The sequence below is a fragment of the Ylistrum balloti genome, unplaced genomic scaffold, assembly GCF_031769215.1.
Source record: "Ylistrum balloti isolate Yb309-2 unplaced genomic scaffold, AGI_CSIRO_Ybal_v1 Utg370006, whole genome shotgun sequence".
In the NCBI taxonomy this organism is placed as follows: Eukaryota; Metazoa; Mollusca; class Bivalvia; order Pectinida; family Pectinidae; genus Ylistrum; species Ylistrum balloti.
In genome coordinates this window covers 1,903,727-2,047,905 of record NW_026782081.1, presented here as the reverse complement: position 1 = coordinate 2,047,905, position 144,179 = coordinate 1,903,727, and the positions used below count along the sequence as shown (strand labels likewise).

General features: G+C 34.4%; 4 protein-coding genes across 5 annotated transcripts; 2 read left to right on the top strand and 2 right to left on the bottom strand.

Annotated features, from left to right (window-relative positions):
• The first annotated feature begins 8,508 nt into the window (after positions 1-8,508).
• Positions 8,509-20,266, top strand: LOC132548264 (all trans-polyprenyl-diphosphate synthase PDSS1-like). The gene is made up of 9 exons (XM_060212112.1): positions 8,509-8,664; positions 10,119-10,292; positions 10,688-10,821; positions 12,017-12,155; positions 13,723-13,834; positions 14,390-14,499; positions 15,043-15,123; positions 15,272-15,466; positions 16,014-20,266. Exons 1-9 carry the CDS (start codon positions 8,509-8,511, stop codon positions 16,152-16,154), a joined length of 1,242 nt encoding a protein of 413 aa, XP_060068095.1. The 3' UTR covers positions 16,155-20,266.
• A 3,269-nt stretch (positions 20,267-23,535) lies between these two features.
• LOC132548265 (serine hydrolase RBBP9-like) lies at positions 23,536-28,054 on the bottom strand. Of its 2 annotated transcripts, none has more exons than XM_060212114.1 (2): positions 27,953-28,054; positions 23,536-24,249 (listed from the first exon to the last, which is right to left on the bottom strand). In XM_060212114.1, the coding sequence occupies exon 2, from the start codon at positions 24,239-24,241 to the stop codon at positions 23,702-23,704; it is 540 nt and encodes a 179-aa protein (XP_060068097.1). In that variant the 5' UTR covers positions 24,242-24,249; positions 27,953-28,054; the 3' UTR covers positions 23,536-23,701. The 2 variants fall into 2 exon arrangements, with proteins under 2 accessions (XP_060068097.1, XP_060068096.1); XM_060212113.1 differs by having other exon boundaries at positions 27,958-28,054.
• On the top strand, positions 27,682-44,859 carry LOC132548263 (enhancer of polycomb homolog 1-like). Its single transcript, XM_060212111.1, has 15 exons — positions 27,682-28,029; positions 29,715-29,871; positions 30,960-31,105; positions 31,240-31,335; positions 31,541-31,648; positions 33,334-33,401; positions 33,862-33,942; positions 34,735-34,852; positions 35,381-35,542; positions 35,856-35,942; positions 36,963-37,111; positions 37,779-37,904; positions 38,390-38,925; positions 40,036-40,288; positions 40,557-44,859. The coding sequence occupies exons 1-15, from the start codon at positions 27,877-27,879 to the stop codon at positions 40,639-40,641; spliced, it is 2,325 nt and encodes a 774-aa protein (XP_060068094.1). The 5' UTR covers positions 27,682-27,876; the 3' UTR covers positions 40,642-44,859.
• A 5,508-nt stretch (positions 44,860-50,367) lies between these two features.
• Positions 50,368-112,921, bottom strand: LOC132548266 (nuclear receptor coactivator 6-like). Its single transcript, XM_060212115.1, has 7 exons — positions 112,840-112,921; positions 92,328-92,511; positions 66,277-69,040; positions 65,334-65,452; positions 56,598-56,723; positions 56,303-56,488; positions 50,368-51,611 (listed from the first exon to the last, which is right to left on the bottom strand). Exons 2-7 carry the CDS (start codon positions 92,499-92,501, stop codon positions 51,438-51,440), a joined length of 3,543 nt encoding a protein of 1,180 aa, XP_060068098.1. The 5' UTR covers positions 92,502-92,511; positions 112,840-112,921; the 3' UTR covers positions 50,368-51,437.
• Positions 112,922-144,179: the final 31,258 nt, after the last annotated feature.

The following is a 144,179-nucleotide window of genomic DNA, read 5'->3' as shown; positions in this document are numbered from 1 at the left end:
TTCAGCCATATATATATTGGTCCGTATTTTCTGAGAAACAACTGAATGATTGATGAGACTATCCGTGTACAACACATTGCTTACTGGTTTTATAAAAGTACCTGCATGTATACATACTGCTGTATATGTAATTTTTAAGATTTGGTGTTACATATGCCTGAAAATGATTTTGTTGTATGTGTTCATCGCCCTGTAAACTGTAAGGGTCAGTTTGATACCAAGTCTCCTTGTATTAACTGATGGTTACATTCCCTTATCAGCGTGAGAAATACCCGCCGCATGATGTCCAGATTAGATAGAATAAATTGTCCTTACCAAGGTTACAACAGCACAGGACAGTCTGTGATTCCAGCTTCCTGAGAATTACTATTCGACCTGATTAGGGATCTAACTACAATACCTGATAGCGTGACAGTAATGAGTGTATGATCAGTTAAAGAAACTGATACAATCAATGGTTAAAACAAATCGGAACCAAATACCCAGGACATCGGTGAAACACTAGAATCAGTTTACTTTTCCTTACTACACTATAACGAAACACACTTCGTGTTCTTTGTGTGATTACTTATTACATTTGTAATCGGAATTGGTGGACAAAAAATTAACATTTGCAAAAAAAACTGAACTTTCGCATAATTTTTGCAGGCATACGGATATTGGAGAGGACCTGTTCGGCTCGCATGACTTTGAATATTATGAAGATTGACGGAGTGTGTCGGACAGAGAGTGATGGTAACGGATACCTGTGCATGTGTGGAAAACACCTGTGTAATGGTACCCCCTCACTCAACATCTCACTCCTCTCTGCAGCTCTGTGTGCGCTCATATCATTTCGCCAATGGTTACCATGGTTTCGATGACGTCACTACGTCAGAAAAACAGCCACTGTACCAGAACGATTGTGATAGTGTATATTGCTTGACTGGTGTTATTCCATGACGTTCTCAGACGATACCAGCCTACTTAGTAGCGACTAAACGGTATGCAAGCTCTTCTTACAAGAGTTGTCTATCGTGTCTAAACTCAACCTTCAAACAGCCTACCAGACGTCTTCCGGAGTTGTCTCCCTTCTCCAAAATAATCATCGATTCGTGAACGATATTTCAAGAAAGTACAAACAGGTGTTAAAATTCATATTTGTATATAATATAGATATTGATAATTGGATAGAAAAATGAACCATCTTTGTGACGTTTTTGTTATAAATTTGCCTGTATAATTGTGGATATCAATTTGCCTGTATGTTTTTCACACCGAAGAATATATTAACTGTTGTAATGTATTTGGTAAATACAATGGTAGGATCACATATAACAAAATCTACTCATCTACCAGAGATCGTGTCTGATGTGTAGATTACAGTCGTCTATTATTTTCTAGATATAATTTACTCACCTACTTTACAACGGGTATTTGAAATGTTGCATGCTAATGTTTGGCTTGATGTTTCACTATATACAGAGTCAGAGTCAGTTCTCTCTATTTCATTTAGGAGAAACAACATATAATACACACCTTGGTGGAATTAATTACTTTTAGTTTTCAAAACGATCTGGGAAAAAATTATTAAATCCAGTTGACCTCTCTGGATTTGATGCCTTCTGATTTCTGTTGCAATTTAATCTTGACACAACATGAAGCAGTAGGAAATATATGTGACATGTATTTGGATGTTTTCCTTTTGAAGAAAACGACCCATTGTGAGTTTTTATCTGTCCTGAAACTTGTTATGCTTAGTATATATAATACATAATTAATTAAAGTGATGTAGTTGAATTAATCGTTGCCATATGTCATGCCATACATCGTGCCTACGTCATAGACTACATGACAAACAATATATGACAAATTATTACACGTGTCTCTTCATGGAATAATCTATGGTTTTATGTTGGTTAACATGATTATTTGGGCACGCACAAATTTCGTCATTTTCAATCAAAGTTGAAATATCTAATTTCAGTTATTTCATAGTTTTGCCATCGTAGAGCCGGAACTGAAACTTGATAATGAGACTCTTTCTCAAAAACAAAAACAAAAAAAAACCTCGGCACTTAATATTCGTTATACAATTCCATGTCAAAAATATCGTACCAAGTTATACAGTGTATGTAAAGTTGTACATTTGTATATAAACCAGATGAAAATGTACAATTGTATATAATTGTTATACTGCGGAAATTAGTAAATATATGAGCATTTTTATTGAACTACTCGTAATTTCAAAGCTGTTTATTAGGACGATAGTTACCAGTTTTTATCTATGGGTTTGACTGCTATGTATAAATATTTCTATTTGATTGGTCATACGATATTATTGTCGTTATGTATGATTTGGTCTATCAACCAATGTTTAACACTTCTCATTAAGGATCAAGGTGGTATATATGTATGTCCAACACGAAGTGCCTTTCTTCAAATTCTTATACTATAAACAGACTGCAAGTAAATAAAGATTGTATGGATCGGAAAACAAACAAAATCCCAATCACACTGGGGATAAACATTTAATGCCTGTATTTATTATCTGTTCCTGTCTTCCATTTTTTATTTCAATTGGTGAAAACACGTTTTTTAATCCGATTTTTTGTAATTTTGTCTTCAATTGAAGTTTGACACTATGCACGTTAACAGTGTATATATCATATAACATCATTATCGGTGTGTCTTAATAGAAAACTAAATTATTATGTCATTTATATAATATTGGAACTTGTACACATTCTATTTGGTATGTGAATTTATGAAATAACTTTCACAAATTTTCAATGAGCCTTCGTCAAGCTTGAATTTATTAAGAATTTCATACATCACATATCAAAAGGAAACGATTTTAAGATGTTTTATCACATGGTCGATTTTTCAGTCAATAATGTAGACACAGACATTTCTACGTCAAATGTAACGTCAGTTCTATATTTAGTCTGCATCAATCATGTGATAAATCAATCTCAGGTTCTTATAAACCTCTCTAATCTGAACAGTGTTGTATTGTTTCAGTATATATATAATGTCGTTCTTGTTGTAGTCGACCCAAAATTACAGTACCTGTGATACGAACTTCCGTGAAACAGAACGCACTGTCGCAGTGTGAACCAAGAAATTTTTTTAGAAATTCTAGTTAAATAGATTGAAAGTATGCAAAATACATTGTTATTAGTAAATGGTTGGTTTTATCTCGTAATTAAGTACGATTAAGTCAAATCAAAATTGAGTTATCGTTCTTATCCAGTATACGAAGAAAGTATCATCTGTTTTCGTCGTTATGTTGTACTCCTCATTTCATTGTCCAGTGTAAGTACATTTAGCAAGTCTAGAAAACATTGTACATTTCCGTCCATGCCTTGCGTAATTCAAGTGATCAATATTTCAAAATATTGATTTCTTTCCTGATCTGAATTCAATGAGGTAATGAATTATATTTTAGCCAACTTGTGATTGCACTGAAACTGTAACAAAGTATGCTGATTTCCCCCTCCTCGGTATGTTGGATTTCTTAACTGGACTGGAGTGACACTGTATTAAGTTTTCACTCGCCATAATGGAACATTCTGTGATAATGTTGGTTATGTACAGCCAGTATACAACCCTTTTCTTATTTGTCAATAATTATAAAATGTAAACAGCCAGTCCGATAATCTATTTCATGTGAATTAATGGTGATCATTTGTAAATATAAACATCGTGTTTGATCTGATACCTCACCATAGATTGATCTGTATGTATGTGATACCACGAATGTATTGGTCTATATTTTGTGGATGGAGTTCATTTAATTAAACAATTGAAAACAACATTTTTGTTGGTTTAGTTTTGAAACATATCAGAACATGTAACCCTCATTTGTTTAATCAATATTATCATTTAATATTTAAACAATATTTACACGCATACTATAAATCTGGGCTGGGGAAACGAGCTTGAAGTGTATATCATTTGGCTAAATAGATACAAAGACCAATTAATTGTCAAATTTAAAACATCTTACTGTATTACTGAGTATTTACAATCGGTGATGATAACACACCTGTATGTAAAATTATATAAAACACACCTGTATGTAAAATTATATAAAACACACCTGTATGTATGATAATTGAAAACACACCCGTATATATGATAATTGAAAATACACCCGTATGTACGATAATTGAAAACACACCTGTATGTAAAATTATATAACACACCTGTATGTAAAATTATATAAAACACACCTGTATGTAAAATTATATAAAACACACCTGTATGTATGATAATTGAAAACACACCTGTATATAAAAATTATATGAAATACACCTGTATGTATGATAATTGAAAACACACCTGTATGTATGATAATTGAAAATACACCTGTATGTAAAATTATATGAAATACACCTGTATGTATGATAATAGAAAACATCTGTATGTAGAATAGCATTTCCCCGATACATTCACACTTACCTGATATGTATAGTTATAAACTTGGTTATTAAACATTTCGACCTTCCGTAATAAACACTCGGTGTTTAGAAACCGTTTCTTTGTATAGTTAAAGACAAAAAATACAGTGTATCTCGAGATAGACATATTCCGTCTTAAAACTCTATCACAAAATCGAGCCGTGTTCTGAATATTACGTCTCACAAAGAAAACTTAAAATGCTGCTTTTTAGGAAAGAGCCAACCCATGAGCTATTATATGAGGGTTGTACAAAAGACACACAAGTGAGTTGCACCTTTGATCAAATTTAGAACTAACTTCAATTGAACCAAATAATAAAGTAACTGCATCATACAATTGTTTCGCCCTTCTAGGATTCGTAGTGATGCTACATCATACAGCTGTTTCGTCCTTCTAACACTCGTCATTAATGCTACATCATACAGCTATTTTTTGATTTTCTAGGACTCGTCAGTGATACTACATCGTACAGTTGTTTTGTCCTTCTATGACTCGTCGATTATGCTAGGGACTTAAATTTGGAAATTATGAAGCAACTAAGGAAAATTGATTAAAGAAAATATCCAACCTTAGATGGGGATACACACAATCAAATGATTGAGTAAATTCCGTAATGTTCCTACTTGTAATAATTAAACTTGAACGACAAGTATGTGTTTGAACCAAGACGCGACATGCTGTTTACGGACCAAAATTCCACCAGCAGTATCTACCACCTGTAATAAGAATTATGTCACGTATCAAAATAGCACCCTTCAATAATTATGGTAATGACTAGAACATCCCACAACTGAGTGATGAAATCAAGTACCTTTATCAATGACTTTGGAATGTCACAACCTAGGAACACATATCCAATAGGTTTCTTTTGCAGGAGCAACTCAACTCGGAACAGGTATTCATGACTTAGATGCCAGCCATAGCAGCTGTGATGATGGTAACAGGAATCCAATGACAGAACAGTCCCACAGCTTGAATGAGTAGATATGGCATTGTATTTATTACATTTTCCCAGTGAAATATAGGAATTTACGAACTTGATAAAAACTAAAAATCTTCAGAAATCATCATTATTATTACTTTTCTAATTCTTTTTATATGAAGCTTGACGTGTTCAATCAATGCTCATTCATTTGACTATTGGTTCCGTTTCTGAATACATTGTTCTCATTTAAGAACGTGATGTTACTTGGATTGTCCAATATTTACACAGCGGGTGTCGTCGATTGATGAAGAAGACGCTTTACTCTGCGGAACATCAGGGTCTTACTCCTTGTACGTTTTAAAAGGTATCAATGCTGATATTTTATCTAGTTTTATTGAGTTTGGACTATGATTCGGTTCACACGCTGGTATTTTCTTCTTGTATTTTGACCAATCATAGCGCCGCTTTTTAGTCATTGCATTGGAATTCACCGATTTTTCTGTTCGGACGTAAATGAAGTGAATTTTGAATAAGTTGGTTTTCAATTAAATGATTCCCGTATACATGTCTGGTTTCCTTTAACTTGGTATAAGAAAACAACGTTAAATGGTAAAATACAACTTAAAACTGCTTGTTCAAAATCTTCGTCATGCTGTGAAGAGTAACGTCACACTATCCGATGACAATGAATGAGCTGGTATTTTTACAAACATCTTTGAACGACGGATCAAGAAAATATAATACTTTCCCGTTAAATATCTTATATTTCACTAGTGAGACAGATTATAAAATGGTCAATGTCTGTATTTTAGCGAGCCTCTGGAGAGCCACTTTTGATTTTTCTGTCAAAACACAGCTTATATTTAAAGACACTGATCATGTATTCTGTTTAACCTGCAGCAGTGATTTAATCATTGTCTAACTGAATTTTGTCTGATGACGTGCGACTAAAATAATTGCTCCGCTTGGAAATAAAGTTACAAAATCTAACGAATATAACAGCAAATTTATGGTTTTGTATATCAATTTTATTATTTAGAGTATATATAATTGCTTATTTAGATAGTTATTAGTATTTGTAAACAATAAATTTAGGTAAATTCAGAGGGTTATGATACAGCTGTTTTCCTGCTTTGCAGAATACATATGTGGCAGATGTATTCCAACAATGGCATCGCCAGCTGCAGGATATAAAATATAGATATTCTGTTATACTCGTGTCATATAAATGGTACTATACAGGAAGTCATTAAATACCCTATATATAAATATATTGTTCTGATTGATCTATAAAGGCTAGCATAAGAAAATCGTCCTTAGAAAATTGCGCCAGGAAGTGTTTTGTTTAAATGTTTAAAGAACAGCAACATGGGTGATATCAAAATTCGAGATTCATAAGTCTACACGTTTATTGAAATAAAAGGAATACAGTTGAGAATTATTAGAAGTCAGACAATCGTCAACAGAAAGTCTAACCTTGACAGGGAACCTCGTCAGGTGATATGTATTTATGGTTATGAAATAGGAACAGTTTTGTCTTTTGATTAATGAACTGAAATTATTAACTCACATTTGACTCGTTTCCGTAGTTCAAATATTACATATATTGCATATTACCTTATCATAGAATAATTTCAATGAACAAACGACAGACCTGTCCTACTTTAAAGCGATCAAATTTTCTCTTCGTCTAAGATAATATGGCTGCACATTTTATCATATAACTATATTTGCTAATTGCGAGATAGAAAAATAACGTTCTTACCAAATTTATTCTGCTCAACTCTACTTCACACCATACCATATATAATATAACATACCATATATTACTATACCATACTACACCACACCACACCAAACCTTGTACCATGCCACATACCATACGATAACAAAATATTTACCAGTACAATTTTATATTTCTCTCCTTGAACTTTACTGCCAGTCAAGTAAATTGTCAAATTATTTTGATTAAAGTTGAAGTTGTTAAATTATTTTGATTAAAGTTGGGTTTTTTTCTTGTAACAAAGGAAGCGAGCATTTTGTATGGAGATTCCGAGTGGATATCGCTAAACGGATCGTTGAACAAGGTTTTCAGGCTTTCGTGAATGAATTGAAAAAATGCTAAAAGTTTTATATGATTCAAATAAACTCAACGAATACATACATTTATAATTTTACTCGCATGTCACCAAATATATACTAGTATTAACAAACCGAGTTAAAAGCATATCTGATTTCAAGTTCAGATAAATCCGCCTGTATTCATATTACCACACCTGTGCCTGTATGTCCTTTAGACTCGTCCATGATACTGATGATGTTGTTTCTTATTTTTGACAGAGGTTTTAATTTACACTAAGAATTTTAGGTCTATCAGTAAATTTAAATCAAACCATCCCTAAAATTTTGAGTCATAGACTTAAATGTCTCAATATGAAGTATATGAGTAAATTTGTTCACGGGCTCATTGAGTTAAAGAGCTTAATTCTGGTTCAGGGCTGTATATAACGATGTTGGTGATATAAAGTCATATAAACGTGCCGTTCTATAAATCTGGTTTACAATAATTGTTTGATACTAGCTTTGTAGAAGATTTTTGAACACTTTTCCGGTAATTATGTAGTTCCTTTAATTTTAAACGGTTTTACACCTGATACTGAGACAAAGTGTTCAAGTAAGTTTCATACTGGTACAGTTCTTGACGGAAAAAAATCTTAACATATATTCGAGCATTTGGATTATAGTTTTTATCAGCAGCATTTCTCCATAATGTGACTGTGCTGCAGCACTCTACGTTGTGAATTTCATTTGTTATTTTGAAAGTATTATAATGCGTCCTCTGCTTTTCTAAAGGCAAATGGTAAAATAGTTTTAGCTGTTCCTGTCTCTGACTATATGAGAATCTTACCACTAGAAGCAGTCCATCAAACTTAATCTGTTTTATTGAAGACATGGTGCCAATAATCTTACGTACAAGAAAAACAATAACATGCGTAATTAAACACTTGATGCAAAATTTCATTTTAAACTTTGCCGTGCGAGCAACCTTAACAGAGTATTGCAGCAGAAAGTACGAAACTAAAGTTTATAGTACGACCTTTGCCTAGCTCTGCATGGATACCGGTACACTATGAAGTATGGCTTCCGTTTCGAGCAGACTACAATTTGAGCTGGTGAAATGTTGTCGTCTCCAACAATCTCTGAAGAAGTGTGTGTCAAGGAACATCAGTTTTATTCAAAGGCGGCGCCTCGCTGGTTTCCCTAATGGAATTACAACGGACATATGTATACGTGTAAGATTCAAGTTGTCAGATCGACCTTGAGCTGTGTAGCACATGTGTTTCGCAACGTCCCGTTTTGTGACTGACCGTTATATTCTACAACTAGTTTGAGCATGAAAATAATTTTCTTTTGTTTAAGTATGGGCTGCGAGTGTAGAACAACAAACAAAATATTCACGTGATAGTGATAATGTATAACTTTGTCCAAAGTTTGTTTACACCACGATTCAGCACGAAACTGAAAAAAACGTGATTCAAAGTCAACAGGTTAAAGGTTATTACATGTAGTTCAAATGGGCACTTTTAAAATCAATGATTAAAGAAAAACAACAAAAATGGGAAAAGAAAAAAACCCATCGTATTGATGTATAAGATAAGACATGTTTTTTCAGCAGAGAGCTAATTGCTTGTGGTTGAAACTTTCAACAAGTAGCCCTTGGTCACACTCCCATATTACTCCTAAACAAATTTGCAAGATGTCTTTCTCCATCAGAATACGTTGGCCCCTGTTAAAAGTTTTTCACCATGTTGTACCTCTAACATTGCTGGAGTAACTCCCATCTATGCGCAATGGATTGAGTGACAGTTACTGCTTTGAATCATTAAAATAATGTTTAATTTGAAATAGAAACGCATGATGTTTATTAAAACATTTAACAAGACCCAATAACCATATCACAAAAAGTACAATTCACCTGTCTGGACTTTTTGTAAAAACCACCAAACTTTATCACCTCCATTGCCTTTAATGTGGATTAAAAGACCACAGGTAAATTCATACTCACTTTTGATATTTGCACGTAGTGTTCCCAAAGGCCACATTGTAGGCAATGGAGAAAAAAGTTAATGATATTTATTTTAATTTTAGCACAAAAATAGACAAGAGAAATTAATGTGTCTTATGCGAATATATACATTTTGTCACCTTGGATATTAGCCTTCTAAAAAATTGATACACCTATCTAAATAGGTTTTAATCACCATGGCATGAAGTTGTGATTTCCAAACTGGCATTTTGATTCAACTGATTTTGGTAGAGTAACTGCCTATTGATTTTTTTCATAAAACTAAACCTTATCAGAAGTTTTCAACTGACCTCCATTAACTTGTCAGGCTTTTTAATCATGTTATGAAATTGTGTTGCCTTGAAAAGAATTTTGATTCAACAATCTTTTTTGAGGAATAATTGCCCTTCAACTTTTTTCAGCATTTTCATTGTATTTGTAGTTATTCTCTGACAGTTTTTAACCAACTTCTTTGAAACTTGGTATTTGGAGGAATTAGTCCCCATTGTTTTTATTCTTGTATGAAGATCTTACTCAGCTTTTAACCAATTTCTTTTATACTATGATTAAATTGTGCTTTCCTAAACAGGATTTAGGTTCAACATTATTAAAAAAAAACTGTTTTACTTCAATACAATTTTCATAGAAAAATGTTTATGTTGTTTTTCTTTTTTGTTGCAGAATTCTTCACCAATGTGTTTATGTGGGAAGGAGATATTATCAAGAGAAGTTAGGTACTTCAGTGATAGCCTATTGTCTGACAATATCGGATTAGGGGGAGATAACCATGTATTAGCATCTCCTTTTGGTCTAGTGGAACCAGAATTAAATATGCTATGTTCAAATATAAAACAGGTGAGTCATGTTAGAAAGTGATGGTGTCATAAAATTTAAATGAATAAAGGCTTGACGTGTGTAGGCATATCTTATTTGGTAAATCTTTCTATCATTGATTAACACTTTGACATCATATGTCATGACTGTGGTCTTCCTCCACCCTCAAAATATTCATATTCATCTGACAAAGCTATAAAGTGGGAAAAACTTTCACAGTCATCGGTGCCAAGAGAGTTGGATACTAAAAACTACCTACATTTTTGCATCACTTTAGACAGATTGTGAAATTATTAAAAGTTGCAGTCAAGACCCTTTGATAAATAAACAAAAAATACTTGTATTGAGAAGCATGTTTTTTGTTTCCAAGCCAACCATACATGCAGGATTTAGAAAACGATAGGTTTCTTCTTCAGAAACTAACACCACAGAATGAAGAATTAGCTGATATAACACAGTACTATTTTGATGGCAAGGGCAAGGCATTCCGTCCCATGCTAGTGATGCTTATGGCTAAAGCTCTGAATGCTCATATGAAGAAATCAGACAGGTATGATTTTTGTCTGTTGTACATGTTAAGTATCTTAATAAATATGTTTTCAGAGTTATAGAACATATTATGTAAAAAATAGTCATAAAAATTGCACTTCATTTATTTGTTTGTTAATCTATAAACAGATAACGTGTACAGGTATTGTAAAACCTGACACATTAGTTTATAACAATGTAGTCACAATGTATGACTGAAACTTCAAAACATAGAAGAGTTATCCCAACCTGTGATGTAAGGTTATCAATAAGTAGACTGATAATTAGCTGTACATATTATACACAAAATGTACAGAAAATATTGAATGTATCGGTCAGGTTTATTTTAGAAATTTAAACTCAGCATGAATAACATTAGTCTTTCTCCATCACTTTAGTAACTTTATCTCTCCATCACTCCTGTCACCATAGCTCTCCCTCACTCCAGTTACTATAGCTCTCCCTCACTCCTGTCACCATAACTCTCCCTCACTCCAGATACTATAACTCTCCCTCACTCCAATTACTATAACTCTCCTTCACTCCTGTCACCATAGCTCTCCCTCACTCCAGTTACTATAGCTCTCCCTCACTCCTGTCACCATAACTCTCCCTCACTCCAGTTACTATAACTCTCCTTCACTCCTGTCACCATAGCTCTCCCTCACTCCAGTTACTATAACCCTCCATCACTCCAGATAATATAGCTCTGCATCACCCAAGTTAACATAGTTGTCCCTCACTGCAGTTACTATGACACTCTCTCACCACAGGTACGAATTTATTACCATAATTATTCTGTAACAAGCCCAAGGGGCTAACACACTACTTCTTTACCCTCTTCACTTGAAGTAAGGAGGAGGTCCAGGATTCCAACACATTACCTCTGGCTTAGAATAATAGAAAAACCCTGAAGGCCAACACATTACTGTAGACACAAAGTCATGAGGAAGTCCAAGGGCAAACACTCAACCTCTGACTTAAAGTAAGGGGGGTCTAGAGGTGGGAGGGGGGCAACACATTATCTCTGACTAAAGTAAAGGAATGGATTAACGGATTAACTGTAGGAAAAATAAACAACTTTTCTTGTTAATTTCACAGAATGAGATAGGTACAGACAGACTTACTACTAGAAATTTGTATGCTAACAATTTGGAATGCTTTAACAAGGAAATGAACTTAGATATTGGAAATGATTGTATTTGTGTGTTTAACAGTTTACTACAGAGCCAGAGAGAAGTATCTATGGTTGCTGAAATGATCCATACAGCAAGTTTAATCCATGATGATGTCATTGATGCATCTGACACACGCAGAGGAAAGCCTACTGTAGATAATTTATGGGGGCAGAGGAAGGTCAGTTTTGGCTATTTTACTAACTGATATTGGTGGGCTATTCAAATTGCCCTTTCGTTCATGGTCAGTGGTCTGATCGTCTGTCTGTCTAAACCATTCTTGTTACTGCTAATAGTGCTAGGAATTGGACATTATCTTTTGTATATTTTCCTGGGTTCCTTGTTGTGAATGTGTTAATGTACTTTTCCTTTTTAAGAAAAAATGAAAAGGCTGACATGCAACCATGTTTGATTCTGAAAACTTAAGTTTTTTATGATATTTTTATTTCTTGTGAAGCACTGGAGAGTTACTTCTTACCTTTCAAGCATATAGTATCTTTCCCTTGGTCAATTTTGGGGACTGATTAAAAAAAGCTAAATTTATTATTTTGAAATTTGAATTTTGTTATCCTTATTTCTTCAGAAGTACTTGAAATATCTTTTTAAAATCATACACAGTATGGACTCTGCTTGGTCCTTAGTTGTGCATAATCAGTTTTGTGACTGATTGGAGAAATGAAATGTCCAACTGGCTGCCATATTGGACGTTAACAGTTGAAATAGCACATTTCTCAAATTTAAAATATAGATTCTCCTTGGTCAAAAATTGTACATTATTAGCTCTTGGACTGAACTAAAAGACAAAGTGTCACACAGTTGGCAATATTGGATTTTGAAAGTAGAGATTTGTTGTTACTATTTATTAAATTTTATATGTCAGTTCCCCTTGGTCTTTCGTAGACGAAACAAAATGGCTGACCAAAGAGAAAACAATAGGTTAGAAAAGAGAAGAGAGTTAAAGATCCATCCTCTATAGACCCAATAAACGCCTTAAAATGGTGGGTTCCCAAATCACTTCGGGATCTCTTTATCATTACTCAATGAGTGCTGGAAGTAAGGTTTATTTTTGATGGAAAATGAATATTTGTGAACAAAGTATTATTACATCACAGCTTAGTTTCATTTAAGATATTTTATCAAATAATTTACTTTGAAATGCCAGCTTTTTTATTACCTGTTCATTTGCCTGCTGCAGAATTTATGTAACCAGACCTTACACAGTGATTATTGATAACCAAACAACAGAAATAAATATATAAAATCATTGATCTATCTGCCTGCCAATGCTCTGATAAATTTCCTTTTATAGTTCACAAATTTTTTTGTTGTTGATTAATATGCAAAATACATGTACATTGTATGTTGACATGGAAAAATAATGCCCATTAATACAGGAATAGTGTTGGTCACAACTTGGTCATCAAACCAAACAGGAAAATTTCCATTGAAACAATATCAGCACATCAACTAATGCTGGAAGGTGGGAATGAATGTAGTCTTTTCATGAGAAACGTGTTACAATCAGCTGTTCATAAAGTAATTTTTAGACTCTGACAATGTACACAGAATTTAGTTTTGTTTTCAGGTGAAAAATGTGAAAAGAACTCATGTAGTTAGTAACAAATATTCTTTGATTTTTGAACAGCTAAAGATGTAGAAGATTAGTCGAAGAATTTTTTTCCTCTCCAATTAATCTTATGAATCATGGAAATTTTTAATGTGTTTAAACTTTCCATTTTTCTCTACAGGCTATCTTAGCAGGTGACTATATTTTGTCAGTGGCTTCTGTAGCTATAGCCAAGATCAGAAAAGAAGAGGTTGTTTACATTTTAGCCCAGGTTATAGAAGACTTAGTACGAGGTTAGCATTTAATTTGATGAATTTCTTTCAAAGCATCAATAGTATATTACATCATTGATTCTGATCTACGAATGTAAATGCTACCAATATTTACATATTTGTCAGTTTTCACCAGTCAGATAGGTGACATTTAAATTCAATTTTCCTACCAAATCTTCCAAGTGTATCATTGATTAGAATAAGATAATCTCCTAATTTTAGGAAACTCCTCTAGGCAAGATTTTAATGTCACTGTGTCCCTTTGTAAGCTGAGGATGGGATTTATTGTAATGAAGATTAGCAGTCACACATAAAAGCTGTTGCTGAATATCAGTTAATTAAGTGAAATGGTTTTATGATAAAATCTCTTAGATCTCTAAGTCTGGCCCGAATTATTCTCAAACATTGAGCAATTTCAAAAAGTAAGAAAAGAGGTTTGTTTTTTTGCTTCATGTTTTTTGGTAAGAAATGCGATAAAGTATCCAATTAAAATTGTTTATGAAAGAAAACAATTCATATTTGACAGTGCAACTGGACAACTTGGTATGAAATCTTTGTTTTTTTCTTCATTAACAGGAGAATTTATGCAGTTAGGGTCTAAAGAAGATGAGAATGCCAGATTCAACCACTACCTCAAGAAAACATTTAAGAAAACTGCTAGCCTTATAGCGAATACATGCAAAGCTGTAAGTTTAAGGAAAAAAGGCATGGTTAGAAAATATACCCCAAAAAAATGTAAACAAATGAAACAGTTTATACTACCTGACAATTCCAGTGGTATCTAGTGCTCTGGTCAACATGATCAATGGCTGTCAATCAAATGTGGATTAAAAGCTGTTATGCATGTAGACTCATTTAAGGACTGGTACTTGCATATCTTCATGGAAGTATTATTCCACTAGAGTGATGACTGTAGAGCAAGCATAATTTATACCGGTTGGGCTTGTGTATATTTCAAATATCAGCTTTCAAAGGAAAAATTGAATTTGGGTCACCAGGATTTTTTTTTTAATCTGCATTTGAACTAATGCTCCAAGTACGGTTTTCTCAAGACTGCCTGTAAATTGAAAAAAAAAAATAGTGAAAACTTTGAAGAAATAAAAACTTCATTTTGTGTACTTGTATTTACTTAGATTCATTTCATTCCCTTAACATTACTGGAATAACAAGTACTTAAGTCAGAGGGAACAAGACATCACTAATATGTTTACATTTTTATTTTTGTGTAGGTGGCTGTCCTTGCTGAATGCCCAGATGATGTTGTAGAATTAGCCTATCAATATGGGAGGAATATAGGAGTAGCTTTCCAGGTAGATTGATATTGGAGTCATCTGTTTATACCTGTCATAGCTCCCTTAGTGAATGAAATTGGTTAATACATTACTAGCTTATGAAATGTGATATAGACAGTTTGTTACATTGTTATTGATTTTCTCCTTGATGGCTTTGATTTTACAGTTAATAGATGACCTACTAGACTTTACCTCATGTGATCATGTAATGGGGAAGCCCACCGCTGCTGATCTCCGCCTTGGATTAGCCACTGCTCCTGTGTTGTTTGCCACCAGTCACCATCCAGAGCTCAACTCTATGATAATGAGGAGATTTTCTTTGGAGGGAGATGTAGAAAGGGCAAGGGAAATGGTGGCTAATGTAAGTTTTTTTTTACTTATATCTACACTTAAATAGAAGAAATCTAAATTCATATTTCTTGTTGCTGTTTATTTTGCATAACCTGCTTCCAGAGGTACTTCACTGAACTGTATTAATGTACTATTGAATCAATCTTCACACTCACTTCACTTCTCGTATTCAAACTCTACCTTTATACTGTGAAATGATGTATTATTGTGAGACTCAAATTTCCTGGTTTTCCAAAAATATACATTTTTATTGACCCTTGAATTTGTGGATAAATCTTGATTAAAATATTCACTATTACTTCAATCCATGTCAACTTGTATCTTATTCATGAACATATAAATTCATTACACTAACTGGTAAACACAAGGCAGCAGAACAATGAATTCTACTTGTACTTAAATCTGAAACCCTCCATCCCAAAAAATAGATTTAGGGGGAAATAGGTTCTCCTCTGTTGTTTGTATGAAATGATGTAGAAAATGTCAATAGAATGTCTGAATAATTATGACTTAATTTAGTAAGAAATTTTACCAGTTGCTATAACGTCTCTTTATAGAGTAATGGGGTGGAACAGACTCGCATGCTCGCAGAGGAACACAGTAAGGAGGCAGTATACCAGCTTTCCCATCTGGCTCCCTCCACTTACAAGGATGCCCTCAACAATATAGCTACTGTTGTTCTAACACGCACCAAATGACGAGCGTAAACAGTAGGATTTATGTGACAATTGTATTTTATATTCTGACATATGAATGGTTGATTTGGTGCTATTTTTATTTGGTTTCGGCCAAATTAATATAGCATAATATTTTAGATGTGGGGGTCGATTAACTTTACAGGATGGGCTCGATACAAATTTGTTTTACAAAACAAAAAATTTGGAGATCAGAATAATAGTATATCTGCAATTATTAACTTAATTCACATTATTATCTGAACTTGTCTCTATTTCGGAATGAATATTCTTTCTTTCTCTGTCGAGTTCTAAGCCCCATAACTGTCTCAACATAGTGAGTTAATAAAAAAGAAAAGTGGAAATAATTAGAGACATCATTTGCTGTTCATCCTTATTGTCATAAAACTATTGATATTTTAATGGAGAAATGTTGACAGATGTCATTGAAATACAGTATTTGGGATAGTGTTAGTGCTTCTTTTACAAATGCATATTTTATTTTCCAGACTCTGAACAAACAAATGGGTCAGTAGGATTCTATTGTTACAGACATTTGTGATATTGTATTTTCTGTAAATACAGACTTTAGATAGATATATAACAGTTAGAATAGTTTGTCGGGCTGTTATAAACGGTCACTTGTGGATATGGTTTTTGCTGTTACGTGATACTGCTTATTTCATCAAGGACTTATGAAGATGATGTTTTAAGATATATGAACTTGTATTTGATAAGTTAGTAGTATGTATTCTGTAGGAATTTTCAGCGAAAAAAAAAAAACAACTACAAAATTTGAGCGAAAAAAGAAACCAGTCTTATTGTGAATTGCTTTCGAGTGACTGTGTATGAAATGATGTCGTCATTTTAGAATGATCTACATTTGTGTATCAAATAATTAATTTTTGTGTGGTCTGTGAACCTGCTAGGTCACTTTTTAAATTTTCCTTTATGCTATCCATGTTTGAATGGTCAGCAACATTTCATCTTTGTAACTTCTGCCTTACAGTTACTGCATATTATTTATTATGTTTTCAGGGTGATATCTAATGGGCAGCATATAATGTTAAGGGGAGATAATCAAGTAGACTGTTACATAATTGTGAGACATCAACCTTAGAAATTTATATGAATAATCAGAATGTGATTTTCTTTAAAAAGTAAAATACATTTAAAAGATTTCACATAATGATCATTTGATAGATCAAAACTGATGCATGGTGAAAAAATGATTGAAAAATAAGGTTCGAATGATGTATAAATTATTGGATTAAATTGATATGTGCTACAGTAAGTTCTCTAAAGTTTACCCTTTATTTAACAAACATAAATAAAAGAAACCTGTATATATGTGTAAGATTGTTTGATGGATGAATGATGACAGTGTTTAGATGAGTGAATGATGGCTTAGTGTTACAGATGGGTGAAAGATGACTTAGTGTTGTAGATGGGAGAGTGTTATGGGTGAATGATGACTTTATGTTGTGGATTGGCAAGTGTAAAGGATGAATAATGAGTTAGTGTTATAGTCAAATGTAATGAGTGAATGATGACTTAGTGTTGTAGACAGGTGAATCATTATCCTTTTGGTATATCTAAAGGCAGTGAACTGATATGCAATGACAAAATATTTGTTAGATTTCATATGTGTAACATTGTATACCCATCAAAATGCTTTTAACTGGACATTTTATGGACATCTCCTCCTACAGTTTTCAACCATTCTTTTTCAGACTTGGTAGGCTTATCACCAGACATGATTATGAAGTTGCTTTATCCTGAACTCCAATTTGATTTGGCCATATTTAGAGTTATTGCCCCTTGTTGTTTTCATAATGAAAATCTTAACCGGAAATCTGCCCTCGTTTCAAGCTGTTTCTTTTAGATTTGGTAGGAATAATAAGCATGACATGAAGTTGTATGTGGCAGAGTTATTGCCCCTTGTTTTTGTTACGTTAATCTTGTTCAGAGATATTCTCTCTTTCAGTTTTCAATGGACTTCTTTCAAACGGAGTAGGTTTCATAGCTATGAAATGATGTTTTCGTGAACAGCATCAAAAAACTCCACAGGCATTGCCCTTTGACTGTTCAGCATTTTCATGATCTCCTTCCTCAGTTATTGTTCTAATTTCAGTGAAACTTGATAGGACTTTAAAACTGTTACATAAAATTGTGTTTTCCTTCATGGCATTGTGGTTTTCAGGGTTTTTTTCTCATATCTAGGCCAGATATTTCCTTTCTAAGTTTCTATCTAACTTACTTGAGACTTGTTTTCCCTCAACCTTTTGACTCCTTATTACCGTTTCTGTATATTCATCTATTTAATACTGTAATTCAGGAATATTGTTGGTCCTCCCCGCTGGCTGATGAGTTGTTGGGATGAATCCTGACAAAGATTGTGAATAGAAATTACCTTGACCATATTCAAGTTCAACTTCTTCTGACAAACCAAAAAGTGCAGAAGCATTATATTTGACTAATAGATTTCAAGTAGAAATCCCAACTTATTTGTGAAAAGGTCATAGGGGTCAAATTTGTTAAAATATGGAAACAAATTCCTGTGATTAATCAAAAGGGGCAGCTGATGGTATTTGGCCGATCAAGTTCATAGGATGAAGCCTGACAAAGTTTGTGAAAAGAAATTACCTTGACCCATTTTATAATGTCACAGAGGTCTACTTTATTAAATCTTTTGAAAGACTATATTGATTACCTGCCAAAAGACTGTGAAGCATGAAACTTGGCAGATACCTTCATAACATGAAAATTGTTTTGAAGTTGTAACAGTGGGGTTGAATGCTCATGTATTTGAGATGAGCATTGAATACCAGGTAAGCAATTCAAGGGCATTGGACTTTTTTGCTTTCATCAGATCTCTTTAGCTGTCAACCTACCTCATTAAAACTTGATTGACTGCATTACCTTGGCACAAGTTATATTTTCCTGATTAGCATATTGATTGGATAATTTATGAGAAAATTATTGCGTTTTTTAGTTTCCTCATTATTCGGTTTTGTTAGACCTCTTCTCTCCCATTTAGTCTGATACATGCAGTGGAGTTATCTTAAGAGGAACTTCCATTTGACAAGTTTTGGACGAGTCATTGCTCCTTTCATCGTTTTTCTGAAGATAATTCATTTGTATTATTGATTTTACATGAAACTTAATTAGCAACACACATTGTTGAATTTCCAATCATACTTGGCAGATCATCTTTTACATTCAGTTATACGAAGATAAGGTAGTGACATTATTTTTACCCTTTATTAAGTATTTCAAAACTTTGTCTTTTACCCCTTTTACTGCAAAATCATTTATATTCGTGGGGCCCAAGTTTTATATATATATATAAAGATATATATATATATATATTTTTAATCTCTATCTCATGGACATTTGGTTTCGTTGATAAATATAGACCAATAAATGTACTTGTACTAACAGTTCATGGACACATGAATTTGCAGATTACCCATGAAATCCCCCATGAAAATTGATGATTTCACAGTATGTATTGCCCAGAGTGTCATGTCATTGATTTTATGTTTCATGTTTGCAGTCTGTATGTAGACATCTTGCTAATCTATGTAAAATACAGATTTTTTTTTACTTATCTCTTCAAGGCACAAATTCAATTAACATATTGCAGTAAAATTTAATTTTGATACTGAATATTTGAACTTGCTGCAACTCTTCATCTGAATTAATGCTCTGAAGAGAGGTTGTCATTGAATGTATTAATAAACATGTATTAAAGGGGCAGGCTGTTGAAAATGAGATCAGATAATTCAAAGTCCTCAGGTGTTGTTATATACATGTGAAATGTATACTGTCATTCATTAAATCTGTTTTTGATCAAGATGCTTCAAATTTCATTGTCTAAAAAAGTTTTGATATGAATCTCCACCACCACAGATATTCTATACTGGTGTAAATGAGGTATAGTCATGCAAGTTATTTGTGTACACATTACTGAACTCAGGTCTCATTGAAAAAAAAAACAGACTGCCAATCTACAAGTTTGTCATTGATTTAAATTACCTCTCAGTTATATTCATACAATGATTTCATTTACTTTTGTTCATATACAGTGATTATTTTAATGACAAAGACTGGCTTATTTCAATAAATTAAATCATGACAAATCTAAATCTTAATTTCTATTCTTCAAACCATACTTAATTTGTTTATTTGGTACATGTGGTATGGAAAAACCTAAATCATACAATTCATAAACAGAGGAAAGCATTGTTATAGTTTATGTCACATCAAATTGACTTGCTGCAGTTATGATTAACAATATTTTTTATCAGTACTGAGGTTTGATGTATGAATGCATGAAATTTAATCTCTTACCGGGTATTCAATATCTGCATTATAGAATCTTCACCATTAAAACAATCAGAAATTTTTTATTATGAGAGGCCAATAGGGCCTGTATCGCCCCTCTGATTTAGCTTGACTAAAATTGCTTCATCAAAACTAAAGGAAATTTTTTCTAATGTTTTAATATCTATTTCCCCTATTAGGTCCAGCCCCTCTGCTCCAACGGGCCATTTTTTATACAAAAGTCACACCCAAGGTTGTTTTTTTTACAAAATTTTGCCAAAAAAGTTTCATCCATTTCAAACCGAAGAAAGATTTTCCTCCATTCTGCCTTCTTGTGCCCCAGGCCTCAGTGAGGTCAGATCCACCATTCATACAAAATTGAGTTCCCTGACTCAAGGCTACTTCAATCTAAATTTTAACCAAATCCAATTTTTCCTACAGGGAAAACAGAATTCAAAAAGAACTTGCTATATTTCCAATTTTGGGCACCCTCCCTTAGGCCCCTAGAAGTTTAGACCTACCATTTACAAAAAAAAAGATTCCCTTTCATCCAAGAATATGCATCAGATTGGTGGTTGGGTGGCGCATTGGTAAAGCGCTCTCCCTTCACCTAGCTGTTTGGGGTTCGAACCCCAGAGTGGATTTGAAAAGGTATGGGGTCACCTGCTTAACCACGTGGGTTTTCCCCAGGTACTCTGGTTTCCTCCCACACTAACACCACTCGTACACTTCCATCAGAGCCAACAAGAGTGATTGATATAAGTTGGAAAAACTTGCTTTGCAATTGTTGTAAAATAGATAAAATTTGCCAATTCAAAAAAGATCTTTCCATTCCTTCAAAAGGAGTTTAAAGAATCTATCAAATTTCCCTTATTGCACTCTGCTTTTCTGTTCTGTACGTAGGGATGCTTCCAGTCAAATATGTGTGATATCCATTGCTTTGTACCAGAGAAGAAATCACTTAAACCAATAGAACTAAATATAGTAACCTTTGTTGGCCCCACCCATCAGTCTCCTGGGAGATCAGTCTCTCCATTTGCACAATTTTGAATATCTGCAGAAAAGTTTTCAACCACACGAGTGATATCCAGTCCATATAAGGTAGGGGTTGGGGATTCAGCTCGACTATTTGTACAAATTTCTATCTACACCTCATCTGAATTCTTTCAACCTCATGAGTGATATCTAGTACATAGATATCATTCATTCGTATAAGAAGTTGTTGCTTTTATAGCAATATAGACCAGTTTCCCCATTTGGCCCTGCCACTCAGCCCCACTATTTGTACAACTTAAATATCCACCACTGAGGTATGCTTCCAGTTAAATTAAGTTTAATTTGAATCATTGGTTATGAAGAAGTTGTTGACATAAAGACAATGGCAGTCCAGATACCACACTATAGCATCAGTTTATCTTTGTCCTTTTGACTAGGTCAGCTAATAAAGATAAACTAATGTATGCTTGTTTTTAAAATTTCACAACTTATATATTTCCAAAGATACCTTCATTTAGAAAAAAAGGGTGTACTGGTTAAAAACGGTGAATCTGATAAATGCTCCCCAAAAACGACATTACTGGACTCAAAAAAGGCTGATAATTCTGTAACTGAGGGGTTGCAAGCCCTGATATTAATATACTGCATGTTCTCTTAATATGCCTAATGTATACACCAAGTGTCATTATCCTACTTTTAATGCAAGCAAAGCTAAGCTAATGACACAAAATTTAAAAAAAGGTACTAAGGTGTCATGGGCCCAGACTTTGTCCCATTGCACCATGCCCTGAATTTAGTACACAGCACACTTTGTTAGTATGATCAACGTATACACTAAGTTTTATAATCCTTGGTTAACTGTTGGCAAAGTTATGTTCAGGACAAGAAATTTTGAGTAAAGGGCAATAACTCTGTAACTACAGGGTTGCAGGCCCTTACATTGGTACACTGCTTATTTCTTTGTATAATCAATCACCAAGTTCAATTCTCCTAGTTTCAATCTAAGCAATAAAAAGTTTTGCTCTAAACACATCATTTCAACAAAGGGCAGTAACTCTGTAGTTAAGGGGTTGTGGATCCTAAAATTGGCACACTGGACATCATCTTAGTATGATGAATGTATACACCAATTTTCGTTATCCTAGTTTAAATGTAAGCAAAGTAATGATCCAGACACAAAATTTTAACAATGTGCAGTAACTGTTATTGAGGGGCTGAGAGCCAAGAATTTGGGACACTGCACAACCCCTCAGTATATAAACAACAAGTTTCATGATCCTTGTTTATCTGTTGGCAAAGTTATGCTCCAAACAGGAAAGAACGGACAGACTGACAAGTCGGCAACTGTATGCTCTCCCAAAAATTTTCAGGGAGCACAATAAAATGAAGAAGAAAAAATAATATCATTAGCTATTAGTAAGATTCAAAAGATAAGCACTAAACAATGAGAAAAACAAGTTCTGATCATCTTGTTACTCTGACCTGTCCTGATAGTAATATTATCACTCCATTGTTTCCTGTCCGTCTTATCCATAGTCGTTTGGGGAAGTTGTTGACAGTTCTCATTTTATTCTCCATGAAGTTCCTGATACATGAACAGGAATCATAATCATTCCATTCCTCTCTCCTCACCCCTTTTCCTCATCTCATTTTTTCCTCTGGTTCAATAATTTTGTTTCTTAAGAGTTACGGTCATTTGATCAACATGTATTACTTTGTCTGAAAAATGTTACATTTTTCTGTCACCTAAATACTTTACAATGGCACAGTATAAAACATCATGTTGTGAAATCATTACTGTATTGATCCTTGGGGCCAATACATAACTTCTAACACAAATGAGGGAGGTGGGCTTATTATAGGACAATGAAAAAGCATTTGGTAATTATTCTATGATACAGCAATATACATGTTTATTATCAGACATTGGCTTTTTGCCTGATCAATACAGTATAAAACCGGGGTGTGGTATGTCAAAAATGTATCTATCCTGCAGAGGGTGTGGTGTATTGTCAAAAATGTATTTATCCTGTAATACAATACAATGATGTTTACTTATTAAATAACAATGAAACATTGGTTTAAATTTTTACCCAATATGTATTGCCAGATATAGACGTATTGCAGAATAGATTGTCTAACACCATCCTGCATCAACACTTTTAACCAATCAAAGACAGACTGAGAGTTACCACAGCTGTAAATGTAAAAGCTTGATAAAAAATCCAAATCTGATTATGTTATTTTCAACACAATTTTGACTTAACAACATTGATAAGCTCAGGAAACACAGAATTCATGAAGTGTCCACGGTCAGAAAACTTGTAAAGTTCGGGTTGGAGGCCATCTGCTACCTGCTGGTGTTCTTCCCATGGTATAAATGGGTCATCTGTTGACCCAAACTGTACTATAAAATCAGTATTGGCCTTAATTTTTTGCCATTCCCAAGGTCGGCTGTAGTACCCACTCTCCCGTTCATTTTCATCCCCAAGGTCTGTGACACATGCGGAGACCAATATAATGCCTTTGACCTTGTAACTTTCTGCAAATCTCATGGCAGCTTCAGCACCAGAGCTGTGTCCAATGATAACAGTTGATTCATCACATGACATTTTGTCACGCATGAATGGGATCCAGATATTCTCTCGAGCAGTGATAGGGTCAGGCATGTTTTGTAGGTCAGAGGTCACTCCAGATAGGTTGTTGATTTTCTCATGTGCCCAGCCATACCAGTTGGCATGGAATACATCTCCAGATCCATTCCCAGGAATAATGGCAACCTTCATTTTTTGCTCTGCAAAAGAAAACAGATGCATAGATGCACTTGCTGCTCTCTAACTATAGATCCAGTTCCTTTTCGCTAAAGTTCATTTCTGGTCTTCATTTCACTTTTTGTTTAGAATAATACTGAAACAATATTCTGACTACACATTTGTATTTTGAATAAAGAATTCTGAGTGTATATCTTTGTGGGCCAGGCCCCACTTGTATAAAACATCTCAACTTGAGATTTCCGCAAGTCGAGATTTTCCTCTATCTCTTCAAAAAACGGCTTGTATAAAATTTTCTCAAGGAACAGGAGAAAGTCCTCGGCTAGGATGTCCTGAAATTCCTTAAGGAATTTTCATACAAGATATTTTCAGAGATATCAGCAGAGAAAAATCTCGACTTGAGGAAATCTCAAGTTGAGATGTTTTATACAAGTGGGGCCTGGTCACACAATTTTATACACATACAAATCTTCAGTATGACTGAGCAGGGTTACACAATTTTATACCCATACAAACCAACAGCATAACTGGGGCCTGTCATACTATTACCACTGACCAAATAGCCATACATAATACAACAAACCCCACTTCTTTGAAATCACATCATTTGATATCTCATCATGCAGAGCTTACTACACTCTTAATATCGCTCTGACATAATAAATCCCTTGTTATAATAAGCTATGCATATATATTTTAAGCATTGAACTGTTTTAATTTGGCATTCATTGGCTTATGAATGCCAAAAAGATAAGGCCTTTTCAATGAAGCGATAACCGTTGAATTTGTATTTATCCAGTTGGTATTTATAGTCAATGAATACCAACTGAAAGCAATTCAATTCTAATAATTCACTGTTTTCAAGTTTCATCTTATCATAAGGAAAGACAACCTCAATTTACTTATATTACTTGGAATATTTCTATGCTGTTGGCAGTTCATGGGCTGGTAATACACAACTAATGTTGGTAAGGTAACATTGTGGCAATGCCATACAATGTAAAATATGCCTTTCTGTTTAATATCAGATTACTGGCAAAATGCTATTTATCAAATCTATCGAACAGTGTTTTCTATCTGCACTGGACGATGTCCTGATCTGGGCACTTATCAAGTTCAAGGCAAAGAAATATGATACCTGATCATCAAAAATGGGCAGTTAACAAAACAGGTCATCCTTTAAGTCCACAATCCTGGGTAAGTCGGGGAACAAGCAAACAAATAGCAGAATAGGATTGACAAATCAGGACTGCAAGGAAAATTCCAGACTTGGTTCAACTGACATTGTGCTCTTCCAAGACTGTCTTTGACTCTTTTTGTTATACAAGTTACCACTGACTGGTGGTGGAATCCCCTGAGAAAAGCACCAATAGAAAGTCAGCCAGCAAGGTAGGCCCGAAATTGTCCAAAGTACACTGAAGCTGCAGACCATTATAGGAAGCATTTGTGTTGGTAAATGACAACTGAACATTTATCATTCACAGCAGTGAAGCAAGGCAAAAGGTAAGGATAGAAAGACAGAATTGTAACAGTGGTCAGATCAGAGAAAGACCAACAACATTAAACAGAGTGACAACAGGGATTGTAGTCTCTTTCTGAGTGCAAGATAGAACCAATATGGTTCTCCTTTGTGCTCAGGTTTGATACATTGTCAGCATCAGAATAATTCAGCTTAAACCCTGTGTGGTGGCATAGGGAAACTAGTTCTATATAGCAGCTCTCTAGTATAGGAGATACAGATAGCAACATGACCAGCTTCTGGCTGCTTCAGCTAACATTCTAAAGAAAGATCAGTAGCAGAAGAGGCCAGTGACAGAACATCGGAATCTGGTGAGAAGGGGATACCCAACAACCACACCATTTCAAATCAACTTTAATCAGCCAAGAACTAACCTAGGATATCAAAGCAGACCTCAATAAATAGCGCTGGAAGATCTTCCTGATGGAGCTGACCGTTCCATGGGAGGAAGGGTGTGATGAAGCACATGAATTAACAAATGTTTATTGTAAAGCAACTTTAAGTTACATAATAGAATAAGAACAAGACTGCAGAAAATTAAATGATGAACATTTTAAAGAATATTTTAAATGATGAACATTTTAAAGAATATTCATCCTCAACAATTCTTGCAACCTTGAAAATGTTGGCATTTGTTGATTACTCTGGCATGACAAATTCAGGAAGGCTATGATAAAGTTTCAAGATCAGAAAACCTGAAGGAAGTATCTTGTAGTTAGTATATTGGTGAATTTACTGAAACTAGAAGGTTGCTCAAGCACATCTGTTGGTTAAAATGGGACGGCAAATTATTTTTACCAAAAATGATACAAAAACAAAAAAAAAATTGTTTGGTGTAATTGATATGAAAGGGAATACATTTTCTTCATTAGCACCAAGCAGGCCAAATCTTTAAGAAGAAAACCAAATACAGCAGGGTTTTGACACAAATAAGTGTCATTCAGGGTCTTGAGTAGTGGACATATAAGGTCTGTGTCAATGATGGTTTTCTGTGTGATGTTTTTGTATATAATTATGTATATAGACAAAAATTCAGGAAAATTTTATAAATACATTAACCGTGGGTGATATAACAGTAGAAGACTATGACATAAATAAGTTTATTCTTGTTAAAATACATCTATGATTGGTAGCATTTGTGAATATTGCATTGATGGTGCTGGTAATCAATTTAACCAGAGAAATGCTATTTTCATCCCTGCTTAAATATGCTATAGCAGTAATGATAGCCTTATTTCAGTAAGGAGAAAATAAGTTAATGATGTCACAAATATTTTCATGGATGCAAAAGATGCTCAAATATTGAAATAAAACCTTTAAGAGTGTGTAATAAACAAGTATAACGACAATTCATGCTAAACCTGGGTTTAAGGGATATAAAAATAATTTAAATGTTCTATTTGAAACAATGTTAATTGTTTATGACAGAGATTCATGGAGAAATGCATGATACGAACGTCCATTCGTCGATAGATAAATTAGTAAACTCGTTTGATTAAAACTACGGTAAAAACAGATCAATCGATAAATGGGAGCCATTTCATGGATAATCAAAGACATACATGCGCACGTATAAAAAATGTCATCGCGTAAAGTAAGCATATTAGTAGTAAGACACATGACCACGCCCCCATTCTCAGCGTAATACCAGAAAATGTCGATTATTATTTTTCGTCCAATACCTCAATTATCTAAGTGTCTGTAAGAAAGATATGACACATTCTTACTTGCATGTATAAGTTAAAGGTTATTCCTGCCTTCACGTCAAGTGACAGTGCAATAAATATGTGATATTTACGCAGGTTCCCACGAGCCAAACACATACACGTGGTATTGTTATTTTCATTGAAAACAAGTGCGCGCGCAAAATAGACTAGAACTCTGGGATAGCATTGATGGGCACGAATGGCCGCCATGATGGATTTTGTGAAACATTTCAAAAATGTAACATTACAGCGAGATTCATGAGCCTCGGACGACTATGTGAGCATGGTAGTAAGGCTCAACCAAATGTTGGTTGTGTATTCTAGTGGTTAGTTCCACAAAAAACTGTGTATTATTGTGATTTTGCCTTGATAATACAAGGCCAGCTACGTGGACAGGCTCATTAGCATATTTGAGGTCAGGAACGATGAGTAAAGTATCGTTTCGAGCTCGGGCGCTGGACGCCACGAAGGCAATGGCTATATTCAAGGCGGATGAAATACCTGACCTTCCAGACTTTGCAACGATCAACCGATCGGTGCCTCAGATGCCAACCGGAATGGAGAAAGAGGAAGAAACGGTACGCTTCCTTATTGAAGCATTCTCGGTCACTGATTGGCCGCCATATTGGAATGGCGCGTTATTCGCCATTTTTGTTTTAATTCATATTCTTATGGATATGCATCGTATATATGCATTTGTATAAAATCGTTGCATAATAACAATGACATTTTAGGCTAAAGGCACATGGCATTGTCTTATGAAGCATGGTTTTGCAGCTCAATATTTATTTAATCACGTGACCGTATGTTTATGGCCGCCATTTTGAACACATGGAATACACAATGTATTGTTTACTTTCGCGTGTATTCTCGTCAAATTATGTTTTGTGACAGTAAATAAACAGCTTGACAGCATATTAAACCCACACTTGAGACTATAATTAACTATTTTGCCTTTTAAAAATGTATGTTTTAAACATTTATTTCTCATCTGAATAATAATAGTGTTCGGTTCTTGGAAGACGTCCTGTTCTACTGACCATACTACGTAACAAAAATGTTGTTATTTCTAATTCATAGGATACCTGCACCAGTATTGTTTTGTCGAAAATAATATTAGTAGTTATTATGAAACACATGCACATATAGATGAACGAGAAAATTATTTAATTAGTAATTTGGGGCGATTGACTACTTGTTACCCATAATTGAATTATGTCCCTTTAGTCATTTGTGTACATGAATATACTATATAAATTTAGCTCGTACATGATAAAGAACTGTTGTATACAGGATTTGACAATTTATTAAAAAATATTTAGGGATGAAAGTTATAAGTTCTGGTGTTTAATAAGTAAGGGTAAGTTGATTTTAGTCGTTAAGAAGACTAAATACTTTGTTTTGCACAAAACTCCCTAGTTGAAAGCTTTTTATGCCAGTGTTAAATGTCTGCAAAACCACTTTGCTGTTACACAACAGAAACTCAAAGGATTTAAAACTGCATATCTTTATTGGTTTGGTGGGGAAAAAAACAAGATGAAGACTTTCTAAATAATTACCCCAACAAATCACTAAACCAAATGGTCAACAGTGATAATCTAGGAGGGGTATGTGGGCCCATCAAAACAAGAATAGACCCCAATGTTTTCCCATTGGTATTTGCATAGGATGGCAAACTTCTTTTTGACACCAAAGAAAATTGCTTAAAATGGTCCACTGCACTTGGCTTTTAGAATTTCCCTTGCCAGATAGTTTTTAATAATGCTAATACATTTGTTATACTAGGTGGTGAAGCCAAATTTTGTGGTTTTTTTTGCTTGTTGCTGGTGACTGGCTGTTATGTTTGTTGTGCTCTCTTTGTCCATGCATACTACCTGAGGATTAGGAGATTTAGTGTTTTCAGACTGGAAAACTATATTGAATATCTAGCAAAGTGTCATTGACATTGTAAAATATAATCTAGTATAAAGCAGAAATTGTCTGCAGAAGTCATTGGAAACTGTAAAACTCTTGCACTGTATATTTTGAATTGGGAACAGTTGGGTCTCAAAGAAAATGTTAGGAAAGTGATACTGCATAATAATAGAAAGGAAACAAGACTTGTTTATGTTGGCTCTTTTTTTGCTGTATATCCAAAATTGAGGTCCATTATGACAAATTTTCAAATTTGTCTTTATATATATGTATTATGAATTCAGTTGAATAACTTTAGCTTGGACTGTTGTGTGATTTAGTGAGAATAATTGTCTTGATATTTTTACAGGAACACCATCTTCAAAGGGCCCTGTCAGCACAGCAGGTCTATGGTACATCTGAAGCATTGGTCATCCCCATACCTGAGAGTGACGATATCGCTGATCGCTATGGCAACCTGTATAGGGACGAATTCAAGCAGACAAAACAGTTCATCCACATTCAAGGTAATGTTCATATGAGTCATGATGAAACATCTTTGAAGTAAAACAGTCTGTTTACAAGAAGTTGGAGCTTCTTGTGTGGTGTATTCACTTTCTTAATAAAATTCTAGTGCAATACATGTTGGGTTTAATGTTTTGTTGATACACAGCGCCATGTTTTGTTTTTGTAAGTGAATGATGGATGCAAATTGATGAGGGCATGGGAAGCAGTGATGTACTCCTGTAGTTTCAGTGTAGTAAATTTAACTCAAAATCAATAAAAGAGAACTTCACTTAATAGCATTGTACTTGTCAGCGACATTGAATCTGCTTGTGACATTAACAACATGCAGATCTATTGATCCAGATTTCTGACACAGTTTGTGCAATATATCAATATCAAAATACCCCATTAGAATATTGGAAGATGTTTTCTCCGTGTTTTCATCTGGCTTCCATGGATTATCCCTCTTTTAACAGTAAGTCCTAGTCATTTCGTTAGCATCCAGAGGAATGCTGTAAAACTTGTTACTATGTAATTAATTGTTCTTGTTTATATGAAACACAACTGAAATATACTTAAAGAATATTGTAGAGTTATAGAATTATTGATGGCAGATTTCTTTCAAATATTGAAATTTCTCGGTTCTATTTATGAATATTGTCATAAAATTGAAAAGAATTCAGTGACATAGATATTATTTGAAATTTGACAGTAAAGTGGGTTTTTTTAACTATCTATTGACTTAAGTATGTATAGTATGTATGCATACATACAACCAACCAATTGTTCCGAACAGATTTTTCTCTATTATTAATATCTGTTATAGTTCCAAATCTGAGGAACACTACTTGTTGTAAGAATAGTTATAGAAATATTGCACTATTCTTTGGATAAGATAGATCTACCCTTCGTGACCCACAAATTGTTGTGGTCATCCAATGGCTGTTGGATTGCTCCCAAGGAGTTTCAGTATCATTTAGTCATTTTACTTCTTTACCAGATCCTTTTGGTTTTATTATAAGATATAGAAATTACAGTAACATTTATTGATAAACGTAGTTTTTTGTATAATGTTGGAACTTGAATTGATGTTTATTTTGATATCTAGCATTTGGCATGGAACAAGAAATCCCAGATTATGATATGGATAGTGAAGATGAACTGTGGGTGAATGAACAAGCCAAAAAGATGGAGATAACACCACTCAAGTTTGAGGAAATGATGGACCGTTTGGAAAAAGGAAGTGGACAACAGGTACATTTTTTTTTTTTGTTATTATGTCAAAAGTCTTTAAAATGATTCTATAATTCCTAATCCCATCCCAGTTGACTTCAACAGGTCAAGTTCAGTATGGATTATCTGATATGAAGGGTTTTTTTTTTCCACAGGTTGTGACGTTACAAGAGGCCAAATTACTGTTAAAGGAAGATGATGATCTGATTATTGCTGCCTATGACTATTGGCTGAACAAACGATTACGCCTGGTAGGAATGGGTTTTTTTAAGTTTTGTATTCTTCCAACTTGAATTTCCTTTAGATAATACCATGTTATTTAGTGCACAAACTCTATGAGTTTGTCTGCAGAATATAATAATCATTGAGCTGAAGTATAATTTTGCCACAGTAATCGATTTGATAATAAAAAATGAGTGTCCTGTTAAATGTATTTATTTGTATTTATTTTTGCAGGAACATCCTTTAATTTTACAAGTGAAAACAGAAAAAAGAGATGGCTCAACTACAAATAATCCATATGTTGCTTTCCGGCGACGAACAGAGAAAATGCAAACACGAAAGGTAATTGATGTGCAGTGTATTAAGTCACTAAGGTTCTCTCAGATTGAGACCTATGTTTAAACTACTCTTTTTGTTACTACAGCAAATTTGAGGTTTATAAAAAAGGTTGCACAGTCTGTCATGGAACCATGTATTAAAGCACAACTGCAACACTTTTTGTTAGATTTAATTTGGCTCTGTGAAAGCACAACTGTTTATTGAGCATGGAGGAAGATCATTTTTATTTTGCAGTTTTTTCAGCGATGTAGCACTGGACGCTCAAACTATGTGTTTATTTCCTCTGTATTTTCATAGTAAATCTGGCCAAGTAAAAGACATTATATCAATGTGTAAGAGATACTTTGGTTGAGTGAAGGCCTTTGATGCTCAAGATTAAATATACTCCTGTGCTAGAATGGAGTCCTGATTTGATGATTTCGGTTTGTGGTAGAGTTAGATCCATTGACAAATAATTATATAATCTGCACTATATGTTTGATCTTTATTACATAGTTTACAGAAATTTTCTTTTTTTACGAGAATCTGCTAAACTCATGGTTATTGATAATAGAGATCTTGATGGAGACAAAGTCAAAAAGTTGTGTGTAGCAGTGTTTCAGATTGGGCCCGGCCATCAGCCAATGGCCGAAAAAAAATGGCCGAAAAAAAAAATGAATTTGGGACAAAGGCCGGAAGTATTTCAGGTTTTCAGACTAAATGGCCGATAAATTTTCCATTGAATAAGACGATAAATTTCAGCAATTAATCGGTTCGTCAAAATACTCTCATTCAAGGCCTAACGAATACAGTTCGACTGGATTCCGACCATCTATTCTCTGAATGCATGTCGTGGAAGCGTTTCTTAATCTTTCACTCAGAACACCTCGCCTAACCCTTCCAACGTAGTTTCTAAAGAAAACGACGAATGGTATTCCGAACGTTTCTATCGCTCAGACGCTTGAAACAAAAACAACATGACGAAAGTACATTGAAGAGGGCCAAAAAACGTTATTTTCTTGCGATGTTTCTTGACCAACACCAGAACAGGACGAAACAATTATAATTACCAAACAAGAAGAAAATAAAACCACGACAGCCAGAAAATTTCAGCAAAAATGGTTACAACAATTTAAATGGCTGATGTACTCTACTTCTGTGACTGTCTTGTGCATAAAAATAAATGTTTATCGTTTGACTGTGGCCCAAATGCTTTTGTTCTTTCGGACAAAATGGCCTTAGAAAATTTCAGTCTTTAGGACATCTGTCCTAAAGAAAGCTGGGCCAATCTGAATCACTGTATAGTATTCCAATTTTGAAATAATCATTGTAAATATATTTTTAGAGTGAGACAACTTTTCCAGATGTCTTGCTTCTTTGTGCCTGGAGCATGCCAACAGAGTAAATTAGTCCCATAGGGCAAATATAGTTGATACAAGAATTTCAAACCTGATCTGAAAAACAAATGATATTAATAACATTTAATATCTCATTATAGTTTTATAAAGTTCCAGTGGTTACTTTAGAAAGTCTTTTTGTCCAAGCAATTAGGTAAGAAAATATTAAATTTTATGTGGAAGTATTTAAGTACTGTATTGGGATATGTACCAGTAAATCCTCTAGGGTGACAATTGTGTGCACACAAGTGATATACTTGCAGTAAATGATGAAAATGACTGTTCTTGAATCTTCATTTTCTTTCATTACAGAATAGGAAGAATGATGAATACTCATATGAAAAAATGTTGAAGTTGCGTCGAGATCTGAATAGAGCAGTGTAAGTACCCAAAAATGATTGTTTGTTGCAAAGTAAAATGAATGGCTGTTGTCATTTAGCTATTCTGGGTCATTATGAAGGAAGTTAAAAAAAAAAAAAAAAATCACAAAACATTTCTACAATATATTTCGAAATTATTCATATTTCAGTGGAATGAGTTTGCACTTGACAAGATATTATTTATCCTGCCAGTCAGTCCATCACAGCCAAAGATATGATATTTGTTCACATGAAAATGAAGTATTATTCTGAAAAGATCCTCAATAAAAATGCAATGTGCAAATGCAGTCCAAGTCCAACCCCAGGACATTAACAAATTTGATCTGAAGTATCACAATGTGTTTTGTTTTGTGATTTAAAGAAAAAAGATAAGATAATGGTAGTCTCCATTTGATGTAATCTTCATGCATTGTTGGACAGAATTTTACTTTGTACTGAAAAATATTTCTTTTGCTCTTAGAACGATATTAGAATTAATAAAACGACGAGAAAAGACGAAAAAAGAGATGTTGCAACTTACTATAGAAGTATTAGAAAAAAGGTAAGTAAAAATATGCATTTTCACATAACTGAAATGTTCAAATGTCCAATACAGTGACAACAGAAGATGTCATGCCACTGTGTTCCAGATAGCCATTTTGTTGCTACAAAAATTGAAAAGGTCCTTGAGTGATCTTCTTGATCTGAATACTTGTCATATTTTTAGCATCTCCACCATTTCTCACACCTCTACCCATAGAGGAAACATTTGTTCCACTGTGGTGCACCAGGGAGACATATATTCTGATTGGGTGCAGTTAGTAAACTTAATATCACATCCCAAATAACATACTGATTTTCCTTCACAAGAGAACATCAACTGTTGAACCTGTGGCATTTTTCAAACTTTTTGAATTAAATTTGTTGTATACTTCTGATATACTGATCTTTTGAGTATACATTGAGATTATATTGGAAGTATGGAAATATTTTGCATGGTATTAGATTTATAGTAAAAAATCAAGGTTGTTTAACCTTCAACAACATTATATGTTCTATGCCATGAAAGGTAGGATTTCTTAATCTGCATACATATGTAACTGTACATGGGGTGTTCAATCAAAATGTTTACAATGAATGAATCTTGTAAATAAAAACATCAGAGACAAAATGTAAAGATAGAAAAGGAGACTATAGCTTCCAGTAGTGCATCAAAGCAATACATTTATCTAGTTGTGGCATATTATTTCATTGAATTAAAGTTTGTATTTTCAAAACCTATTTACACTTTTGTAATCTATATCTTCACTGACTTTGAATTTTGGATGAAGCTTTCATTTTTTTCTATCTCCAGGTATCAAATAGAAGACTTCAGTGGCACTATGCTACAGGAGGCTGAAGCATTACGACATAAGATGCCATCAACCTTCATCCCACAATATGCATATGGCTCTTCAGGCTGGGGTCAAACAGTAAGTTGATTCTTTAGTGTTTGCATGATTTTTGAAGTGCTGTAAAGATCAGCTGATTATTTAGAATTCAAAAGCAGTTTCTCCAGCTTTTGTGAGTTTTTCAGTAAAAACCAAGCAAATACTAAAGCACTTCATTGAACACCCTCTGGTGTTCCCGGTAACGTAGTGCTGGCTTGTTGATGCAGTATCATCAGAACTAAACAATTTTAAGGTTAATAATTATTTTTACCTAAGGTTATCACTTGTTAATGATTTACTTTTATTTGATGTTTACTTAAAAGAAATTATTTCACACTTTAGTACATATAATTTGAATGCTTCTCTTTGAAGTGTTTTTTTAAACACAAGTCAAATGAAATTGTTCTTGGGGTGGGGGTGGGGGTGGGGGGGAGTACTGCATGTCATGTTTATCACAAAGCATTTGTAGCTCCAGTCTTCAATAAGCCACACAAAATAACAAGCAGGTTAAAAGATCTGAGCAATGATATAACCCTTTGTTTTCTAAACATTGATTTTTGTTTGATTCAGGAGGAGGTAGTTGTGAGAAAAAAGCGTGAATACAGAAAGAGGAAACATAAACCAGTGCTGCAGCATCGTGAAAATACAACCGTCCAACCCACCCGTCACTTCACTGACATTGATGTCCTCCACACTGATGTCTACAGCTCTGAAGACGAGGGTTTATCTCCGGTACAAATGATTCATATGTTCTTGACTAAATTTTTAAAAGTAGTGCTATGAAAAAAGTTAATTTTACTATACAAGTGCTATGGAACACTACTTTGAGGAAATTTTAATAGTTGACTTGTATATATATTTTACAATGCATTTATAGTCTTTACAAGTAATGGTTTTCAGTAATATTATCAATTAAGTGATGTGATTCCTGATGTGGATTTTAGAAAGTAAGTAGGATATTAACTTTCTGATTGCATGAAAATATAGTTACAAAAAAAATGTACAAGTTCAGTAGTTTTGATGATTTGTTCTTGTCTTTTTGTAGGGCATGTCCCCATCTGACCATGAAGATGAGAATGATCCAGATGGTCCCTTTGCGTTCAAGAGAAGAAAGAATTGCAATTACTTTGCTGTAAGTGTTTTGAGCAGGGAATTATGAATTAGTTTATATTCTCAGTAACCTGCATAAACGCTTGGATTTGCAAAGTCAACAGGTATATACTTTTACTCTCGATTAAGACTCCAAAAATTTCTTAAATTTACCATATTTTCTTCTTCTTTGGAATTATTTTTATATCAAAAATATTTTTGTCCCGTTTTTTTTATTTATTGAATTTGAGTTTGGAATATGATGACATATTGGTATTTTCTGGATATTTTTTTGATGTGGCAGTTCCACTGAATCAAGAATTTACAGTCTTCCTTATTTTTTCAGTAAACACCTTACAATTCAAATAGGAAAATCATGATACTTGATCCCTTTTTCTGATAAAAATGTCCTTTCTTCTTCACTTGTTTCATTAATAGTTTTAAAACGGTTTTAAACGGAATTATTAAGAAAAATGAACTGTATCATTGCTGATAATACATAAGGTTGCTGAAAGTTTATTTTCAACTGATAAACTCCCTTTGCCTCGAGAAAATGATGCGATGCTGGGCTATGCTGTGTCCCCATTATTGACAGAAAGACATGTTGTACTTGGAAAGGTTCTTCCAATACATACAGCATCCTGTATGGGGTATAGTTTATTTTATAAACCATTAAACTGATCATGATATATCGTGATCTGATCACCCTTTGAGGACATGACTAATGTAGTCACAACGACCTTCACTTAAAGACCACAAACAATGATATACATATTATGTTTGTATGTTTAGATGATAATATACATTTATATAAGAATATACATTTATATAAGATATTCTTATTAGTATGGGTATAAGTAAAACTGTGCAGAGTGGGTGTATAATTATGTTCTTATCATGTATTTATGTTTGAATGATATACATATTGTGTGTAATAATTTTTTATGATAATTTGATTTTTCAAAAAGCAGATGAGATTTTTTTGTTTTATATTTATATCAAAAATCATATGTGATGGAATAATGGATGAGTTTTATTTAAAAAGCCAATGATATGTTTGCAGCCTATTTTAAATCGCCTGGGAAACTGGTCTTGGCATAGCCCTGAGGATGGTGGCCTAGGAGAGAGGAAGTACAGATATAACCTAATGTCCTTTTCCAGACCGCCGCGAACTCAGGGCTTCTGTCGGCGGAGGATGGGCAGGGGAGGCAGGTTAGTAGCGATTGATAACAACTAAGAAATGATATTCACCATCATATATAATGATAAATTCAGTTTCCCATTAACTTCTTTTATCCCTAATACAACACCTACAAACTTTCTTTGCTGTTTTTTTTTTAAGCTTTCTATGATGTTCAAGGGTTTTTCATATAAATCAAATTTATGACAATGGCTTTTACTTTAATTTATGGACAACTGTCATCTTTGAATATTGTATGTGTTAGGCATGTTGAAAAGTTCACATTTTGGTGAAAAATTTATTAAATAATACCTTATTTTCACAAAAAAGGGGCTTGAAATGGATCACAGAGAGGTTAATGTTTGAATGATAAAAAGTACAAAATATTGAATATAGAAATAAAAACATACTATCATCAGTATGTATCGATGCTCCTTCCATCTGCCCCTACTTTCCCCTTTGACATGACTTTCATGGTTTTTGAACTTGTTTGAGAAAGTAATACTCTTTATACAAGTTTTTCGGTCTTTTACAACAAAATTTTAGTACTCATTGATATTATGTAAATGTTACCACTGACTGTCCTCAAAATTATCAATGATGAGATTGGATAATGGTTCTTAAAATTCCAGCTTGAAATTTACATTTATGTTAGTTTTAAGACATTACTCATACATTTTGACTTTTATTTTTTAACAGAATATTGGTAGACCGAGCTTTCACACCTTGGGACGACGAGCTAAGTCGGACAGACTTGTCGTCAGGTTCCGGGCCATTTTCAGGGATAGTAGGGGATTACGTCACATATATCAGGGAAAGAAAAATGTAAGTTCGAAGAAAGTAGGTCACTTTGTTGCCTCTTTGTTTTGATTGATTGTGATGGAGTACTCAATCTATGTTAAGAAGATCCATAATGTGTTAAGGAAAGAGCTTGTTGAACAAATCTTGATGGTCAGAATGGCTGGCAGTTTTGTCAAAATTAATTATTTCAAACCTTGCTTTACATTCATAAGGCATGAAATTGAAATAGTTGCTAAGAAATGACTCATAGCAATTCAACAAAGTTAACATGGATAAAGTGGTAAGTCGGACAACAAAAGTGCTTGCTCTCATCTTTGCCAAGATAAATTCATCTTTAAATTTTACAGATTCGTTGATTTTTGAGAAAAGCGCGATGCAGTTCTGTCAGTTGGATGTTTTGATTATAATTAATACAAATATTATGAATTGTTCTTTTTTAACCTTTTGTAGGAGCAATGTTAAATATTGATGTGTTTTTTAAAATCTGCCTGTTATATTTGTTTTCATAGACCACATTTTCGTCCACATTCACCGACTCTGGATGACATGACTTCACATGGGTCCAATGTTACTAGTGCTGAAGAGGAGACTGAGTTTAATTTAGAGAGCTTCCAGTCTCATCGTGAACAGTTACTGCAAATGCAGCGGGCCCAGGAAGAACAATTACGCAAGCAGGACACACTTGTTCTGGACAGTTCGTGTAGTAGTGAACTTGATCATTCCTTTTCTTCTCAACCCACCTCAAGATTCACACTTGATTCTGAAAGTGCAAAATTTGCAGTATCTGCAGTACTGAATACATCTCAACTTCAAAGTGCAACAAAAACTGGTGCTAGTACACAGTCTTCATCATTGACACCTTCATCGTCTGTATCATCAACAATATCAATAAAAGCCATCAAACCAACATCCTGTGTGGCTGTAGTGACCACACCTTTGCCAACAGTGGCAATTTCAGCAGTGTCACCTGCAGTCACGTTGTCATCGCCTCTGGCATCCGTTATCCCAACAAAGACTCTATCCAATGGACCTATATCAGCACAAAGTAAGACTACAAAGTGTTGCATATGCTTAATCACTATTGTTTTATTTAACGGTTGGTGGAATGTTGCAAATTTTCAGCCCACCGTCATCAGATGAACTGATCACATCGCCTGCTGTGTTACATCTGTAAACGGTTCTTGTTTTCGTTATTTCTTGAGAAGTACAGAAGGGGTGTTTGTAAGACAAAATATGTAGGTTCCCATCTGTCCCTAGTTGTACACTTTCAATTTTGAGTGATAAGTGAAACAGAGTGGTGGAAAAGCTTGTTTGTTATTGCTATTTTTTGAGAAGTAATTGACAAGTGTTTCTCCAATGTGATGTGTAGATTCTTCTTGGTCCCAAGTTGTGCTCTTTAACTTTTGTGTTTGCTCGAGAGTGGAGACCACCTTTGATTTAGACAATTGCTCTTTCTTAGATTTCATTTGTAGCTAGTGTTCCATTTTATCAAAAGATTAAAAGGTAAAAGGAAAAAGTGCATGAAAAGATAAGCCTCGCATAGAGTCAATAAAGATCATTCCATGGTGGGTGCCAAGATTCTTCTTGGATCACTTTGTTTTCAAGGCTGAAAGTAAAATGAATATAAATGATGACATGTAAGGATTGTGGTGACAAAGAATATTGTGTGGTGATAAAGAGTATTGCTTGATGTTTATTTTGGCTTTTGATGATTACTTTTCAGGTCAGAAGGTCACATGAATAGAAAAGTTTTTCCAAATATTGAGTATTGTTGAGCAGCATTTACTCAAAATTAATACTGTGCTTTCTCACATCTCATGGAATGTAAATTGGTTTCCACACAATATATGGAGATCTGTTTGGTCTAATTCACTTTAACCTCATTTGATACTTTTTCATTGGCAGTGCTTTCAAATAAGTACTTTTCTGATCTGAAGGTCAGAGGTCACAATGAAATATTGGTTTCCATAAGTATCACCAAGTTGGGAAAGTAATCCAAATTACCGGCGCCAAATCAAACATAAATTGTTTGGAAATGAGTAAGTGTAATGATGGATTGAAAGAAAGGACATACATTGTATAGGTTTTTAGGTCATGGAACATGTGTCATGACCATGTATGTTTGTTTATTGACTTTTGTTCTTTATTTCAACAGATAAAATCACAGGGCTTTCAACATCACCAGCCGCCACAGTGCTACAGCTAAACTTTCCACTCAACAAAAACAATAACTCATCGCTTCCACCACTGACTACCACCAAAAGTTTGTCTTCTAGTCTAACTTCCTCCTCATCGTCATCATCATCTGCGTTCACGCCAATCAATTCAATATCCAACAAAACTGTCTCGGCTGTCAGCTCAAATCTCCTGAAAAATTTCTCTAAAGCTGCACCATTGGATAGTATGAAGTAAGCAATTGTTACTGTGTGTGTAGCATGTGAGATAAACAATGCTGAAATTATAGTTGTTTATCCACTTCCTTGCCGGACTGACAGTCTGACATATTATATTCCTTATGATAACTGGTATTATCTAGGTTAGAATCAACTTTGAAAACTAACATGGAAGTTGGTGTTTAAGGTAATGAATTCTATGTATTTACATAACTTCTGTCAATTTTCTGTACATCATCAAAGGTAATAGATTATTTACAATATGGTTCTATTTTCTTTCTAGGCAGAACCATGACGATGTGAGTCATCTGAACAACATGAATAATATGAACAGTATAAAGCATGATATGGCAATGGATGTAACCTGATGGTACAGGATAATCTCGGTCGACTGTGATCTCTTACAGCCCACAAGTAATGGCACACCAAAGCCAGCAACCAGTGTCACCACACTTTGACGTGCCGGTGTTGTCCTGGCCTTAGCAACAGATTGTATTGAGTGATGGAGGAGGAAGCTTGGAGTTGTTATGATATAGGGGATATAATACTAGGTTTTTAGTGGAGTTACATCAGGAGCTAGTAAAGAAAATCACATTTTGGATAATATATGTTGATCTTAGGCTGTATCTCAAGTTAATTTCTTCTTGCTGATTTTAGGCTGAATATGTGGCAAAATGGGGAACTTCTGAAATTCCATTGTGCATGAGAATAAACGATGTCTAGTATGAAAATAGGATTCTGCAACTTTTAAAATTTGTTAGTGATGGAGACTGAATACCTTAAGTTGTCAAATTTGTAAGAATTTATGCACTGAAAAAGTGCAAGTCGCAAAAAGAACATTTTTAAAATGTTTAAATAAATGTTGTTAATTTTGCACATGTAGAGCAATAATTTTTCAAAATTCCTTGAATCAGAAGTGATATTATAAATAATGTCTCTTTGTTAACCCACCTGTTGTTTCTGTAAACCAAGCATTTATTTAATCAAATGTATAATAGAAACAACTGCACTGTGAAAAGCAAGTGTTAGATACAAGCATGAACAAAAGCAAATATTCCATCATTTCTTTTCAAGTAATCTCATTTGATGATGAAGTTTTCATTGTGTAAAATAGGATCCAAAAAATAATTTCAAACTATTTCAAGAGTAGGTTTACTTCCACAGTTCTACAGTGTAGATAAATATATCAGAAAGTGATGTACTTTGATTCTGTTATTTTGTGAATGTGAAACTATTTATACATGTATTATATATTGTATATCTGAAGTCATCTTTTAATAGATATGTGAAAAGTTTTGCCAACTTGGTTTGACCCTGTACCAAGGCTCCTTTGTGCTAAAGGGTCAGTTTTATTACAGATTTTTGTGAGTCTTCTTTCCAGAACCTATTCCAATACACTGCGCAAAGATGGTGTGAAGTGTGATGTAATTATTAAGTCCCTTTGACTTCCACTTTGAGGTCATATTTGACACCTACTTTTCTATATCTTGCTAATACTTCACAGGGATAGCCTGGTTATAAGCGATTTTTCAGTAATTCTAAATACTTCACAATTATTGATGCTTTTCCGACAAGAAAATAAAGAAATAAAATGTTGCATCATTGAATAATTAGAATCCATGTGAATAATTACATAGTAAATGTGTGAATCATCAGTTATTTATATAAGATGTTTGAATTGATTCAGATTCCACAGTGTTTTCATATTATGATACAACTGAGTGTTTAAAGATGTATACTAAAAAGTTGTTCAAATCAGGGCTGTCTTTGAAAACATTTCTCCATTACTGAATTGTCAAATAGAAGCAAAAAAAAATTAGCTTGTTAATATGAAGAGAACTTCAGAATCAAGGATATATTTATGATTTAAGAAGAACTTCTTAAAGATCGTGTTACATGTGAAAACTACTACAGAACTAAGTGTACCAAAGCAGCTTGACAGACCTACTAGAAGTAGATCTGTAATCCTTACTCAAAAGTTTGCATGGTAGATTGATCAAAACACCAGATTTTGCATAGTTTGTGGTGACTGATTTTTTGTTCAGTAGTACATTGATTTGTATACATACTGGTGCACTGAGAAATTGTACTCTGCCTAACTCAGCAAGCTGTTCTACCTCATTTTGATACAAGTGGAAGATGTTGATTGTAGATGTACACGAGTGTAGCCTGTGTATGAGACTATAACAGGTAAAGCATATAGGACCAACACAAGAATAAGTGAGTCCTTCAGTTGATGAAATTTGTATGTTGTTTTGCAAGTCAGAAAAACTTTGTATGTACAATTGCAGGTGTTAAGTCACACCTTTACAGATACAGCATACACAAATAACACATGGACACAAACAATACATGGATAATTGTGTTCTTCACATGATGAAATTTGTCTGCGTGTTTTGTAAATCAGAAAACATTGCAGGTACCATTTCTGGTATAAAGTCACATTATTAGTCACTTTTGGATATGGTTTTATTACAAACAGTTACCATTGATGATCCGTAGAGCTTCTCTGGCCAGGAGGATGAATGAGCGATGTCATGGTGCAGTGTTTGTTGTCTGGCATCAAACTGCACTATAAATGCAACTAGTCTAGAATCACAGAAGGAATTGTGTTTAAATTTGATGGGAGTACTTGAAAGATGAATAGACTTTCAAAGAAGTAGAGTGTTGGAGCCAAATAAGGCAAAAATAAGTAATATTTTGAGTGGTTAAATCCTTAGAGGGTGGTAAAGTGGTTTGATGGCAGAGAGGCTACACTTGTCTTTCATCGAAATGGACAGAATTTGATTCTATGGGGTCACCTGCTAAACCATTTGGGGTTTTCTCCTTGTACCCATAGTTTCCTCTCTGAAAAAGCTGAAGGTACTTAGATCCTGGCAAACATGAAGGATTAATATCAGTTTTTGTCTTGTTTCACAATTGATGTAAACTGTAAAAGGTTTATATTTACATATGATATATAGGTTGTTCTACATGTGAATTTACATCCTGGGTATTGGTTATGAACTTTGACTTAATTTAGTCTTGAACATCACTTATCAAGGAAATACAGCTTTTAACTTAAGTACTCCAGTAATAAACCTTATATATTCTGTCGGGGGATAGAGATGTGGAAGTTGAGGGTGTGAGGCAAAGTACTAGGGCTCAAATAGAAAATAGAGAGCAAAAATTTGTAGCAGTAAATTAAAGGTCTGTCAGGTGTATTAAATGATCGTATGGGACTTGTCACTAAATGGAGTATTATGACCCACAGGGGATAGAGGTGTGTGACATAATAGGGTTTTTTTTTATAGAGGTTTGTGAAACAAGGTGAATTTCAGTGGGCAAGGAACTGGGTCTATTAGAATTGTTTAAAAAAGTTTTTCACTGTTCTCCAGTTACATTTGTTGTACTGTTAAGACTTTATATACATGTATCATAACTGAATCAATTTAAAGATGACCAGATTATCTATTAAGGCCTTGTTATTGTATACATATATATCTTTTTTCACCGTTCTGATTTTAAAGGCTAGCATCAAGTGTATTTGTAGGAGTCACAAAAGATGGTACATTTTTTATTTATAAATCTTCACAGATGCACCTCTGCAATGTAATATGACAGGTAGAGTGACTGTACCATAGAACCTGTTCAACATTAGTGCATCTGGCTGTTATTGTAATGCTGATTATGTTTCCATACAGAAGAAGTTTTCTTCATTACAATGTAAGGATTTTACAAACCATGTCTCTAACCAATATATAAGTTGTGTTATTGAATAATTGATGAAAACCTATCTATTACAGGACAAGAGAGAGATGAACATTTATGTAATGATCATGCACTTTATAGATTACATTTAAGGGTAATGAGAGATATACAGTATACAAAAGAATGGGATGTGTACCAACGATATCATCTATTGTTAAATTACATCTGTTATACTCTGTACTTTTATTAATTATGATCAGTGTATTGGACTTTTCTGAAGAGCTCTAAGGATGTCTAGAGGATCTCTTATCCTCTGGGATGATACAGGGTTATGTGGTCAGAAATACTAGCAGGTGCAATCAAGTTTAGAGGGGAAATGTTTGATGTGATAGTTTACCATATATACAAATGTAGTGTGTGACCCAGTACTAATGAATATTTACTGAAGAGGTATTTCCAAGTATTTGAGAAAATATTGGATAGCAGTTCAAATTTATGAGCACGTGTATTTTGATTGTTGGAGGAGAAAAGAATTATGATGGACAAATAATAAATATATCTGCAGCAGGTCGAGTGAGAATGAGAGAAAGAAATAATAGTGTGAACAAATAAGTTTTGCATGATTTATGTACAATATGGTGTTTCTTTAGTGCTTTTTGAGTTTATTGATAGACAAGGGCTCCCTTGGAGTAGAGTGTGTGGAGAAAACATGTATGATAATGTGTGTATGACAGCATGATGTAATGTATGCATGTGCAATTGTTGACATGGTATGTCAAAGATTAATGAAAAACAAAAACAAAAAAAATCTAATGTGTTCAGCTGTGATACTGTCAGCGTTGTGTACGACGCACAGAGAAAAACTTAAATTACTGGAAATAAATATTCCAAACTAATACTCTTCTTGGTTTTTGCTTTTCCATTAATGATAATGGTATGAAGTTTATTTGTTGAACCACCCAGTACAAATAGACAGACCTCAATGTGTTCTCTGCTAAGCCTGATTTAACTGACACTACAGACCTGTTATCCCTTGGCCTTCATTACCAATAGGGCTTTGAGGATATGTAGATAATCAGAAAATCGGTAGTAATATTTGTTTTACTGAAAATTTGTAGAAATCATCGAAAGTGCCTTAATGTTTTGTCAATATAATTTAATCAAATGTTAACTAGGATATATCTATATTTTTCATTCTAATGCATATTGGTATCATTTGATGAATGTGCAAAAGTTGTCGAATGTGACCTGCAATCGTAACCATGTCCACCCCAATATAAGGTCAGGACTTGATTCTATTGGGTAAATATAAAGCAAGTCTGTTGAGAGGTTTTAAGGATAAGACATTGGTTTAGAATAGAAAATAACTCTATTTGCCCACCATCCACATGTATAAAACGCAGTTATCAGTTTAAAAACATTCCACATTATTTGGAAACAGTAATGTTTGCATTTCAGTCTTAATTTAATTCAATTCCTTTAAGCATCATTTGGGAGGGCCCAAAGAAATGTTTGACCAGACATCTATTTGTCATGGAATAATCACGATGGGGTCCAATTGGCTAGTCTGATAAAACCACCATAGGGCATTTAAGGGGCACATTAATTAGTCGGAATAGGACGGAAAACTTTGGCTTTACAAATTACCTTTACCTATGATTGACTGGAGTTATTGCCCTTCACTAACGAACCTTACCAATTTCTCATCTAAACTTCTCAAGATGAAGTGCTAACCAACTGCAACTGTCAGTCCAATATGGCCACCTATCTGCTATTTATTAGCCCACCATCTAATAGATGGTGGGTTATTCAAATCACCATGCGTCCGTGGTCCTTGTAACTGCTATTTCTGGAAAAGTGCTGGAAAAAATATGCAGTTGTAATTGTACCATTTTTGGACTGCTATTTCTGGAAAAAAAGTTTGTTACCGCTATTTCTGAGAAAGTACTGGATGGATCTTCCTCAAATTTCATATGCAGTTTCCCCTTGGTCCCTAGTTGCCTGCCGACAGGCAGCCATCTTGGATTTTGGAAGTAAAAGTTTGTTACCGTTATTTCTTGGAAAGTACTGGATGGATCTTTCTCAAATTTCATATGCAGGTTCCCCTTGGTCCCTAGTTGTGCATTGTACCTTTTTTGGAGGTGGCCATCTTGGATTTTGGAAGTAAAAGTTTGTTACCACTATTTCTGAGAAAGTACTGGATGGATCTTCCTCAAATTTCATATGCAGTTTCCCCTTGGTCCCTAGTTGTGCATTGTACCTTTTTTCTTGGATTTTGGAAGTAAAAGATTGTTACCCCTATTTCTTGGAAAGTACTGGATGGATCTTTCTCAAATTTCATATGCAGTTTCCCCTTAGTCCCTAGTTGTGCAATGTACCTTTTTTGGCCAACAGATGCAGCCATCTTGGATTTTGGATGTAAAAGTTTGTTACTGCTATTTCTTGGAAAGTACTGGATGGATCTTTCTCAAATTTCATATGCAGTTTCCCTTTGGTTCCAAGTTGTGCATTATACCTTTTTGGACTGATCCAAAATCAAGATGGCTGACAGGCAGCCATCTTGGATTTTGAGAGTAAAATCTTGTTACTGCTATATCTGAGGAAGTACTGGATGGATCCTTCTGATATTTCATAGATATTGGTTTCCCTTGGTCCCTAGTTGTGCATTGTACCTTTTTTGGACCGATTTGAACTCAAGGTGGCCCACAGGCAGCCATCTTGGATGTCGACAGTAATATAGCACCAGCATATTGTCCATTATCCACCTGTAACTGACTGCTATCTAATGATACTCTGGGATCTTTTTCAAATGATATTTGCTAATAGGTGCTTAATAAAAATATCTAGTGCCATCATTGAGTACATTCAATGAAGACCAGTTCATGAACATTAACAACACCTGCAACAAACAAACAAAAATAAACAAATCTTCAAGAACTGAAAACAGATCCTCAAATGGTGGGCGCCAAGATCCCTCTGGGATCTCTTGTTATAATTTCTTTTCATGACAGCATGTTGCCACTTCGCTTTTCCAAGCAGTCCAAAAATGGAGCATGCACAGCTACAGGGACAAAGGAGAGTCCACATGAAATTTGAGAATGATCTACCCAGTATTTCTGAAGAAATAGCAATAGACTTTCATTGTCAGAATCAAAGATGGTCGTCTGTCAGCTGTTTCGTTTTTCTAATCAGTCCCAAAGCTACAAGGGCACATTAGGGACCAAGGTGGTCTACTTATGAAATACAAGAGAACTATCCAGTATCTCTCCAGAAAAAGCAACTATAACCAACAACTGTTAATGGGATGGGCGATGGACCAAAGATGTGGGCAACTTTGATAGGCCACAATTAAAAATAAATCATGATTGCCAACTTTAGGTTTAAAAATATAGCTTTATTAATTGCAGTTTACACTATTTTGTATTCATCTATTTTGTAAAAAGTATAAACAGCAGGCGCATATATCTTGCCTTCAACTTAATGTTTAAAATGTGACAGAACTTTGTACACCACATCACACAACCATTACACTTGTAAATACCTACATAACACATGTGGAACTAGCACACATACATCCACACATATACCTTGCACATGCTAAGACACAACTAGTGGAACAAGTGTTGAAATAAAATCACAAAAACAAACATCAATGCACCGCTTCATTTACTTGAAATTTTAAATCTTGCCTTGAGGAGTTTCAGATATGTAAAAATAACATGGACAAACAGTATGTTGATTTGAGGAGACTGGATGTTAATTACCCCAGTTCTCATAACTTCACATCTCATACTAAAGTAAAAATAAAATACCTTTATTTGTGAAGTTGGAAAAAAAAAGACAGAAAAATGCAAATATTGTGAAATAGGAGAAAAGAGGAAAAGTTGTTCTGTAAATTCTATATGTAAATATTTAGAAAGAAAGAAGACAGGAAGAAAATGCCATTGAAAATAAAGCAAATATGAGATAGTAAATATATCACAAATATTTAGGTGGTTGCCTTAAGTCCCTTAGAACATCTTGATGTAGTTCATTATTACCATTGAAATATCAAAACCAATAGCTCATCAGTTGACAAAAATCATATAGAAAAAAACATTGATCGTACAGAAAAACTGCAAACATATTTTTTATTTTTCTCGTAATTGAAAATAAAATGTTGCCTCATTTCTTTTCTGTTGCAATTTTGTATCTGCCATTTTGCCTTTTGTTTTAAGTTGGTTGAAATAAAGTTAACATTTAACAGATTCAAAAGTTTCAAAAATATAAAATGTTAGAGATAAAATATTATCCATTAAATGGAACCCTCAACTAGTTGTCTCGCTATGAAGCATTCTTAAAGCTCATTAGCTGACCAACATCACACATAACTTTACTTTCTCTTTGGTTATATGTAAAATCAAGGAGCAAGTCTTTGCTAAAAAAAATGTGACAACATTGTTTACAAAAATGTAAACATAATTAGTATGCATGATTTACATTGTATTAATGCTACTTCACTGACAATTCTTTGTATACTTCAATTTAAAAAAAAAAAAAAATTGTTTTACACCAGCAATTTTTCTGACAAGCTTGCAAATTGTTTTCATTGTGTTTTAAATTTGAACCAAAGTAATTTGCAAGCATTTTAATATTGCATATGGTCATTTCAGTAATTTTGTCCTTTTTCACAAAGATAATTCATTTTGGACGAAATATGATTACACCAAGGCACATATCTTTCACATCCTATTCACAGACTACCTAGGTATTTGGCATTTATAATTTTGTCATCATTGGATATCCTTATTTTATTTTGGGGTATGAAGGGCTGCAATGATACTCCAGAGAATGTCCCTGTAATTATACATGCATACTAGGTAATTTTGTGTTGATAACTATGTCAGTCAAATCAGTTAATTTCTTTGTCATTTTTGTCAATCAACATATAAAATTCATCTTAAATTTCTCTATTTTTCTTTTTATCTCATTAAAATAAATATATGCATATATCTGAACATAAAACAAACATTTAAAGCTTCATTATGTATATCTTAGAAAATGTGTATTGATAAGCAAAAGGATAATGCTTGCATCAATACTGTGTAAATGTAAAGAAATTACTGGTCAGATCGCAGCTATTCCATCCTACATAAAAAATCCCATGTTCTAACCTAAGCATTCCACTTCTGTTGGACTATAACTCAATACAATATTTGCAGATATATTTTGGCAGAGCTCAAATATAGATTTGTGTCATGTAAATCATTACCGGTATACATCTTAAAGAGTTCAAGCCAGCTTCCCTCAGACAGAAACAATCATTTTTATATACATATGTTCCAAAATTCAGAATGTATTAGAAAAATAGTTTTTCTATGAATTCCAGAAATATAAGAAGTTTTTAATGACTTCTGTTTGGGCGGAAATGTATACATCTTAAAGAGTTCAAGCCAGCTTCCCTCAGACAGAAACGATTACTTTAATATACCAAAATTTAGAATATGTTAGAAAAATAGTTTTGCTGAGAATCCCAGAAATATAAAAAGTTTTTTAAATGGCTTATGTTTGGGCGGAAATGTAACGGACAGATTTGCAAGGCTAAAGCCGAAAAGGCTTCTGCTAAAGAGGACTTGAAACGAAGGATATTAAATATATCTAGACTATGCAAAGTCTTGACACAAACATTTATTAAAACATATAAATATATATCACACTGTGACTTTAATTGTTCGCATCAAGTATATTGCTTCTAAAACACAGTATTAATATTGATTATAAAACACACAAGTTGTAAAAGGGTTTTTTCTTTGTATTCATGCTTTTCTATATACAGAGTACAACATGGAAAAAGGGGGAAATTAAACTCTTGCTAAGGTGTGTTGTCACCATCTGAAAGAGCTAACACATGTGTATATACACTTCAAAAAAACAAAATTATCTCCCTTTATCTCCAAAGAAGGCACTGTCTTTGCTGTGTCATAAGCTCTACTTCAACTCATAATACTGAGGACTTCTACATGATCCAGCATGCTATAAAACTAAAAACACTATTTCAAAGTGCAGTTAAGAATAATAATACAAGCGGTCAAAGTTTACATAAAATATTTGGATTTAATATTTTGCGAGATTTTGGCGCAATAGATCTATATAACACTAGAGACAGATCTGATTACAAGACATTAGATCTCTTATATTTTTTTTCTTTTTGGTTATTAAAAAGCACAAAAAATGAATATCCCTGAGATGTCAAAATGTGTATAATTGAAATGTAACTTTTTATTATTGCCAAGAAATGTTGATCCACATTATTTCTGTCTAAAAAAAACTTTGCCTCTGATGAATGTTACATCATGCATGAAAATGAAACTGAAAATAATGCTTTTGTTTTGAACACAATTATTTAAATAAGATGAAAATTCAGATGATAATGTTTAAAAAAGTGATTAAAACATAAAATAAAATCACGAGCAAATTATATTATTTCATGGAGTTATTTCCCCTAGTCCACAAAAACGTGATTAAAGTTCTCATATTTCATTAGAGTCCTTTCTCTCTTGGACATTCAAAGTCATATTTTACTTTAATTGATAACAATAAAATCACTACCTAGTTGATATTTCTTTAAAAAATGCATAGTATGTGTTCACTCACTTCTTCACTCACTCCCACACGATATAAATAGTCTTATCAAAATGCATCTATCAATGTGACAAAGAGTTATTATTTTCTTATTAAATTTCTCAATTTGTTGTTTCCAGTTCATCCATAAACAAGACATCTTATGTCTGAACAACAAAATAAAATACAAGCACTAACCCTGAAAACTTGACAAATCGTCATGGAAAACTTCCATTTCTTGTCAAATACATTAAGATAAGTTAAAACATATTAGGAACACACTTCCATTATTGTGTGAGATTATTGATTTTGACTGGCAACATATATCTAACTGGTATATACATTTTGTGAGACTTATCACACACGTTTTGTGCTGAACACACAAATATATATCACACACTTTGGTTTGCGATACCATTAGAAACATTTTCTGTGGTTAATCATGCAGCGTTGGTGTTTGGTCGCATGTTTGTAACAGTTATCTATGTCTCCTTCCCAACTGACAGAGAAAATTCTGATCTGCTGGGGCTTGATTCACTTGATGGCCAATGATAGCCAGCACTAGATTGGTGACACATGTCAATGACAGTACAGTGTTCATTTCTTCTTGTCCCATTCTGTATCACTGTTCTCCTCTGTCAATCAGTAGCACAACAACTATATGACCTTGTTCAGATGACCCGTGTACATGGCTAAACCACCCATGTAAGGGTTTGCTCCATTCCCACTGTGTCTCCTACAGTTGCTACAGGGAAGGTACTGACTGGGGAGTCTTATTTTCAGGAGAAGGAAAGAGACCTTTTCCTACGTCATTGTCTAGACTTTGGTACAAGTAGTAGTACTATTATGCTCAGTTAAAACTTGTTTCCTAGTGCTATTTACACTGCTGGGCCCATTTCGGGAGAATTCTACGTCGTGCATTGGTGAACCAATAGTTGATCTGGTTGATTGTCAACCCTGTCTGTTTGATCAACATTGCTTTCTCATCATCATTAGGGTAAGGGTTGTCTTTGTGTTGTCGAAGCCAGTCCAACATGATAGCCACAGCCTGTAAAATAAAAGTTTATATTCAAACAAAGATCATTAAATGCTGCAAATTGAAACCAGAACACTGCCACTGTGTAAACAACTAAACAGTACCATGTATTTTTATAATTCTGTTATACAAAGGTTTTATCAAGTTACATTGAAATGTTGCTGTGGTGAAATGTATACAGTGTGTCCTAGAATTGAAGCCTTCACAAACTAAACCAGAAAATTATCCAAGCCACTGAGCCTAAAGAATCATTGATCATATATTGTGATGTAATGTTGATATTACAAGACACACAACAATTTTTGTTACTGTTTGGTTACTAGACACACCCAAGAAAATGGATGTCAGGAATGCAGAATGTATTTTGCAAATTCATATATGAATGTGTGTTACAATTTGGCCACTAAAAACTACTTAATCATTTACAAACATACCATGACTTGATTACTGAAAAATCATTAACTTCAAACTTATTTTTGCAGAAAATACAGTATTCTTCCCTTGTTATTAAAAAATTAGCAGAAAGTAAAGCCCCCAATAGGCTAGAGATAGACAAATATTAATGATTTCTTACCAAATAATATAAACAGTAAGGTAACTTGACTGGTAAAGTAAAGACAGCAACAGAATTTTATAAACTAGAATATAAGATCTGTTGCATAATATTCCCATTAATTATAATAAAGCACAGTAATCAAGTTCACCTCAGCTATGCCTTTTACATCACATTACTGTTATCTACACTTATCTAGTTTAGGCGACATATCGGACCATTTATCTCCGTCTGCGTCTATTGTTGGCCCCTGTTAATGTAGCCACAGCGCACCCCCAAATACTACCTTGACAATCAATCTATTGTGTATTCAACGTTGAAGGTAGACAGAAGTGAAATGTTGAATGAAAGTTTGACAATCTTTACTGATAAGAGGAGGGGGGAGGGAGACAGTTCCCTTCCTGTATATGTAGGTAAGTGGGATAAAGAGTTAAAAACATCTCAACATAATAAATACAATGCAGCATTAGCACTAACCCACCATCACAAGATAAGACTGATACATATAACTTTAATATCTTAATTTTGATCAGGTCTGTGACAAGACTATCCCATTTCCTCGCACACAATTATCATAACAAAAATATTTTCTAAATGAGTCCTAATATAGAAAAACATACAGGTAACTTTACAAAAGTTATAAGCTAACTGCACAAGTCCAGCACTAAAATTGGCAGTTTTTGTAAACAGCTACTGATATCAAAGATCAAATTCTGCTAGCAACAAGTACGTCTTACCAATTTACCAGTAATATAAACTCTATTTACTTTACAACAACTGTGAAAGAAGCTATTAGCTTATATAAACCATTGATGAAAGTACACGATGGGTGTTATTTAGGGAGAAAACCACACTACCCAGGGGAAACCCACAATTAAACTCTCTATCTTTCTTACTAAATTATTCTGGAAAAACATGTTAAACTTTTAATACTGCCTATTGTATCATTAACAAAGTGTTGTAATATTTTGTAACTGTTTAATCAAAGACTAAGAGAGAAAAATCCCAGTTTTAACTACGTGAACATTATATAGTAAATAATTTAACAGGTATCAGGACAGATGGAATTCCATTCTAATCTCTCGTATAAACCAAAAGCTCCAACTGTGCATCAGAATTTTTAGCTATATCACCTTTGGCAGCCCATGTAAAATGATTAGGGCTGGGCTAAGTTTGAATATATTCATTGCCATAAACACATATATAGAGTAAGGAGGGGGTAAATTCTGGTCACACCTTATCACATCTGTCCTGCAACACCATCAAGTTAAAACCGGTAAGCCCCTTCTCTGGCCTCTATAGAATAGGACCCACCCACACATGCTTTGGTATGGCGTAGGAATAAATCTGCTAAAGAAACTTTGTGCCAATTAAACTGCCTTAGCGGCCCAATGAAGATTGTACAGCCCCTTAACAGCATGTGCCCTTATAATTCTCCATCCAACACATTACAGGTATGGCGAGCTGTAGCACTATTTTCTAACTATCTGTCAGTTGTGACAATCACATGTATGGTGTGGCCATATCTCACCCAAACAATCACAAAACCCCTCAGTAAAGTAACACTGGAGAGAAGACTTACAGATATCTACCTACTATTAAAATATCAATGGCCAATTGATATCGCAATAATTTGGCCATATCCTTCCTCATAACATCCTACCCTACAATAACACTGGTCCCATCTTATCTGGCCATATCCCTCCCTACTATAACACAGGTCACATGTTATCAGGCCATATCCCTCCATACAATGACACTGGTCACATGTTATCTGGCCATATCCCTCCATACAATGACACTGGTCACATGTTATCTGGCCATATCCCTCCCTACAAGGACACTGGCCACATGTTATCAGGCCATATCCCTCCATACAATAACACTGGTCCCATCTTATCTGGCCATATCCCTCCCTACTATAACACAGGTCACATGTTATCAGGCCATATCCCTCCATACAATGACACTGGTCACATGTTATCAGGCCATATCCCTCCATACAATGACACTGGTCACATGTTATCTGGCCATATCCCTCCCTACAATGACACTGGCCACATGTTATCTGGCCATATCTCTCCCTACAATGATGCTGGTCACATGTTATCATGCCATATCCACCCTACAATGCCACTGGTCACATGTTATCTGGCCATATCCCTCCCTACAAGGACACTGGCCACATGTTATCTGGCCATATCCCTCCCTACAAGGACACTGGCCACATGTTATCTGGCCATATCCCTCCCCACAATGCCACTGGTCACATGTTATCTGGCCATATCCCTCCCTACAATGACACTGGCCACATGTTATCTGGCCATATCCCTCCCCACAATGACACTGGTCACATGTTATCTGGCCATATCCCTCCCTACAACATCCAACCCTACAATAACACTAGTCACGTTATAATTGGCCATTGTGTCTACATCATCAGTTCCTACAATAACAATTAGGTTTATATCCCAAGTACGCAATTCAAACACATAGAGTCAAAACATTCTTACCAGAAACTCCAAGGAAACCTTGACAAGTATTTTATACAAATTAATATAGACTTTCATTACATAAAGTTAATAACATGACATAGGACAGTTAAAATACTGTTGTCAGATTTCTGTTATTTTCCCCATAAAATCAGAAACAATGTAAGAAAATATGTGTCACAAAAAGATTAAGGTTGATCTGACATATGATGCCATTTCTCTGCCATTGAGCCCTACTTTTGTTGGCCTAATGATACAATAAAGCAATTACAAAAAAAACTCCAGCATGTAACAATCCACCACATAGCACAACAAGAAAAAAAAAAAAAAAGTTTTTTCCATCTTTTTGTTTTATCACCATGACCTTGACTTCTTCCTGAATGCAGAGTTATTTCCCTTACCAAATTCACTGAAAATTCCGTTCACTTGGCATCAGAACAAGTATCATAATCAATTCTGGCTAATGCATTGTTCTGTAATTTTCATGACACAGAATTCCATTCCCCTGGCTGTACTCTCTAATATCATATTTAATTTTGGCTTATCTCCCTTCCCTAATTTCTTGCAGACACAGAAATTCCTGTCGAATTTGCCAGGCCCTGGCTGCACATAGTTTTGATATTTTTGCATTGTTCTACCTGCTGTTTGCCTGACAAGGAGTTTTCGTAATGTATAATTCTGTTAAAATAGTGTAACAGGCCTAGTCATGGTAAGGAAGAAAATGTACAGGAAGTCCAACCATGCTCAGCATCCTACCATTACGGCAAGATGGCATCTCTAAATACATATGGCAAATGGAACAGCATACAGAAATGTTCAACAATACACCAATACAAATTGAAGATTCAACCACATGTGATATCCAAATTTCTAAACTTCACAGCAATTTAGGCAAATGATTTAGTTATTTAGCATAAATTTGCTGTTCTAAAATATAAGGTCACTAAAATTTGAGGGAATATTAGAGTGATTCACCATATGTCAGGTCAGAGGACTAGTTGTTGGTATTCATCACACATAACCTTACCCATGTTACCTAGCCTACCATCTCCTACAGCCACATGTCCCTCTACAAACCCTCATCATCTACACCTAGACTCAACACAGCATCTCCACAAGTCCCACAAAATAAGGTACACTTAGGCAAGAAAGCAGGTCATTTTTAAACTGGAAACTGCAACTTTAGATTACTTTCCTATCAAATGTCATCAAATTGCTTGGAACTTTGATTTTACTTCAATTATATGGACAGCTGTACTTTTAGCTGTTGGTATCTAGAGAGCATTACATCTCTAACATACATAGAGACATTGATGGCTGGTTTGGATATTAGGAAAGCATTCTCTTGTCCTAGATCAGGCCAATACACAATACATGTACTACTACTACTACTACTAATGTAGCTGTCCCTACATTCTGGTAACAATAATTCAGGTCTCAAGAGGTAAATATCCTTATAATTTGATTGCATCAATAAATATCTAAACAACTTTGCTGTACAACTAATTGTAAAAAATAAAACAAATATATCTCAAATCTCAGTTTTTTAAAGATAAGAAACACTCTCAAAATATCTCAAACTTGTTGATTATATTTCATAGTTATAAGAAAGCAAGCCAGATATAATTTCTTATTGAGAAGTTGAATGGTATGTGTACCTCTTTTGGAAGACTGGGGTGTTTCTTGGACTCCGACTTAATAGAGTGTTGGCTACTGCTGCTAACCATGCTCCCATTGTCATTACAGTCTGATAAGTCCCTGAGAGACTTGAACTGGGGCGAAGCCATCCCCACCAGATCTAAACCTTTCTTGGCTGCTGGTGATGAGAATATATCCCCATGGAGCTGGAAATATAACAAGTACTGAATTAAAGGATGAATATAAATCTGGAATAAATTGATTCAGTTTGTGATTTACTGCTTTTACTGATATTCTTTTCACAATTGTATTTACCATCATATCATTAAGGCCTTTCTGTGGGGTACCCATGGTTGGAGTCATACCCCCATCCATCGGCTGGCCTGTCATGCTTGTTGATGTGACACCAGTTGTATGGTTTGGCACTTGGAATGTCGCAGGCTGGAAATGAAAAGAAAAAAAATACAGTTAATGATATTATCTTAAATAATTATAAGGGAGAATGTAGACTATTTTCATAGCAGGTTTGTGATTTCTAAAATATGTCCCTTTTTAAAGAATTTTTTTCCTCTGAAATTATATGAAAGTCAAAAATGGAAACAAACTCTGACACAACTGCTGTGTGACATAACCTTCACTTAACAAAACCTTCTGACTTTCTTGGTAACATTTTGACACATTTATCACTTTTCTGTATTTCTTTTTTATATAGATGAATTATCGTGTGTACATTGTACCATTACATGTATCAAGCATAACATAAATTACACAATGTCTTTTTAACAAAATTTTTATATTGTGTTGGAATGTTTGAGGTAGTCCATTATTATAGAGTACAATATCAAACTAGTGGTTTATAACAGGTTCATTTAAGTGAAAAGAAATTGAAATGTCAACTTATCAAAATCCATATGTATATACCAAATAAAGTAGAAAAGTTGTTAAGATATTTTATATAAATCAATAATTGTGAAAAAGTAGAGGAAATATACTAGAATGAGAAAGACCAAAAGTGCTGTGCTATTCCCACTAAACACAGACAGGATTGAACACCTATAGCCTGTAATGCTACAAAATAATTGATCAATTATGACTCAACAAGCACCAGGGCTGAATTGGACTTAAAACGGTAGGTAAGCCACAGCAGACGCCTGTCAAACTGAGTCCTATGTATATCTAGATATAGATTACGGAAGACTTAGCGTTGATTGACTTGTGTTTTGTGTTGTTTTCTATAACTGTGTGGGGTCTCTCCACCAAGCAAGCCCGATATATCCTTCAAAGTTATGTCTAATAACCAAATCACATAATGACATATTCACAATATCATCCTACAACTGCTGGTCATTGTTGGCAGGTCACGGTTCAGAGAAGTGGAGGTAAAATCTGGCCGCTAAACAATAGTTAGGTCGTATGACAATTACGTCACTCGATGAAAATCTTCAATTAACATGCTGGTCTTCTGATTGTTTCTAAAGCTACATATAAAGCTCAGATTAAGGCAAAATGAATCCTTTTGTCCCTGATAAGGCAAAGTGGACTTGACTTTGTTTAGATTCAGAATGCTTAAATATTGCTTCTATTGGTAACATCAGGCAGAAGTGGGGATTTTGATATTAGTGGAAGAAAAAATCCTACAGGAATTTATAATAAAATTTCAAAATTGTTTCAATGCTTTATCTGGAAAACTAATCTGGATCATCTGATAATGTACCTAGGTTTCAGAAAAAGTCAATATTTCATTTATCACATAATCCTATCAGTATGTTTTACTTCTATGAATTAATTGTTTTCATGACTCCTTATTACTTATGAGCAAAATGGCTCCATGCCAACATGTATAACAGTATACCTGGATATCAATCTTTCACTCAAAAGGCATACTTCATATTATATATTTTTTTTAAAAAATCAAAACTAGTTTTCCAGCTCCTAATTTGTTGCTCCTTCTAATCATAACATTTCTTATCGATTGCCAGATTTAACCCTTCCAACCCCCCACCCTTCACCCTAGAGTAAGGAATAAGAAATCAATATTTCATTCAAATTATGTTTAAAATGGCCCATTGTCAATATTTTTTAAACGCCAACTCCAGTAAACATGGGTGCATTTTGATAGGTCTTGATAACATTTTAAACCAGGTTCTTGTAAAACTAATTGAACCCTAACCCACTAAAGTACGAAACTTCTCCCAAAACAAAAACATCTCCTCAATTTCTCGATTTTTTATCAGGTAATTAGTTATTTTTTATGGTGTGCACTCGGAAGTAGGTATCGTGGCTGTGATTAAGTTGGCCAGAAATCACTGCTACATATAACACACCACAGATTCTGGTCGCCCAGAACTGATTACCAAACTTTAAATATCTCAATTTTACACATGTTTTCTCCTCTCGAGGTTCGTGCAGGTGTAACACAACAGGGTCTAGTTTTTCTCAAACTTAGCTCTTTTTTCAATTCAACATCTTGATTTCTGTGTTCATAAAGAGAATCATACATGGACATTGCCAAGAGTACTTATCACTACCTCGGCTATATCAGATACTGTAAGTTAAAATGAATGAGTGAACTTCAGGTTCTTGGTTGATAACATAAATTTTTGATGTAGTTTTCAGATTTTCCTAGTCAGTGCTATCCTTTCTTATCTATAATACTACAGTATGCATAGAACTGTCTACTACACCTTTATTCCTTCAATAGTAATATGCCCTGGAGTTTTGCCTATATAACCAGGTGTATGCTTTTCTTATATAATTGTGTATGTATTGTCTTATCTGATTATTTGTATGATCATATGTGTATAATCATATCTGTTTTCTACTCCATATAACTATGTGAAATAAAGTCACTTAATGTGCTGACATATAGCCTTATCTATATATAATGTAACAGAGGTCATTATTAATTTCCATTCCTCTGCTTGGAATTGAACCTGGGACCCCTGGCTTTCTAATCTGATGCTCAAACGATCAAGCTAAAGAGAAGTTCAGCCTAGCCAAATGGTATGTAGTATTTACCAGGGTTACAATAAGTATGTAGATAGAAAAAATGCCCCTTTAAACATGTACACAAGATGTAAAATGTTCAAGTCCTGTCTATATAAGTGTATGTACCAGTTTTAAAGAGTCCTTATAGAGATTTGTATATAATTATAAATGTAAGTCATATATATATATATTAAGTCCTTATGCAGACTTGTATATAGAACTGTAACTGTATGTATGTACCAGCAGATAGTTTGTCCTTTCTGTTTGTAAGTCTGGAGATGTAGCCACCAGTAGTAAAATAAATGAGTTCAGTGCAAGAGGTTAACCCCTTGAATGGCCTCTTAACATCTGACTAATGCAAAGAGAATGGTAAAAAAAAAATACGGTTTAACTAAGGAGAAAAAAGCCTTCTCTTGTGAATTGAAACATTGATATCTTAAAAAAAGCACTGTTTATCTGTAAGGTTGAACTTTCAGGCAGACATTGGGCACTGGGTATGATATTAATATCTTCTGTAGCATGTGCTGATAACACCACTGTCATCACTGACCAAAAGCTATCAAACACATCATTATTGGAAAACTGACCAGAACGGAAGTTGTACTTATTTTATCTCTTATTTATGAACATATCTTCATTCCATTTTCTACTAGACCTGGTTGATGATTACTAAGTCACCTATCATGTGAAAATTTAAAATTCACACAAAATTCAAAAGGAAATGAATTAACATTCACCTCCTTCAGTTTTCTGATTTCACAAAACTTTTAATTATAAATCACTTGTGTATCTGAGTGTGCAGCTCACCACACCACATTAGCTACAAACATCGTTCACTTATCCCGACAATTTATTATACAATGATCATATTTCAGCCCCCATACTTTATAGGTATAAATCCTAACCCTTATACACACACATATGGACAGTTCTCTACTATTAAAATGTTCTCCTTTTCAACCCTAGAACAGGGTAGAACACACACGATATACCTGACAACAGTCTAGTTCAGTATGACCTTTTGAATTCTTATTTCTGATTTGATTTTATAATTCTCTATTAAAATATGATTGTTGATCTAAAAATCTGGCCGATGGTCAAAACCTGCTGGAAATACAATACTGAGTGATCTACTCGACATGGAATAGGTAGTTTTACATTCTAATTTCAGATAAATCTGACCAAAAGTCTGGCCGGATGTCAAGAATGGCCTAGGCCAAAGTGTTTGAGATGGTCTGTAGATTAGTGCTCTTGGCTGTAAGTGACCCAGGTGCGCCTCTACGTCAGGTCTAATTACAGGTGAAAAGGCCCTGGTGTAGGTGGATAAATCTCACCCAATGGCACACACTAAAACAATGTCTGGTGCCTTGTACAAACTTTCCTATAACTTTCTAACAAATGGAATATCAGAAAGCTCAGATTTTGATTCTTTAAAGGATAATATCAGTGCCTGGAATTTAAAAATAAAAACTAATTTTGTAAAGGATGTTCCTATCCAAAAGCAAACATTTTTCATACAGGCCTGACATCCAAATTACTCTTAATCAAATATCTCAATTATGCCAAGTGTAATTTTGTATACATATATCTTTAAAGCCTCTGTTTGTACTTATAACATCCATTTTAAATTTCACATTTTATTTCAGATAGCAAAATGTTACTGATTTGCAGCTGCAAGAGAAATGGAGTCTTCTTTTACATGTTTCCCACATCCTGACCTGTCTGGAATACAGTAGTTCCTGATTACACCTGGAGCCCAAACTAAGCTACTGTTGTTAACTAAATTAATCTATCTCGTCCAAATAATGTTCTCAATGTAAACATCTCCCACCCCACTGGGTTTCTCACCACCGCTGACTCACATACCCAACACAAACTTTCTACTTCAGCTAACTTTCCTTCAGAACATGTAACAGCAAATCATTGTGGACCTTTACCAACATATCAAGGGTTTTATAGATAGGGCTGGTTTAATTCACTCTCTTCAATTTTAATTGCGATGAGATGAATTATTTCTATATAGCGTCATAAAAACAAATTAATAACAAGACAATTGACAGGTAAGTAATGGTGTAACAGTGTGTCAGACATACATATTCCATAATAGTGAAGGAGGAACCACATAAGGATTACAAATAAAGCATTACACACTTTATATATGACAAGTATCACCAGAAATAAAGGATCAACATCAGCCCAGTAGATATAAACTGTTGCAATCAGAAGCCACAATGGCCATATTGGATTTTAGAATTTCTGTAAAATGTCCTAAATCACCAGTTAGTCTAAACACCAAGTACCATTCACAGAAGATGGTGCCAATCTTTGATTATGGATCCATCTAATCTTGGATTTTTTCAACCCATCTCCACACTATTATCTGTACAGGATTGGTATTCTTACCACTACCCTTAGACATAACACAAAGTATATTTATTGCTCTTTCTAAATTTGTAGAATAACACCTGGATCCTATACAGTGACACGATACACCAAGTCAACTCCTTATAGTTATTGTCTACCTGACAAATCTCAGCCACAATAACACAGCTAGATCTGGTTATCAAATTCCTCACATTCTCAGGGAGGGGCGCTTGTCCTGTCTGGAAACAATGGTCAGCGAATGACCAGCTCCTCCAGGAACAATACCAGCTGGTACAGGGGGAGGAGTACCTGCCCACTGTGTTTATTGAAGAGGATTTAATCATTTATTCTCTGCTCCAAATATTTTACAAGTCTTCTGCTCTACCACACTAGAGGAGAGGCCCTTGTGTCACAACATTCACAAAGAAATTCTCTGTGTCAGAATGTCTTACAGATAGGTTGGCACTATCTCCTAGCATAATTTTGTGATTGTGTTAGTAAATTACATATCAAAACAGTTGCTTTTTTTTTGTTCATACTTGATTTTCCTAAACTTTATATTACTCACAATACATCAATGTCTGTTAATAAGCCCAAAACTTTATTACTGTCCAGTCGTAAGCTCATCCCTTACTTTGAGTCATCTGTCACAAGCCCAGTTCCTACTTTGAGTCGTCCGTCATAAGTTCATCCCCTACTTTGAATCATCTGTAATAAGCTGCCAACTTCCCACTTTCGTTGAGTAAGAGAGTATATGTGTTTGCCTCTAGGGTTTAATGCAGGATAAATATGGTACCCCTCTTAACAACTACCTCACAATAAAGATCCCACTGTACCATGGGTACCAAACACAAAGTAAAACATCAACAATGATCATATGTACTTTTAATGCTATACATTCTTCTTTCACCCATAAATATGTTATTAGCATCAGATGCTGGAATGGAAATTACATTGCTTCTATGAGGTATTGAAAAGGAGCCTAAGGACAGTTTACAACTGCTGCAGAGATTTTCCTAGACCACACAGAAGGGTCATGGCTTCTTGTTTTGGACGATTTTCCTTACATAAACTTGCCACCCCGTAAACGCATGATTGACAGGTCTGGTATTCCGGGTTAATGATGTGTATAGCATGTCCCGCCCCAAATCCCACATGATAAAATCACGCAATATCGCCTGCACACTCTACCCTCGTCACGGGAAAACTGATACCAAGCTTTTTATGCTTCATTTCAATAGAAAAAACGCAGGCTTTTGTCAAGAAATTTAAGATTATGGGTAGAAAAATCTTTATCTTGTAATGGAATGAACTCTTCTGCTGTTTGCAATTGTTAATCATTTTACTTCAAATTATTTTCTACCCTGAATGCAATGAAATATTGATTTAGGCATTTGCATTCTAGACAATGTTCAATCCTAATTAATGTTGGCAAAATTTTTGAAAGAAACAAAATTGACTATTTCCTTGTACATAGCCAGAGTTAAATGATGTGTGTACTGAAATTAGTAACAATAGAACTAAAACATGATAAGTACACAGCATTACTACAATAAGATAAAATAATGAAAATAAAGCAGACAAATCTCCAGCATATAAGTTGATATTATGTTTCTGACTAGATATTACAATGATTAGAATACATCAATATGGCTAGATATTACAATATGACTAGATATATCATGATATGACTAAGTATTACAATATGTAAGTAACAATAATATAGATAATAAACTGATTTTCATTCTTAATTGAGTTTTTACCAGCTTAACATTAAACTGATAACAAGTGGGTACACATGATACACACTGGTACACAATCATTATATTTAATCAGTGGTACAAAATCATTGGTACACAATGGTACACCATCACTATATACCTAATCTGTGGTACACAATCATTGGTACACAATTGTACACCATCACTATATACCTAATCTGTGTTCCTCAATCATTGGTACACAATGGTACACCATCACTATATACCTAATCTGTGGTCCTCAATCATTGGTACACAATGGTACACCATCACTATATACCTAATCAGTGGTACACAATCATTGGTACACAATGGTACACCAACACTATATACCTAATCAGTGGTACACAATCATTGGTACACAATGGTACACCATCACTATATACCTAATCAGTGGTACACAATCATTGGTACACAATGGTACACCATCACTATATACCTAATCTGTGTTCCTCAATCATTGGTACACAATGGTACACCATCACTATATACCTAATCTGTGGTCCTCAATCATTGGTACACAATGGTACACCATCACTATATACCTAATCAGTGGTACACAATCATTGGTACGCAATGGTACACCAACAATATATACCTAATCAGTGGTACACAATCATTGGTACACAATGGTACACCATCACTATATACCTAATCAGTGGTACACAATCATTGGTACACAATGGTACACCATCACTATATACCTAATCTGTGTTCCTCAATCATTGGTACACAATGGTACACCATCACTATATACCTAATCAGTGGTACACAATCATTGGTACACAATGGTACACCATCACTATATACCTAATCTGTGTTCCTCAATCATTGGTACACAATGGTACACCAACACTATATACCTAATCTGTGGTACACAATCATTGGTACACAATGGTACACCAACACTATATACCTAATCAGTGGTACACAATCATTGGTACACAATGGTACACCATCACTATATACCTAATCTGTGGTACACAATCATTGGTACACAATGGTACACCAACACTATATACCCAACTTTAAATGTGACTGCTATCATTTACCACCAACATAATGGAATTTAACTCTGTAAGTGCAAATATCAGTAATTATGTATATTGCCAATTGTAATGTATGACAGACAATTTCCATTGGATTGCTGTGTTGGGTTTCCACACATCTACCACTCCCCATCTAGTACTATCAGTAATAATCAGGATATTGTCAGAAAATGTCCCCAAAGGCTTATCTATATTTGTACCTACAAATCAATGTGGGTATTTTTTTGCTCATCTCATTTTGTCGCAGACACGATCGCCATGTGTGTTCCCCAAGGCGACGGTATTAATGCTTATGGTGGTCATACTTTTCCTCTTTACATATTACCTCACTCGTCAACTTTGCCTTTATTAGCTCTTACAGTATATATCCGACAATTTTGATATCTTTTGAAACTTAAAACTATGAGCATTCAAATAAATTTAAAATTAGATCTGCATTTCTCCTCATGTCTCATAACACGGTGAACAGAACAGGAGTATTAAAAGCATGAAAAACGAAGTGCAACAGTCCTGAAACAGGTTGACCTTGCACCCAGAACAAGGCAAGCAACCTGAAAATAGGTGACCAGGAGCCAGAAGAGGGAGATGAACCCAAAGCAGGTTGAGCAAGAACATGGAATAGGGCAAGCTCTGTTAAAGCTTGGCAAGAAAAGACATCACGGAATTTGAGAAATTTTTCTTCTGTGTTAATCAGGATTTTTATTTCTTAAGATCTTGATAAAAGAAATGGAAAACTAGAGCAAAGTCCCTGGAACAATGTAAGTGTTTGGGGCTACAATCAAAATGAGAACAAAAACTAAAAAACAAACAAAAATAAAAAATGAAATATGTTTCAAATAAAATGGTTAACAGAGATCACAAATAAAGGACAGCTACAGTAGTATGCTTACCTTGATGATGGTATTGCGTACAGACCGGTCGAACTTCTCACAAAACTCCTCAATAGCACTCAGGGATTTGGACGTACTCTTCGTGTGCTTATCTTGTTCTTGGCGACTTCGGATTTTTTCTGGAATGAGATAATTACATCAATCAATCAGGCAAAATGATAAAGAATGGCATCAAGTCCATAAATTTTCATTACTTGATTTTCATTTACAAAACAGAAGTTTTTATCAAAATCTGTATTTTTTTGAGAATGTTGCAGATGTGAGGTAATACAAGTAGTGATATAGTAAATAAAACAATAGATAATTTATCCCAAACAATTATCATATTCAGAGGATCTATAGAAGGGACAGGAATCACATGTTCAGCACTGTTTGGCCTTGTCAACTTTGCATTTATACAACTCAATTTTCAGAAATTTCTATAAAAATCAATGCGTCCTTCCCACTTCTGTAGGTGAAACTTTTGTTCCTAGTCCTTTAGCCTTATCATGTCTGGTGATAAGTACAAATCAATGGCACAGTTTGGCCGTTCAAAAAGAAACAATTTTAAAAAATCAATTTCTACTTTATCAAATCAACAAAGGTAGGGCATGAGCAGTTCAGAACAACTAATTACATCTGCAAGGCAAAAGTGCGAAAAAACGTATCCAGCAATGTCAACAATTTATTGCCTAATGAGTGTGTCTATTATTAATACACAAGTATGCAGTATCTTTTTATTGTCCCAGAGTCACACTACTGTATTAGAGGAGCATTTGCTGGTAAGACTTGTTTCTGAACAGGTACTTCTGGGGAATTTATATCATAAAGCAATAACTTAGAAATTTAGATATTTCTGTTACTTCCATCTATTTAGATGAATATTTAAAAAATCAATGACTTGACAAAAACCAACAAAAACACTGGTGTGTGTGAAATTGAACTTCTTTTAGAAAAAACTCACCTATAAGGCACGTGTGAGCATATTTGAGAGCATCCATGACAACACTTTCCACAGAAAAGTTTGTTTGATAATTTCCGGACGGAGGATTACGATGAAGGAAGTTTTGTAATAATTTGTCAAATTCTGCAGGCAAGTTACTAATGAGTTGGTATGGAAAAGAAGGAGAATTAAAGTTCATGTCTGCGATGATGAGATCTCGGAGTAATGGGAACAGTGGATGAGATCTAAACGCATTAGATCTGTCTGTGATGAGATGCTGAATAAAAGTCTGTTGTGAAGCGAGCATCGGTGGGCGATGCGGGGACCCAGTTTTACAACTTTGACAGTTTGGTGTTGTACACTGAGGCATGGCCCCACCCTGCATGGGGTTTTGGTTTCCTGGAGTACCAGGGATAGGCATACCACCCATGCCTGGGTGTTGCTGTTGTTGTTGGGGCACCTTAGGATGGACGCCCATATGAGGTTGTGGGGTCTGTGGTGTGGCACCTGCCCATACTGGGTTGTTCCCTGTTCCAGGTCCCATGTTAGCCTGACTAAGTTGTGGCTGAGAGTTCTGGTACATGGGATTATTGTTGTCAGGGACACCCTGTAACCGACTGTATTCTGGTGGGATACCACTTTGATTTGGCGGCATCATCTGAGCACTGGAGGTCATGGCATTCATGTGTAGAGGTCGTGGTGCATTATTGCCACACGGTACCCCTGACATGAAGTTTTGCCGCTGGAAACCTTGTCCCTGCTGCTGACCAATCATCCCTTGTGGTGTCCCTTGATTGGAGCTTACCTGGGGCCCACTCATTATTTTAGGAGTACCCTGATTCATCATGCCACAACTGGAGTTCATGTTTTGTCCTTGGGAGGTTCTGAACCCATTATCACAGTAATTTTCCATGTTTGGATTTGCCATATTAGCAGTAAGTTTGTAATGATCTGTCTCTTGTAAAGAATTTGGATACATCTGACCACGTCCAGGCAGGTTAGATTGTTGTTGCATACCATACTGGCCTTGACTCCCATCAAAGTGAGAGAGAGGCTGCATCCCAATAGGTGCGCCTCCAGAACATGACACACGGAAATCCGGATCAGGAATTTCACCATTTGGTTGTTGCATAGCATTGTTCACATTATTATTTAAAGAATTATTCATACTATTATTCACAGAATTATTGAAATTATTGAGATGCATGGAGTTCTGGTTATTGTCCACACCACACATGTCACCAGTCTTGTGCTGAGGAGGGAACTCAAACTGTTGCATAGGTGCCATAGGGTTATCACCACTGTTGGGACGGCTGTTACTACGACCATCATATCTGTACGGACTCATAGCTACCTGTCCGTTCACACCAGGAACAGTATATGGTGCAATTTCAGATTTCATGCTAGGTGTAAGACGAGGTAAAATCTTATTGGAGTTCATGGCTCCCCTATGGTTAGGGTCTCTAAATTCGTTTTCTACATCACAGTCTGAAGAAACATTGGGATCATATCCTGGACCATATCCCATACTATCATTGGAACGCTGTCGTTGCAATGGAGGCACATTTTGATCACCGGGTAGATCTGCGAAATGAACACTTTTTTGACCACAGCCAGGTCCCTGATTTGGGGGACCCTGTCGAAGATGCATAGAATTCTGCACATCATTAGCCACAGAGGGCGGTACAGAAGATGGCACAGTTGATGATACAGAAGAAGAACCATAGCTACGGACACTAGCTGTGTCTCCAGAGAAATATCCCTGATCAAGTGGAGATTCAAGAGATCTGCCATACTGTTGTGTCTGTGGAGGGTATCCAGGTCGTCCCATGTTACCCATAGAACAGGCTGGGTTATTCATTGGACCTGCAGAAGAGTTGCACATATTCCACTTCTGTTGTTGATATGTGCTATGTGGGGTCTGCATATTTTGAACATTGACGTTTGGCGGGGCAGGACGGCCCAAACGCTGGTAGTTATGGGGTACCCCACCCTGCCTTTGTGCACCTGGAGGTACGCTTCCCTTCTGGGGCATCATTTGGGGAATGCCTGACTGGGTGTACATGCTGTTCTGTGACATACTCTGACTATAGGATGGTGGTTGTTTCTGTGAAGGTGAGGATGGCACTGCGTTCTGTGTAGTTTGAGGGGACACGCTGCGTGGGGGTAGAGGGGAATGCTGAGGTCCCTGGGTGCTAGAAATACTAGGTGATGCAATGCTCTGGGAGGACGGCCTTCTTGGGGTAGGGGGAGTCTGTGGTGCTTTGAACATTTCCGATGGCATTAATGGTGCATTGACTCTCACTGGGCTTGTTGGTCCAGATGTTGATGCATGGAAGCGTTTTGCTGCAGGGCTATTTGACCCACTGGAGGTCGCCACTGTACAGTTTGTGGTTGATGCTTGAGAATATGTGGTGTTGGGACTTCCACATGTACGGTTATTCACAATCTCAGTCTTTGGTGTGGACAGAACGCCTGATTGTGACACTGATGTACATGCTGTGGAGGCCAGTGTATTACGAATGGCTTCCGGTGTCATGTACACCTGTGGGTCCACCATGTCTTGTTCCATGAGAAACTCCACAAAATCGAGCTCCATGCCCTCCTTCATTCCAATATCCTCACATATCTCATCGAGGAGTTCATTGGGGAGACGTTCATCATCCATTTCCTGAGGAGGTATAGGAGGAGGCGAGTCTGGGGTTGTAGGATCCATGTTGTCCATGTTGAGGGAGTGGACACTTGAGGCCCCGGGACTGGACGGGGCTTCTCGGTACTCCATCAGCTGAAACATACAAGACTGGCATAAGTATTCAGTCAAAAGCATATAACTATTACAGACTTGCCATGTTTAATGCTGCGCAATAGGAGCTGGGAAGGGGCACTATGTAAAATGATTGCAGGACAATATAGATAAACACGTAGTTGCTGTCAATTTTGACATCTAGAATATCTTGACTAATTCTCTGTTAACTTAACTTTTTCATGTTCTTTACATTATATAATTGTAACAGCACAGCTTTTAGATACACAGAACAGAAAAGCTTCATTTACCCAGAAATGCTATCAGCCTCCTCAATGCCAAGTTTAAACCTTTGACAATTTGATACCGTTATTGGAATGCTTTCAAAATCTTAGTCTATTAACAATTAAAGAAAACAGTGAAGACAAAACTGATATCTATAATTTTCACTTTCATTAAATGTAAAAGCAAAATACAAAAAAACTAAAATCAGAATGTTATTATTTAACCTTTATGACAGGGGACTATTGACTATGTTAATCTTTGATAGAAAACCTTGCTAAGAGAAATCTTATCATATGTCCAGATGAAGTGTGTACCTAGATCTCCAGTTCACCAGTACATATCAAGCTAGGCTAATATTGTAATTCATTTGTGCATGCCAAGTCAGTAGCACAGTGAATTATTTACCTCCAACAAATTAGATCCTCACCTTGCAATAAATTTACCTGGCCAGGTGAAGAAACAACATTGGTACAGGCGAGAAAATAATGACAAATCTACTGCTACACAGGTGTGCAAAACACAACAAGTTCTCTTTTAATTTCATACATTAACCACAAGAAAAAATTAATTAAAAATTCATGCATTACCAGGAAGTACAGTGGAACATCTTCAAACCAGGGAAATGAAGATTTGGACTGTTTAGAAAGAGAATGGTTTGCAGAAGTGAACAAAGTTGACCTGTCCAAATCCGACTTTTTCTGTACAATACATTATATAAATTTATCCATGTCTTTAGTTTGCTTTGAACACTGATACTGTACAGGTTGTGAATGCAGAAAGAAACTATTGCAAACTAGATGCAAAACTACAGCTCTTTCTAGCTCTGTATAAAAACACCTATTTGTTTTCATCTGTAGCCCTTACTCGCTTTAGTGAAAAAATAACTTTGTTCAATATGATTCATCTTGTCAGATGATTTTTAAACACCATGTTAATTATGAACTGGGTAGGTATTATATGCAGAGCCTATCGAGGACAAGCATGTGCCCGAGGTACAAAGTGTACGGCTCTCGTTACAGGTGTTCATTTCACAGTCTGCTGGTCAAAACTGGTAAGTTGATAGCTGAGGTAAGGCCAATCTTCATGAGTAATTGGTATTCAACTGAGGAAGATCTGTTATAGAATGTTTCTTAAATGAAATAATTGAAAGACACAATTCTGTCATTATCATTTTGTTTGGTTTTAGAAAAAGTGATCAGTTTTGAGTATTGCTTTATGAAAGTTGCACTGTACATTATTCCCACTTTAAATATAGCAAACTGAAAATCTTTTATAATATTTTGTGTGCATGTTTTTTTTTTTAAAGGAACCTTTTTCTTTCTGATGTAGTAGAAGTGAAATTCACTTTTAGATAATTTTCTTTTCAATGTTGTTCTCTGTTTTAATTAATAAAGGGAAATCATGCGGTACTATTCTAAATCACTTAATTTGAATGCGGACGAGGAAAGTCAATTGTTTGACTGGACAGGCTTTTTAAACCTCAGAAGACCTGAAACTGGCAGATGAGACTCCAGACATTAGTTTGTTGTGAATTAGATAAAATACAGACCTATTGCAATCCAAGACAATTGTTTTGGCCTGAGTGTATATAAGGACATGAATTTGCTTGGCCTAAGTGACCTGGCTATAGTACATACAACCTGGGCAATCCAGACAATACCACAAGCCAGACCAATCGTCCTAGTCCTGATTCAAGCACCACAGGTGATGAAAGTTCTTTTCCTGTGATTAGCGGAAATATTAATGAGCCAAACTAGCTGATCTGTTGAATATAATCATGCAGGTAGTGTTGCTAATGCCCAAACAGTTCATACACAAATGACAAAGGGATTACATCCGAACTATGAAACCTATAGACTGTAAATTGCTTTCCAAACTCAGATAAATTACTGTTATCTAAAACAGAAAATATCCTATCCCTTAGTTCCACTTATATAAATGGTAAGGGGGGACAGGACCAAACTGGAATCCAGCAGAAGAAATTGTGATTTTATGCCATGGGACACATATGGATAACACTAAACTGTTTCTTTCCCATAAAAATGCAAGGGCATACAAATAGTTTCTTGTTCAAAAACACCTGTACATATATGTCTCTTAACTACAGCTACCTCAGAGGTTTGACTGGAGTGGCATTTCACCAAGGAAAGAATACAGGAAGCCAAAAAATTCTGTCACTGAATTATACAAATGGAGACGTGACAAAGTGAATGGATCCAATCATTACAACTAAAGAAGTTCAGAGAAGACCAATGTAATTCAGATCAGTCCCCACACATCATCAAGTTTTAAAAACTAACGAACATTATACTTTTTTAATATAAACAGAAATTTGTTCACTCCATCAATAATAGCTAAGATGAACATTTGCAAGTTTACCATAAAAAAAACAATTATGCATTTAAAAAGATTGAAAGATGTTTAATATCTGGTTTTTTTATGACTAGAACAAAATAAGGTAACCATGCTTTTAAAACTACATATTGTCAACCTTGGGCTTTCACCGCAGCAATTCAACATTTAACAAAGGGTTATAATCCTGCTACTATAAATAAAAAAGGCTGTGGAGAGACTACATTTTAATGACATACACTCCAGCATGAATGGGAAAAGGTCAGATCTTCCTACTCTCCTATAAAAATGAAGGCTATAGGTTTGTCATAAAAAGCCTCATGAGAAACTGTCTGGTTTTAAATTTTTCAAGAAGCCATTCCTTTTACAATCATAGGTAAAAATTGATATATAATGTTAACTCCATGGTGTAAAATATCAACATTAAACTTGTGTCATAAATCAAACAAAAACTATCTTAACGTTACCTTGAGCTGACAACCCTCAAATATAGCTATCTTCATACTGGTAAAAAATAAATAAACTAAACAGAACAAAACAAAAAAAAAGCAACATCACCCACAGAAATCTTTTTCCAAATCTTATTTTTCTAAGAACAAGTCCCTGATCCTTTGTATTTGACTAGACCGTTAGGTTAACAGGTACAAGCACATCAGAATAGAATAAAATCAAGGTATTTTGTAAAATCACGAAATGAATTTCTTTCTTTTCTCCCACTAGTAAGAATCATACTCTGGTTACTATAGTTGCTGGCCTGTCAAATCTGGTGCTGGTTTTACACTCGACATCATAAACATTAGATTGTATCCCAATTAATCAACAAGACTATCTTCAAATTACTCAAGTCCCACATAACCTAGCCATCAAATGCCATACACTTTCAAAATTTAATATACTAACAATTTTATTGCAAATCCCTAACAGACTTTCTGTGATATGGATGAAACATATCACACATACTTGTGTGTACGTTATTCTAAATAAGAAGAACTTCAAAGATTCAATTTTGAATTTTGAATGAAAAATAGATACAAACATGTTCTATCAGTACTAATTATCATCATATTGCGTTGTATTGTCAAGAATTTGGTAGAAATAAAACTTCACAGTCAAAGAAGAATGAATAATCCATATTACACAGCACTGACCCTGTAGTTAAGTTTCTGGACTACACAGCTGTACAAAATGATAACCAACATTGAGGGAAGTATTCTTGGGGATACAGAAGAAAGGAGACTTGTTACTTCAGACTGGGTTCAATACTGAGGCTACATGGACTTAAAGTCTGGTATACTTGACTTACAAGTAAGGTTTTCACCAAGCACACATCCTCTTAATTTTGTATGCCAAGACTTGTGGGTCATGCATAAAAACACATGATGCACAGGATGCATAATTTTTCCAATTAGAGACAGAGGAAGTTGTCGGGATAATTACAGTTATATAATAAACCAATATGGACTGTGCTAGTCTAGTTACCCTATGTGAAACAGAGATACCACTGATTCAAACTTGCTAATCATTACTACAAGGTTGCATGAGGTCAAGACGACACATCCTTTAGAGATGTGGTTATCTCCCCCTAACAAGATCGCAGCAATATAGCTCATTTCCGCACATTGAAGTGTCCTTCTGTCCCAACCACAACAAAGACAAAACATGACATCCTTGTATGATACAGTTGTTGAAATCCCAATCAGCTGACCCAACAGATAAGTCCCCTCCAGTCTGTACACTGCCTGGGAGGGTGCTGCAGCCTTATTACAAGACATTTGGAAGTAAGCCTTAAATTCCACAAATACTTATACTAGGAGCCATTTATCCTAATTTCCTATCATAAAACTTAACTAGATAAGTCAAAGATGTAACTGGAAAGCTATAAGAAAAGTCAACTATATAATATTTACCAACAAGAATACCATGTATAAGAACAAATGCCTGCCCCATGCCATAGAAATACTCAGTATGTTTTGAGGATAAACATTTCAAGTTTTAAACTGAATAAAAAAGGGGAGAAACACTTAAAAATATTGCTGAATCTAATTACTAATAATTAAACTCACGTTATGGTATTAAAGCCTACCAACTTTAAAAGAAATAGATTAGAAACTGAGGGAGAACATATCCAGGTAAGATTAAAAAATACTTGAAAAAGCAAGGAAATAATTTCTGACAACTGCAAGTTCACAAGACCATTAAGGAAAACTATTTCATGTAATGGTTTTTCACCAGAAACTCCTTTCCTCAACCACCCAAACCTGGCATGTCTTTAAATGACCCCAACTGTTCATAGGATGTAAAGCAACAATTAACAAGCATGTAATGGTTATAAATCCCACCAAGATTCAAAGAAATTGGTTAAAGACTGTGAGGGAGCAGACTCCATGCCAGATTAAAATGCTGTAAAAAAAGACATTAGCTCTTTCAAAAATCCTTGAATCAAAATGTCGTTTCAGAAAACTTGATTTTATGTCATCATTATAAAGCCTTCTAAGTCTGATGAAAATTAATTGAAAATTGATAGAGCAGATCTCGAGACAAGGATAAAATTATGAAAACATCAAGAGACATGACCTGTTTCATCGGGGAATGAACTGTTCCAAATACTGTCAAAGCAACCTGCTTTTCAGGAAAACACAACTCCATATAATGGTGATTCAGACAATCAAATTTAAAACAGATCTGTTGAAAACTGAGAGGGGAGATCTTCAGACAAGATAACACTATGAAAACAACAAAGGGCCTTAACTCTTCCAAACACAGTTAATTCAAATTATACTGTGTTCAGAAATCACAACACCATGTCATGATAATCAAGCTTATTACGCTGAAAACAGAGAGAGGAGATCTCCAGAAAAGATAAACATTGTGAAAACAACAAGCAGCAGTAAGTCTTCCAAATACGATAAAGTCTGTCTGCTATTTATGAAAACTCAACTTCATATCAGAAGATTAAGCCTAGGTGCAAAGTTTGAAAGCAAGTGGTTAACAAATATTGTTGGAAATTTTAAGATAAACAAAATTTACAATGGACAGGCGACACCATACCACAATAATAGTTTCATGAGTGTGTAAAATCTTTTATCATCTACAATCTCAAATACAAAATACTGTTTATCATGAAAATGTCTAAATCATAAATAGCAGCGCAATGAAAGTAAACACCAATTTGTGAATTAATGACCATGAGTCTTGATAAATAGGATGCATAGTTTAGACTTAGCTGTAAGTCAAGAATCATAACTACTAAGTTTTTGCTGAATCATTTTCATCTACACACACGTTCCTTGGGAGTGACCTCAAATCCCTAATATGTATTTCACTTACATCAGTCCCAACAAAAGAAACTGTCCTATCACAATATATGTATCACTTAATCTATATCTCATCAGCAGCCTTGAGTGGTACTTACTGGCCTCCTATATTGACACACACTACAACAATAGCTCCATCAACTCTCCTCTCAAAAACTCTACAGATCATAACATAGATAGCTCAAGTTTTCCCCAAACAAAACTCACAGATTACCTATTGCGTCCTCCAACACAGATTAAAACAGATAACTCATTTATGGTCCATCTGCACCACATTACCACAGAAAGCACTGTGCCTTGTCACACCCTGTCATATCACCCTATACCTACACCGTCCCCAAAGTTGTACCTATTAACAAATTTGAGGGTCAGGGTTTGATTCGCAGTGAAGTAAGAACATCATATTACAAATACTCCCTGTGACAACAAAGAAGAGTAATGCACTTGAGATCATTTTCCCTTCATGACATTCTGTGTATGACAAACATACATAACATTTATCATACAGAATCCAAATTTGTAACGATTTTGTATGACACTTTCAGTCATCTTAAACGTAAGCGAAGTATTCTACTCACCTTGTGACACAAATTGTCCTTGATTGTCTTTCAAGAAACTTCAAAAAAGCATGTAACGATTAAGATTTATATCATACCACTCTACATATGTTTCAATATTATAGCGTCATGTATCAAATGATAAGCTTTATTATCACCTATCTCTATCTTAGTCTGCATTTGATACTGTATATAGTATTAGTTTCAGTTCCAGAGATGCAATCACAAAACTATTGACAATTATCCCTAAAATCCACAATGGTCAAGATAAAGGGACAGATAAGGGCAGGTTCCCTCTGAGAGACTCCGGACACTGGATAACCACAATCGGGGGAAACATTGCCTTCTTCAGAGGCCTCCACATGAGGAAGGAAACAAGGCAATAGCTTATCACGTCAAAATGCCATGAAGCACTCAGAATTCGTTGTGGCCTAGCTTCTCTCATGCTTCATGAATTGCTACACACTTAAAACATCATTAGAAAAAATTTCTATCATAAGAATGCATCTACAGATGCATGGGAACCTGTTTCTAAATTGTTCAGTGCTCTTACATTTCTTGACCTCAACATGTTTTAGTATTTTCACTAGTTCAAACATTGAAACTAGATAGACATTCATTACAAATGTCAAGGAGAGAAATTAGTATTCAGCTTAAAACAAATCTGTCCACATGTTACTGTAACAATACCATATTTATACTGCAGTAAGCCCAGGGGTGTCAACACATTACATCTAACTGAGAGTCAAAGGATGCACTTTATACAGGACAGTAAAATAGCAAATGATTTGGCTTACTTACTATGATACAAGCTTACTGCTGGATAACATAGGTGAACATATACCTTCTTTATATCAAAACAAGAAATTGAACGTGTCATCTAGCCTAAATGTAAGTACATGTACTGTATGCCCAATGTGCTATCAAACCACTCATGGAAAAAAAACTAATATGTTACTTCTTTATCTTTAGACTTGAGAATTCACAAATACAGTGTATACCAATCCACATGCCTGCAGCTACCTTATAAATCTCGTTCCACCTCCCTCCCAAGTTTTCATTTATTGGATATATACATGTAAACACAATACTCTAATGTGTACGATTATGAGACATGGTAACATAATTATGAAATATTAAGATATAACCATAAGTTCTGACATTAATGGTAGGGCGTGCTACTCCGATCAACCACAGAAGTGTGCCAAGCAAGGAGTAATGTAACCCCCTCCCTTCAAAGTCGGCCCATAATGATAACATTATGTGTAGTTCTGGATCTCGAACAAGGAACCTCTCATCTTCAAACCCTGTATAACATTTACATCTTAACTCACCAACACTTAGTTTTAGCACAAGGTTTCCTCCTCTAACTAATGTTGTATAATTAGACAGTGAACATCCTCACATCCCCAAAACTTAGTGCTATAGAACTAAGGCATAGAAGTCAAAATGTCCTCAAACTCAGTGCTAACTAGCAATAGGGGTAGAACTGCATTCTATACATCCTCAAAACTTTGATGCAGTCAAACTGCTGGTAATGACACACCATTTTAGATTTGTCCCATCCTTCCCCTGCCCCTGCCCCTGTGCCTATCACTGTCCCTGCCCCTGTCCCTGCCCCTTGGATACCATCTCACCACATCTCAGATCTTTCATGCCCTGCCTTCACCTTGCATATCAGCTTTGCCCTTCCCTTACCTTTCACAATTGCAATCATCCTTCAGCTTTTAAAAATATCACATCAGTTACTAAGAAATATTCTCATGAAAAAATACGTTCTCATGGGAACGGATTCCCTACCAAAACCACCATCATATTAATTAATTTTCCTAGACAAATCAGTTCCAATCACATCAACTGAAATAATTAGCTTCCTGAAACTGATTTCTAATCTTCTTTGTTCCCATCAGTGTTGTGCAATGTCTTAAGCCACCACGTCAAACAGAATATCATTGATATTGCAATTATTCATCCAAAGTAAACTTTTGGACACTTTACTGCTTACAATGTGGATTTCAAACTTCTCTAAGCACATACCCAAATTTTATACTAAAAATTAATGGGAACCAGAATACACTTTGTGTAATCTGCAAGTATTAGAAAAAGACTTCAAAATCATTTTAACACAGTGCACATCTACACCAAAATGAATTATCCAATCAAAAATTCCAGTCTTTGAATACTATTTCATTCTGAACCACTCAATTATTACAAATTAGAACATTCCATATTTATTGAAGATCTTAAAATTTTCAATATGGTTTGTCCTCATACTAACCAGAAATATTTCTACCCCACCAATATTCTGAAACATCTGAATCTATCTACATTTCTGTTTTCCTACGATTTCCAACTCTAGTCTAAAACATTTCTACCTATACTACAAGATATCTGTCCTCCTGATGCTGGTGAAAAGCCGAATCCCCCTCTAGGTTACATAATCATGGGATAGAGCTGTACTGTCACAGCCAAGCCTCTGACACTAATGCTACCTAATGCTTTCCCACCAATCAACAGCAATCTATACTCATCCTTCATGTCTCAAAAAATATCGAGTAAACATTTCTTACATGCCTTTCTTTATCTTTCTTATTGGTATAATCAAGAAATTATAAAATAATTTGTTTTCTATTTTCAGCAAACATTGCTATTGGTTCACATTATAAAATCTTTTAGTAGCACACGTCAACTTGCTGCTAATAGTCATTATCTCGATTAGGAATTCCTATTAGACTATGGTGATTTTACTTCTATCTCTCAGGCAAGTCTATAAACAATCAAACATGGTGACAAATATCTAATTACTTGATGTTTCTGTTTAGCAATCTAATCATTATCAAATTTTCTTCATTTGTATCTAATTGGTGCAGTGAAATTTTGTACATACATGGAGAACTGATTGCCCCCTACTAAACAAGTTTCAAGCAAAAATTTATTCTAATAATTCAACAAGGCATTTTTAAAATTTGATAACAAGAATATTTCATAAAAGTTGAGAGATTTGCCTTTTCTTCTTTCAGACACAATCTTTCCACTGCCACACTATCATCGTTTGCCTCCAATATCTTGTGGAACATCAACGAGTGTTAACTTTAACTAAGCCACAAGAGTTAGAAGGAAGTAACTCTTCCCGAACTGCAATAACTCTCATTGTGCACAACAATCAGGTCCCCATGTTTATATCATCTAGGTCCTCATGCAAACTGAAAACTATCATGTGCAATTTAAAAATGTTCACACAAAAGGCTACAGTACTAATAGAATGTAGGACATTAATTGCCCTCAAGACTGATGCCAGCAAAGGAGCCTTGTTTTTCACTTTACCTACTGCATAAAAAGAAAAACATCTGGTAGAAAGGAATGTCAATAAATAAATAATACAATTAACAGAGCATGTATCTCACAGCCCTACTCATGCCAATTCTATAACAAAACTAATAATTATAATGAAGAAAAGACACATGTGTTGCCACAGTCACCCAGGCCAAAAATGTATGAAGCTTTCAATTTCAAAAATATTTTTCATTTTTCCCTGTCAAAAATTTAACAATCATTCCAGACTTCATTTTTTTTAAAAAAAATAGAATTGTTAATATTATTCTAGTTTCACGCACAGAGTGATAAACAAATCTTGTAAGCTGTCAATGGAAATAACCTAGTGGTGATTAAATATGGAGTAGGATGACAGTAAGTGCATCTGTATTACATTTTCCATTTTTTAACAGACAACATACTGCCAGGAAGAGGAGTTAAGAATGCTCTAACACACTGATGAATGCATAAACCATACATTGTGGAAATATTTTCTTAACTAACTCAAGTTCATCAGCTTTTCCTTCTTTCTGAAAGTGTTCCACATACTTAACTTCTTATAAATGCACAATATCTGCAACCAAATTCCAAGATTATCTAGTAAACGGACAAGTTCTGTACATATTTATTTGTGATTTACTATTCTTGTAAAGTGTTAAGTATATGTAAACACATGAAGTTTGTATGTGTTTGACAGCAGTCATATAGGACATGCTGTATATCAGTCAAGATTAGCTGCTTCTCTACTGTTATCAATCCTGTATTCCCCTGATGACCACCATAGTAATGGTACACTGTCAAGTACCCATGGCCATTCTCATGAAGTAGTGGTGGGAAAGTCATCCCTAGAACATTTCTGTGTCTTCCTGTTCACACAGATTATGGTGCTTGTGTTCAGGGGTCTGTCCCAAATTTTTGTCTTGTTTGTATAAAGATTTGGATTTCATCAACAAAATCTGATGCCATTTATGCCTGTGGGAGTCTATTATACAGGGTGTGCGGTCTGCAACACTACCATCATGTGGTCTTTGCGAAAAGGACCTGGGACAAGATAAAGCTGTTCCCTTCTGTCTATTCTATCTTGAGAAAGCACATGATGGCTAAGAGAGGTTTACAGAGACAAAGCTGTTCACTACTGCTTATTCTATCCTGAGAAAGTGCTTGATGGCTAAGATGGGCTGGCACAGACAAACCGTTCCCTATTGCCTTTTCTGTTTTGAGAAAGACCTTGCTGACTTGGAGGTGGTAGACAGGTCTACTATTGTACCTGCAGTAGGCATTTCAAAAATGTCATGTATCATGCAAAAGGTCCATCAGTAATTCCAAACATTTTTCTATCAGAATATTTCACATTGAAAATCAATTTAAAAATCAATTCTAATTGGAAAAGAAGAAAGCATTCACAATCAACTAAAATCACATACACAAGTATAAATTCAAGACTTTTTTTCTTGTCTGGGTTTAAAGCTATTGGTTATGAACAACCCTGTTTTATACAAATAACCTAATGTCATGAAGCCAGGTTTCACTAATATTAAATAGACATTTTCTGCTGTCAAAAACTGACTATTGTAAAGCTGATCAATGACCATAAATAAAAAAAACTGTTCACAAAAGTTTACTTAGCACCAAAAAGACATTATAAATTTCAATGTTCAAAAATAGAAAGTTAATGCACATCACAAATTTTCTAATGTTTAAATAGAATATATCAAGCCGACACATTTTTTTCTGCTGATGTTGATTTTATCAGAACAATATTGTAAGGTGACATTATGTAACATGTCTTCTGACTCCAGTACAATGTTAGCCTATAAAAATACACCAAGCCGACAGCTGATGTAATACGCCTAACATTATATAGGCTGTATACGGAACATGTCTATTTTTTACAGAAAACTTCAGTAATGTCTGTAGCCTACTACTAAAATACCAGACTGCACACTTTTTTGACAAGTAACAAAGAAAGATTAGGGAGGGATCGTCCTGTAATGATTTCTTTCTGATGGATTACAGCTGTCGACAGGAGACAACCTACAAGTCGCTTTTCAATAGCCTAATCATTAAAACATCAACCAAAACAAAACAATTCATATATCTATATGTCTGGTGGTAAAGTTACCTGAGACTAATCACTTGTACTTAAATTATATATCTACATGTCTGGTATTTTGTTTAACAGTGACTAAAGACCAATAGTCACATTATCTATATATCTGGTGTTAGATGTACTTGAGACTAATGATCAATAGCCAAATTATCTTTATGTCTGGAGTTATGTCTACCAGAGACTTAAGACTGAGAGTTCAATTATATATGCCTAGTGTTCAGTCTAGCAAAGACTAAAAACCGATAGTCAAATTATCTATATTTTTTATGTTACTGGAGACTAATGACTAACAGCAAAATTATCCATATGTCTAGTGTTTAGTCTGCCTGAGACGAACAACTTAATGGTCTGATCATATGTGGTAAGACTACCCAATACAACCTAATGTTTTGGACTATTATCTATGCATAAGAAGACATGTCTGGTTTTATTTTATTCAAAAGTCATGTGTCTCAGTCTAGAGTACAACCTTGTGAACAACTTTGTCTGCAGTGAAAGGAAACCTTAAATACAAAGTTTCACAATAAAACTTTTGTAATGAATGCTACAGTGGATTTGGTTTCATACATCTAGTAGGGAGATTTATGATCATTGCCATTGTGATGCATATACACAAAAGTTATACTGAATTATTTTCTATATATATATATATCTCAATTTATGTAGCCAATTATTATAAGGTTATTTGCAACCAAGTAGTATTAATAACTCTGCCTGATGGGTCCTCCCAAATACAGAGTTGTAGCCCCTTAGGGTATAGGTGGTATAGAGCTAACTCAGCTGTTTACTTCTGAAAAGTGAGCTTTAAACACATCAATATAGACACTAATCAGATGTGTTTAAGCTTTATTGCTAATTGTATTAACGTTGGTAACTAAAATGGAATCAACATCAAATAAAAAACAATAATTTATTTGAGATATCATGTATAATTTCCTTTTTCTTTGAATACATCCCCTATAAATATCAAGCTAACCAATCATGCCTTCCCTGGTACATACAGGTACATATAGCACATAAAGTGAACTGTTATCTACTGTACTAGAGAACAAGGCTAGACATTAGCCTACCCATCCATCAATGCTGGACAGCTTGAGTGCCCATGTACAGGCACTGCCCATTCAGAGAGAAGTTGTTTTATTTGGCTGGGGGAGGGTCTGTTATGCTGTCTTACCCAATCTTATCTAATTGCTTTTATATAGCCACCCAAGCCAGTATATAAACATAGATCTTCACCTGTATAAAAGCATGAGGGAAGTGTTTTCCTAGCCTCCTGTGAAAGTATATGATTATCTTTACACCCAGGGCATAAATGTTTCTTTATTTACATGGTAATTAAATTAACAAACAGTTACATGGAAGTTAGGAAGTGGAGAAGAATTACTGCAGGCATTCCCTAGTTCTTTGATAGGTGAAATTGAGAAGGTATTAAAGATGTCCCAAGTTGATTGAATTACAGGTTTAACCTGTCTCAGTGTTGACAAACAACCAGGTCACTATCATAAATATTGTTTCAATTACCACCTGTTTTCCCCCAAAAATGGTTCAAAAATATTTTGATTTCTAAAAGCACATTCAAAATATCCTAAGGTTGCTTTCTATATAAAATTGTGACATTAATTAATAATTGCACAACATTTATTTGATAAGTCTTCACTTAGATCATTGAAATCCATTAGAAAATGAAAGACCATCTGCTTTTATTTGAATTTCAAAAGAGAAAATAATAACAATAATAATAACATTTATAAAATAAACATTTTGTTGAAAAATTATTCAATACAAACCTTTTGAATTCACATTAGATTATCATTATCAATTTATGACAAGCAAAACAGATTTGTGAAATGCCCAATCTATGTAAGCTAATTGCAGTAGTGGTCATTCCAGTATATCAGGTAACAGGTAAGTACAGTATAATTATACTCAATTAGCATAGCAAATATAATTGGCCTGAGCTGACAAAGCCCTTGTGTATACACTACAGACTCCCCCCTATCAAATGACTGACAGTTTCCTCTCCGCTAATCAAGGATATTTCTAAACATTTAAACATTTTGTCAGATCTGTCATTTCAATTTTGCAGTAGTTTAACATAACAAGGTACAGTCATTTTAGTCCATAAAAGCATTTTGCCAGGAAGATTTCTTTTTCTTTTATATACCTAAGTTAGTTATTTGCTGCTGTCTCCTAGAATACAATAATACCTACTACAAAGGTGTTAGTTGAACATACTTGTTATTTGTGGGGTAGCTCTGAACTCTTTGACATTTGAAGCTAAGATGAGTGGATGTTGGTAGGATTGCTTTGAACTGTGGCAATTGTCTGGATAGGTAGAAAACTGAGTAAGTACTGGAGTCAATGGTGGGGATGGGATTAATTCAGAAGCCTGACAGGTTGGGATGAAGTGGGTACCCTAGGGTCAGTGGTGGGGTAAGCGAGTCCTGACAGGGTAGGGTTGGACTGGGTAAGTAAGTACTGGGGTAACCAAGTCCTGACAGGGTAGGGAGGGATCGGGTAAGTACTGGGGTCAGTGTTGGGGTAACCAAGTCCTGACAGGGTAGGGATGGACTGGGTAAGTTCTGGGGTCAGTGGTTGGGTAACCGAGTCCTGACAGGGTAGGATGGACTGGGGTCAGTGGTGGGGAATCCAAGTCCTGACAGGGTGGGATTGACTGGGTAAGTACTGGGGTCAGTGGTGGGGAAACCAAGTCCTTACATGGTAGGGATGGGGTGGGTTAGAACTGGGGTCAGTGGTGAGGTAACCAAGTCCTGACAGGGTAGGGCTGGACTTGGTAAGTACTGGGGTCAGTGGTGGGGTAACCAAGTCCTGACAGGGTAGGGATGGACTGGGTAAGCACTGGGGTCAGTGGTGGGGTAACCAAGTCCTGACAGGGTAGGGATGGACTGGGTAAGTACTGGGGTCAGTGGTGGGGTAACCAAGTCCTGACAGGGTAGGGTTGGACTGGGTAAGTAAGTACTGGGGTAACCAAGTCCTGACAGGGTAGGGATGGACTGGGTAAGTACTGGGGTCAGTGGTGGGGTAACCAAGTCCTGACAGGGTAGGGTTGGACTGGGTAAGTAAGTACTGGGGAAACCAAGTCCTGACAGGGTGGGATTGACTGGGTAAATACTGGGGTCAGTGGGGGGGTAACCAAGTCCTGACAGGGTAGGGATGGACTAGGTAAGTACTGGGGTCAGTGGTGGGGTAACCGAGTCCTGACAGGGTAGGATGGACTGGGGTCAGTGGTGGGGAAACCAAGTCCTGACAGGGTAGAGATGGGGTGGGTTAGTACTGGGGTTAGTGGTGGGGAAACCAAGTCCTTACAGGATAGGGATGGGGTGGGTTATTACTGCAGCAAAAATGTTAGAGAGTAGTACAGGGTCAGTCGATAAGGTGTCTGGATGGGTAGAAAAATGTAGCATGTATGTCAAAGATGGGTGTCATGTAAATGTGCTCGATATGGTAAATGGGGTAGCAAATTCCATTGGCAGAGATGGATGTTTATTGGAAATTGACATCAGCACTGATCAGCAGGATATATATTGTAGCAAGTGTCATAACATAGCCTGTTTATTGTGTTTGAAGGTGAGGCATTTCCTTTATCATATACTACTCAGCATAGCTAGTGATACTTTAAAACATTGTGTCTATGGGTTTTTTTAGTAATTAATTTGTAATTATAAGTAGAGATGTAGTCATAGGTATGATTTATTATGGATAAGAGAGTTCCAAAGGATTGAATTTGAATTTTTGGGGAGAAGGAGAAGAAGAGGGGGTGGGAGGAAGAGGAGGAGGAAGGAAGCAGGTGAAATTTGTTATTTATATATTTACCTCTGATAGGGGACTTGCATCACTGAAGTCATCTCCTATGGTAAGATTAGTCATTTTCATGATTTACGAATACTAGAATCCACATCCACACTGTGTCCTTTCCACTAGATGCACTGCTGTCAGATTTTGTGCTACATAGTGTCAAATTTGTTCCAAAACTGATCAAATGATTGTTCTACTGACAGTCATCCAGACTCATTCTGTTGGCCCAGAGCTGATAATGACTTTCAAATTGGAGATATGTCCAACACATATAAATTTCCACGAAATACAATTGTCACACCATGAATAATGGAAGATTCCCCATAAAGCACAATATAATAAAAAGGCCAATATCACGACAGACGACCTAGTTGAAAAAAAGAAATCACTCCAATTCAAATGTTACAACTGAATATGGATATCAATTCTATCTGTACAATACCTAATCTTTAACAGGATTTTTGAATTATAAGTTCACTCCAAATGTGGCCGATCAAAATTACAAGATTTAATTCACTCCAGTCCAGTATCTGTTTATTTATGTAGTATAATCCTGTTAAATGCCAGCTAATGAAAAACATGTGTAGTCACTTTGCCCACAGTAGGGCTGGCAGTAGGGGTCAGCTTCTCTAGCCAGAATCTACACTGATAAAAACTGACCCAGATATTTTAACCACTGACATTTAACAACACATTTAACAGTGTATTTCCACTCCTCCACATTAAATAGTCCTTTTTGTTGGTGTTTTAAATCCAAAAGGTTAGATTTTAACCTTATGTATCTTCTGGTTTAGACACCATAAACATCCACGGGGAGAAACTTGATAGGGAATTTATAACAGTAACACAGAGACTAGATAATACACAAAACTGTTATAAACACAGACCCAATATTATCACAGCACAAGTATAGACATTTTCCCCATCTGGAAACTGTTAAAAATCACATATTTCCTGCATCAAGGTGTGAGTCTTTAGTTGTAATCAACAAAAACTGATATATACATAGTTCAGTATAGTATGTACACATATAGTAGTCTACTCCACTCATCCATGTCCCATGTGTGTACATGGAGAACAAAGTACAACAAATCCCATTTGAACTATGCTACATGTACACTGATTGGTCAATAGTTCTGGGATGTGACCAATCAACTGACTGAATTGGCTCAACAATTTTTACAACACCTGTCGTCTGCCAGCTGTTGGGTTTTCAGGGCATGATGAAAAGGGATCCATTCACGGCTTGGTAGAGTATGAAAGATCAAAGGCAAAAGTGGTAGTTTGAGTGAATAGTGGAGTAATTACTGAGGATATTACAAAATTTACACCTTAATTATACACTATGTTTCTTAAATAGGTGAAAATAACAAGTGAAAATTTCAAACCATTTCGAGAATATAATTTGAAAATTTAATTATTCAAAACAGTTATTAAGTATTTATAATATTCATGTTTACATTACATATATAATTGTGAAACATGGTATACATCAGGTAAAAATATCCCTACGATCCTCTAGACTGGTCTAGATATTAAATATTTAAACATTTTCATATTGGGCAATTTATATCTGACATCTAATCCAGTTTGAACGGTTCACATTTAATGCCAACTTTAAAACTATACCCAATGGAGTTTAAGATTTAATTACCTTAATTTAGAAAATGGAAGTTAATTTCACCAATAACTCAAATTTAAACTGATATGTGATCTCAATAAAAATCCTCTTCCAGTAATTACCTAATATGATATTTTATCACATCAAACAATTAAATCTGATATCATATTAAAATAGAAAAATAAAAAATACAAAATCAAATACATTATTTTAAAATCTAAACAGTATGAATCCTAAAGAAGTTTCTTGCTAAATTGAACCACTTAATTGCATAATTAGTTTAATTAAATCATCTAATAGAAAATGAATAATTTGACAGAAAATAAAAATCTATGTCAGTAACCGTTGTAATGTAATATGGTTAAAAAATGCAAATATTTTATCTCTTCAGGTATTTAACAAAAAGCAAAATATCCATGACTGTCGTGTGGTGTTTCGTAAGAATACCTTACAAACATATCATAAAGTGAAAGTTTAACACTAACCTTTTAAAACCACAATGACAAAAAGAAACTTGTTTATAGCCATATTTGCATCCTAGTTTTATAATCTGAATAAATATGTTTGAGAATAAACTATCACTAACAAGCCATCTATGAAGGGATAATTTACGAAAACCAAGGCATTATGTGTAATAGCTGGTGTCAGTTTATGATCATGATGCTGATAGGAAAATGTCAACAGCTTGTGAAATTTCAAATATACTTTTTATCTTATAAAATTCACAATCTTTGATGTCTTCAAACACACAGTGCCAGCACTGTTAATATTCTAACACTGAAATAGGCTCCATTAAAAGTGGACCTTGAAAGCTAGTCCATTAGAAATTTCATTGGTATATAACAATCATTATAACAGCGCTATAGCGATACTTGATTATAATTATTTATCCAATGGCCTATTTGACCAAATGATCTTTTTAATTCCTTGGATTATGTTCCATAAGCATTAGTGTGAAACTTACACTTTTTGAGCAACAAATCTTAATGCAAAACTTTAAAGGTGAAATGTGTGTCTTTTCCACACCCCCAAAAAACATACATTCTATATGCAGCAATATTACTCTAATAAATAGTAGCGATGTGCCCCTTCATAGAACTGATGAGGAGGGCACTATAATCCATTTGATCCCAAGGGACAGCACTCTAATCGTGACTACAAACCATAATTTCTGTCTAGCACACTGATCGACATACTATAGAGGATCTGAAATCCCTGATTATTGAACAGTTGACTTACTCCCCAGCATGATTAATGACAAAAGTTATCCGGCCCTCGCACAGGATAAATGCCGGTCCACAATGAAACACTCTTGTTTAGAGTCATGAAATATAGATTCATTTACGTTGAAATATTCATCACATACAGGTAGTGCTCTCTTGAATAATAGTTTCTGTAGCCTTTCATAACAGGTCAATTCCATTGATTTCCAAGCCTGTGATGCTAAAATCCACTTTGCTCCCGTAGATTTTAAAATGTTAGATGACATACGATACAGACCAATGATTGAAAGTTGGTTGATATAGTCCTAGCTTCAGGAGAGATTTACATGCTTTTTCCTTCCGGTTCTTTTTTCTGCCATTAGTGAGAAAGAAATGGATTTTTGAATTATATAAAAGCAATTGTTGCAGATTGTGGAGTATCAAGTAACACAAATCCTTGCAGTATTCTTGTATTCTCATAATATTGTTACAAAACATACAGGATAATCAGTAGCATTTCTGACTGAGAAAAGCATAAAGACAATCTCTTTATTAAATGATTTGCTTTACTGTAGAAATACTCTGTATTTTATATGAAGCCCTTTATTTTTTTTCTGTTTCATTTTAAAGCAGAGGGGACCCAACATCACAAAAAAGACCTTAACATGGCTAGACACTGGCCCATTGAATCAATTAGGATAACAACAAACACATTGAACTCATATCCGGCTAATCTCCTCCAAGATGTTTAACCATTTGACTTTATCCTGATATCAATACAACACAATGCTACAGATTCAGGTGAGATCTATTTTATATCTAGAATGAAAACACAACCTTAATAACCTTGAAAAATCATTCCACCAAAAGATATCTTATTGTACAAACCTCATGTAAGATTACTACTACCTTGGGAGTCTATGGGATTTTTGGTCAGAAAATAATAAAAGGTGAGCCCATTATCATAAACCTTTCCTTCTGTCCCTGAAAAACGCACTTGTCATAGGCCTGTCCTTTTATTCCATAAGAAAACACTCATTTTTGTGTTGAATGGAATAGGACATGAATCATCCAAATCTTTTCAAGAGTTTTGACGTTATCAAAATCATCACAAAAATTTATCGGACGCCTGAACGCCATCGAGGCAATAATATCTAAACGCGATCCGTCCTCTATACATACACATAGCCAGTTAGTAGAGATCTCTTGTTGGCTTTACCTGGACCAAAAATTCACTTGAATTATGATTTATGAGAAGGTTTTATTGGTGTGTCCTTTACAGTAGAAATAACAGAGTGTATCATGTATTATATTTAATCAACTGTGCTCTGTTGTGTTTTTATGCCCATTTGCTGATTACTGGGCTAACAAAACATTTTGTATACACCTACGACTTTTCCTTAAAATCTATGTAAAACAGAAAGTGAAATATCCATTTATAGTTAACTAATTGAATACAAGCCTACTGAAATACTTTCACCTAAATATAACTTATTTTTTGTACACATTTTTTCCCTATTTTTTTCATAGATAATTAATTGAAATATCGTAAATTTAAATATACTATCATCAATTTGAATATTATAAATTCTAAGTAAATATAATATCAATATTCACATATTATGGAAGGCATTGTGACAACCAACATATCCGAATAAAACTGTTGGGATATAGAATAAGATGTTCTATCTAATTAAACAGATTTACTGATCCTTTTAATATCTAATATTTGTGGAATTTTTCATAGTACTTAATAAGTAGTATACTGGCCCTGGGGCACGATCACTTCCCTACTGGCATGATAGGTACAGATGCTTTAATCACTCTTTGGAGTTCTGCATGACAGAAAACCACACATCTGCCAGCAGCAAATAATCCAATTTCGTAATTTGGTCATCCCATAATTCTCTCCCCTCCCCCCAACCCTTTTCGCTTATCGGGAGGCAAATTGCAACAAAATGCAATACTAGGTCTCACCAGGCCTTTAAACAGTAGATCTACACATGACTAATATCACCATATCTCATAATACTGCGAACACAACCCGGCAGAGCGGCTACCTTCAACACAGCACACTATATAATGGGTCATGCTTGTTTTACTTAATGACTCTTGATTCAATTTAGTTATAATTCTGTGTTGGTTCTAGCATATTTGAGACAATTTAGATATTTTTCCATCGGTTGGTTTATGTGATTTTATCTTCTGATCGGATTAGGACAAATATGGGAAACAGCTCTGGGGACAATATTGTCCATCAAAACGTGCCAATCAGATGGGAATAAACACAGATTAATGGGGAGGTAAACAGGGTGATAGCGGGTAATCTGGGTCTCCTGTGCCCTTTACCGGGTGGCTATACAGTACAGACAAGATAGTGACAGTGATCAGCTGAATATGGAGCGAATATAATCATTACAATGGCAGTCAACAACCACCTGATAAAAGCATTAATGCAAATCTAGATTAACAAATCGACATTGTTTTCTTTCTCTCATAACAGAAAATACAGAATAAATTACTGAAACATTTTCATAATAAACAAAAAAAATTAAGACTGAATTTCATTAGTCAACTTTCAGATTAATGAAGATTTTTGAAAATTAAGTTAAAATGACTCAGAAAACTCCATTTTCAATTTAGAGTTGTAAACCATGATCATTAATTCTCAGGTATAAAAAGTAAACTACAACCAGCATTTTAAAAGTCTAAAAAATACATCAAGTTAAATTTTAGAGATGACATGGAAACCCATTTTCTGTCTGTAACAATTAAGAAAGTGACCTTGACCTCAAACCTGAAAAACAAATTCTATAAAAGCACAACCAGTTTATAGGTCATATGAAGACTGAAGGGTGATTTTTATTATTCCCCAGCACTCATGGAATTATACTGAAAACTTTCTACAGATGCAAAATTCATCCATATTTTTTAATTTAAATATAAACTGCCGCAAGGTTTGACACCCATATTTTCACCTCACAACTGACAATGATATATTCTTCAATGTTCTAAAACAAAGAATAAAACTATCAATTTTTTTTAACAGCAATTTGAATCACACAAGCTTCATGTATCCCCTTTTTCAAATTGTAGCTATCACAACAAGCAGTCAACTGATGCTGTTATGTATACCACCAAAAGAACAATAGTATGATCTGACCATTGTTCTAGGCATATATAGATCTTTGCCTAAAACAATTCTTCATCACAACCAGTATCAAATGAAACAAAGAGAATATGTTTTGAACTGTCAAAAAGAGCTAGGTGTGAAGACAGACATGAGTATCTCTAACAACTGTATATCTAACACTATATAAACTAACCTTCCCAACACAACCTACTGAAAATCTGCAGAGTTAATAATCATGTGTCAGTGAAGGAAAACACATTTACAAAGTTGGCTATTCCATATGTTAATTTTCTGGTTTAAGTGTTATTTAAGAGGAAGGGGCACCTGCTTTCCAGCCTCAGAAGCACAGTCTTTTTTTCTGGGGCATGATAGAAATATTGGCACAACTTCTGGAATGCTGCAACACAGATCTACAAACATCTAGATATGAAAAATTATCATTTTCCTTTATTGTTACACCCAGATATTCATCTCAATCATATTTTTATTATATTCAATATATAACAAGCCATTTCAAAACTCATTTGCCAAATCCTAAAACAAAACCAGCATTTCAATTATCTTCACCTACTGGAAAAATACATTCCACAATTGTTTACAGAATACCTGAGGTAAAAAAATGACAACTTACAAAATTTTAAGTATATTGACTTCTTCAACATGAGCCTGAGTTGTGCAAATCAGAAATAAAAAATTTCTAGTCCCTGAACCTCTCAATCCTTTTACCACTTTCATTTCTAAGTAAGAAATATACAGCTGATTATGATCTTTTACCTTGCATTAATTTCTTTGTCAGTTCTTAGGAATATTACAACAAATATTTAGTAATCTCTTCATATCATGTTTCTTGAATGTGGCTAATATTTTGGTATGTTCCTGGAGTTTGTACTGGTAATGACATTAACAAACTGTCCTACCAACAAGAAAGTTAGTCATGGAAGTTAGCTTTCTACACCTGGACAAGTCCAGCTTTCCCTACCAGCCAGTACCCTGGCTTATACACACCATGCTACCTCTACTCAGAGTTCCTGAGGAGGGGGCTGTCTTCCATTTATTCCTCTTAGCCAGGCAGATAATAACACAGATGCATTCTCCACTGTATTCATCAAAATACAATATTCCTCCCCAAACCTGTGCTTTCTCGTCTATTCTCGTTTTTTTTTTGTTTTACATCTTTCTACTCTATATATCCTATATGCAGCTTTCCGACTAAAAACATTCCCAAAGAAAAAGGTGCCAATGTAATGACTGACTATTTTGACACCTACCAATTGAAACAGAAAGCAACACCCAAAAACTTATGAGTAACAGAAGTTTCAGAAACTTTGTCAAGTTTAAAATAGCAAACAGAATCAAATTTTTCCAAGTAACAAGATTAAATTCAGGAGTTTCGGAAAGCATTCTTCTGTTTTCAGGTCTAAATATTTGCATACCAGAAAGCATCTTTTTCAGGTACAAATTTTTTTAGGAAAATTTTCTGATTATTAAAACATCATCTATCCATGGCTCCCACAGAGAAGAACTATGAAGTAGCCAATATAAACTGCATGATGTAATGGAAATGAAATTTATCTATTTTAGCATTTATACAAGAAACAACAACACAAAATTAAGGGAGACCACTCACATTTTGTATGCTTGCACCAACATCATGAGTTTCTTTGGCACGTGCCTTCTTCAGGAGCAAGCTCTGCTGGAAAGCAAAGGACTTTTCTTTGTCATCATCCATGGCATTGACGCCAGTGTTTATTTCAAGGGGCGACGTGCCCATTGGCTCAGTCTTGATGCTCACTGCCGCCATCTTGAAGCTCCTGTCAATGAAAAAATCACTGATAAAACATAAATTGTTTAACTTCAATAATGGTGAAAAAGTAATGTTTCCTGGGATGCACGCAACACATACAGCAAGGCTGAATCATTTTATTATTAAATTATGGCATTTTAGCAGATCAAAGCTTCTGGACTAGCAGTATTAAAATCTAGCAATTTCATCAACAACAGAATGTAAGAATATAAGGTTTATATCATAAAACTCTGCAGTTATAGCTTTTAAAATGATCAAACACATTCCAAACATATCAAATATATAACACCTAATTATTTCATGATAAATCACATTCTGACCATTTTCATTAACAGTTTCTCTACTTCATACCTGTTCTAATATTTACACTGTAAATTATATTCTATTGCACTTTCATCAATAATCCATTGCATCAAACCCCAATGAAAATGAAAATTATATCCAATTATTCATCACTTCCACCTCAATCTTGCATCGAGCACGGTTAATTTTTTACTGAATCCTAACATCCAATATCATGCAGATCTGCATGAAAATATAAACAGATTGCCTGGAGTAGTTGTCATAATTACATAGCCTTGGACAGTTAATTCATTTTCTAATATCTGTTCCACAAGGCTTCAATCGTGTGAAAGTATAGGGAAAAACATATTCCAGCTGAGTACCCCAAAAAGAATTGAACCTGGATCACTGGCGTGATAACCCATGGCTCTACCAATGGAGCAGGAGCATGAAGCAGCTATGCTCCATCAGTTGAATACAGAGACTATTTACACTATGTACAAGTAACATTGATCTACTCCTTTTACAAAATCAACAAAGGAAAGGAACAATGACATAAAGATCATGCTCTGGAGTAAGAATTATATACTGTATACAATACATAACAAGAGTTTGTCAACATAAAGAGTAAACATAAGATCTCCAACACTTCGTTATTGATCACCATTAAATTGGACATTCAATCATTTGGTAATCAAACATATTTTACATTTTACTGACCATTTAAACAATATTTAGTGATCATATTCTTTTGTGTTCATTTTTCAATAGGAGTGAATTTGACCCACTCCAATACAAAAATTTCATCATGTTGATTTCTTCATTATTTAATCAACAGGCTTTACATCTGATATAATTGCCTTTTTGCAGACAAGCAGCATTTCTTTTTCTGTAAAGAACATATTGTCCCTAAACCAAAAATGTCTGGTTTTCATTAAATTTTCAAAGTTACATAATGTATGCTTCTGTTCTATAAAAGATAGTACCAATCCTACAGTTGATATAAAACAGTTCTAAGTAAACAGCTTCCTGATTTAAACTCGCTTTTTAATACAAAATGCAACCAAGTTGTACAGTTCACCATATTAAAATAATATTTTGATCATGTTTCATTTTTATACTTTATTTCCATTCTTGCTAGATCTGTTCAATTTTGAAAAGTTAAATGGATAATATTATTATGACAAACTGGATGTGGCAAAAACATTCCAACATTTCAATTCAATAAACTGGAGCCTTCAGACTATTTTCCTACCTCAATAATAACCCTTATCCCTACACTCCCATTGATTTTCAGGTCATGGCAATACCAAATGAAAAATGGCTGTAATCAATAATTATAAATGCAGACCTCAACCTTTTGCAGCATGATTTATGAAAAGAGGTAGTTTACCTTGCAGAAATAGTGAAAATTAATCAATACTTTACTAACAGTCATAACACAATAATATCCATTACACAACATAACAAATTTCTGCTGTGTTAAATATAATGTATCAATATTATTAAATGTAGACCTTTCTATATTTGACAAATGAAAGATCATTTTGAAATATCAATATTTGAATAGAAAAAGAAAGTAGTGCATCGCATTATTGTAATAGTTCAGACTCATATAATAATATCAATTCACATCTTACGTATCATTTTACACAGTTATCCATATAGAACACTAATTAATATGTGATTTACAACCAGACCTGCTAAACTAACACAGTAACAGCTTTTGATAATGAAAAACTGAAATGAATTTGATCTAATATTGGTTATTTTGTGGGTCAACATCACCTCACACTTTAACATAGTCTCAACCACTTTGTTTGACATTTGTGATGGTTGAAATGACAATGACATTAAACTGAAGTGGTCAAAACGATTTCATGACATTCTCAATGAGTTATGAAACAGAATAAATAGCATACATCATTTTATTATCTTATTCTTTCGTGTGTATGTGTGTACATATTTGTGATCCATTTTCATCCTTGCAAATCTGATTTCAACAATTCTAAAGTTACTCAACATCTGTTCCAAATTATTAGGCAAAAAGTGCCATTTCCCAACAACGAAAAAAAAGTTGGAGGGGAATAATCAAACTCCTTTCCCTACACCAACATCTCATTACCCCCAAAATATGGTTGCCTCAGGCCTAAGAGTGATGTACGGCTAGGAAAGTTGTAATTTGGAGGGAGGAGCTCTCATTAATAAGTCCTTCAATATTTGTAAGTAGTAAGTACATAATACATCAACAGCGTACATTTAAGCCTGTATATTAACAGCAATAATGGCAGTGTCAGCTCTAAAAGCTTCTACATTGTTGTAAAACAGAAAATGTTCAGACATTTTAATTTCCATTTTTTCCTTTTATCCATCTCATCTTTTCTGATTTTATCTATTTCTAAAACTTGAGACAAAATATCATCAAGTTACTATAACTTAAAAAAAACTTAAGTGTAACCTTTTCTGCACAATATATATATAGCATATCCAGCATACCATACAAAACAGAAAATGCTGTTGGTATCATTAACATCTTAAAGCTTACACAACTTTTTCAAAATACCATTTCCTTCTCATAATATTGGAAGTTTACTTCATCCACAACAAAATGAGACTAATTATGGTAAATTTGTTTTGCAGATGTTGCAAATTAGAAAAGAATATTTTTTTTAGTTGCACAATGCAATGATTTAGCCAGCTGTTACTACAATGAAACACATTCACCCCCTCTAGCAGATTACAACAATCCCAGTATTTATGTCAATTTTCATGCTGTGTTTGTTTATCACAAACAAATCATTTTTCAGAATTAGTTTTTTAATCTGTTGATGACAACATCTGTTCAGTCTGAATCCAAAATATTCTTCAGCTCAATGAAGTGATTTCTGTGAATTATCTTCATAATATATTAGAGAGATACTTTTTTTTCATATTGACTGTACATATCATATCTACCTACCAGAAACATACAATGTTATCTTCTACTTTATAATTGTGAATATGGATCCTCATGAAGAGAACTTCTTCATTCATAAACAAGGTATAATCTTAGTGCTGTAAGCAATGACATCAACTTACAGATTCCTTTAAAATTGTAACATAAGTAATCCAATAAAGACCAAAAGACAACGTGGAAGAGACAACTTAGGCACTCAGAAACAAATTACTGGTTTAGAATTGATGATAATCATATTTATAATAATTTAATATAGAAATCAACATAAATTTGACTTAAGTTGTCAAAGTACAGTAAACAAAAATCCAACAGAAGTGGATACCTGTATGTCACCTGCCTTGCAAAACCATTTGTAATTTTTTTTTAATTTTATTTCCTTCAACACAAACCAATTTGTTCAAAACCTAGCACATGAAAGGGCATAAGGGCCAATATATAATCATCATTCTGAAATTTATGAAGAAATATATAAAGATAACACCTAACACCTACATTCACTTTCAAAATTGATAGACACAGAAACCATTTCATTAACTAATAAAACTCCAGACAGCCACTCAAGCGATAAATTGAATTTTAATAACAAAATAAAAAAAATAAAAATGAATTTGACATGATTCGATCTACATCATGTAAATTAACTTTGTATAAGTTACATAATTCTGGATTACTCATGTACATTAACCCTCAAGAAATTATTGTAAACAAATTTAGTGTTATAAGAGCAATAATTCAAGGTTGTCCATCATAGCAATATTGAATTTCAAATCTGATATCAATATAAAGCAAATTGTAAGTGTTAGATGAAAGTATTTGTGAGAAGTTATAATTAAGAAATAGTGCTACCTTAATTCAAGATGTACACACCTGATCAGGGAGTTGTAATTGTGGTAGACTCAGTAAAGTAGGATACAATTCCTGTAATAAAGGTCTATTGCAAGCTAAAAATCAACATTCTATAGGATTGCAATATATATATGGCTAGCAGGCTACAGATTGATTTTGTTAACTTTTCATATATAGTCTTTTACTGTGTATTTTCATGAAATTTGGTGAAGCACAAATATGAAGCAGTCAAATTAAGTGCCTTTACCGTGATTCATTAAGTGTGTTACAATGGAAACAACCCTAACATTTAAACACTTAGGCCTGGTGACAAAAACCTGTGCACTTGAGTCAAAAGGTGGGCTGGATTTAACCTTAAATTCATCAGATAACAAGAGTTTCTCCACAAACAAATATAATATAAAGGCACACAATGAATACAAGTTTTGAAAGAAACTTATAATTTGATGTGTAAAAATTTACTTATAGTCTTAAGTGATATTTACATATTAGTAGAGATCCAATAACTAAACGAACCAAGTGACTTCTTTTCAACAATTACTTTCTATGCATATTAAATCAGTTTTAACAACATTGGGTATTTGCCAGGTAAAAATCCGCCTACCTGTATGAAATTGGTTTTTATATCTAGGGGTGAATATGATTTCAACAACTAGTTGGATTTATTTGTATTAAACCAATTTCTTCTTAAGGATGGATGTAATCAGGTGAATATAATTAATTGTACAGGGGTTATTTGTGTAGACAAATACAGTTTCAAATTATTGAGATTTCTTTGATAACAGAAATTACAATTAACATAAATACATACACAAGTTTTACTAACACATAAAAGAACCTGATGTCCCAGAAAATTCAATTTACCTAAAAACCCAACTATCTGTATGCAATAAGTTCTTTATACAATCCAAGAAATCAGCAAATTATAAGTTGTAGAGAATGGTAGAGAAATGAATGCCTATTATACCCTTCCTTCAATTAGATTACCTGTTGAAAGTTAGTTGGGGAATATTTTTTTCCTTATGGAATGACCCCCACTATTTGTTGGTTGTTTAACAGGTTTTCCCTCTCCCTGACTCCTCCAGTGTCCGGGCATCTACTCACCCTCAATAAATAAGCAGTACCATTTAAACTAATTCAGTAAACAAATACAAAATACCCAGACTCTGGACTGCCCTTAGTCAGGACTTGGTTTACTGTAGAAAATAGTTATAATTTATACAGTACCTTATACAAACATACTTAAATAAGATTTTCTCCTCATTTTATCATTAAATCAGCTACAACCATTTCATCCGTTTCTCGAATATTCAATAAAAAATGGTCATGTTTACTCTGACAATTGGAGTTTACAAAAGAACACTGATGCATTGTTTGAACTATCCAATGATTTTCAATAATATAAAAATTCCAACAAATAGTGGAACAATGAAAGAAGTTTCCACCATAGAGCAGTATCTAAATATCAAAGAATTATCTTGGCATTGGATTCTAGGAGTTTCCATTCTGCCCTAACACATGATTTGGAATACCTAAAGTGCAATGTCCATTAAAATGAGTTCCTTTAATCTAGATCGACAACAAATTCTGGGAGTTTCTGACCAAGAAATTTTCTCAACAAAGGGCATTGTGTGATTTTCCAATCAATCTAGTGAAACTAAAACTTGAAATTCTGAACCGAAACTCCATCCATTCTAACTAAGTGATGACAGTAAAGAGGTAAATACCTTTATCAACCAGATATAATGAAGCAATATTAATGATTGAAGCTTTCCAATCTACCATTAATTAGTAGTGTAATGATAGGGCAAATTATCAATGTATTGCGTTAGTTTTGCTCTCTATAGAAAGAGGTTGATAGTATATATTCAAGTCAATCACTATTATGATAATTTTTCAACTATCGATTGTTAACGATAGTTATTTTTACTTCAACAAAAATGCTACTTGAAAGCAAACTTTTTCACAGAACATTTGCGAAATGTTAGCATAACCATCATTTATATATGAAAACATAGTTGGGACTTTGATCAGGAATAGCATTAAATACAAGATTGGCACAACCACCTACTTAGAACAGAAACAGAATTTGAAGACAAGTTGTTACAATGATGAGGGATTATATCTTTAAAATGTGGCATATTTTTATTGTTTCCAAAATGACCTAGTTAAATTTACAAAGTATATGTTTAAAGGAGCTGGAGATTTCTTTAACTCTGGGTTCCTGTTTTAGATTTATCCATGAAATGACCTACTTCAATGAACAACATGGCTGAAGGTAGTGCCAATTCTAAAATTGTTCCCCAAAAAAAATACAAAAGCAGTGGTACAACTCCTGTTGGTGACTATAACTTTTTTCAACTCAGCTCTGCCAACAATAATGTGTGTCAGAATTACTGTCAAAACCAAATAACTATTTTATTGTCTGCAACATAAATAAAATAAATAAAATTTTAATAAAGGTGTAAAAAAACTATGACAAATAACATTGTACAGTCTTAGGTCCATCTGTGGTTCACCACAGATATCAGAGAATAGCAGGAATGGGTATAGAATATATAATGTAAAAATGTAACAAAGTATAACAAGTATCACATTGCAACATACTTGATGATATAACTCAATTTAAATAATTTTTTCTCAGCTGTAAAATTTGCTAAATTGAGTATTCTAATACATTTAATTGGTTAGTAACCTTGTTTTAATTCTGGTTTAGAAAGACATCTTTTATAGGTAAAAGTAACAATTGTGATAGTATCACAATGATCACTGGACTATCAAAATAATATAACGATATACTACTACGACAGCTTTTTTGGCTTTAATAGTCATCCCTACCATTGATATATGTGTACCGAGGATGAACATAATATAATGAAGTTCTTGGTCCCCTGTACTTTGGTCAAACATCCATTGGTATTCATTGGCATAATACTTGTACAAATATATATATACATCTGATCCCACTGCTTCAACTTCATGTAAGGTTTATCTGGTACATACTGAATGAACCTGAACCTTTTAACATGTTGAGAAACGTCTTAACACAAGTAGAGTTCAAAATAAGTGGTACATACTGAATATTTCAGTTGGACCTGAACAAGTTGAGAAATGCCTCTCTACCCTCCTAAAAACACTACGATATGAATCCATAAGTCTAACATACACAAAAATCTTAACAAATGGTGTTCTTAGGAAATAAAGTATGTACACACATTTCATAAATACAGCATTTAGATATAGAAAATTGCATACCCATGAGTCTCCCATTCTTGTTTTTACACATTAATCCACACCATGCCCCAGAACACTATGGCAAGGTTCATTCATTGACAGGCCAAAAAAAACTGTTCTGGTCTCGTTGAGGGGCGGTGACCCTTGACATAGAGGTCAGGGCACTGCTCCGCCCCCTGATAAGGGGTGACGACTTACAATAGTAGAGGGACTGGTGGAATGTCTCGCCCCTGCCCACACCGTTCATGATAACACCACATAAGCTTGACTACCGTGGCAAATATGATAATTTACGGGCAACTCAAAACTTCAATGTTTGCATAAAGGAAGAGAAAAAGTATGGAGTTTTAACCCATTGACGTGGTCGTAAATCGACCAATTTCTGGCTCAGTCAATCAAACACAATCAGACCTGACATCATACAAAGCTATTACACTCAGTATAATTATAAATGGTAAGTTTTCAGGTAGTAATACATTAACAAACTGGTCCAGCACATTAACAAACTGGTCCTGTTCATCTCAAGTATAATGTTTACCTGTTGTAGACAGCCAATATTGTATATTTCATAGGACTAGCCCAATTAATGAGATAAGCTCTACATAAACATAAAAGACATGTAAATATTCTGATGCTTTATCCATCAGAATGAAAAAAAAAAGTTTAATTGAATATACCTTCAAATAACATCATATTGTTTAAATGAAAATGCTCTTGATTTCAACACAGGTGTTGTGTAATTAACACTAGTGAAAAGTTATAAAGAAATTATAAAAACAAATTTTTACCAAACAAATCGCAAATCAATACTTTCTGGAATTAGTCACAGTTTTAGAAAGTATTTCAGGTAAACAAGTTCTTAACATGTATGTCTTACCAAGTTAACAAAGATAGATAGAAGTATCTTAACAATAAAACTATGTTCTAACTCTGATGATAGCAAATTAAATCCATTTAAACGCTGGACAAAAAGTTTATATCAATACTGAATCCTCTATAATAAGGAAAACATCTTACTAGATTTTATATATGGGTATCTCAAAACTTAACAAAAAGCACTTTCAAAAACCGGAACCAAAGTTTATGTATATCTCAAAACTGAACAAAAAGCACCTTCCAAAACTGTATGTACCAAAGTTTAGATTTGAAACAGATGTAAAACCTACCCTACATACTTCTATGACCGGAAATGTATCTACAGCTGGATACAAACAACAAACAGTCATCTAGTATTACTACAGCTCCTATGGAGACTGGGTAGGAGAAAACCCTGGTATAAAAAACATTTTTCTGAAGTTACATTAATAGGACTGAAGAGAACTTATAGTGAAATGCTGGCAACTGTATCAAAGCCAACTGGTGAATAGGTTTTTCTTTAAAACTGAAATTTTTAAACATGAAAGTTCATGCTTCACATGTAGAGCTTTCAGTCGACTTGTAATCTAAAGAAGAAACAGCATACCATGAAATGTATGTCGTCTGTGTTACAGATTTTAATATCCAATGGGTTGGATTTCCTGTTTTTAAGTGCACTTCCCCAAGACCATCTCAGGTGTCTGGCTAAGTCTTAACAAACACAGAGTTCCATACACTTCACCACATGTATTGATATAACATCACAAATCACACATACACTATACCCCAAAAACTGAAAATATGAATTAAAAGTGCCTTGCTGCTCAATTGAAAGGACTTGAAGCAGTCATTTTTAGTTGATCTAAACATATATATCTTTATTTTACAGAAAAATGAAAATTTCAACATTGAAAAGTTTAGACAAAACCAACATGCCAATGCATGAAGTTGACTAGACAAAATTCCACCAGTTTTTAATCGAAAGAAACCTCACAATAGAGGTCTAGGTAGGGACTTAGAACAATCAGACACATTATGTCAGACTTCTGTTCACCTGTACAAAATATACACATCCAAAACTAAACATCCCCTCTTCAAAAAAAAATTTTAAAATAAAAACAGGTAGGAAGAAGTCATTGGTAAACAAGGTTTTTTAAGATATGACTTAGCCTGCCAATCAAACCTACTGAGTTTTTATCATGATTAATCTGAAATAAATTGTTCAAAAGATTGCACTTGCTTCCCAGGGTCATACACAAGATATATATCAGAATACAGGGAATAATATATATATCCCTATCAGTTGACAAAGACTTCCATGCCTGATATCAAACGCTTGACACCATGTACAATACACCAGTTTACTGAATGATGATTTTTTTATTTAAATGGCAAAATTGTTTAATTATATGTAGCTGCACTTTAAGGCTGTAAGGTGACCTCAATCTCAATTCAAAATCTCACTATTGAAGGATAAAATTCAAGAACTGCAAGTAGGTAAATTGGGTGAGACATACAAGTTCCAAAAATAAAATATTTTATCCATTAGAAATGAAATACTTAAAAAAATCCATTTATATAGGCTTTATATGGCAAAACTATATTTTCATCAAAAATTAACTGTACAATTGTTACCTTGATTTAGTCCATATTCCTGCAAAGTACTTTCCGATAACATTGTCAGATTTTGTAAGTTTTCTTTTCAAACTCAGCACAAATCCAACAGCCAGTATAACAGGTTTGGTATAATGACGTCATAAGGAGCTAATACAGCACAGCAATTAAATGCCATGTATATGCTGTCCACAAAAAAATCCTACCGATATGATCATCAAACATTGTACCACAATCACTACCATTAAGCAGCATTTGCATATCATTGGAATAATGGTCTAAGTGTTTGTACATCATTACCTCTGTAACATTACAGTGTTCGTCATAACTACACACGTCTGACATGTTACAGCAGCTAATAATGCTCAATGTTTGCCTTGTAATGCCTCCATTCAATTTGAACAATATTTCATGTAACATTCAGCAAATCAACAGCTTGCAACATTGAATAAATTCTTTCATTTCAAAGAAAAAACAAAATTACAGAAAAGCTGCAGAAATATTCTAATTTAAACCAAATATGATTTTTTTTCTGAAATGTTGATTTCAAAATTGTTGAAAGCATGTCAGACATATATAAGCCTTATCATTATAGGAAGTATGAAGAAAAGTACTTTAAGCATCCTTTGCCACAATCTGGGTTTTCAAATTACTTTCAAAGTTTCAATATTGAGTTTATATAGGGATTTGGGTTGAAGCCATTTTGTAAATTTATCAAGCAAATTTTTATACCAATGAATCGGGTAATCTGTTCGATATCGCCTCCACTAAAATTTCTGTATACTTGTCCCACTTCCTATTTCATGAAATATTAATTTTCAGAATTTTGAAGAAACTTGATAAGCTATTTACTTAAACCTGACTGATCTTTATATTACCATTAGATGCCAAGATAAGAACATGGAATGTTCTTATTGAGATTGCCCTTTCAAAAAGCAGTCTTTCAATTTCGCTGATGATACTGATGACATCTTGAAAAGAAATTTTTCGATGATGTCCATCAGATATATCAACAAGAATCAGAAATCAAGGACAACCATAGTAGACTTTACACACAACCACTTATCAATAAGGGACAGCTTCACTTAAATCCATCAAGTGTTCTAGAGATTCAGGTAGATAAAGAAAGATTACGGTGAAGTTTTACAGTCGCCATCATGATCTCATTGGGAAACATTCTTTTTCATTGTGTAATTTCAAGTTGTGTTCATTTTTTGTTAGTATGGCAGGTGGCTTTGTTACTGTAAGCCTGGATCTCATTTAAGAACATAACATTATTTGTATCATGCCGACTTTCATTTACATGGCAAGTACTGTCAATGAAGTAGAAGACATTTAATACCCTTACAATTATATTGAAATACCATGTCTTATTGAAACTCTTGCACTTTTTTCAAGTGTCTCCATGCCTTCCTTTCATTCATATTTAGCCCTTATTTCCTCGATGATGAGTTTGAGTTATGATTTTGTTGACTATAATAAAGCAACAAGTACAGACATGTTTTTTTTTCCAATTCATGAATATCTACCAAATCCCAATTCCAGTACAGCACATGTTAAAGTAGGTAAGTATATTATATCTACTTTGAGTAAAATCCTTTTCCCGACCATTTCCAGCTGTGCATGATAACAATCTGTTTCCCTTATAAGAACAGATGTATTCAGATCTGTAAGTATATTAAATCAAACTTCTTCAACCTTTTCCCACAACACATTACTGGATAATCTTTTTTGCACTAATCAGAATTCAATGGACTCAGCTACCTGCCCTCATTCAATCATGATAGTAAGAACCTAGAAGACCTTGATCTGAGATTTGCAGCTTACGTACCACCCACGATTCCTAGCCACTGGGTCTTAATTAACACTTATTAGGACACAAATTCTATTTCACCTGCACCCCATCCTGAGCTCCCTGCTGGACACTGAGGCTCCTCTCAATGATCAACTCATTATGTAGGGTATTGGCACAATTATTTTTTCACACGCTCTTAGTCAATACCATCCAAACAGGAAGAATATGAAGGTTGGGGAAGGTTTTTCATGACAACGGTATAGAAGATCTAGTTTAGAATACACTTTAGATAATCACTGCCAATATATACACTAAAAACTATTTTCATAAGCCTCACATCAATACATAATTACATCTGTTGGAATTCTGCACTACATAAAGAGCTAAAATCAACAAAGTAAAAATAGTCTGTGAATTGAAGATGGTAGACAAATCAAAACATTATAGGATTTAGTATTAAGAAATAGCAATCATATCAAAATTTTCATAATTATTGAAAATCGTATTTCATACACCATCAAATTAGAGTTATTTAAAGACATTAATTTTCTGGTTTTGTCGTCATACTTCATAGCAAACATGCTCCTAACATTACATTTCCTGACTTGTAGACTTTTTTCTTAATTGTGTCTGCATGCTTGATAAATACAGCAGATTGTAAAACAATACTTTATCCAATACTGTTCCTTTCAGATGGTATTATCAATGCCTGGAATACACAATGAAATGGAGCATCACTTTTTGTACATATAGTTTTTTTCATATTATGACAAAATTGATGAAAATTGCTGTAATTTTCTCTGAACAAAATCCATCATGCTTTTTCGCAATATTTCTTGACCCAGAAGAATGTCTGTCTTGTTGTTCTTATATATAATTTATTTTGTTTTACTTTGGGTCCCAATGCAGAATAACTCAATTAATTTTGATGTACATTACTGCACCAAGTAAACTTTATCCTTATACTGTAGATATACATATTTAAGTGGTGATCTTATTTAAGCACTGAAAATATTGCACTAAAACATTATGGCGCTAATTATTGCTTCTGATGTGTATTATTGTGTAAAGCAACAATTGCAAATGCATGAATTCATCATTGTGCTAATTATCTTAAATGTGATAATGTGCTAAAATTTGATTACACTAAATCAAGCACTTTTACAATAATGGTCAGAAGTCAGAAAGAAGAAAACATAGTGCTGAAGTTTCCAAGTCAACTGGCTAAAAAGGATCAAAGTTGACAATGTATTTCAGCATCCTGTGCATGCCTATTGATTTATACTGTCCCTTATACTACTAGAGCTGACATGACATCAGGGAGATGACTGAAAATGCCTTATTGAAAAGGAAGTCATATCTAGTGTGGGATATACCCCTTTGAAGATATTTTGATACATATGAAAAACTTTTGCAAAATTGTACTGTAAATAAGTCTTTAGTTATGATAGACATAAAAAAGCAATTAAAGGAGAAAATAAAAGAATGATTTAAACCACTCCAAATATCATTTCTTTGCTGTTAATTAAGTCTAAATCCATGGTTTACTCATGGTATATACCTTCATTAGCTAAGGACAGCAATAAGGCAAAGAGAAATTGTTTTGAGTTGAAATTAAGTCAAGTGTTAGATATATACAGTTCAGTGTTATGGAACAGGTTATGATTGTGAAACAGAATTCAATTTATTTCCTCAATAGACAGATGCTTAGCATAGGATTACCTTTCCATGGCAAATTTAACTCAGCATCCTTTTCAATATTATCTTATTTCTACAGACCAAACAGTTCAATACTCTCTCATACACAATATTGATTTACACTTCCTTCAGTTCTATACTCAAAACATAACCACAGGATCACCACAAACATGAAATAAATAGGTAAGCTCCATACAAATCAATTAATAAAGTTACTTTTTCCCTGCATTCTAGTGTTATGACTAAATTGGAACATTTAAAAACAAGTTTGACAAAAAAATTTAATGGAAGACCATGTGCAGTACTCAATCCATTGGTATGTTTAACTGCATATAACTTTTGACTTTCTGCAGATGAACGCAACCGAACTTTAACTTTCAGCAAATTACCTAAACTTAACTTAAATTTCCTGCAAATGACCTCAACATAACTTTAACTTTCAGCAGATGACCTGAACTTAACTTAAATTTCCAGCAAATTACTTCACCATAACTTAGATTTTCTGCAATTACTTCAACCTAACTTTTAACTTTCTGGAATGACCTTGACATTAAATGTTTACTAAGTTTAATTGCCTGCCATTAGACAAGAACATTTTAATGCAGCTCCTTGTACTAACTTGTGACTATCTCAGTGAACCACATACAGGAGGCCCATCACATACCATCAATAATGAAGAATCTTAACGGAAAAAATCACAACCATGACAGCAAAAGGCAGTTTGTTTCCTGCTCCAAGTCATTAATATGTATTAATTGCACCTCACAGGCACACATCTCAGATCTTCATCTGAAGTTACATTTAGTCTGTTCTAGTAACTACCGAACTTTTGAGGCCTCCTTTCAGTTCATAAATGAAAACATATTGGTTAATAGGTATGTATACCTACAGCCTTAAATATCATTTTAAGAATTCAGTGATAAATCAATATGCTAGTCTGTACTCACAGAATGTCCATGGGACTCGTATCTGATAACACTAAAATTTTCTATTGTGTGATCCATTGTTTTTTAGCAATAAAGTTGAAAAAGACTCATGAAAACAAATTACAGATTGATCACTGAGAAGTTAAAACTTATTAGACAATGCATTCCCATCTGTCCCTTAATTATACTGAGGCTAATCCCACTTAACCTTAAGATAACCAAAATGAATTACAAGACAAGTTTTCATGCACACATACAGATGATACTATTTTGTTGTTGGTTAGTAGACACTTAGTGTTTGTATTTTGCTTTTGGGAGCAGCATAGACATGCCCGTGTTCATTATTACCCTCCATTAAAGAAAATGATAGGCCATTATTATTTAATTGCTGGATAAATTCAATATCTGAGCAGGTCGTAAATTACAGCATCAAATTTTGAAGGTAATTTTTCCACAGCAATGCATCTTTTCAATTCCACATAAATTATTTGTGTCTACCAGGTAGAAACATGCATATCCTTTTTTTCCACATACACAAGGGACTAACAAGCTAAAATAATGATTCAGCTGTTCAACAATTGATAACAAATTTCATGGTCCAATATCCTAAAAGTAGTCATTTAAATATATCCACAAGGTATTTACATGTACACAATTAAATGAGAGAAACATCATCAATGCTTTTGTCTTAAATAAGGTTTCATTTTGATGGTTATTTACACCATATCAATAAAGGCTTTGTGTTATTGTTCGGATAGTCAAAACTGATTGCCAGGGGTAAGTGAGGCAGAAAGCAAATGTCTTTGAGATATAAAAGAGAACCCACCTACAGATTTGTATTGATATATTTGTAGATTATTCATAGCTACATCAAGTAAACAGGTGCTAATTCATTGATTTCCCTCCAATAGTTCCTACTATAACGCAAACAAAAACGACGTCAGCATCAACAGCCATATGGCCTGCATGGAATCCTTCTACAAATATTTTTTCATTCCTTTTTCCTATTAAATGAACAACATAAGAATTACATACATGCAATCTTGTCTTGCTTGTACCACTTCTTCTGACATGTGAATCCGCAATTACTTTCCATTTAACTGCTATTCAAACTACACAAAAATCATGATGTTTCATGAAATACACAAATTTCTGCATAAAGCAAATTAGATAAATACTATCATTACAATTATGTATGTTGTTTTGATATTATTACTGCAGTTTCTCAAAATCTGTGGTCCTTACCCTCTTCATGTCAAAACGTATAAAAAATAAATTGGAAGTTATTCATATAGCAGGTTGGAATGTCCATACTATATCAGATTTGTTTAGAAATAGAGTTTGCATTTTCAGATTGACCTTAACACAAAACTTTAAAATCCGGTTTTCTAGCACCTCTGTAATTTCCAAAACTCTATATTAAAGATCAGTTGAAATGGACAAGTCCTTTATTAGCAAATATCTAAGATATGAATTATTGTAAGGTTGGACATCATTAGGAAAAAAACAATATGCTACAAGTAACCAAAAAAAAATACAATAAGTTTCAAAAAATATATCAATCCTGCATTCATTACGGTTGGTAACAAAGGTAGCTTTGCCTTCAAATGATCACAACTTGAAAAGTATTGTGTTATAAGAATACAGCTTACAAGAAAAATTTTGCCATCTCCAGTTTGTAATTCATTAAACCAATGGATACTGTAACTTACGTTAAGTGCACAGCACCAGGTGACATAATATGTTAACAAATAAAGTTGCCTTTTTTTTACAAATAAAACAATAATTATGTGAAAAAACACTATCATGTCCATATAAAGGCACAGACATACACATAACATGTGACTTCATTCCTATCCTGATCCATTTCAGTATGTCATTGATGAATTCTTGTTAAGTTCGAAAACTGGTAAATTTTGAGTATTTTGACTTTCCCTGAAAATTTCAACATAAAAGAGTTCGACTGTACTTGCAAATGACCTACTGCCGGTAAATCCGAGGAAACCTGCTTGCTCAGCTACAGGGTTTAAAAAAGATTTACCAGAAAGCATCTTGCAATTATATATTACCTATAATTATATCCAGAAAATACTTTAATTATTAACAAACCAACAATATTTTTGGCAATGTTTAAATTAGGTTTCTGTTAAGATCCAGTACCAATGAGAATAGCTGAAACATGGAATGACCAGCAAAAGCATTGTGACATCACAATACAGCAGGATGAGTGTAATCTCATTACATTGGCTGTCTACTACTGTTGTAATAACTATGATCAATTACTGGACGAGAAGTAAAAAAGTGCTTCATTTATGGCACTCTCTAATTCCTTTCCTATACTGCTTCTGTTTTTCGCATTTGTTTAAAAAAAAGCAAGAACTTTTTCACACAACCACTTTTAAAAATTTGATATGAATGTACTACATGTGTAACATGAAGTAATACACCCTGGGACAGATTTTTGTAAGAAAAAAATTGATCTCTGAACTAATATGGTACAACAATTTCATTGCTTCATAATTGGAATCAGTTACGATCTATTATATCATACAAAAGAATATCATATATATGTTTACATATTCAAATTTGACTGTGATCATGGGATAACAGTTGTATTTACCATCACAACATCAACAGAATCAAAAACAAATTTGGTCTAGAAATGTTTTTTCCGTTGATTACCATACAAAATGTACATGTATCTAGCTGATGATAGAATTCTGTCAGGGATGAAATATCACTGTAAAGTTACAATAATGATAAAAGTTTGGGTAATTACAAACATGTGTGATGATCAAAATATAGAAATAACTTTCCTTCATCTTTGAGAATTGTTGACCATTCAGTGTACATGTTTCCTGTTGTACCTCAGTACACATTTTCTAACCCATCCAATATTTCTTGGTACCTCTGTACTTGCAAAAGTCATGTTTTTTAAAAGAAAGTTGAAGGCATTTAAACTTCCCCAATTAATGATAAATGAATAGAACTCTTCACATTAAATAACATAATTATCATTTTACAGTGATGTTTTGATAAATAAACAATGTACTCAAGTACAACAGTATTTAAATCTGGTTGTAGTGTATAAGTTTCAATGGATCTGTACCACACAGGGACCAAAAACATCCATGACAACACTTAAAACATGTTTATCACTGAAGTTATTCCAACTCAGGGTTCCTTTGTTTTTGCACAATAACTATTGCATAAGATTCATTCACAAAACACATAAATGTAGGCCTTTGGCCAACATAATAACACATATGGAAATTAATTATGTTGAAAAATTACAGAAATTGGAATTAATAAAATAAATAACAAAACATATCTGATGGGTTTATTGAAGGAAAAAATTTGAGCCTAGTAAAGAAATAAAAAAATTATTCACCTAGAGAAGACATATATTTCTATGAGTCTCGCAGTCAACATTAGGAGCAAGATAAGACAGTATCAGATCCATCTGCAAGTTGTCAAACTTCAGCATCAAAATCTCCTACTTGATTCACATACCCAACCAGCTTAACTTTTTCAATTATGAAAACATATATATACATTTTTTGAGAGGTATAGAGCAGACACTGACTCTCCTACACCATGCGGTCTATGGTTTACAGCGATACAAATCACCAAGAAGCTCCCATAAGGAAACCAGTGTGTGCTAAGCTACATACCTGATAGAGAATCCATTAAAAAGTATTACAGATTTTCAATTTCTTAAAAAAATTATCGTGCCAATTTTCATGTTGATAAAGAGGTAAATGTTTAGTGTTTCCTTTAATTGTATAGACGTAAAAACAAATTTGTACAAAACACTTCTCTTTCACTATTTAACTTATGGACAGGATATACCCGACAAAAGAAATGCCAAAAATAGAACAACTTGAACAAGTTAAAAGTGGGCATACAACTTGGAAACTGGCACAGATTTATAAACCTATACCCACCAGGTGCCACTGAACAATATAGCCATTATTAATTTGGCAATTGGTACAAATTTCCCAGGTAATTGGCCAGGTACTTGTACCTAATGTCTCTTGTCAAGATAGCATCTACAGGTGTATAGAAGGTACAGGTGTAATCTACTTACCTGTAAGTTAATATACACTAACTAATTGATCAGGTGAAAATTAAATGGTTTATCTGTTATTAAGCATCGGAATATTCAGAATTTCACCGATATCTATCAACCGTAATGTATGTATTCATACATGTATCAAATAACAGAATTTCAATTTTCTTGTGCTTAAATGTTTCAATAATAAATATTTCACTAGGTCTACAGTTTGGTGCACTGTATATAATGAGAAATAGAAGGCTTATAACAGTTTTATGATTGAAACTAAAACAAAACAAAAAACTCCAAGTCATCTGATCTACCAATTTAATGTTACAGTTCAAATATTAGGGGAAAAATGCTGCATGGAAAATGTTGAAACAATTACATACAATACCAGCTCCTAGGATGAGGATATTATTTCCAACAATGCACACACTTTACACATTAGGTAGATATTATCATAGGTAGGGACCAACTACTTGCTAATCAGATGTAAGCTGGTAATCAGAAGGAATATCTGTGAAACTGAATGTCCCCTTATCACAGTCCAAATGTTATCCTGAGCTAAGACCCTAGGGACTCCCAGATAAAAGGGCCCTCAAATCACAAACCCCCTAAGGACACTTCCAGGGGGACAACTTCAAACAGCTTAACTACCAACACATACAAGGGATATTGTGTCCCTTATTTAGAGGATTAAGGAGATAAACACACCCCTGTAGTGTCATGATTACTAGAACCTACAACTTTCTGTGTCAAATACCCAAAACTGGACAAGTAAAAGACAAGCTGAAATAATAAGCAATGTAGTATTTGAGAAATTTATCTCATCTGCTACCCCATTGGCCCAGATAGATGCTGTTGACATAAAAACTTTATGGTTATTTAAAAGAGGCAAGTTAGAAGAATCTTTCTTATAATGAACCCTTTTAAAAAAATAAACGAAAGTTTAATCCATTAACTAAAAAAATCAGTTACACAATCAAGTAAATGAACTATATATACTAAAGAAAACATAGATTGTTTTGACTTACTCCCACGTCACAGTTGAGAAGCAAATTCAATAAAGGTGTTTTATTATCAGATAAATCAAAAAACATCGTCACATGACTATCCTTCAATTTTTACATCCATAGTAAAAAAAATAGCTTAATATGTGATAACATTAGCTTTTGCTGGCCTTTAGTTATTATGAAAATTCCAGATTCATTAGTAGTAACACTCATTCCAGCAATGACCTGAAGGTCTAATACAACAATAAATCAAATGATGCATATTATTCAGAAAGACAATACACTCTTTAATATACAGAATTTGTTTTGCCCTGGGCTAGAATATTTTACAGGACTGCCGAATATTCATGAGAGGTCCTCTTCATGATAAACCCTACATTTATCATTAAATCATTCAACAGCCATAACATCTTATAAAACATAAATCTAAAATAAATTAAAACTCTTTCAACTAGAGAACTGTATCCATCACTTGTAGGCTATAATGAAGACACCAATGTAAAAGTTTAAAATAAACATAAAACGGAATGGGTTGCCCAAAACCACGTAAATACACTTCAATGGGTCCGAGAATATCTATATCAGTAGGCCTACATTGTTGGTTTTTAATCATTCATCAAATATATCACGTCAATACTAGCTCAGTCTGGCCTTTGCTTGTGATGTTATTTCTCGGGAAAATCTGGGGCATCTCATCGACAAAAAACTTTCTTAACTTCAAGTTTACATAGACTGCACTGACAGCGAAACGTCAACGGCCAAATACAATTTTTTTCTGCAAGCAGCATGTACGGTTAATACTTGGTGTAGATTACAAGTGAGAAAATAAGATAAATACACAAAGATGAACCCTGATATGAATATCAACCCAGTCACGTCTGTAAAATTTAATTCAACAGACAAAACTGCCAGCTTATAGCGAGAAAGCGTTGACCTCAAACTTCGACAGTGCGATCTCTGCCCTGCTTTCGCGGCGGTGTAAACTAGCAAAGGAATCCACTGTTTGAAGTGAACGATCGAACAGAATAAGTAAAAAATACGTGTTAGAGTACTTACCCAGTTTACTACAAACTTTCCATCACTTGTTTCTACCTGTAAACTCCCATTCGTATATATTGTGTCCAAGGTAAAAATTCTGAGTTCCGGAGCTATTCAAAGATGGCGGTGAAATGTACCGGGTGACGTAATTGCAGCAACAACTCGGAATTCCGGAAGTAGTTGAAAACATTTGGCAGGAGAAAAGCGCGGGAAGCATAAGCACATTGTTCACCTGTGCAGCGGGCCAACGTATTAGGGAAAATACTTCAGTCACGATAAGAAAAGTCACTGTTATTGAATAGAGTCAACAAGGTTTTCCCGTACAGAACAGTTTGAAATCACTTTTCCTTAGAGAAAATTAGAAATAACGAGCGCTGTCTTCTTTAGATTTGGCACAGTGATTTGCCAGTCAGTCGTTGGAAAATATTTTTTAGAAGCCATTACTAACCACAATTAATGCAGACTTTTTAGTGGAATAGCATTCCAAATTACATTGCTCTTGAAGAGGAATATTTTTTTTGAACGCTCGGACACACGTGTAGACTACACGTGCTGGTAACAACATATTCAGAGTATGGATAGGTTGTCGACTTTCATTTTATGATGTATTTATATATAATATACATTTAAGAACATTTTAACGCAGGTAATAAGCATACATAAATAGGATATAGCAATAAAACTAAAACCATAACTTAAGAGATAAAATTTCCCATTATGTCATAAAGATTTTTTGTTTAATTCAATGGCGTGACTCTACCGTCAGGGAGGCTGCAAAATACAAAGCGGCGGAAATGATCCATAATTTATCCATGCGTGTAATCACTGAATCTTCTTGAATGAGCGATTTCAGATTTACCTATCACCCTAGAGTGCCTCGTCATCGCATATAACAGACACGTGTATTTATGTAAGCATCTTCGGGTCGTCCCTTGGTTATTCGTTAGTAACGCCGGACAATAATCTTCATATTAAAACACTTTCCTTATTTAGATCTCTATGACATGTTACAATTCAATTATAAAAACACAATGAATATAACCTGTTAGAACACGGAATAGCGAAATAAATTTTATTGAGTGTGTACCACTTTTAATAAATAGATACATAAACCGTAAATACTAAATCACAGACATTAGTATTTGTTATCGGACTCTGATAACACCCGTTATGAGCACACATGTAATGACACTACAAACATTGTATTATGAATACATGTATGATAGCACTATTTACATATATTCTTTGTGGCACCATCAATTAAGTCAAAGAGTGAAAATATTGTCCTTTTATGGATTAAACAATATTGTATTTCCAACGTTTCAAAATTTATACTTGTCAAGTCAAAATCCTAAATATGAAAGAAATTAAACTTGACATGAGTTTGAGGCCATGTCGCTTTCTGTATTTACGATTAACTGTCCATTACCGTGATAAACAGTACACTTTTTTATTTCTTTTTTTTTCTGCAATGACAATGAACCGTACTGATGCATGTTATATAAGTACACGCCCATTTTGTAGAACACGAATAGTTTATTCAAAGGTCCGTCGATCATCCAAATATGTATTATATTTAAAATATTAATCATACGATTATTGATAATCGATTTCGTAATAATCAGCAGGCCTTTTGATAAAGAATTTCAGCATAACACTCTTAAAACTTTTTACAGAAAATAAAACAGTTGGGTAGGTTAGGCGATATTCATAGTTGTAACTTAGTGTGACAAAAAGATGATTACACATAAAGGAAATATTGAACTTTTTGAAGGGAATGAGCTTCACAAATCGATGTTTTATTTATTTTGGTAGGAACAAAAACAGCGTTTTGTGTGGAATTTCCAAAGACTTCAGTTGATAACATATAGATTTATAGGTTTCCTTTGAACTATATAAATGTAACATAGAAAAAAGCCGAATTATGTTGTTGTTTTTTCTACAGCTGCGTTGCAGTTTCAATTGATTTATGGTGTTTAGGGTAATTTACGAAACTCAATGTACACCACGTTTATGCGCGCGTGTATATATATTTAAATGAGTAGGCTCCGTACTGTATTTGTGGTACAGCATACATCTTGTCAATTATCTAAGTAAAACACATCTTTTATTTACACATTAAATGAAGATTACGTTATTAAAGCAAAACTTATCCACACAAAATATAACAGTTGAAAAGTGGAATGAATTGTGATGTCTACGTCACATTTTCCGCTATATTATTTTTTAATTAATGTATTTCTTTTCAATGGATATCATGTACAATACTATTATGTATTTGTTGATCAATTTTTCGTCTATTGACATTAAAATTTTCACGCTTTTATTATTTCTAAATAATGTGCTTTTTTGTTTTTGTTTTGTTTTTTGTACATTTTTTTTATTGACGATACAACTGGGTAAGCATACTGCATGATGCTTGTCAATTTTCTCCTTAACAAACTTCCACGAAGAACACCCAGAAACCGGAAACATTGTGTTTTATATTTCTGCTGAGGGAGGGATGTAAATTTACGATAGTTTAAATTCTCATTTCTTCTCGTTGTTTGTTTGTGTCAAGCTTTAATCACGTTTATTTATTTATTTATTTTTGGATCAACAAATGAACAAATGAAATTATTAAGTCATTTATCAAAATTAATTTCAACACATTACTATATACATCACACTTAGATACTGAACATATGTTATATGTTAGATTACGTGTTTTTAGTTTCATTAGAATGTTCAAATGATACCGGACGAATTGATCATTGCAAAAATTTCTATTTTTATAAACTTCATTTATTTTTTTTCATGAAAAGTAAGAAAGTGCTACAATATTATTATTCGAATGTTAATATGCACATGTATCACTATGTGCAACTCTTTAGAAAGGTAACATACATATGTTAAAAGTAAATCTATTCATTGCTTCTCAACCCACGTTTTATTTTATAATTTTAAGAATGCCTGCACACATATATATATTTAATTTTTACCAAAAATATTACTGGCGGTTTTTGTCATTAATCACACAGCCTAGATACAAAGCTGGTGTCTTATGCTGTCCATCATTTCAGATTGTTTTGTGGGGTATTTTTTTTTAAGTGAAACATTCTACCTGTCACCAGTTTATATTTTGGTGGTCCATGTAGATGGATTACCTGGTACGGAGATCGTATCACGGAATCACACCCGTGAGGTTTTACAGTTGACCAGGCAGTATGTTATCGTAGAGTAATTCAGTGCAAATCTGCACGCCATGTTTATTTGTAATTTCGGAGAGGAGCCAAAACACTGCACGAGATCCCTGTATTTATTTGAACGACATACCACAGCATATAGTCATCTTTTATTCGTGAATTAAACTGCTTCGGGTGAAGCTCGGAGGAATTACCTCCCTTACCTAGACGGTGATGCGAGGTAAATGACACCTTCACCCAAATAACATAGGATGTATCGATATCATATAGTTAAGACAATGAATGCCATAAGATGCAAAGAGAAGAGAAATCGATAACCTTGATGGAATGGTATTTCCAAATGTTATGAATATCGCGTGAAGCACAAGGAAAAGTGTAAAAAAAAAAGTGATTAATGTCAAATACTGACTGTATGTACGGTGGTTTGATCGTCTAAAAATACAGCAAACTACTACATTATACATGAAAGTGTTTTATTTCGTTGTTGTGATATATTCCTCTTTATATAGATTTTATTGAAACAGAAAAAAATAATTAATTACTAGAGAAAAAACCCCTAATGTAAGATGATCGCCATTATCGGATTGTATCGTATCAAATGATGAATTGATTGGTATCCTAAACATTGTAGACAAAATGAACGATATTGACGAACGTGTGCTCTTTCCGACAGGTATTTGTCAAACCCACTGGTATGAGACATCACTAACGTAACGATGTTCTGTTGTTTTAGCTGTTATAGACGGACAAATAAGGATACATATGTAAAACGACAAGTAGGGATCTAAGTGGGATGGGCGATCTTTTGTTATCAGTCGAGGATTCAGCTACTTTCCGAATTTGTGATTTTAATTCTTTTATTTCCTTGTGTTTTATAGCACATCGGAAAGAAGAAATATTTACTTAAAGCACGTGACACAGAGTAAGAAGGTACAACACTATTGTACATAACGATAAATAATCTAACATTTACTTTGATAGTAATTCGTGTTAGAGTAATGACATAATGTTCTATCTTAGATAAATGCAACAACAAACAACACACTGTAAAATAATATTAAGATAATAATATAACACAGTTATCAGCACACATAATAACTGTATAATTATGATATAATATACTTATAATTTTCTACAGTGATAATTACTAATTACTGTTGAATGACTAGCGTGATAATACTTTAGCATTTTAATTGAATTACATACTGGTCTGAAATATCAGTGACGTTGTATATCGACATCACACAATGTATCTGAGCAGCACAGCGGATACTATTGATGTACAGTGTAATCTAGCAGTAAACTGGCATTTACATACACACTGGTTCCTTTAGTTATAATGACAGAATGATAAAATAAATATATACAAACATTATGGCAGACTGTTACATACATTTTGGATACTTTTTTTTCAATCTAAACACACTTGGCCATCTATAGTAATATGACTTAATATATGTACCTGGTATAGAGTGAAATTCATCCTAGATCATTTGTTTGACACAGTACACAGGTCCTTTGTTCTCTCTGCTGATTTCTATATCTTCCTTGTTCTATATTAAGATGCTGTGAGTTTAACTGAAACATGTCTATGTGTTTTTTTTACTGTTGAATTAGAATTGTGAAGAAAAATATCAATTATATATATATAAATAATATATCCCATTGATAAACGTAAAATCGCCAGATGTACATAAACATCTTAATTTCCCATTAAATATACAATATGTCATTCGTTCACAAGTTAAAAAATATCTGATTAATAGACAGCAACGTGACGTATTGGACGGTGTAACATCTAGCTATACTCAAATTAAAGCTGGTGTGCCTCAGGGTTCCATTCTGGGACAGTTACGGTTTCTTATATATATCAATGACATTGTATCAAGAATTGATTGTCTTGTGAAATAATTTGCGGATGACACGACATTAGCATATTTTGGTTATTGGAAATTACCCCAGGTCTTGGTTTAAATATGGATCGTTCAAAACTTCAAGACCGGGCAACCTTATTGTTAGTTCAGTTTAATGCAGAAAAAACAAAACACGTGTCAAATGACTTTCTTAACAATGAATAATACAATAACAAAAACTGTTACGTCACATAAACACATTGATGTTACTCTACATTCAGACTTTCTTTGGCTAATTAGATCACGTTTACTCAATTATTTCAAAAGCATTAAAACGTCTGGCAGTATTACGTAAACTCAAATTTAGTCTCGACCGTTTCTCCATAAAACGAATTTACCTCCCCTTTGTCAGGCCAATATTAGAGTAAGCTGATATTGTTTGGGACACTTTGCCATCATTTTTTAATAAAAAATTAGAAGACATTTTTAGAATCTGCTCGAATCGTTACCAGACTAAACTTGTAAGTGTTGACCTTCTGTATAAGGACTTATGTTGGGAATCTCTCTCTTAACGTCGTGAAAAACATAAAATTATACAAATTCCTAAAATGGTACGTAATATAACTCATCATACTTGTCTGATGTCTTAGACCCAAAACGTTCTGAAATCCATGGTTGGAAAAATAGTTAAGAAACTGATTTCTCGTTGACTAACATTAGAACTATGTAGTACAAGTATTCTTTTCTTACGTTGTCTATAAAGTTATGGAACAAGTTACCAAATGAAATAAAACCCTCTATTTCTCTGATAAAACATCACTTGGACAGAACTCAATCCTACGTACATAAATCGTCATTTTAATGTCGGAACAAAGGCGGCAAGGTGTTAAGACCGCATATCATAAACTTCTCTTTTTTTCCATCTTGTTTTTTTAGATGTACGTTTCTTGCATTTTCTTGCATTGTTTGCGAATTTTATAGATATTGGAATAAAAACTATTTCCTTTTATAAACACGATTTTGTACATGATCAGCAGTATTTCTAAAAATTCTTGTATAATTTCATGACATTCGCGGACTGGGAGTGGAATGAGAATTACCCGAAGTTAATTATTGTAGTTGTTTTAGTTATGTGTTATTCACCTTTAAAACATCTTAATGTTTTCGTACCTAGTTTGCATTTGTCAGGAAGAAACCTTCCACTGTTTCTTTTTTCAGTATTTTTAGAGTATTAGAAATTTACAAGAGTTAATTAATCTCTTTGAAATTATTGTAGGCGAAAATAAGTTGATAATGACTAGTATATCTGTCCATTTGCAATGCATTGTTAAAATTTATTATTCTGTACCCATTTGTATGTGTCCGAGACTATATTACTCTTGAAATCGTAGGAAAAATAAAATAGATAAACAAATAAATACCCTGGCTACTAAAAAAACATCTGTCCAAAATGTTCTTTGATCTCACTTTACTGATGTTTATGGCCCGTGCTCTTTGCAGGGGAAGGCATACATGGTTCAGGTCAGGGTATTGGAATAAGCGTCTTCTGCTTCATGGACGACACTCGCCATGTAAATCTTGGTCAACAATTGGAACAGGCCCTTGAATATCGATTAATTGCGACATGTCAACATCATAGGCTGGGAATGCATGGTTGTTGATATCCAGAAGTGGTAAATTTAAATTTGGAAACTGAAATCATCACGCTTATTAAGTTATCATACAGTCTGGTGGAAATTTGACCACGTTAGTTTCATTGTAGGAAAGGATCGAAATAAGCGACTGATGCAGAACAATCTGTCGTATCCTTGATTTCCAACTCTGGTTAGTGAATACAGTGGGTCGGGTCAATAAATCTCATGCTTTTAAAAGACAAGACGTTAACATCAATATATCTGAAAGTGAAATTAAACGACTTTGCAAGGTCTTTGTAGCCTGTTTGGATAATCTATACGATAAATTTGACCTCGTATGAAAACAAAAACTTGACAGTAAATAGAGGGGCTCAGTTAGTACCCATAGTATGCCAAAAGGTTTTTGGAAGAACTTACCACAACAAAAATAGACGAAGATTTTGTCAACCAGAAACTCGATAATTTTTATGATCCCATCCTCTGTATATTTCTTTGATTTGGACGGTTTTTTTTTTTGACGAAATACGCTCCAGTATCTAGATAGAGAGGTGCGCTAGTCCAGTAATTAAATAAATTTCATCATTTTCACAGATGCGAACGGCAGAAGGGACGTAATTCTATCGTGAAACTACTCCGTTTTGGAAGATGACTGGAATTTTCGTGAGACTGCAATAGTTCGTAATGGTGTCTAAAATCAACAGCGCTTTAGGACTCGGCTGATTTGATATGTCTATTATCTTAATTTTGTGTATTTTCTTCGTCGATGGTTCCATGATCGGTCCTTCATTCTGGCTCGTGTATGGATTGATAACAGTACCCAAACAGTTTTGTTTGAGGATTAATAACCAATAACTGATTAATATCACACAAATATATATAAAATAATCAATGTAAAAAATCAAACATTGAAAAAAGTTGAATTTTCACGATATTACTTAAAAAGAATCGTAAGTCAAAAAAGTGTAACGAGACAGACAAAGAGAGAGAGGTATCTTCCACTTCAACAACAACACTTGTCAAAGGATTTCAGATACAAGCGTTACAGCAGAACCACCACGCACACTAACGAGCATTAAACAAGAAGATAAAATATTGTCTAACTAGTATCACAATGCCGCCGATAAAAAAACGCAAAACAACATTATTCTTCATGCCCAAACTTGATTATATCCCTCCAGACAATGTATTGCGAGTCCTCCATCTATCGAATTCTAACACAGAAATCATGATATTGGGAACAAACTATAGAATATAAAACAGCTACACGTGAACAGTGTAGTGAGATGTTACTATCAGAGAAACGAAAAACTGATATACGCCAATACAGAGACGTATGTATCACATATGTGATATATACGTCTCTGGCCAATAAGAAGTATTTTCACTGTAGTCATTGTAGGAGTAAAGATCGTCTCATACAGTTCTAGCATCTTGGTTTTCATTCAACCTCAAGGGACACAACGTTTCTTGAACTGAAAAACGACACGTCATCTGTTTTTGTAATGATAATTTTTTCAAGATAACCATTATCTATAAGTTTGTAAGTCTCTCACGATAATAACCTGGCTGAGGGATGTTCTCAGTTGGTTCCAGCAAACTTCAGGATGTTTCTGAATAATACGTATAAAAGTGTTGTTGACAGCTACGTGAATGTATCGCTGTTTTCACTTCCGGAACAGAAATATCTCAGATAAAATTAAGATAATTCAGTAGCTGAATGACGTAATTTCATCCTCCTCCGACATAATTACATAGGTTGGCACCACCCTCTGGATCCAACAGTGGACATATGTGAAATGTTCCATTTGATTCTGTAAGTCTATAAGACATCGTGATTTTTCTGTATACAGTATCAAGTAGTTTGATTCTATAAGTCTATAAGACACCGTGATTGTTTTGTATACAGTATCACGTATCTTCATCTGATTCTATAAGTCTATAAGACATCGTGATTTTTCTATGTAGAGTGGTGTGTATAATTCGATAACTACAGAATGCACAGTGTATATTTAAAACCTCGTTCCCAGTTTACGTGCCGACATATACGTAAATCGGCTAAATACATGGTATGAACTATACCTGACAGAGAAATACCTACATGTAATGATATCTCTAAAATGTCCACCTCATTTATAATTATCTATTTACAGATCATTCTATTGATTTTAATTGCTATCGTGATTAGTTTTACCCACAAATCTTTGATATTTGATGTTACGTTCGTTATCACTATTTTTTTCATTAGTTTCAATTTCCAAATTAAAAAATAACCCGAGAAAGCATTTTTCTGTTTGATGGACTAATGACTGTAGTTGATGTTCAAATATGTCCATAACATGAAACTTTGAATTGAAATATATTAGGAACGGAAATCGAAACCGAATCCCTTTGTTGTGAAAAGTCATTCGTTTTAATATTTGTGAACATTGATCTATATTTAAGTTAATTGTATGTTGTTGATTTTCCAGAATAAACGAGGTCAGTCATGCTATGGGGTTGTCTGTTAACATTTCATAATTACAGATGTATTGAAATACGCTACTTAACGGTGATAGATAGAGATATAAAATGTAAAACATGGAGAAAACCTGTGTTATCATATGCTCTGCCACAACTTCAATGAATACCAGATAGTGCGTCACAGCGTAGAAGGATCGTGGGTTAGTGTTTGTAGGATCTTCTACTTTCTTGACAGCTCTGTCTCTGAAAAAACATTGAGCATAGTACGTATGTACTGGAATGTGATCTATTGTACCAAGGACTTATTTACAGATATATCGAAGTCTGTGATTGTACCAATATGTTCAGTGGTTTTAATGTTAGTAGGTAAAACACCCCATGAAATCATTCTACAGTGAACCGCCCAGAGTGCCATAAGGAAGTCCATATTTTAGATAAAATTAACCATCACACTTACAGCCATATACATTTAATACTCATACCCTTTTTAACACTGATGCAATGATTCCGTTCATACTAATGCATTTTGGAGACTAGAGGTACTTCTGATGAACCAGTAACTTAAGACCTAAGATGATCTAAACATCACTAACCTCATTAATATCTTTCTGAACTAAAGCTTACTTTTCATTCAAAAATTGAAAGTTAATTGCAAGTCTAATTAAGCAGAATTTGGGAATAATATGTTTCATCTTATATATATATGATCCAGGTGGAGACTACTGACAATTAAGATATGGTTTAAAATGAACAGTAAGACCTTTGGATTTTCATGAATGGTACAATGTATCTGAATTTCAAGATACCACATTTGTACCAATCCCGACAGTGCAGACCTTGTTGGAGAGAAGACTAAACCAGGGAACATGAATATCAAATACAAATATATATTGGATGATCCTGTTGTTAAAACCACTCTGTAAGGTTTCCATCATAATTTCAGTTAAGCTATCCAATTCTTTCCTCTATGTTGATATGATTTCCACCAATATGCATTATAATCCTTGTACCAATTATCAATTGTATTAACAGTAAAACTATCAGTTTTTTTTATATGTCTTCAAATTCAAATAATTTAGGTGGATGCAGTTGTGCCACCTATCATGAAATATGTTAGTGATTTTCTGTAATTCTTTGGCCTATCCTACCACGCCTGAAGATGCATGCCAAGGCCTGTGGTAACACCCCCATCCATGACGGTTGGTATTTTGTAAGGTAGCTCAGATTCAAACATGTTTGTTTTATTGTTGTAGTGTCTTTTTACCTTGACTGCTCTGGATGACACACAACATAAGGAGATCCTATTGTATGACCCTGGCTGTTGATGAAACGAACAAAAATAAAACTAATGTACATTATTTTATATTGGACGGGACAAAATCAAATAAGTAAGTGGACTGTTTAGTTTAATGTGTTAAGTAAAAGTAATACAAAGTTCAGTTACAAACAATTTTATTGCATCCCAATAGAATCGTCCAACATAACAAAAAGAAATGAAAGATGAATGCCTTTGGCAAGCAAAAAATGAATATACAACAATTTCCTCACATATATATTTATTTAGTAATAAATGCATTGTATTAAAAACAAAAACAAAATAATTTTAAAGGATGATATTTTTTTTGCTTTGAGCAATAGTTATTTTTTCATTGTATGAAACATTCAATAGTTTTTAATTTATAGGACTCTGTGTTCAACATGTAACAATAATATCTACATTTAAACATTTAGAAAACATTCAACACACATAATCACATCTGCCTACAGTTCACACTTGGTATTCATACAAATCACCAACACAGTTAATCAGAGAGAGAAGGACAGTGTTGGTGCAGCGAGTTTTAAAAGCAGGCAATTCTTAGATGCAGGAGAGAAAAAAAACAAAACCAAGAGACGACCATCAGTCAGTGGCCCACTTAATGGAATTAATTAGCACCATGAAATATTCTATTTAAGACTTCACAATATACAATAAAGATTTTACCAGTCATGCATTTGATTTTACTGTGAAATGCTGACCTTTTAACATGCTTGACACAATTGTTCATTGTTGATATATGGCATGGCTATCAATTGAGATAAAGTATGAAAAATTGACACTTTCCTACATGATCTGAAAAAGTTCAAAGTTTCTTTAATCAAAACCTGACAAAAAAAATGGCAAAATATTTATTGAACAAAAATAACTAAAAGCAATTTTATGTCAATGATCACACTACCAATACACATGTGCTATCAAACATTTAAATTTATCACCAATCTGAAATAACTGAACAAGAGTGTTGAAATATGCAAAAATATTTAAGGGAAATAACTCTGCAATATGTGTTAGTAGCATTAAAAAAAACATCCCAGCTCAGTAGTATGTTTCCATCTTTAACCACAAATCTTTAAAAATTGTTCCATACTGTTTTGTTTACCTCTATAAAATCCGATGTTAATATTTTGATCTTCAATGATTATTCAACTCTTCAGAGCATCAGGAAACACTTGACCAGATTGAGGCACTAATTTGTTGTTTTTTAAACCAAGAAGGCATGAATCAATACTTGTAGTTGAGAGCCCACTGTCCCATTGATTTATAATAGTTCTGTAAGATCCCGCCATCTAGTACTCCTCTTAGTCCAGCAACTTCTCTTTCAGCAATGAAAACAACTGTGGCTTCATCAAAATATGGCTCTATATCATGAAAGGTCACAGAGGTGAAATGGTTCAATCTACTTCCTCTCCCTCCCATCAAACTTTGGTTTATCAACCTTCATCCCTAGTCTGAACCGATAAAGGTATGCCATTTATCATGTCTGGCAAATAATTCAGAACACACACTCTCTGTGACATGTCCATATCAAACATCTAGCACAAATCACTTGTGTATTACAACAATGTCCAACAGTTTTTATCTTATATCAAACATATCACAATATTACAGAATCACATTAATAAAAATCTATTCCACACAACTGTCCATGTATATACACAACACAAAATATTGTTTTTTTTTTTTCAACACCAATTTCAAAAGATTAAAAAAAAAAAAAAAAAAGCAGATGATCAGCCGCTGATGATGATGAAGTGGGATCTTGCCCCCAAACATTAGCACTAAATTGTGAGATACTAAACAAGGACCAGAAGTATAATGGTATCTTTGAACATCTTTTCCAATGGTTAACTTAAAGTTGGCTGGGTTGGCAATGTATGTACATAAGTTCTACCAGGTACATTTCTTTAAGAAAATAAACTTAAAAATATTTTAAAAGAAAATTTCAATTTGTATCTGTCCCCTATTTTCACATTTCAAGTTAAACATACACATTGGAAAAGAATACTGGTGCTTTAAAAAGAGGACATTTTGTTTTCTTCCTCAGGTATGATACCATTAAAAAATTCCATCACTGAAAATTTCCATATGTAATTATTGATAATAGAGATAGGATTATAGAAGAAATCCTACTGTATTTCTCCTGGATGAAGAAACAAAGCAATAGAATGTTTTTTTCATTGTATACCCTAATTTCAAGGGAAAATATTTTGCTGAGTATGAACCTCTGACCTCAGCCAGCATTACAAATTTGAAGCACATCAATATGTTGCCATTCAGTTATTGGTAATTAATAATTGAAAACAAGGAGGAATGATGGACACATTGAAATTTAACATGGAGAGTCAGCAAGATGTTACATCTTCATATATCCAACTGATTTTCTCCAACATAGAGAGTATAAATCATCTTCCTTGATCAAAATAAAAAAGACTAAATATTTTGACATCAACAAAGCCTCACAAACAATAAACAATCACAAACAACAAAGGCTTAAGGTCTTCTTCCATGATATATGCTTACACAGATTGAGAAAAGGAAAATGTTAACTTAGTTATTTTTATAATTACTTTTGAAATATCTAATCGAAGTTGAACATTTAATCCTCAATTAAATTTTACAGGTATATCAACTTCAACTTCAATAACAACTTAATAAAAAACAAGCTACATTCCTTGTCTATAAATTCTGAGTATATTTCAAATTTAAAACAAGTAACAAATGAATTCAGAATCACTTATTTGCAAAAAAGTACACCGGTATCCTTGAAGAAATTCTACCTTATATAAAATTCTTGTTCATGTTAAGTATTACACATGAAACACATCCCATATGTATATTAACTACAATATAGTTTGCAGTACTTTGCAGTAGGTGAATATTTTCGTTGAAAAAAATTACAAAAAATTACATTCCTTTCCAGCTCCACCTGTTCGGTGTTGGGTACCATACTCCTCTAGCAATAAGCCCATGTCTGTAGTAAGCCAGACACATCAATGATCAGTAAGCAGTGAAACTCCCCCCTCCTCCTCCCTGGGGTCCTGTAATAAGCCCGTTTACTTAAAAATGTTTTGGCCCTTGGGCTTATTGCAAGATTGATATGGTATCATGAATTTACAGTTAATCTTTAAACAGTTACAATGGCACTTCTCTAGAAAATCCAATACAACCACATTACCACTTTAGCACCTTTTATCATTGTTATGTGTTAATCAGTTATAAGGGAAATAACTCTTGTTATAGACCTGCCTAGAATGATGGGTTGGAAACATAGAGGTATCATACACTGGTATCTCACATTATGCTGTACTTCTTTCCTGTCATAAAAAGATGTGATACTGATGTTTAACACCAAGAAAACTAAAACATGCATTGTATTTGTTTTTATCACTATCATCACCTTAGAAGATCATGTCAGGTAAGTTATACTAGTTACTGATGTCATGCTGCCATTCCTTTGAAACAAATCAATGTCCAACATGAAAATATGCTTAGCTGTGGTAAATCAATGATCAATGTTTATAGAAAATATAAAGCGGCTTGGAATCAATCCCCTTCTTACTGATCAGGAAGATGTAGCTAATTTCTAATTATTCATTAGTTGTGAAAAGAAAAGGTTAATTTTAACACATACAGAGAGGCTGTAAATGACCAGGTTTTAAAATAATCCAAAACGCTTCAGACTGATATTGGCAAGGTTAGCACTGATTGTTATCCAAGAGATTAATTGGGTATTCTTCATATGTAAAATTTTCGATTATCAAATTATATCGTTAACAAAATGATATTTTAAGTCCAAGTACTATAATGAACAAAAGTTTCACTAGCCCAAACAATCTACGCCTGTCTCATGACAATATTCAGTATTTGTTGTATCACAAAATAATAAAAATATGGAAATGGTAATAATAAGTGCTTTTTGTCTGAACAACAAATTAAAACAATGTTTCAAAGAGATGGATGGAAAACTAAAAGAAATCTCTGGACAAGATAAAAACGCTGAAAAGAACAAAGGGTAATAACTCCTTGAAATATTGTTGAATAAAATGTTATTCATGAGAATTGAATCTCATGTGGTTTTCAAGCTGACCAAGTTTCAAAGAAATTGGTTGAAAACTGAGGGAGAAGATATCTGGACAAGATAAAAATGTTGAAAAACAAAAAAAGAGCATTAACTCTTTCCAAAATTGTAAAAATCACAATGCCAGTAAGGACAACACCATTTCTTGTAATGATCTTAAAACAGAACAAGTTTCAGAGAAATTATTGAAAAACCGAGAGAGGAGATCTGTACAAAATTAAAATGCTAAAACTCCAAAGGGTAATAATTGTTTCAAACATTTCATGTCATGGTGATTTAACCCTATCAAGTTTGAAAGAAATCCCTTGAAATCTGAAAGAAATTATCTTAGACAAGATTGACATTCTCAAAACAACAAAGGGTAGTAGCTCTTTCAAATACAATTGAACCAAATTGACCTTCAGGAAAACTTAACTTCATGTGATGGTGATTTGGAGAAATTGGTTGAACTTTGTGGAATGAGATCTCTAGACAAATAGAACTTTATGTCATACCAAAATGCCTCCCATCAAAATTTTGATGGGCATATAAAAAAGTTTCATATTTTGTATAAGCTATTATGGGACAGTTACAGACTTTCTTGGAAAAAAAAACTCAACAAACTTTAATTTCATAATAAACACCTATTTTGTTGTAATGCAACCTCAAAATATCAAGATTTGATCATTTTTTTCTAGAAATAAAACTGACAATGAAAGCAATGTTATTCTCTCAGCACAAGGAGTTTGAGTTAAGAGCAGAGTTTACTTACACCTAAGTCAGCACAGCCTTCTTTATGATAGACAGATAAAGACTTCTGAGACATTATGAAGAATTTTTTGCCTGTTAGACAAAATATTTAAAATTTGACAATCAGGTTGAAAAATGAATGATATCAATCACATCTCAGAGCCCTCCTGTCAAATGGCTTGTCATAAACCTATAGCACAGCCTTAGATCTTTTAAATGTATGAAATGTAGTAACTTATTTAAAGTTTAAAAATGCTACTTGTTAAAATAAAGATAACAAAATTTTCAATAGTTTGCTACTCTTTGTTGACTTGAGGAAAAATTTAGATAGATAGAAAATAACCTTGTAAAGAGAGAAATACATTACTTCATAGAGTTATCCCCCTTTTGCCATAAATCAAGTATTAGGGTCTGAATAATCTAATTTCTTCACTGAGGAGGTGAGCATTTAACCCTGTTAAAAGATTTTATTTAAGTCAGAACCCCAAGCTTTCCAGTTACAAACATACATGTGATAAAATTACATCTTTATTGCCTGAGAACACCAGCAGATCAGGCAATTAACCTTGCCCTATTTTGTTAATGAAATTTCGCAAGACAAATAGAGTAAACTCTTCTCATTTGGAGGAAAATATCTCCAAAATGTGACTCAATAACCATGAAATGATCATCGCCACCTGCGTTAACATTGGACTTGGCCTAAAACCTAATTTCTTCACAGAAATTATAGCAGTTACTGGGAATTAGGCTAATTAAATGTTCAAATCAAATTTCAGAAACATGAATCTCATGACACCATCTAGCTGATAATTCATGACATTTAATTCACTAATATGAAATGTTAAGTACCTATTCAATATTTCTGAAATCAATAAACTGCTTAAAAATTCTTTTTAATCAAACATTAAATATTCTAATTATTCAAATAAAAAAAAAGCACTTGTCCAATTACATTGTCAATGATGAAGAATTGGACACATCCTCATACCTCATTATCATTAAAGTATTGCATTTTTCTTGTGTAAATCTTGACTTAAATGGCCTCAGTAAAACTTTCAAGTACAATAAGCAGTGAAGTATTGGCCTGCAATCTAACAGTTGGAGACAGCTACTAATGCAGTCAATGTATCCTAACATCAAATATCCAAGAAAAAAACATTGAACATGAACACACTTACAGGAGACATCTGTAAGTAATGGGGATGAAGTTGCGTCATTAGATGACTGAGATACAATGTAATGACAAACATAACAAACACTTATGATAACAATGATCCTTACCAAACCTATGGTTTGATGAGTAGTCAACAGTTCATCTATTTGTAACAGCTCAAAAAATATTAAAACAAAATTTGTCAAAAAAGACGAACATCCATACACATGCGCTCTGACAACAACTGTATCTCATCTAAGAACATTGTATATAATGTTAAATTCGTTGAATTGTAGTAACAGCCAAAGCAGCAGATCTGTGACAGTCTATTGAGAGGATGACGTATTAATTATGGTATGTATATGAGTAGATTTCCAGTGCAATATGGCAGTTTACTGAAGAGTACTTCCAGTATAAAACTGATGTGTACTGGTTATACTTCTAACTTTACGTTGTATACAGGAGTATAATTTCAGTAAATAATGAAATTAACTTTTATATACAATGTAGAGTGCAGAAGTATACTTTTCATTATAGAACTGTGTATGAGAGTATGTATTCAACAGCAATTTACACAGGGAAACTGATTTTAATCAATATCAATGTATTGTGGACATGAAAGCATCATTCATGTATTGAATACATTCAGTATACCACAACATTGCCATTAAACTCTACTGGAGTAGCAGTATACATTCAGTATACAACCATGTACACCATTAACTACTAGAGTATCAGTATACATTCAGTATACAACCATATACACCTGTATTTACCGGGGTATCAGTATACATTCAGTATACAACCATATCACCTGTATTTACCGGGGTATCAGTATACATTCAGTATACAACCATGTACACTTCTAACTACTAGAGAATCAGTATACATTCAGTATACAACCATATACACCTCTAACATCTAGAGTATCAGTATACATTCAGTATACAACCATGTTCACATCTTACTACTAGAGTATAAGTATACATTCAGTATACAACCATGTACCCCTGTATTTACTAGAGTATCAGTAAACATTCAGTATACAACCATGTACACCTCTAATTACAAGAGTATCAGTATACATTCAGTATACAACCATGTACTGCTGTATTTACAAGAGTATCAGTATACATTCAGTATACAACCATGTACACCTCTTCTGTATACAACCATGTACACCTCTAACTACTAGAGTATCAGTATACATTCAGTATACAAACCATATACACCTCTAACTACTAGAGTATCAGTATACATTCAGTATACAACCATGTTCACATCTTACTACTAGAGTATCAGTATACATTCAGTATACAAACCATATACACATCTTACTACTAGAGTATCAGTATACATTCAGTATACAACCATGTTCACATCTTACTACTAGAGTATAAGTATACATTCAGTATACAACCATGTACCCCTGTATTTACTAGAGTATCAGTAAACATTCAGTATACAACCATGTACACCTCTAATTACAAGAGTATCAGTATACATTCAGTATACAAACATGTACTGCTGTATTTACAAGAGTATCAGTATACATTCAGTATACAACCATGTACACCTCTTCTGTATACAACCATGTACACCTCTAACTACTAGAGTATCAGTATACATTCAGTATACAAACCATATACACCTCTAACTACTAGAGTATCAGTATACATTCAGTATACAACCATGTACACCTCTAGCATCTAGAGTATCAGTATACATTCAGTATACAACCATGTACACCTCTTCTGTATACAACCATTTACACCTCTAACTACTAGAGTATCAGTATACAACCATGTACCGCTGTATTTACAAGAGTATCAGTATACATTCAGTATACAACCATGTACACCTCTAACTACTAGAGTATCAGTATACATTCAGTATACAAACCATATACACCTCTAACTACTAGAGTATCAGTATACATTCAGTATACAACCATGTACACCTCTAACATCTAGAGTATCAGTATACATTCAGTATACAACCATGTACACCTCTTCTGTATACAACCATTTACACCTCTAACTACTAGAGTATCAGTATACAACCATGTACACCTCTTCTGTATACAACCATTTACACCTCTAACTACTAGAGTATCTATAAATTCAGTATACAACCATTTATGCATCTACATGTAATTCTACTGGACACTACTAGCTCTCACTGGAGTATATTACGGTGTAGTATACATTAAGTATACACGTCTATTGGAGAACATGATACAAGTACCAGAGTATATGTCAGTATATAACCATGTACAACATGATTGTGCTTCGACTGCTTTCTTCATACATTTATATAAAACATAACAGAAATATTTACACAATTTCATATCTAACTATCTATCTATCTATAGGTAATGTATCAGACACTGATATATTATGAATCCATATTAATGAATGAAGGAAAATAATCACTTTCCTTGTTTTGGCAGTATCCGTTATCTGGTTACATAATCACAAACAGAAAATAGCACATAGCCCAGGAGTTGATCCTTCAATAGATACTAAGGATCCTTGGCAATCAAGAATCTGCACACTTTGTCCAATCCTGATCAAACTCTTACACTTTTCCTTATTTCAGTAAAAGGAAAGAAGAGGTTGTCTCCTTTTAAGATAATCCAACATCTGAATTTAAGGGATCATTTTTCAAGAATTCAAATTCAGATAATTAAGAAAAGAAATCACATATCAACAGAATTCACTATCTCGTTTAAGTAACCAGCTATCAAACTGATCATTACATTAGTTTGATGTATACTTTACAGAAGAAATAAAAGATTCATGGTAAGATTTACTTCCCTTGGGTAATGAAGTAATCACAGATGTTTCTCCTTTAAAAGAATCATTTCCCTTGTCTTGCAAAGTAAATGTGGTAACTTCCCATCAACTGAAAGTAAAATCCCTTTTGATTAGTGAAACTCATTTCTTCTAATATTTTTGCCCGCCTGGCTTCTCGTCACCCGGTCCCAGACAAAAGGAAGCTGATGACGTGCTTCAGCTCTGTTTTTACTTCCATCACATTTGATCTTTACCATCAGCTTGGAATGTTTGTCATCTGTACCGTCAATTTCTGTACCTAAGTCACTTTCGCCTACCTCATTTGAGGAAATCTCCATCATGTTTGAAGTTTCCGAGTCATAACTGTTACTAGAGTAAGCACTAGGACTATTTACACTCCCTGGACTTTTAGCACTAGATACAAAATCAGAACATATTTTCAATTGTTTGTTAGTAGTTGTCGTATCAGCAGATGACATACTGTTTTTTCTCTTATTTCGATGTGAACTGAATTTCTTGTGCATATAGCTGACATTGTCCATGGAATAATCGCAAGATTTTTCCTCAGTGTTATCAAGTAATGATCCTGATTCGCTGCTAATCTGACGCTCCACACTACTTTCTGGACTTTTTGTATTTTTGGAGTTACTATTCAGCACCTTTGTATCTGTTACCTCAGTTTTTGAATCACTTTCTATAGAACTAGTTGTTGATATTTGTTTCTTCAGTACAGGCATTGGTCTGTCCTCATAAGATTCTGATACTTTAGCGTCCTGAATAGACTGTGGTTCACAGCTACTATCAGGACTGACACTAACTGTGGCCGATTCTGCTGGAACTTTCTGGACGACAGAAGGTGTAACTGGTTTGATCACAACTGCGTCTAGACAATCACTATGATTACTACTGCTGTCCTGCTGTTGCTGATTTTTTGTTTTATCTGGATGTACATTTAAAATGTGATCTTGAAGGAAGGAAGGTGTAGCAAAAGGGATGTTACAAAACCTGCACACAGAAGACATATCTGTCCCAGCTTCCTGAGCATTGGAGGAACTAAGGTCACGACTTGATGAAACTTGGTCCGAAAATGATGCTTGACCATCATTAGCAGAGCAAAGTGATTGAGGAATTTTTGGCTGGCCATGTTGTCGACAGTGACGTTTAAACAAACCAAAATCATTTAACTGGAATGTTTGTCCACACTCTGGACATTCCATACGTTTACATTCTGTAGGACTTGTAATGTTAATTTCACTTTTGACATTATCTCTCAAAGCTTCATTGGTTTGACTTGGACTTGGCTTCGGTGTATTTCCATCCTTAGTCACTGACTGAACACTTTCCTTCACAAGCGATGGTTTTACATCCATGTTGTGAGGAGAATGAGTGTCATTGCTAGGCTCAGAGTTGGAGGAATTGGAGTCTCTAGAGGAGATTCTGCTGCTCTTATAATTTACACCAGCACTTTCCAGGGGAAGATTTTGGGTGGATTGCTGCATGGTTGTGTTTTGAGCATGGGGTCCAGTGACAAAGATGGCCGGTGGTCTAGGTGGCACAGGTGCTACAGATGCTGGTTCCATTGGATGACGTGGAGGTACTTGTTGTGGTGAGGCTGCCTGCTGCATACTGTATGGACCCACTTGTGGTGGTGCATTTAATGTTCGTTTGGTGGCAGATATTGTTTGAACAATTGTGTGTTCAGCACGGGGTTCAAATCCATGCTGATTGCGAAAGTGTTTTCTGAAACCATATGGACTGCCATAAGTCTGACCACAAAGTCTACAGATGAGATACAGTATATCATTGGGTGAATGATTGCCAATGATGTTCTGAATTGGTTCATGCTTTGAAACACTGGACCGTTTTGAACCCTGTCGTGATTGTTCATCGTTTGGTGACGATGTCTCTTGTCTGTTCTGCTGCATGTATTGTTGCTCTGTTTGTTGTGGCTGTTGCTGCAATGGTTGCTGTGACTGTTGATGATGTGTTCTGTGTTGCTGCAAGTTTTGTGATGATAGTTGTTGATTATGAGAATTTTGTTGCGAGTATGGCAGCTGTTGTTGCTGCTGTGAATATGGCTGCCGAGTCGAATTTGTGTGATGGTTTTGACTGATGTTTTGATGACGTGATGCAGGGGCAGTACCTTGGATTGAGTAATGTTGAGATGTGGTTTGTATTAGATGTTGGAAGTTCTGAGATGGCTGCTGTGATACTGGACCTCCATGTAACTGGGCTACAGATTGATGATGCCCACTGGACATATCTGTGTTTGATACAGGACCACGGGGCGACAAATCTGCCCCTCTTTGTGTCTGATTTGAACTGTTGTATGGACCTTGGGCATATATGGCTGGCAAAAGTGGCGGTGGCAACTTACTAGCATTGGCAGCAACAGTCATGGGATATGCAGAGCCTCTGTCTCTTTGAGCTTGGTGGTGACCTTGGTGGTGACCTTGGCCATGATCTATATGATGACTATTATTGTTAAATGAATTGCTGGCTCCTTGTTCCAGACCCCTTCCCTGCGGAGGGAACGCTCTCTTTGGACTCAAATGTTCTGCTGTATGTGAACTCTGTTGCGGTGGATAGCTAGTTCCTTCAGAGCTTCTGCCTGCTGGCTTGCGTTCCCGAATCAATCTTTGCACACTAGTTTCAAGCTGGTGCAGAAACGTGTTGCGTGATGGAGAATTAAATTTTGTGTCATTAGCTGCACTATATGGGACATTAGTACGGAGACCACCCCGATCACGTTCCCGTGAATCTTGATTGTCATCATAAGATGATTGTGATTTCTGGGTTTTGCAGGTCAGATCAAGAGGTTGATCTCCAGCAGATTTCACCTCCTCCTTTTTCTTGACAGACAGATCAAGGACTGGTGTAGTATCCTTAGGTTTAGGTGGGGGTTCACCATGGGAGCCATAGTGACTGTCATGGTTTTGGATCTCTCCTGGCTCTGGCTTCATCCAGAAGCCTTCTCCTCTACCGGGACCGTCTCGTTTATGATGTGGCGAGAGTTGTGGGTGTGAAGGGTGGTAGGGTTGAGGATGTTGAGCAGGAGGATATGGTAGAGGACTAGTCTGCTGCTGTACCTTCTGTTGAGGCATTGGTGAGAACTGTCCTGCAACAGATGGTGGCAGTTGTTGTTGCTGTTTCATTTCACGCTCAGATGCCTTCCACATACTTGGATTTCCACCTTGTGGGGACACCTGCGACATCGCACCTGGTGAATTCTGTGCCATCATTCGGCTGTATTCTCGTGGAGATGAGATAGGCGGATTTGAAGGATAAAGCTGTGGCATTTTGAAAGGATGCTGTTGCTGTGATTGATAATATGTCATTGGTGGATTTGGACCAAGTGCCATTGCAGAAGATACAGATATTTTAGAGCTGTTATCTTTGTCCTGTGGTTTCTGTACATTAGTGTGTGGAGAAATCTGGTCCGACATAGGAGGACGCATTGTTGTAGGCTGAGAATGATATGGAGATCCACTAGATATATGTCCTGGTTTAAGAGAGGCATATTCTGTCGAGTGTTGCGTATATCCCTCTTTTGGGTTGGGTTTATGAACATGTCTGGAATCACATGATGCACACTGACAGTCCCGCAATGAAATCTGTTGGCCACAGGCCCCATGATGGTGTTGTTGAAGCTGACTCTGGCTGCCAGCCATCTGCGGATGGACACCCACATGTGTGGCGCTGTCTCGGACTGATGCATTCACATGATGGGAAACATGATCTCGCAACATCTGATGTCCTACGTGATTAACAGACTCTCGTGAAGAGGACTGGTGACCCATCCCTGGGTGAGGACCTCCGTCACGGTGACCATCCCTGGATGCTGCATGATGGGGACTTGTCTGGAGGATAGAGTGATGCTGACCATACATCTGATGCGTGTCACGATTCGGTGACATCTTGTTTGGCACTTGAGAAGATGCTGAGGGTGATGGTTGTCTTGGTGATTGTTGTTGAGGAATTGGTTGTCTTGGTGACAACTGTCGTGGTAAACTTGGTGAATGCATCATGCCAGTGTATGGATAATGAGAGTTACTGGGATATTGTGAAGAGGCTGGCATCATTTCCTTTGGAGGTCTGTTTGCAATGCTTTGACCTCCACCAATGGGACCCCCTCCCATAGGGCCACCTGGCATGGATCCACCAACACTGTGGAATGGATGATTGGGCCGACCCAAATATGGTATGCTTTGTTTATCAATGGGATAGGGCAAATGCGGCCTTATGTGTCGCTCTTGTGAATATCCTGGGCTGTACCCATGTGGCAGCTCATGTATATCCTTCCAAGAAGATTCTCCATCCTTACTTGGTCGTTCCATCATTTTACGGCCCAAGTTAGCTACAGTTTCTTCCACATGTGTTTGAAGCCTTTCCATACCTTGCATCAGAGCTTTGTTCATTTGTTCAGAGTGTCGCGTACTATCATTAGCATAACCTGTTCTGTCCGAATCTGGCACACAACCATTCTCATTAGGTCGCCTTGTAGCACTATTTCCCATCTGGTTGTAGCTTGGGTGTACTTGTTCCTGATTAGAACTACTTTTATCTCCTTGTTGTTCACTTATCTCCCCTTTAGATACACTCTCTTTTGAAGGAGATAAAAGTTTATTCACAACTTTTGTTTGATCAATCACTGTGTCAACCATTTCTTGTGCATTGAATCCATTACTGTCTGTACTTCTCCCTTGTTGATTTGATTGACTTACTTCAACCTTTGACCCCAATTCAGGAGGTTGACCTTCGTCCACTTGGTTTTTAAGTCGTTCACTAGCATCTGAATGACCTTTTTCGTCCTTTTTAGTAACACTACTATTATAACTTTTCTCTAAAACTCTCTCGATATGGTCCTTTAAACACACTAGCTTACGTTTTGATATACTCATATCCTCAGTGCCATTTGATTGTCGAAGTTGAGAAGTAGATTTAGCACCACTGTCTCCTTGCTCCAATGGTGATGTGTCGTTGTGTTCTTTCTCCAACAAGCTTGGTTGAATAGGTGGCGAGTTTGAATGGTGGCCAGACTGATCATCCAAGTTAAGAATATTTGTCTTTTCACTGTTGTCTTTATTCAAATCTGGCAGAGAGTTATTCAATACTTTCTCTATCAGAGTCTGAAAAGTTGTCACATTAGTGTTCTGACTAGAATCTACAGAAAGGCTTTTTTTCCTGTCCACATCCTCTACCTCTTCTATTTTGCCGTCTCCTTTGCTAGGAGAAGCAACTGTTTCACACACACTCTTTGTATCTTTTGCGACTGAATCCTCTGTCTTGACCTCCTTGGAATCCATACTGACTGTTGAAGCTGTATCATTTTGAGTCTTTATTGATAATCCACTATCACTTTTTGCCTGAACAACTTCTGATAACTTTCGTACAAATGACCTAGGTGAGTCAATTGCCACACATTTTTCATTGGCTAATGTCTTCATACTTATTTCTGAGTTATCATGCTTTGGCTCCTCAGATCGCCCTTCCACTTCAGAGTCATTAGATACATCATTGTCATCTCTTCCTAGAAGGTAATTTTCTATTAAGTTGTCTATCTTATCCTTCATACATGGGCCGCCATCTGCTGTCCCTGACCCTGTGCCACTGTCATCACCGTTCCTAACTCTGTCTGCTCCACAGGTACTTGGCCGTTCCTTTGTGGCCCCACAGGAGTTGCCTCCCTTGCCCACCTGTGCCCCTATCCCCTCATCATCCATTGAAAATTGCTGCCCCATGGGTACTGCAGTTTCTATGGCAGGAGACAGCATCTGTAACACACAAAACATAAAATTGGTCAGCAAGTGTAAATAATTAAGTCAAGAAAAGTAACACCATATTACCATCAGCATTTGACATTATAGGTGTAAAAAGTTTCTCATACCAGCTCTTCAATAACAGTGGCATTACATGTGGATTATTATGGTGGTAGTATAAATATATTTAACTCTACACAAAAAATACCGAACATTTGTAGTTTCTATAATTACAAGTGAGAGCATAGAAAGAAAAAAAAAAGAATTTATAATTAATCATTTAAATATCTCATAAATGCGAATTATGAATTAATTTAATTCTTTTTTCTATTTTAACCAAATAACAAGGTTTAACCCTAAATACTGATTACAGAAATATTGCTATTTCAGATTCAAACTGGTCTTTATTTGTTCTTCCTTTAAAAGTTCAATATTTTTCCTTCTTTCATTTCTTTGATTTTGTTTTTAATTATATGAAATTTAAAATTTCCCTTTAGAAATAGTAATGCTTATTTTCAACTTCCAGGATGGTCACACTAGGCCATTTTGTTTTTCTGATCAGACCCAAAATTATAAAGGCAAGACTTCAGATCATGTGGAAATTACAGATGAAATTTAAGAAAGATCCATTTTATATTTAGTAGCAATAATAATTTTTCATTGTCAAAATCCAAGATGGATGCCTGTCAGTCATTTTACTTTTCTGATCAGTCCCAAAACTGAATGTGTATAACCAGTCCCCAATGGAAACCTATACTTTAGAAATAGGGATAACAAACTACCAATGTCAAAACCCAAGATGGCCTCCTGTCAGTCAATTTTTTCTCTCTCTGTCAGTCCAAAATTGGACTATGCACAACTAATAATCATCTCCCCATCCCCATGCATAATTTGCGAATGATTCATTCATTGCTTCTCCAGAAAAAGCAATAAGAAGTACTGTTTGAGAACAGAAGGATGGAAGACTGGCAACAGATGAAGAGCAATTTGAATACCAGCTTAACCATCTAATGATGATGGCAGAACAAAATTTTGTCACAGATTTATTCTTTTAAGAACAATGACTTAGAAACATGAAGTAAATGTCTAACACGTCAGTGTTAAAACAATCCTTATTCCTCCTTTTTATGCCAACCTTGGAAAAGCCGTATGGGAGTCGTTCGAACATCATGGAAAGATCACCTCAAGGGAAAGTTTGCCATAGCTAAGATAGTAAGTAATACATAAAGACAAGATAAAATATCTGATTTAGAAAACTCAGATTAGCAGAAGTTATCTCTTTACTCTGAGAATGTCTCATCTGGACTGTTTTATTAACATATTTTAGGTAGTGTTTCCAAGACAACTGGAAAATTCTTCATATCGGAAAGTTAACAATAACAAAGACGAGACAAAATCAGTAATGGTTTGAGATACAAGATAGATTTGTTTATGTTAACTAGGTTTATCACCACATGACTAGCCAGAATCATTTTCAAGTAGGGTCTCCTTTACGTAGATAGTGGCTACCTCACTGAGCAACATAAAGGAGGCCCACCACAAGCCATTCAGAGCTATTAGGATAAAGTGGTTTGCCCAAAGACACAACCACATAAGTACAGACCCGTCTGTTTTTCAGCTTCCTGAGAAAAATAAACTGCCATAGGTAGACTTTAAGGGAGCATGAAGTAATTGAACAACAGTGTGTTACTTTGGATATCTTAAACATTAAAAAAACAGTCCATAAACAAATTGTTACTCTGAATATTGGAAAGTGTGAGTGCAAAAACAAGAATTATGACACTGATTTCACAATGTGTCTTGAATATTAATATGAAATATCACTTCCTCGACATCACTTATTTGTCAGGTATGGTGAGTCACACATCATACAACTGTTTTATAAATTATTTCACAATTCATTGTATCACTGCTAAACCTAACATACTCTATTTTAAAATATCAATACCAAGCATTGCAGTATACCATATCAATCAAATCAATCAAAACAAGATCACATTCAATCCCAAAATAGGAAAGTATAGTACAGTACAAAGGGGTTAGATTCCAAGTATATAATTAGATACACAAGTACAGACAGACTTACAATAAAGCATTATACAGGCATGTAATACATTATACCTACAGTATAAAAACACAATATATAAATGACAATTCCACAAAATCAAAATTATCTTCCTACCTTTTTTCCTACACTTACGCCTCAAGCGTCTACCAGCTGGAATCACGTAGCATGAAGACAAATTTCTGAACTTTATGGCATGGATCATGCACGACACATTAAAATCTGTCATCTATTTACATACTCTCAAAAGTCTCATTGTCAAGGCTATATACACACAATGCAGCAGCGTTAAGAAAACGAGACAAGATTAGTCAACATCATCCCCTGTATAATAGCACTGAAAAATCCTCTCAAGGTAATCCACGCCTATTGTAATCCCCTTATACAATATATTCTTGAAGAAGTTAAAAAAATGGAAGGTCAAGGGTACAGAATCGTCCAATTACATTCACTGACCCCTGACAATAATATGTAGGCCGTTTTACTGACCATTATCTGTTAACAATAAACAATAGTGGTATTCCCTAGCTATTCATCGACAGTACTACCTGTGAACTGTGAAGCATGACTTCATATTCTCTATTCAATTTATAATTACAGGGTTTACAAATATGTTGATATATGCATACAATAGATGTTTTAAATGACGCATTAGATAAACTACTGCATCCTACAACAAATTTTAATAGGTAAATTCCCTTAGGCTATTATCCATAAACTTGACATTTTCCTGTTTAATCTGTGGATCAAACTAACCATGCTTTGGCAGTATGGGCAGTTCTGTCAACAGGACAAACTTTGACCAATCATGTGAAGGAAGAGGAAATGGTTCATAGGCAGCTTTCAATGAAGTGATTTGTGAATGGGTGAACATAATCCATCAGTATTTATTCCTTTGTCATATTTACAAGCCTATTGACTAGACAAACACACCAAATCAACTGCCCTGTTAAGCTTTATTCTCACCAACAGTCAACCAAATTTGGGATAGGTAAAGATTTGTTTGTATGTCAGATTTCTTGACTTACCTAGACATGTAATTTCTATGCAAATATAAAATCATCAGCATCAGAATATTAATAAAAATACTTCTTTTTAATTAAGTTCCACTTTTAGTCACTAATTCAAACAATTAATTCTGTCAAGTTGACACTACTTTCCAATGCTATTCCTGCGACTACCACCCTAGCACTTTAGTTGGGTGAAGGTCATATCCACCTGATTACCACGACTTCCCGCCATTTCTTTGTTTACCTAGCTTATCAGTCACGTTTTCAGCCCCTTTTTTTATGTTATAACTTTCCAGTAACTTATGACAGCTTTTTTTTTTTTTACCTGATAATATTTTATACTGAATGTCACAGCCATTTGTTTGGGATTTCCTCTTCCAACATAATATCTGCACATTCAGGAGACCACAGTATTTTTCACTGACCTTGTTTGATTAGTTAACTCTTCTTGCAAAATGTATCTTCAGTCAGTGATAGATTGTAAACAGTTCTATATCATTCATGATTCTTTGACGCTGGTCAAAGGTCAAAATGCCTTAATTTTGATATGTGACACAGTCTAACCAAGTATTAAGATTCAGTGATCAAGTAGTGTTGTGGAAGAAAGCCCCCCCCCACACCACCACATAATTTTTTTACTTTGATGTAGGTCACAGGTCAAAATGTAGGTCAGAGTGATAGTTACCATTATTATTTGCTATCAATGTCATTAAATAATGCATTCTCTAAATGATTCAGTTGATTAAAACACTGATCTGCGGTTACCAAAATGTCATAATACTACAAAATATTTCCCTTAACCATTTTAAAATTTCAAGCAAGATTCTGTTTCAAATGTCAAAACATGATCTTTATTTATTCATTTTCAACCCGGATATACCCAACAGGTAAAATCACTTCTCATACTATACAAAAAATCCCATTAAAACCTTTTAAAAAATAAATCAAGAGTACACAGTGAGTAGTGTTTGTATCATTATTTATTGGTTTACTGCAGCCCCTAGCTAAAGTAATCTGTTATGCTTTTGAATACAAAAAAGATATTGCTCTACTGTTCAGTATGAATTTAATAACCATTTCTTCAACATCAATATGATATTTCAATCATATTAATTAATCATTACTTTTCCAAACAAGAGGTCCATTGGCCCTGTACCACTCATTTGTCTTTCACAAATGAACACTTGGAGGTAACATAAACTATAACTATGTAGCAAACTATCAAAGTTGGTCATTAAAATGTTTGTTTAAAGGAGAATACACATGTAATTTGAAAGTATCTATAGTGTGAATGATGTGAAAGGACAAGTCTTGTAATGTTATATTGTGCCTTGACAAAAAAACCCTACCAAACTATTGTAGAGGTAGAACCTTTTTTCAATTTTGTTTTAATGAGTTTAAGCAAATCAAACCTGGATTAATGGGAGATTGCTGCTAAAATTATTCTTAATAATGGTGGATTCAAAATAGCCTTGAACACTCTCAACCAAATATTACAGGCAGAATTTACATATCAGACAGGGCAGACTGATAAAAATAATTCTATTATCACCTGCCAATCACATATGATAATCACGATAACCATGTAGATTCTGGTGGTGTTCACACAAATTGAAATAATCAAAGACTGATCATTCACCACAAGAAACCGCAAGCATTTGATAAATTTTTTTCCATAATCAAACAAACGATTATCAAAAACACGAGTTGCCATCGATTTCATTAAATTAAAGGAAAGTGTCACTTATGTATCCAAGTAAAAGCAAATTAACTGTACAATGTACTAAACATATGTCATCAAATCACAAAATCGTGGCTGTTTCCATACAAACTATTGGTAGTACATAAGAGCTGTTGTTATCGTGCTGGTTTATTTGTTAGAATTAATGAAACAGAGAACAATCAGCACAACTCTTTTATCATGTTGATTTTAAAAGCGGCCATTTGATAGGTGGTACAAAATCTGTTATTTTTCGGGTTTGAAAATACTTTTCATCAATAACAACTAATGATTGGAACCAAGAGGAACCAACACATGACGCTTGAGGAAGATCCATCTTGTAAGTCTCCAGAAATAACGATGGCTAAAAGTGTTTAAAGATGCTCGATGGATAGAGGGCAATTTAAATAGCCCATTATCTAGTAATGGTGGGCTATAAATAGTTTTTTGAATTCAAATCTAATTTTCTGTGTTCTAATAAATATTTGTTGGTGTTATCATTTTTATTTATGAATCCCCATCACGTGACATTTAAAGGCCATATTGGATACATGTACTGTCCCTTGTCCCATGATGTCTTTACAATCACTCAGATTCCATGTCAAAACAGATTAGAGTAACAGCATTCCAAGTCTTACTTCATGACTTACATATGTAGTGACAATATGAACACCTGCAATGAACCTCTCTCTTCAATATTTAGAAAATAAAACCTCAACGTTGCCAAAAGACATCTGTACATTGTAGTAAGATGACCAAAGACTTGAAAACTATTTCTTTCAGTGAACTAATTCCTCATTGTTATGGTACGTTAGGCAGCACAGAAAGTACTATGCTCTTGGTACAGCTCAAGTTCTGAACCAAGATCACAACATTGTTGAAACAAGTCATAGAAAGATCACAACATTGTTGACACAAAACAGAAAGATCACAACATTGTTGACACAAAACATAGAAAGATCACAACATTGTTGACACAAATCATAGAAAGATCATAACATTGTTGACACAAAACAGAAAGATCACAACATTGTTGACACAAATCATAGAAAGATCACAACATTGTTGACACAAATCATAGAAAGATCACAACATTGTCGAAACAAATCATAGAAAGATTATAACATTGTTCAGAAAAGCCTGGCAATATCATAGTATTGTTGAGACAAAATCAGGTAAGATTACAACATTGTCGGGATAAAACCTAATGGTTTTTAAATAAAATAACAGTTTTACTGTGAATTTTGTTGATTTGTACTGGTTTATATTTACTAGCAAGTGGTTTATGTGAACTTCCCTATATCTGAGGACTTAAAACTGTACATGTGTGCCTATATCTGAGGACTGAAAACTGTACATGTGTGCCTATACCTGATGACTGAAAACTGTACATGTGTGCCTATATCTGATGACTGAAAACTGTACATGTGTGCCTATATCTGAGGACTGAAAACTGTACATGTGTGCCTATATCTGATGACTTAAAACTGTACATGTGTGCCTATATCTGATGACTTAAAACTGTACATGTGTGCCTATATCTGAGGACTTAAAACTGTACATGTGTGCCTATATCTGATGACTTAAAACTGT

What these genes read in the sequence shown, in the direction of transcription:
- LOC132548264 (XM_060212112.1), top strand. Translation starts at nt 8,509, where the DNA reads ATGGCTTCCGTTTCGAGCAGACTACAATTTGAGCTGGTGAAATGTTGT. An exon ending in ATTTATGGGGGCAGAGGAAG is followed by an intron (nt 12,156 to 13,722) that starts GTCAGTTTTGGC and finishes TTTTCTCTACAG; the next exon opens with GCTATCTTAGCAGGTGACTA. An exon ending in TAGCGAATACATGCAAAGCT is followed by an intron (nt 14,500 to 15,042) that starts GTAAGTTTAAGG and finishes ATTTTTGTGTAG; the next exon opens with GTGGCTGTCCTTGCTGAATG.
- LOC132548265 (XM_060212114.1), bottom strand. Translation starts at nt 24,241, where the DNA reads ATGAAGGTTGCCATTATTCCTGGGAATGGATCTGGAGATGTATTCCAT.
- LOC132548263 (XM_060212111.1), top strand. Translation starts at nt 27,877, where the DNA reads ATGAGTAAAGTATCGTTTCGAGCTCGGGCGCTGGACGCCACGAAGGCA. An exon ending in TGAACAAACGATTACGCCTG is followed by an intron (nt 31,336 to 31,540) that starts GTAGGAATGGGT and finishes TTATTTTTGCAG; the next exon opens with GAACATCCTTTAATTTTACA. An exon ending in TGGACCTATATCAGCACAAA is followed by an intron (nt 38,926 to 40,035) that starts GTAAGACTACAA and finishes TTATTTCAACAG; the next exon opens with ATAAAATCACAGGGCTTTCA.
- LOC132548266 (XM_060212115.1), bottom strand. Translation starts at nt 92,501, where the DNA reads ATGGCGGCAGTGAGCATCAAGACTGAGCCAATGGGCACGTCGCCCCTT. An exon ending in TTGGTGCAAGCATACAAAAT is followed by an intron (nt 69,041 to 92,327) that starts GTGAGTGGTCTC and finishes TGTATGTTTCAG; the next exon opens with CTGATGGAGTACCGAGAAGC. An exon ending in TGCTCACACGTGCCTTATAG is followed by an intron (nt 65,453 to 66,276) that starts GTGAGTTTTTTC and finishes ATCTCATTCCAG; the next exon opens with AAAAAATCCGAAGTCGCCAA.